The sequence below is a fragment of the Meriones unguiculatus genome, chromosome 5 (genome assembly GCF_030254825.1).
Source record: "Meriones unguiculatus strain TT.TT164.6M chromosome 5, Bangor_MerUng_6.1, whole genome shotgun sequence".
Taxonomy (NCBI): Eukaryota; Metazoa; Chordata; class Mammalia; order Rodentia; family Muridae; genus Meriones; species Meriones unguiculatus.
In genome coordinates, this window is record NC_083353.1 from 16,203,589 (window position 1) to 16,347,767 (window position 144,179).

Below are 144,179 nucleotides of genomic sequence, written 5' to 3' on the forward strand. Positions count from 1 at the left end.
GATGTGACCTTGATTTAATTTTGGTAAATGAAATCTTTGATAAAAATTTTCCATTTCATTTAGATTTTCAATTTTGTGGGATTTTTTTTTCTTTTGTAGTAAGGCATATGCTTGTTTGGATTCCCTCAGTGTCTGTTGTTATGTCTCCCTTTCATTTCTGATTTTGCTGATTTGTATAGTTTCTCTCTGCCTTTTAGTTAGTTTGGCTAAAGGCTTGTCTATATTGTTGATTTTCTCAAAGACACATCTCTTTGTTTCATTGATTCTTTGAATTGTTTTATTTGTTTCTAACTCATTGATTTCAGGTGTGAGTTTTATTATTTCCAATTGTCTACTCTGCTTTGGTTTGTCTGCTTCTTTTTTTCCCTAGGGCTTTTAGGTGTGCAGTTAAGTTGCTTGTATGAGATATCTCAAACTTCTTTCTGGAGGCACTTAGTGCTATGAAATTTCCTCTTAACATTTCTTTCATTGTGTTGCATAAGTTTGGGTAAGTGGTGCCTTTGTTTTCATTGAATTTCAGGAACTCTCTAATTTCTTTTTTCAATTGTTCCCTGACAAAGCTGTCATTGAGTACTGAGTTGTTCAGTTTACATGTGTTTGTAGGCTTTTTCTTATTTCTGTTGTTGTTGAGGTCTAGTTTTGGGACCTAGTGGTCTGATAGGATAAAAGGGATTATTTTGAACTTCTTGTATCTGTTGATGCTTGCTTTATGCCTGAATATATGTTCAATTTTTGAGAAGACTCTGTGAGGTGCTAAAAAGAATGTATACACTTTTGAGTTTGGGTGAAATTTTCTGTAGACATATATTAGGTCTATTTGATTTAGGACCTCTGTAAATGTCATTATTTCTCTATTTTGCTTCTGTGTAGATGATCTCACCCTTGGTTACAGTGGAGTTTTGAAGTCCCCCTTTATTTTTTGTATGTTTGCATAAAATATTTATATGATATAAAATATATATGACATGAAAGCAGAAGACTGTACAGCACAGTGGTTTTCAACCTTCCTTTGTTTTTCAGAATATACCATAGTTTATTAGAATATATTTAACCTACTGCCATGACTTTGAGGTTGATTCATTTTGTAAGATAAGAAAGACAAGCAAAATTTAACTATTATTCCAAATATATGACCATTTTCATCATTAATTTTGTTGCTTATTCCAAGAGTAAGTAATGTTCTTTTTGTTTATAACATTCTGTAAAAATAAACCTTTTATGTATTTTTTTCATAAAGACAGCCAGAAATAAGGATTACATTTTTTAATATTAGTTAGAGTTTATTAACTTTGTATCCAAGTTGTATCCCATTCCCACTATTAAGGTGTTGGGATCTATGTGTGATTTAAGCCTTAATAATATTTCATTTATAAATGTGGGTGCTTTTGTTTGGGGCATAGATGTTCAGGAATGTGATGTCCTGTGTCTCCTGGTGAATTTTGCCTTTGATGAGAATGAAGTGCCCTTCCTCATCTTTTTTGATTAATATTGGTTGAAAGTCTTTTTTTATTATTATTATTAGATATTAGTGTAGCTACCCCAGCTTGTTTTCTGGGTCTGTTTGTTTGGAAAAACTTTTTTCCAGCCCTTTACTCTGAGGTGGTGTTTATATATTTGTTTCAGAGGTGTGTCTCTTGAATGCAGCACAATGTTGGATCCTGTTTCTTCTTCCATTCTGCTAGTCTGTGTCTTTTTATTTGAGAGTTAAGTCCACTGATGTTGACAGGTAATAGTGAGGAATGATTGTTAGTTCCTTTTATCGTGAAGTTGGTGCTGTTACTGTATTTCCATGTTTTTTTTTTTCTTTTAAATTTTTTGTTGTGAAGTTGAAAGATTCAGACTAGCCTTATAACTGATATTTTTGAATTCTCTCAGTACCCTTCCAGAAAACAGGAGAATGTAATAGCTCCTCCTGACTCTAGCCATCTGCACGGATAGAGATAAGAAGACCTCCACCCGGTTACAGAAGGAAATAGCAGTGGATCCAGATGTTCCTAATTCCCCTCCCCAAATAGCCCCTGTCCTTTTGACTAAAGGCACTTAGCCCCATTTCTCAGAGAGACCACAGGATGAGCAAATTTCTTTTCCCATCTTTAATAATGTTCTAGTCTGACCACAAAATGTACTAATCATTTTCCCACCTTTAACAATAGCTGAATCTGCACATATCAGAAAAAACAGACATACCTCAGATATCTAGCTGACCGGACCTGGTGCCCAGAATAGACCCTATATCCGCTCCCATGATTTCAGACCTGTAACCCCCTTGTCCATCCCTTTAAAACCTGGAGGCTACCGAGAGTCAGTGCTGACTCTAGCCTAAATGTACAGTTAGCCCCAGCATGCTGGTATAAATAAAAACCTCTTGCTAATTGCATCGATTGCGGCCTACGAGTTTCCTTCACAGCAAGCCTCTTTGGTAGTTAGACCCTTGGTGGGCCTAACAAAGTCATCTATATCCTGTGTTTTCTTGGGTGTAGTTGATTTCCTTGGAATGGATTTTTCCTTCTGGTATCTTCTGTAGGGATGGGTTGCTGTGTAGATATTGTTTAAGTTTAGTTTTGATGTGGAACATTTTGTTTTCTTCATTTATGTTGATTAAAAGCTTTGTTGGGTATACTAGCGTGGGTTGGAATCTGTGGTCTCTTAGAGTATGCTTGACATTTGCTCAGGTCCTTCTGGCTAAGTCTGGTGTGATTTGATAGGTCTACCTTCATATGTTACTTGGCTCTTTCCCTTGCTGCTTTTAGTATTTTTCTTTGTTTGAAGATTTAGTATTTTGAGTATTAAATGACATGAGAAATTTCTTTTCTGGATGTAGTCTATTTGGTCTTCTGTAGATCTCTTGTATGTTTATTGATGTCAATTTCTTTAAATTAGAAAATTTTTCTTCTGATTTTTTTTTTTAGTGAGAATTTTGGTTTCGTTTTTTTTATTTTTTCTTTTTAGTTACATTTTATTAACTCTGTATCCCAGCTGTATCCCGCTCCCTCATTCCCTCCCACTCCCACCCTCCCTCCCTCCTCTCCACCCTGCCCCTTTCCAAGTCAACTGATAGGGGGTGACCTCCTCCCCATTCATCTGATCCTGTTTTATCAGGTATCTTCAGGATTTTTTTTAAAAATGTTTTCTGGACCTTGGAGCTAGGAATCTTCTTTTTTGTGTATTCTTATTATTCTTAGATTTCATCTTGTCATGGCATTCTTGATATCTTGGATGTTTCGTGTTTGGAATTTTTCTGACTATTTTGTCTTTGAGAGATGTATCAATTTCTGCAGTTGATCAAAACAACCCTGAGATTTCACCTTACACCCATCAGAATGGCCAAGATGAAAAACTCAAGTGATAACACATGCTGGAGAGGTTGTGGAGAAAGGGAAACTCTCCTCCATTGCTGGTGGGAATGTAAACTGGTACAATCACTTTGGAAATCAATCTGGCGCTTTCTCAGACGACTAGGAGTAGTGCTACCACAAGACCCAGCTATACCACTCCTAGGTATATACCCAAAATTTGCTCAAGTACACACCAAGGACATTTGTTCAACCATGTTTGTAGCAGCTTTATTTGTAATAGCCAGAATCTGGAAACAACCCAGATGTCCATCAACAGAGGAATGGATACAGAAATTGTGGTATTTTTACAGAATGGAATACTACTCAGCAATCAAAAAGGAGGAAATCATGAAATTTGCAGGCAAGTGGTAGGATCTAGAAAAGATCATTCTGAGTGAAGTATTCCAGAAGGAGAAAGACAAACATGTTATATACTCACTTATATAGACCTACAAGATATGATAAACATAATGAAATCTACAACCTAAAGAAGATAATCAAGAAAGTGGACACAGGCATTTAGAAAGACAAATGGGATGTGCATTGAATGTATGACAGGAGTCTACCACAAAAGGCATCTGAAAGACTCTACCTAGCAGTGTTTCAAAGCAGACACTAAGACTTATAACAAAACCCTCGGCAGAGTGCAGGAATCATATGAAAGAAGGAGAGTTAGTATGATATGGAAATGATAGGAGCTCTACAAGGACCAAATATATCCAGGCACAGGGTCTTTTCTGAGACTGACACTCAACCAAGGATGATCTATGGATATAACCTAGAACTTCTGCTCGGATGTGGAGTGTGGTAGCTCAGTAACCAAGTACTTTTCCAAAGTAAGGGGAACAAGGATTATTTCTAACAGGATCTCAAGGGCAGGCTCTTTGACACCCCCCCTCAGGGGAGGAGCAGTCCTGTTAGGCGACAGAGGAGGACTTTGCAGCCAGCCATGAAGATACCTGATAAAACAGGGTCAAATGAAAGGGAAGGAGGTCCTCCCTTATCAGTGGACTTGGAAAGGGACAGGGAGGAGACCAGGGAGGGAGTGTGGGGTTGGGGAGGGGATACAGCTGGGACACAGAGTTAACAAAATGTAACTAAAAAGAAAAATAAAATTAAAAAAAAATTCTGCAGTTGTAGCTTCAGCACCTAAGAGTCTCTCTTCCATCTCTTTTATTCTGTTGCTCATGATTATGTTTTTGGTTCTTGATCTTTTTTCTAAGTTCTCCAGCTCTAAGGTTCTCTCTGTTCGTGTTTTCTTTATTGATTTTACTCTGTTTTCATGCTTTGTACCATTTCCTTCATCTGTTTGAATGTGTATTCCTGTCTTTCCATGATGGCCTCTGATTTTTTGTTCATTTCATTTCTATATGCCACTACCTGTGCCTCTACCTATGCCTCTATTTGTTTGCCAGTATTTGCCTGTATTTCTTTGATAGCTTTGTTCATTTATGCTACTCTAATAACCAGAGAAGCATAGCTTCAAAATCATTTTCCTGTGTTTCTGATGACTTCTCATGTTCATTGATTTTGGGTGTTGCTGATGAATCCATGATGTCCTGATTTTTTTTTGGATGTGTTTTCATGCTGACCTCTAGCCATCTACTTGTGTTGCTGATGAATCCATGATGTCCTGATTTTTGTTGGATGTGTTTTCATGCTGACCTCTAGCCATCTACTTATCTGTAACATTCACTCTTTTTTCTTGGAGTCTGTACTTCAGACTGAGTCCCTCTGTCTCTGGTGGATGTTGGTCTTTCTGCTGTAGCTAAGTTAGGAATGTTGCAGGCATATGTTCGGAAGGGCGGGAGTGTGCATGGAGGTATGCATTAAAGGACAGTGTGCTAGATCATGTAGGTGCCTGGAAGGATGGAACGTAAGCACAGGAGATGGTGCTGGTACTGTTTGTGGGCACACTGTGCATGTGCAGGTAACCTGAATACCTCAGTGTTCTACAGGATTGTCATTGTCCTCCTGGTAATCACATTTGTTTGGACTCCAGGAATTGGTTGCCTGGATTCCACTGGCTGACCCACAGAACAGGGGTTTCAGTGTTGAGAATGCTGTCTCAGGGATTCCTATGTTGCCCACAGTGGGTGTGTGGGTGGGAGGGATCAGATGTCTGGCTGCTAGAGTAGAGGGACCCTGGTTCTGGGGCTCTGCAAGCACTCACTTAAAGGAGCACTAACTTGCTCACAGTCTTAATCAGTATGCACAGGGGTTCCCCTGTTCTCTACTCTCAAATTTGGGCCTGCAGGGGTAAGTGAGAGTATAGGAGATCCATCGGCTTGGTGGAATCCACTCTTTGGCAGCTGGACAGGGAGGCCTGTACTTAGGGTAGCTGCCTCTGTAGTCTCAGTCACCAAGAATGCAGATTAGTGCTTAGAGTAGCAGCCTCCCTGCTGCATCCACAGCTCTGGGAGGCCTACCAGTGCCATTTCAGTCATGGAGTCCCAGAGCATGGAGGTTCTTGTTTGGAGGAGCTGCTGTCCTGCTGTAGCTGCAGCACTGGGAGGCCTGTCTGCTCCTTTTAAGTGTTCCAGTCACTGAGGATGAAAGATCGTGCTTAGGGCAACCACCAAGGCCTAAGCTGAGCAAGGAGGCCCATGCTTGGGGAAAGGGGAAGTACAGCACAATTGAATATTCACCACTCTCAGTCCCTGGAGATGTCCACTGCTTGCGTAGATCCAAACTGGCACAGTTCATGGGTTGTTCCCTCTCCCCCAGGAAGCCTCAATGTGGATATTCTGGCTTCAGCTGCCCTTCCACTCACCAATTTCTGAGTTTTGGATTTGCAATGGTGAGCAAGCCCTCAATTAAATGCTTTCTTTTATATGCTGCCTTGGCCAAGGAGTTTCATCACAGCAATAGTAACCCTAACTAAGTCAGTTTTATCAACATTACCTATATTTTATATATTTGTAGCGATCATGAGCAGAGTGAGTCAGCTAGCTTGCCTGGTCTGTGGTCTGGGGAGCATAGAGGCCAGCCTGTATGTTAGCTAACAATGATGTCTTAGGAACCAGTCTTGGCAAATTCACACAGCCTAGATCATCCTGTAGGATTGGGTGTTCTTAAACACCTTTATGTAGTTTTTAGAGTAGCATGGACTTCTCTGCATGCCACCCACATGCTAATGTCCTTATTCCCACCAAAAAATCTAATGAGGAATATTTTTTAGTATCATTTTCTGACCAGAATGTTCTTCTTCTAGATGTAAGAGGCTAGGAATGATGAACAAAATCACAATCCATGCACTGGATTAAAATCTCGATTATGCATCTTTTGAATTGTATGTTACATTAGGCTAATTCCTTAACTTCCCCAACCCTCAATTTACTGCCAAGGAATTTGCTTTGCTTGCAAAGCTTCAAGGGGTACTCTCAAATACATAATTCAGATGAATGCTATTTTAAACAATATTAAAAGATAATTCAGTGTTTTACTTTGTGAATAAGAAAATATTGGTTAAGGACTTTTTTTCCAAGTTAAAATCTTATATTTCTATGACATACACATAAACCCTAGAGGCAAAACAAGGAAATCAGACCAAACTCAAACAATATTAAATCATAAAACAAAACTTATTTAATATAATATCAAACAATGTAATTCATGCTTGGTAGATTTATTCCCATCAATCATAATAACCACTAGTAAAATAATTTTTCTAAGTCTCAAGTTCCAAACAATTAACAACTCATTCTTTAAAATAGAATGAAAAGCTATTACCAAAAGAAGACTAATGTTTAGCACGTTGTCAAAATCAATGTTCTTTTGTTACAAACTGCTGACATCTGTCAGTTGTAACCATATGGAGGCTGCTGGTTGTGACCATCCTGTCCTGCACTGTTATTGATAGTAAGAGTCTGGTCTCTACTGTGGGTAGTTGTTACCCCGTGATCATCCATGCCACTGATTCCATCACTGTCACTTAGCCATCCTCGTCTGTTATCTCTCCATCTAAACTGTCTGTTATCTTCCAGCAAGTTGCCTCTATTTCTTTGGTGACCACCAGCTCTACTATTCCATTCCTCAACAATTGGAAGTGATTCAGGGTGACGTTTCATGTATTCCTAGTACTCTTTGTCATTTTGTGTGGATCTGCTTGCAAACATCTCTTCAAAATTTGGAATCATTTCAGATGTTTCACTCATGTTGAAATTCTGTACAGTTTTTAAGATCCTTCCGAGGCACGTACAGGAGAGACCCTGGGGGTCCACACAGAAGTACCCTACACCGCTCTCCCAGGTAACCAAATGCTCAGCTTCTTAAGGACTATTATAGTGTGGAAAATAAGTTGATTTTGTATAAGTTCATGTCATATTTCTGCCACTACATGTAGTCAGTGCATAGGCTGAGAGAAGCTTCAGAAGCACGTAATAAAGAGTCCAAGAACTTTGATATCCTTAAGGGTAGTGTCTTTCTAAGGGACCCTTTGCAAGGCTCCTCTCATGTTCCCTGTCTGATCCCACTCCCAATGTCTATCATTTTTACCCTTCTGAATGAAGTTTCAGTCTCTTCCCTACGGTCCTCCTTGATTACCTTCTTTATTTGTACAGATTTTAGTATATTTATCCTATATTATGTGGCTAATATCCACTTGTGTGTATATACCATGCATGTCTTTCTGCTTCTGGGTAACCTCACTGAGGATGATCATTCAAGTTCTGTAGATTTGACTGAAAATTTCATGATTTCCTTGTTTTTAATTGCTGAGTAGTATTCCATTTTGTAAATGCAACACAATTTCTGAATCCATTCCTTGATTGTGGGACGTCTAGGGTATTTCCAGAATCTGGCTATTTCAAGCAAAGCTGCTATGAATATAGTTGAGCAAATGTCCTTGTTGTATGTTGGAGAACCTTTCAAATATATGCCCAGGAGTGGTATAGCTGGATCTTGAGGTGGGACTATTCCTAATTTTCTGAGATAGGACTAGATTGATTTCCAAAGCCCTTGTACAAGTTTACATTCCCACTAACAAAACTGGAGAGCTCTCCTTTCTTCACAACCTTTCCAGCATGTGCCATACCTTGAGTTTTTTTATCTTAGCCATTCTGATGGCTATGAGGTGGAATCTCAGGATCATTTTGAGTTTCATTTTGCAGATGACTAAGGATGTTTAAGCATGTCTTTAAGTGTTTCTCTGCAATTCGATGCTCAGAATCATGGCCAAAATTTGGTCAGAGTGCAGGGAAACTTTTGGATGAAAGAAGAGAGAGAAATATCTTTAGGGGACTGGAACTCCACAAGGAGGCTAGCAGAGCAAACAATTCTGATCCCAGGAAGGCCTGCAGAGGGCAATACTCCAACTAAGGACCATGCAAGGAGAGGAACTAGACCCCTTGCTCAGATGAAGCCCACATGCTTCTCAGTTTCCAAGTGGTTTCCTTAATAAGAGGAGCAGGGCCTGTCTCTGACATGACCTCAGTGGCTGGCTGATCACCTCTCCCTGGTGGGTGCAACCTTCCCAGACCAGAGCTGCAGTTGACATAGTCAGTCCTGATGAGTTCTGACTGGCTAGGGTCCGATAGAAGGGGATGAAGTCCTTCCCTATCAGTGGACTAGGGGAGGGGCATAGAGGGAGAAAAGGGAGGGTAATGGGATGGGAGGAGATGAGAGGGGGCTGCTAGAGCTGGGATACAAATAATAAATTGTAATAATAAATTGCAATAATAATAATGAAAAGAGTCCACGACCATTGCATGCTGCAAGACGAAGAAAAGCTGTGTCAACTGCTGGACTGCAGATAGGGTTGAATACCTGTGTTTGTGGTGGAGTCAAATTGTCAGGAGAGCACTTGCAATTAAGCTTGATGACCTATACAAATGAACTCCACCTTCCATCCCGCTATGTGAACCTATTTTTATGTGTAGATTCAATATAATGGGATAAATGAAGTCAGTCTAGCTTTAATATTCTGAAATACTGATATTCTGCAGTGCTGAAGTTTGCTCTCTGCATGAAAGCAAAGGATTTCAAGACAGTTTACAGGAAAAACAGACCAGCAGAGGAGGTAAGACAATCAGTATTTTATTATTACTTTAATGATATTCCTAGTCTTGTACTTCCCCAGGAAGACAGTGTTTTCTCAGTGGAATTTGTTAGAACATGTTGATGTCTGACAATTAAGCAGCAACAAGTCTGACCTTTTCCTCTTCAGAAACATTTTAGCTTCACATTAAAACTAAAAAGATAGTCTTGGACATATTCTTATTTAAAAAAAATTATACTTTATTCCTTTTATATCTTGATTGTAGCCCCTCCCTCATCTCCTTCCTGTCCTACTCTCCTATCCTCTCCCCTCCCCATTTCCTTCCCCTAATCCACTGAAAAGAGGAGTTCTCTTCCACTGTCTCCATCTGACCCTAGCTTATCAAGTCTCATCAGGACTGTCTAGGTCCTCTTCCTCTAATTCCTGGCAAGGCCACATCACCAGGGGGAAGTGATCAAAGATCATACAACCAAGTTCATGACCAAGTAGCCCCTGTTCCCCTCACTTAAGAACCGACATGGAGACTGAAGTGTCCACTAGCTGCATCTGAGCAGGGTGTCTATGTCCTCTCCATGATGGTCCTTGGTTGATGCATCAGTATATGTAGGCAACCTTGGGCTCAGATATTTTGACTTCGTTGTTTTCCAGGTACTTCTATCTCACCCCTTCTTCCACAAGACTTCCTGTTCTCTGCCAAAGTTTGGCTGAGTCTTTGCATATGTTTTGATCCCCTGTTGGGTGGAGCCTTTCAGAGGACTTATATGGTAGGCTGCCAACCTGTTCCCCCTTTTCCACTGCTTCTGGTGTCTATCCCATTTACCATTCTGAGTGATGATTAAGTGTCCTACCTAGGGACCTTCTTGTTCTTTAGTTTTTTGAGGTGTATAGATATTAGTGTGGTTATTTGTTGTTATAGTGTTCACATGGAATGTATACAATTTACCATTGTTCATTCAAATGCTGATTTCTCTATGAAGCTGTCTGTTTTCAATCCAGACATTGTATTGTTATGCTTATTCTAAGCATCACCTGTTTCAAGTTTGTGTAAATATGCCACCATTTATTCTCTGTATTTTCAATTAAATGTTGAGCCAGTGTTGTGCAATGGAGATAATAGGGTAGGACATTCTGGTCTGGAAGGAAGAAGGAAGTGAGTGGGAGGAGTTAGAGAGGAGAGATGGGCAGGAGAGGAGCTGGAACCATGAGAAGAGATGAACTAGACCTAAGAACAACAGTGGTCATACAAGGAGGTTCAGTCCAAGAAATATACTGTATACTATTTCTCATCTCTAGCCACTGGTATTATGCAGAGTCAGGATGATCCTGTGTTTGGAACCTGGATCTGCATCTGTGCATGCTCCAGGCTGTTGTATATCACCTGGCCAAAACCAATGGGCAAGGACATGTTCTATTGTAGAAGTCAGCCCTCTCTCACACCTTTTACCTCCCTCCAGACTCCAGTTCTACCTCTCTCCAGTTCTACCACAACACATGCACCAATCCTTGCTTCCATCTTTCCTGCCTGTCTATCACACCCCCCTTCTTTGTAGTGTTGTCCAGTTGCCCTGGGCAGCTTTGCCATCACCTTGTGCCCCCAAAAAATGCAGGTCATGTCTTCCTGGGTCATCTCTAGAATTCCTCTTTTTTTTCTTTTTCCTCTAGAATTCTTATAGCTTGTCTTGTTTCATAGGTACCAGAAATATAGAGTAGCCCCACTCTGCACTATAAATGAAGAAAACAATGAAGCTTACTCCTTATTCACTGTTTATTTCTTCATCCTTGTGAGCAGGAAGGAATTGAAAAACATGACTATTTTCCTCTTGGAGATTGAACTACGTATACATTTCCATGCTCTTGGCTCCAGTGCTGTGTTAGGATTTCAGGGTCATGATATCATATATTTCCATCAGATTCTGACTTTCTTTGTGAACTCCTGTCTGATGAACCAGACAGTAATGAACTTTCTGTCCATTTGCTTTCTTCAAAAGACAGTATTTTATTTCATTTGATCACCTTATAGGCTGCCCACTCCTCTCTTAAAAGGTATCATATGAAAATTAAGTTTTACTTTGTGGCCTGATCTTCAATCACTTTCCCAGGGAAAGGGGAACTTGCCAGGCCACAAAGGAAGAGGGTGCAGGCAGTCCTGAAAAGACTGGATAGTCTGGAGCAGTTGGTAAGTGAGGAAGACCCCCCCTTTCTGAGGACTAGGGGAAGGGGATAGGAAAAAGGGGGAGGTAGGGTGGGACCAGGAGGAGACAAATGAGAGTGTTATGATTGAGATGTAAAATTATTACATTAGTAAAAATACAGAAATAAAAATAATTCCATTTTAATTTCATCTCTATTGGTTGGGAATTCAGTGTCTCAAACTGAAGTTGGTTTTCTCGTAATACCTTGGGACTGTTGATTCTCTAGATCCTTGGTAAAACAAAGGGAGATGAGGAAGTAAAACAGGTGAGTAGGTCACCTCCGTGTTTCAGTTCATTCAAGGTGTGTATGATTTAACTACCTACTGTTTCCTTCACTATGCAGGAGGTACTAACTTGACCTGTGGAAGATGGATGGATCTCAGGAACAAGTATAACAGTGTGATGTTCTATGTGAGAGATAGGGCTTGAGGTTGGGCCAAGATAAAGAGATTGAGGAGAGTATTTGCTTATACAACTCAGATGAACCAGTAAAACATAAAATTTATCCATGATATAACAAGGAGAAAGGCATATAAGATGGGTACCTTCTAGGCCTCTATCTTGGAGAGTGTCCTAGTTTGCTTTCTATCACTGTGATAAACATAATAACCAAATGCAACTTGGAGAGGAAAAGGTTTATTTGGCTTACAAATCCTGATTACAGTCCTTCATTGAGGGAAGATAGGGCAAGAACTCCCAGCAAGGGCAGAGGCAGGAAGTATGAAAGAAACATACTTACTGGCTTGCTCTCCATGGCTTGCTCAGCTTGCTTTCTTTGATCTTGCATGATAATCACCAAAGAATGGCGCTACCTATGGTGTCCTGGACCCTTCCACAACAATCATTTATTAAAAATGATTTGTCTATATGCAATCTCATGGAAGCCATACCTCAACTAATGTTCTTCTTTCTTTCTTGTGTCAAGTTGAAAAAAAAAAAAAAAAACCTAAACAGTGCAGTGCACAGAGAGTAACTGTATTCCTAAATATATAAGTCCAATGTGAAGTCAAAAGACATGGCTCAGTCTCACTGAATTCTTCCCCAAAGTAAGGGTTCATGTTGTTCCTCATTATGAGAACTTTGCACAATTTTCTGCTGCTGACTCTGATAAGGTATTTTTTTTCCTACTCTCTACATTAGAGTCTTTTACTGTGTAGAAGACTTAGGGGAACAGCAGAGTTTCTATTACTCTGGGGAATACTGCATCCTGGACATGGTTTTCCTATTCCAGATTTGTGGCTTTACAGGGTCCCAATAGGATGCAATCTCATGAAAGACAAAACACTCAAGTAAAGAAGACCTATCCCAAAATTAGAGGCTGAGAGAAGCTGGAAAGTGATGTGGAGATGCCCCAGTGTCCAGAGGAGATTAAAAAATCAAGATGTGTGGGAGAGGAAGGAGAACAATGTTGGAGAGAGTGAAAGAGAATGAATGTAAATTAATCCAACCGGCTTTTATTAATTTTTTTTATAACATATCTTTTCTGTGAAAAATACTGAAGACCATAGAGGAGACAAACTCCATGTAGTAGTCTGTGTTGGTGCTGTTAAACTGTTTTTCATTGTCCACACACCAACTGCTCAGCTCTTTTTCTAGGAGGAGTTCCTGAGTCCAGGGAAGGTGGGTAAAGCAGGTTTGGGGGATGTTATTGTTCAGGAATCAATCACTGTTGGAGGCCTTTTCAGTCTTTCAAGACAGTGGTGAACTTTGAAATCTTCAGGCTGAAATTCTACAATAATAAGGGTGAAATTTGTCCCCGATCTGGTGCTAATGAACCTGGTGGGGACTCCGCCAATCTTGACTGAAGTGTGGTAAATGAGGGTCTTGATGGTCTGTCATGGACTCTGCTGGTCACAGGACAGGAACCATCTCTGTAGAGGAGGCTCTGACTGGCCCTGCAGAAGATGGAGACTTTCTCTCCTGGAGAAACCTAAAGGGAATCTTCTGACTGGGTGAGCATGATCTGCCCATTCGAAGCTATGATCAGAGGCACACAGGGATACAAAGAGTATGTGAGATGTTAGAACAGAGGTTCCCACTATCAGGAGACCAGGACCTGCCATACCTGTGCTGCAAGTGGCTTTTACTCCTTACCAATCGCCAAAGCAACTTTGAGGTCAAAGTTATCTTGTCATTTTACTTGTGGCTCACATGAGAAGGAGGAGGAGTGGAAATGTGATTATCTTGCTGCCTCTCAAGCTTCTGAGAATGTTCTGGCCCAACAAAAGACTCCATTTGTAATTCCTGATCACAGGAAGGGGACAGTGATATATGCTAATGCAAACTCAATGAAGATAAAGGCTGAGCAAGTAATATGGAGGGCTGTGGTCACCCCTGCATCTGATGTTAACCTCAGCCTTCCATCTATTTCCTACCTTTACTCTAACCCCTGAGGATTTCCTCTGGTAGTGCCAAAGGCATTGTGCTTGTTGTGTGAAAGCCACTGCCACCTCTAGGGTAAACAGCAGTCTGGGGCCCAGGGAGATTGCTCTTAGGAATTAAAACCTCTGTAATTTGGGGCCATGAGCAGCCCTTAGCTGCAACAGTGACTAAAATATAAGGCCCAAGGCTGCTCTGGTGAGGTCTCAGACAAGGCTCAGTTGCTCCTGTGACTCTGGGGCACAGACTCTGCTGTTGTGGAATGTTGTACCCATTCTTTACCGGGGAATGTGTTACACTGTGATCCAGACACAAATAATCTAACAACCCAGATAGATGGCTACTATTTCTTAATATATCCCCAGAATGGATTTAGGCCATGGTCTGTAACATTTTTCATTAAATGAGATGAAATAATAAAGTGGAACCAAAGAAAATAGTCATCATGTTTCCCTGTTGGACTAATTTCCACCTGACCAATCATTTCTTCCTATTATTAAGTGAAATTAGCTAATCATAAAATTCTGTGGGAAACCACAAACTCCACAATAAAAAGAACTGTCATTCATTGGTCACTAATATCTATCAACATCAACAGACTCTACTCTTCAATAAAAAGACACCGGGTAACAGAATGCAGAAATGGGATCCAACTTTCTGCTGCATTCAAGAAACACCGCTCAGCAACAAAGTAGATATTACCTCAGACTAAAGGACTAGAAAAAGGTTTTCCAAGCAAACGGGTCCAAGAAGCAAGTTGGAGTTGCCATGCTAATGTCTAATAAAATAGACTTTCAACTAAAATTAATCAAGAGAGATGGAGAAAGACAGTTCATTCTCATCAAAGAAAAAATCCACAAGGAGGACATCAAAATCCTGAACACCTTTGCCCCAAATACAACGGCACCCACATTTGGAGAAGAAACATTCTCCTCTCTGTCCAAGGAGCAGTAAGCCTTACCTTACCCAATTAGACTTGAAAGCCTAGACTTGAAAGCATTCAACGGTCAATGCGTGCTTTAATCTTTTATGGGAGATACTACTTTGAGTCAAGATTAAATAATTATTTTCCACTACTTTTGCCTATCTTGATAACATGAGTTTAAAGCTGATTTGACAGAAAATATTCTTGTTCATATGGCTGTATTCATTACCAGAATAAACAGTTTAGAAATAATTTTTTTCTTTTCATTATCAATCATCCATATTCTTTAAATGGGTAATCTTTACATTCCAGGAATGACCTTATTTTTCTTTATTAAACTTCTGATATTATCTATGTATAAAATTACTTTCTGACCTAGCTATTTAGTAAAAATGAAAGCACTCACAGAAATCACAAGCAATTATTTGACATAAATATACACTTGAGTTAGGCAGGAATACATTATTTTTTTTGGCCGACACTGAATAAGTAAACAATGAAACTGATGCACATCCACCTTCTAAATCCCACAGTCTCCATGTATTCTGCATATAGACAGAACATACATGGGCAGCCGCAAAAACTTGGAGAGCACCTGCCTATCAACCCTGCTCCTTATCTTGTCGTTGATGAAAAAATTAACTGTATCGTTATATATAAACATTATACATAATGTTGGGTTTTATAAAAGCAATCTACTTTCAAGATTATGTTTTATAATCATATTTATACCCAATGTTGATGAGATCTTACAATAAATTGAAAAAAAAAACTATAATCATCTGAGAGGGACCAACTTCAATAGAGAAAAAGCCTTACTAATACTGGGCATTGGGCAAGCCTGTAGGGTATTTTGTTAATTACTGGTTGATGGGGGAGGATGCAGTCCATTGTATGTGATGGCAGCCATTGATGTTGAACTTGGGTTCCTCAACAAAACTAACTGAGCAAGTTATGAGGATGAATGCTACTTACTGGATGGCCTGTGCTCAGCTTCTCCCCTGGGTTCCTTCCTTGTGTGAATTCCAGTCCTGACTTCCCTCAGTGATGAATTGTTACCTGGAAGTATATTAAGAATGAAGTTTCCCATCATTTTATGTTGCTTTTGGTCATGATGTTTTATCATAGCCATAATAATCCTAGATAAGACACACCCTTTACCCTCCTCTTTCTCTCTTTTCCATGTTTCATTTACTACAAATTTCTTTGTCACCTAGTTCTCCTTCTATATAGCCACTAGAGTTGTGTTTGTGTTTATGATTGTGTTTAAAAATGTAACATTTGTAAATGAGAGGGTAAATTTAATCATTTTCTTTCTAAGCCATATGTCCACCTCTACCTCATAGTCATGGGTCACATAGCACTTTGAATTCTCCCTATCTGCTCTCAAATGTGGAGACCGTGAAACCTCACTCTATACCAAAGAAGTATGACTCTGTTTTGATAGACTCTAACTTTCAGGCTTTTATCTCAAATTTATGAGTAAATTTAACATTTATGATGTGGAAAACCAAAGCACCAAAACCAAATATAAACAATATGCTACCTAATGCCATCTATGTATTCCCTAAAAGCAATTTGAATAACTGTTTTGGAGGCCATGGGTACAGAGGGCATGGCAGTATTATAGACCAGATAAAACTGTTAATGTATTACATCTCTCGTTTTGCAGTTGGAATATATTCCTGATGGATTCTTGCTTCTTATTAGTTATTTTTCTATTGTTATGATAAGAAAGCTTTTATTGGGGCTTTCAGAGGAATAGAAACTGTGATAGCAGAATGAAAGAAGCAGGTGGCAGACCTTGTTTTAGCTGGAGCAGAAGCTCAGGGCACATCTCAAAATCTATGTATGTATTTAGATATGCATCTATGTATGTATGTATGTATGTATGTATGTATGTGCACCATGTGCGTGCCATAACTGGAATTATAGATGGCTTAGAATCATCAAACAATTGCTTGAAATCAAATGTAAGTCTTCTATAAGAGAATCAAATGCCCTTAACTACTGACTTGACTGTGTATTCCCAAACTTTTTTGTTTTAATGTTCATTTCCTTTATCTGTTCCATTCTTTCTTTCCCCTCCACATTTCCAAATACCTCTTTTGTCCAGATTTCCCTTTCCTTCTGTACATCCTTATCTTTTTTCTTTTTTCTCACCTACCCTACTACTTTCCCCTTATTTCTTTCCTTTCTTCTTTCTGCTTCTCCTGTTTCTGTTTCTGCTGTTGTTGATCATGATACTTATTGTTTCCTCAGGATTGGAATAAAATGTTTTCTAATGTTATTTCTGTTAAACTCACTTGCTTTAAATGTTTTGAATTTTTATTGGAAACCTGTCACGAGTGCATTTCGATATTTGCAGACTGAGAGCTCTACCTTGGTACTTGAGTTCCACAGTGACTTTTTCCCCTAGTGATTGGTTGCTCGCTTTGATGATATTTTTGGCTGTAAATTTAACCTGGATTCTCTCACAACTCAATACTCTGGCTATTTACTTTCTCATTTGATGTCTGCTTTGCATAGGTCCCTACAAGACAGCCCAGCTGTCCATAATTTATAAACCAGGCCTTTTCATTGAGACTGAAAAGCATCAGACAGACTGGGCCACCAAGATGGAGTCATAGACGCAGTTTTTCATATTCCTGATCCTCTGGATGTCTGGTGAGACATTAAAGACTATTAGAATATCATTAACATAGTTCATTTGTAAAGAAACAGCTCTTTACTATAGGAATCCAATTATATGCAGGCAATGACATTAGAAAAGTCATTTTTGATTATAACATTTGTATCAGGAACTCTTTGTATGTATATGTGTATACTAATTGTCTGTTTCTGGTTGCAGGTGGTGAAGGGAACATTGGGATGACCCAGTCTCCTGAATTCATGTCCACATCTGTAGGAGAGAGGATCTCCCTAAGCTGCAAGTCCAGTCAGAATGTGGGTACTGCTATAGCTTGGTACCAACAGAAATCGGGGCAGCCTCCTAAATTGCTAATCTACTCTGCATCATCTCGATACACTGGGGTTCCTGATCGCTTCACAGGCAGTGGATCTGGGACAGATTTCACTCTCAGCATCAGCAGTGTGCAGGCAGAAGACCTGGCAGTTTATTACTGTCAGCAGTATAGCAGCTATCCTCCCACAGTCATTCAGCCTCCAACACAAACCTCCTTGAGAGTCTCACCAGCTGCCTGCACCACATTCTGCCTGAATTCTGCCATGCATGACTGATTGATTCAGCCTTCAGTAGAAAATTAATCAAGAGATAGCCTCCATTCTTCCATAGATTTAGCAAAACTGGTGTTTATAGATTAAAAGGAGAAGCCAAGTTAAGAGATTTAGGTATGGTTTTTTCAATGGTTTTATATGTACAATCAAGAAGTATCAGTTAAGCTTACAGTGTCATGGCTGGCTAGATATCTCTTTGTTATGCCTTCAGGCCATGATAAATCTGTATAAAAATAGTATAGAATTCAAAATCCTTTACAAAGAACACATCATCTTGAGATTATTAGTTTAGATTAAGATTCCTCAAGGTTTGGTAAATGAATTCTATCAGAAATTGTCCATTTCATTTAGATTTTCAAATTCTGTGGTGTATGGGCTTTTGAAGTTAGACCTAATGATTTCGTGAATTTCCTCAGGGTCTGTCGTTATGTCCCCCTTTTTGTTTCTAATTTTGCTGATTTGGGTAGTTTTTCTTTGCCTTTTAGTTAGTTTGGCTAAGGATTTGTCTATCTTGTTGATTTTCTCAATGAACCATTGATTCTCTGAATTTTTTTTTCATATACTAAGGAGTTTAATGCTGTAATAATAGATTGCTGTATAAATATGAAATATCTGGATTGCCGTATCAGCATGAAGAAAGATAAGGATCTCTGGGCAACTGCTCATGTGGTATGCTTTGTTATATTTATCTGTGTCTCCTTCAAATATGCATCTGATTTTTTTAAATTTATTTGTCACAATTTATTCACTTTGTATCCAGCTATGTCCTACACCCTCATCTCCTCCAAAATACACCCTCCCTTCCTTTTCTCCTCCCACACCCCTGAGTCAGTCCACTGATAGGTTTGGACCTCATAACCTACCATCTGACCAAAGCCTATTAGGTCTCATCAGGACTGGCTGCATTTTTTACTCTGTGGCATGGTAAGGCTGCTCTCCCCACAGAGGAGGTGATCAAAGGGCAGCCACTGAGTTCATGTCACAGTGAGCCCCTGTTCCCCTAACTAGGGAACCCACTTGGAGACTGAGCTCCCATGATCTACATCTGTGCAGGGGTTTTAGGTTAGCTATATGCATGGACTGTGGTTGGAATGTCAGTCTCAGAAATGACCCCTGGACCCAGATTTTTTGGTTCTGTTGTTCTGTACAATGCCTTCTAACAGGTTTAGTGTGTCTGGTGTTATGTTGAGGTCTTCAATGCACTTATAATTTAGTTTTGTGCAGGATGATAAGTATGGATCTATTTGTATTTTTCCATATGTAGCTATCCAGTTAGACCAGCACCATTTGTTGAAAATGCTATCTTTTTACATTGTATGGTTTTGGTATCTTTGTCAAAAATCAGGTGTCCATAGGTGTGTGGGTTTATTTCTGGGTCTTCTATTCAATTCCATTGATCCACCAGTCTTTTTCTATATGAGCACAGTGACGTTTTTATTAATTGGTCTATATTACAGCTTGAGATCAAGAATTAGTGATACCTCCAAAAGATCTTTTATTGTACAGCTTTGTTTTAGCTATTCTGGGTTTCTTGTTATTCCACATGAAATGGAGAATTTTCTTTCAAGGTCTTTCAAGAATTGTGTTGGTCAAATCGATGAAAGACCTCAGCAGAAATCCAGACATATTAAATCAGTTAGAAGAAAAAGTGGGGAAGAGCCTAGAACTCATTGGCACAGGAAATAACTTCTTGAACAGAACACCAATAGCATAGGTTCTAAGATGAACAATTAATAAATGGGACCTCATGAAACTGAGAAGGCTTTGTAAAGCAAAGGTCACTGTCCTCAGAACAAAACGACAGACTACAGAGTGGGGAAGTGTCTTCACCAACCCTATATCTGACAGAGAGCTAATATCCCAAATATATAAAGAACTAAAGAATTTAGAAATGACAAAATCAAGTTATCGAATTAAAAAATTGGGTACAGAGGTAAACAGAGAATTCTCTTCAGAGGAATATATAATGACAGAGAAACACTTAAAGAAATGCTCAGCATCCTTAGTCACCTAGGAATTGCAAATCAAAACAACCCCAAGATTTCAACTCATACCCATCAGAATGGCTAAGAGTAACAACACATGCTGGAGAGGATATGGAGAAAGGGGAACCCTAGTGCACTGCTGGTGGGAATGTAAACTTGCACAGCCAGTTTGGAAATCAATCTGGCTCTTTCTCAGACAATTAGGAATAGCGTTTCCTCATGATCCAGTTATACCACTCCTAGGGCATATATCCAAAATATGCTCAAGTATACAACAAAGACATTTGCTCATCCATGTTCATAGCAACGTTATTTGTAATAGCCAGAATCTGGAAACAATCCAGATGTCCCTCAACAGAGGAATGGATACAGAAATTGTGGTACATTTACACACTGGAATACTCCTCAGCAATTTAAAACAAGGAAATCATGAAATTTGCAGGCAAATGGTGGGATCTAGAAAAAATCATTGGCGTGAAGTATCCCAGAAGAAGAAAGACACACATTGTATATACTCACTTATATGTGGACATTAGAAATACAATATAGGATAAACATAAAAAAATCTGTACACCCAAGGAAACTAAGAATGAAGAGGGATCCTGTGTAAGATGATTAATCCTCACTGAGAAAGACACAGGGGATGGATATTGAAAGAAGACGAAAACAGAAAACAGTACAGGAGCCTACCACTGAGGGCCTCTGAAAGACACCATCCAACAGTCTATCAATGCAGATGCTGTGACTCACAACCAAAATTTGGGCACAGTGCATTGAGTCTTATGAAAGAAGTGAGAGATAATAAGACCTGGATAGGACAGGAATCCCATAAGGAGAGAAACAAAATATCTGGGCACAGGGGTCTTTTCTGAGACTGATTCTCCAACCAAGTACCATTCATGGATGGTACTAGAACCCTTGCTCAGATATAGCCCCTGGCAGCTCATTATCCAAGTGGGTGCCATAGTAAGGGGAACAGGGACTGTCTCTGTCAAGGCTGGCTCTTTGAACACCTCCCCCTGAGTAGGAAACAGCCTGGTGAGCCCACAGAGGAGGACAATGTAGCCAGTCCCAATGAGCTCTGATAAGCTAGGGTCAGATGGAAGGGGAGGAAGACCACCCCTATCAGAGGACTTAGGGAGCAGAATGGGAGGAGATGAGGGAAGGAGCGTGGGATTGTGAGGCAATGAGGAAAGGGGGTACAGCTGGGATATAATATGAATAAATTATAATGTATTCATTATAAATTATAAATAGTCATCATGTTTCCCTGTGGGACTCATTTCCACCTGAACAATTATTTTCTCTTATTATGAGGTGAAATTAGCAAATTATACACTTTTGTGAGAAACTCTTGAATAATATTATTTTCATGTTTCATAGTCTCCTCTGGTAATGTTAGCTTGCTGAAAAACACTTACTCTTTCCTCTGTCTCTCCGCATCCTTGGATGTCACAGGAAGAGGATGATTAGGTGTGCCTCTCTGTTTTCTGGATTCAACTTCCCGAAACTCCTTCCAGTGTGAGAAGTTGACCTTCTGTGCCCGTACTAAGAGTTGCTTTCTCTTCCCTGGTTACCATCTCTGCTACTCAACTTCCAATGATGCTTTGGCGTTAGTTTCACAATTCAGAATCACGAATGCACTCCCTATTGACACAATAATGCAATTCTCACCTCAAAGAGGATATAAGAGATAGTTTCTTCTGGAGCCAAATATGGAACCACTGATTGCTGCAAAAGAGATTCAAGTTTCCTCCAATACCATAGTCCAACCAGGCTCCAGTTTTATGTTGTTTTTTTAGTAATTGAATAGCAAGTCACAAACAGCACACTTTTCAAACAGGTTGGTGAAAACATCCTGAAAAGCAGGGTTGTCTCTGGGATTTGAGTTCAGCAGAAAGTTTCCTACAGTAGTGCAAGCATATTTAACAGGATTTTATGTGTCACTGTGTTGACTCTGCACCTCCTAGGCTTTCTGAAGAGGCTTATGGTGGAGTGCTCTGTGGTGCCTATGTAACATTGCTTTATTCATTTTGTATCCCCCCATACGCCACTCCCTCCTCCCCTCCCTGTCCAACCCCCCCATTTCTTCATGCATGCCCCTCCCCAAGTCCACTGATAGGGGAGGTCCTCCTCTCCTTCTTTCTGATCTTAGTCTATCAGTTCTCATCAGAAGTGGCTGCATTGTCAGGGTTCTAGATTATCTCCATGAATAGTCCTTGGTTGGAGTATGAGTCTCTGGGAAGTTTCCTGTGTTCAAATTTTCTTGTTCTGTTGCTCTCCTTGTGGAGTTCCTGTCCTCTCCAGCTCTCACTATTTCCCACTTCTTACATAAAATTCCATTCACTCTGCATGTCAGTTGGTCATCAGGCTCAGTATCTGCTTTCACAGTCTGCATGGCAGAGGCTTTCAGAGGCTTACTAGAGCAATAAGACAGTTGAGGGAGATCAACGGGATACAAATAAAACTTTTAACATAAATATTCCTTGGAGCTTAATAGTTTGGAGAAACACTTGAAAAATGTTATAGAGAAATGGTGGCTTGAATGAATGACAAATTTATTCTATAGACTCATGTATTTGAGAACTTCGTCCTCAAGTTAGTGGTGCTGATGGCGGGGGGAGGGAGGAGTATGGAATTTTTAAAATGTAGAACCTTGCTGGGGGAAGTATTTCACTGTTTTGGGGTTTTGAGTGTTTATGGCCTCACCTCACCTCCAGTTCATGATTTACTTCCTGTGTGCTCGTAGAGGTTCAGATGTGCTCTCTCAGATTCCTGCTCAGGTCTCTTTCTTGTTCATCTTTTTTAGGTGTATAGATTTCATTATTTTATCATATCTTATAGGTCTATATAAGTGAGTATATACCGTGTTTGTCTTTCTCCTTCTGGGATAATTTCACTCAGAATCATCTTTTCTAGATCCCACCATTTGCCTGCAAATTTCATGATTTCCTCCTTTGTGACTGCTGAGTAGTATTCCATTGTGTAAAAATACCACAATTTCTGTACCCATTCCTCCATTGATGGATATCTGGGTTCTTTCCAGGTTCTGGCTATTACAAATAAAGCTGATATAAACATGGTTGAGCAAGTATCCCTTTTGTGTACTTGAGCAAACTTTGGGTATATACCTAGCAGTGGTATAGCTGGGTCTTGAGGAAGCACTATTCCTAGTTGTCTGAGAAAGCGCCAGATAGCTTTCCAGAGTGGTTGTACCAGTTTACATTCCCACCAGCAGTGGAGGAGGGTTCCCCTTTCTCCACAACCTCTCCAGCATGTGTTGTCACTTGCGTTTTTCATCTTGGCCAGAGAATTTCTTTCCTAGTCCAATCTCTTTGGTGTTCTACATGTTTCTTGTACCTTTATATCCATCTCTTTCTTTAGGCTAGGAAATTTTCTTGTATAATTTTGTTGAAAATACCTTCTGAGCTTTGTCTATTTGGGGTGGTTTTTATGCTCTTTTGTTTCTGCTTTCTCGCTGGATTATCAGAGAGAGAGCATGTTGCCTCTTTTCCTGGGCTGCTCTCCTTGGTGTGTTCACAGAATGCTGGTGTTTGAGGGGAGGTGAAGAGGCATTTGGGGGAGATGGGTTCTTTTGCAGTGCTAGGGGCAACCCTGAGAATTGGAGTGAAACAGAGAGAGTGGAGTGTATTCACAGAAAGCCTACCTGCTCATCTGGCCAGCATGCCTGTGGTTGAGCAAGGGGTTTTCGCCCAAGTTGGGGACTTGCACAGAGTCACAAGGGTAGGAAGGGAGGCGGGAAGTGATGGCTTGTGGGATTCAAAGGATGCATAGACATGGGGAAAGGGAGGCTGCATCTGGTGTGCTGTTGCACAGCTAAGGGCAACGCTGATAATTGGGTCTGGGGAAACAGAGAGTGAGAAGGTCCATCATCATCTTGACTGGTCTTCTGGCAGGTGTGTTCAGTCAGGATTCTTGTCTTTCAAACTTTCTTACTAGAGTTCTGTTTTCCAGTTTTTCTTTTCTTTTCATAAATTCTTGTAAATTTGATCACATTTTAGTTAATTATTTTTTTTTTCTTTAGAGCCAGGGTTTTTATTTTCTTTATTTCTTTTTTTTTTTTTTTGTTATCTCTAAGTAATGGTTTATTTTTATTGGGGCTTTCTAAGCCTGTGAATCAGCACTTTCTTTTTTAATTTACATCTCCAGACATACTCAAAGGATGTTCTCACAAATGCAGAAAACATTGTGTGTATAGTCACTTTTTAATTTTTTTTTATTTATTTTTTTATTTTATTTTTTTATCAGTTACATTTTATTAACTCTTTATCCCAGCCGTGTCCCGATCCCTCATTCCCTCCCAGTCCCTCCCTCCCTCCTTCATCTCCACCGTGCCCCTTTCCAAGTCCACTGATAGGGGGGACCTCCTCCCCATTCATCTGATCCTGTTTTATCAGGTATCTTCAGGACTGGCTGCAAAGCCCTCCTCTATGGCCTAACAGGACTGCTCCTCCCTTCGGGGGTGGGGAGACCAAAGAGCCAGTCATTGAGTTCCTGTTAGAAATAGTCCTTGTTCCCCTCACTTTGGGAAACCAATTGGTTACTGAGCTACCACAGGCTACATCTGAGTGGAGGTTCTAGGTTATATCCATACATGGTCCTTGGTTGAATGTCAGTCTCAGAAAAGACCCTGTGCCCAGATATATTTGGTCCTTGTGGAGCTCCTATCCTTTCCCCATCAGACTAACTCTCCTTCTTTCTTATGATTCCCTGTACTCTGCCAAAGGTTTGGTCATGAGTCTTTGCTTTGAAAACACTGCTAGTTAGAGTCTTTCAGATGCGCTCAGTAGACTCCTGTCATACGTTCAATGCACATCCCATCTGTCCTTCTAAACGAGGATTGATCATCTTACCCCATGTCCGCTCAATTGATTATCTTTTTTAGGTGTATAGATTTCATTATGTTTATCATATCTTATAGGTCTATATAAGTGAGTATATCCCATGTTTGTCTTTCTCCTTCTGGGTTATTTCACTCAGAATGATCTTTTCTAGATCCCACCATTTGCCTGCAAATTTCATGATTTCCTCCTTTTTGATTGCTGAGTAGTATTCCATTGTATAAAAATACCACAATTTCTGTACCCATTCCACCGTTGATGGACATCTGGGTTGTTTCCAGGTTCTGGCTATTACAAACAGAGCTGCTATAAACATGGTTGACCAAGTGTCCTTTATTTGTACTTGAACAAACTTTGGGTATATACCTAGCAGTGGTATAGCTGGGTCTGGAGGAAGCACTATTCCTATTTGTCTTAGAAAGCGCCAGATAGCTTTCCAGAGTGGTTGTACCAGTTTACATTCCCACCAGCAGTGGAGGAGGGTTCCCCTTTCTCCACAACCTCTCCAGCATGTGTTGTCCCTTGAGTTTTTCATCTTGGCCATTCTGATAGGTGTAAGGTGATATCTCAGGGTGGTTTTGATTTGCATTTCCCTGATGGCTAATGAGGATGTGCATTTCTTTAAGTTTTTTTCTGCCATTCGATATTCCTCTGTTGAGAATTCTCTGTTTAGCTCTGTTCCCCATTTTTTAATTGGATTACTTGGATTGCTGCTTTTCAGCTTCTTTAGTTCTTTGTATATACTGGATATTAGTCCTCTGTCAGATAAAGGGTTAGTAAAGATTCTTTCCCAATCTGTAGGCAGTCGTTTTGTTTTGATGACGGTATCCTTTGCTTTACAGAAACTTTTCAGTTTCATGAGGCCCCATTTATTGATTGTTGCTCTTAGAGCCTGTGCTGTTGGTGTTCTGTTCAGGAAGTTGTCTCCTGTGCCAATGAGTTCTAGGCTGTTCCCCACTTTTTTTTCCAATTGATTTAGGGTATCTGGTTTTATGTTGAGGTCCTTGATCCACTTTGACTTTAGTTTTGTGCAGGGTGATAAATATGGATCTATTTTCATTTTTCTGCATGTAGACATCCAGTTGGTCCAGCACCATTTATTGAAGATGCTGTCTTTTTTCCATTGAATGGATTTGGCTTCTTTGTCAAATATCGAGTATTCATAGGTGTGTGGATTTATTTCTGGGTCTTCTATGCGGTTCCATTGATCCTCCTTTCTGTTTCTATGCCAATAACATGCAGTTTTTATTACTGTTGCCCTGTAGTACAGCTTGAGATCAGGAATGGAGATACCTCCAGATGATCTGTTGTTGTACAGGATCATTTTGGAGATTCTGGGTTTTTTGTTTCTCCATATGAAGCTGAGAATCTTTTTTTCAAGGTCTGTAAAGAATTGAGTTGGTATTTTGATGGGAATTGCATTGAATCTGTAGATTGCTTTTGGCAGTATGGCCATTTTCACAATGTTAATCCTACCAATCCTTGAGCACGGGAGATCTTTCCATCTTCTGATATCTTCTTCGATTTCTTTCTTCAGAGACTTGAAGTTTTTCTCAAACAGGTCTTTCACTTGCTTGTTTAGAGTCACACCAAGGTATTTCATGTTATTAGTGGCTATTGTGAAGGGTGTTGTTTCCCTAATTTCTTTCTCAGCCTTTTTGTCTTTGGTATATAGGAGGGCTTCTGATTTTTTTGAGTTGATTTTGTATCCTGCCACTTTGCTGAAGGTGTTTATCAGCTGAAGGAGTTCTCTGGTTGAATTTTTGGGGTCGCTCATATATACTATCATATCATCTGCAAATAGTGACACTTTGACCTCTTCCTTTCCGATTTGTATCCCTTGATTTCCTTTAGTTGTCTTATTGCTCTGGCTAGGACTTTAAGTACTATGTTGAAGAGCTATGGGGACAATGGACAGCCTTGTCTTGTCCCTGATTTCAGTTGGATTGATTTAAGTTTCTCTTCATTGAGTTTGATGTTAGCTATAGGCTTGCTATACATTGCCTTTACTATGTTTAGGTATGTGCCTTGTATCCCTGATCTCTCCAAGACTTTAAACATGAATGGGTGTTGGACTTTGTCAAATGCTTTTTCGGCATCTAAGGAGATGATCATATGGTTTTTCTCCTTCAGTTTGTTTATGTAGTGGATTACATTGATGGATTTCCATATGTTGAACTACCCTTGCATGCCTGGGATGAAGCCTACTTGGTCATGGTGGATGATATCTTTGATGTGTTCTTGGATTCGGTTTGCAAGGATTTTATTGAGTATTTTTGTGTCAATGTTCATAAGAGAGATAGGCTTGAAGTTCTCTTTTTTTTGTTGTTGGGTCTTTGTGTGGTTTCGGTATTAAGGTGACTGTGGCTTCATAGAATGAGTTTGGTAGTGTTCCTTCTGTTTCCATTTTGTGGAATATCTTGAGGAGAATTGGAGTTAGCACTTCATTGAAGGTCTTGTAGAATTCTGCGCTGAAGCCATCTGGTCCAGGGCTTTTTTTGGAGGGGAGACTCTTAATGACTGCTTTGATTTCCTTGGGAGATATAGGGCTATTCAGTCTTTCTACCTGATCTTGACTTAGTTTTGGTAGATGGAATCTTTCAAGAAAATTATCCATTTCATTTAGATCCATTTTCATTTCTGATTTTGCTGATCTGGATAGTTTCTCTCTGCTTTTTAGTTAGTTTGGCTAAGGGTTTGTCTATCTTGTTGATTTTCTCAAAGAACCAGCTTTTTGTTTCATTGATTCTTTGGATAGTTTTATTTGTTTCTAGTTGATTGATTTCAGCCCTTAGTTTGATTATTTCCAGCCGTCTGCTCCTCTTGGGTGTATCTGCTTCTTTTTTTTCTAGGGTTTTCAGTTGGGCCATTAAGTTGTTTGTATGTGATGTTACAAATTTCTTCTTGCAGGCACTTAGTGCTATAAATTTTCCTCTGAGCACTGCTTTCAATGTGTCCCATAAATTTGGGTATGTTGTGCCTTCCTTTTCATTGAATTCTAGGAAGTCTTTAATTTCTTTCTTTATTTCTTCCTTAACCCAGCTGTCATTGAGTAGTAAGTTGTTCAGTTTCCATGTGCGTGTCAGCTTTTTGTTGTTTCTGTTGTTGTTGATGTCTAGCTTTACTCCATGGTGGTCAGATAGTATACAAAGGATTATTTCAATCCTTTTGTATCTGTTGAGGCTTGCTTTGTGACCCACTATATGGACTATTTTGGAAAAGGTTCCATGTGGTGCTGAAAAGAAGGTGTACTCTTTTGAGTTTGGGTGAAATGATCTGTAGATGTCTATTAGGTCCATTTGATTTAGGGATTCTGTGAGTGCTTTTATTTCCCTATTTGGTGTCTGTCTAGTTGATCTGTCCCTTGGTGAGAGTGGAGTGTTGAAGTCTCCCACTATTAAGGTATTAGGATCAATGTATGATTTAAGCTTTAATAATGTTTTATTTACGAATGTCGGTGCTCTTATATTTGGGGCATAGATATTCAAGATTGTGATGTCCTCTTGGTGGATTTTTCCTTAGATGAGAATATAGTGGCCCTCCTTACCTTTTTTGATTAACTTGGGTTGAAAGTCTATTTTATTAGATATTAGGATGGCTACTCCAGCTTGTTTTCTGGAACCATTTGCTTGAAAAACAGTTTCCCAGCCCTTTCCTCTGAGGTAGTGTTTGTCTTTGTTGCATAGGTGTGTTTCTTGAATGCAACAGAATGTTGGATCCTGTTTCCTTAATTATTCTGTTAGCCTGTGTCTTTTTATTGGTGAGTTGAGTCCATTGATATTAATAGATAATAGTGACCAATGCATGTTAGTTCCTTTTGTAATGGAGTCGATGATCTAACCCTGTTTCATTGCTTGTTTTCTTTTCATTTTTGTTGGGACATTATCTGTATGCCCTGTTTTCTTGGGTGAATTTGTTTTCATTGGATTGCAGTTTTCCTTCTAGTATCTTCTGTAGGGTTGGTTTGCTGTGTAGATATCGTGTAAATTTAGTTTTGTCATGGAATATTTTGTTTTCTCCATCTATGTTGATTGAAAGCTTTGCAGGGTATAGTAGTCTGGGTTGACATTTGTGATCTCTTAGAGTCTCCATGATACTTGCCCAGGCCCTTCTGGCTTTCATAGTTTCTGATGAGAAGTCCGGTGTGATTCTGATAGGTCTACCTTCATATGTTACTTGGCCTTTTTCCCTTGCTGCTTTTAATATCTTTTCTTTGTTCTGTAGATTTAGTGTTTTGACTATGATGTGACGTGATGTGTTTCTTTTCTGGTCTAGTCTATTTGGAGTTCTGTAGGCCTCTTGTATATTTATGGACATCTCTTTCTTTAAGTTGGGAAAATTTTCTTCTATGATTTTCTTGAAAATATTTTCTGGACCTTGGAGTCTGGAGTCTTCTTTTTCGTGAATTCCTATTATTCTTAGGTTTTGTCTTTTCATAGCATCCTTGATTTCTTGGATATTTTGTGATTGGAACTTTTCTGATTTTACTTTGTCTTTGAGAGAAGTATCCATTTCTGCAAGTGTGTCTTCAGCTCCAGAGATTCTCTCTTCCATCTCTTGTATTCTGTTGGTGATGCTTACTTTTGTGGTTCCTGATCTTTTCTCCAAGTTCTCCAGCTCAAGGGTTTTCTCATTTTGTGTTTTCTTTATTGATTCTAATTCTGTTTTCATGCCTTGCACCATTTCTTTCATGTGTTTGAATTTGGATTCCTGTCTCTCTACGATGGCCTCTATTTCTTTTTTCATTTCCTTCTTATATGCCACTAATTTTTCCTCTACTTGTGTATCTATTTGTTTGGCTATGTTTGCCTGTGTTTCTTTAAGGATATTGTCTATTCTTTCTTTGCCTCCAATTGACTGGCCATCTCTTTGAAAGACTTGTTCATTTCCTCCTTATGAGCCTCAAATAATTGGGCAAGCATGGTTTTAAAATCATTTTCCTGTGCTTCTGCTGAATTGGAGTATCCATTGACTTTGGGATTTGCTGGTGAAGTCATGATGTCCTGATTTATGTTGGAAGTGTTCTTTCGCCTACCCCTGGCCATTGGCTTATCTGAAACCTTCCCTATTTGTTTTTGGATTCTGCAGATCAGACTGGTGCTGTCTCTCTCTGGTGTCTGGAAAGTTCTTCAGGAAGCTGAGCACTCTCAGCGTGTGCTGAGTACTAGCTGTACCTGTGGGAGGAAAGTACGCAGGCGCAAAGGGGGCCAATGCAAGTGTGTGTGTGTGCGCACGCGCGCATGTGTGTGTCTGTGTGTGTAAGTGTGCGTGGACATGTGTCTCGATGGACAGAGTGATGGCTAATGTTGAACCCTTGAGTGTGTGGGAGGGGCTCTACACTGTATATGTCGCAGGTGCTAATGATGATTGCAGTGCAATTTCTGGCATTAACTGTCTTAACTCCTCAATCAGGCCCACAGGGCAGGAACTTCAATGTCCCTAGTGCCCCTCTGTTTCCCAAAGTGGGTATGTGGGTGGGAGGGGCGTTCGATGCCTGGCTTCTGATTTAGAAGGACCCAGGATCTGGGGAACTGCAGATTCTCATGGGTACACTCACTTACAGGCAGGTCTCTTGGCAGAGATCTTGGTATCCGGGGCTCTCTGCTCTCTGGTTTGGCCCTGCTTCTTTGATGTGTTCAGCCAGTTCTGTGCTGCTGTCACTGCCAGGTTCTGAGGTCTTGCTGCAGCTGGAGATTTCAGGGTGATCACTTCAGCAGGGATGGGGTAACCAGGCTCTCTGTTCTCTGGTTTGGCCCTGGTTAGTCTTAAACTGGAGGGCTGTAGTGCCCCGCCAGATCAATGCTGCTCCACCTACATGTCCCGCTGTAACTGGAGACTGGGTAGCTAGTCCTAATGCTTTCTGGGAAGTCCTGGGATCTCTTCGTTGTGCTCTCCAAGCTTGGGAGGCCCAGCGCCTGGTGTGTCCAGGTTGTATGACGTTTCTGCCTGGTTTTGTTGAGTATATAGCATATTCTCTGTCACTGTGGAATTGGGTGGGCCATACCGTCAGTGATGGCGATCCTGCGGAGCTAGTATGGTGTCTAGCAGAATCGCGCCCTGGGAGGATGGTGCAGCCGCTGCGCGAACCTGGGACTCCGGGACACGTACTGCTGGCTTTTATCTGCCGCTAAAGTGCTTGGGGCTCTGTCTCAGCGGCTGTATACCCCAGGCAGTTAGGTCTGTGCTGAGAAAGATGAGTCTGCTCTGCTGCTGTGCCGAGGAGGAAGGAGGTCTGGGGGAAGGGAGTGCCGAAAGAACAAAGGATGGTTTCTCTCCTTCCCCAAGCAAGTCTCCGGGTGACCGGAGGCCAAAGTTTTCACCTCCTGCGATGTTCCCTGTTGTTCAGAAAGCCTCGCTGTGGTTTTCCTGGGTTGGGGGTCCTTCCATTCTCCAACTCAGAAGATCAGGTATCCCACCGCTCAGAAACTGTGTGTGCTAGTCCTAGTTAATTATTTTTGTGTGTGAGTTTGAGTGTGTGTGTGTATGTGTAGTTGCACATGTTTGGGGAGGTCATAGGACAGCAATGAATTGGTCTTCTCTTTCTGCCATGTGAGTTCTAGGGATCAAACTAGTATCTGATATCTGGTTTGATGGCAAGTGAGTTACCTTCTGAGCAATCTTAGTGCTCCTTAAAAATTTGTTGATGTTAACTCACTGTACTCAAGTGTCAGCAAAGCACTGTCTTTCAAGTATCATATACTCTCACAATATCCACTAACCTTCCTCATTTTCCCTTCTTATTCTGCTGTTATATTTTCTTGCCCTTGTGTCTCTTTTATTTTTAACTAACACACACACACACACACACACACACACACACAGAGAGAGAGAGAGAGAGAGAGCTTAGATAACATCTATATTTGGATAGTTCTATTGAGTAGTCTTATTACCAATATTTTTCTTCTTTTTCTCTCCAGCCCTATGGTGTAAATATGAGACCTCAGAATACTAGGCAAAAGAAACATTTTTATTATTATCATTTATTACAATTTATTCAATTTTTCCCTCCTCTTTCCCCCTCCCTCATCTCCTACTAATCCCACCCTCCCTCCTTCTTCTTCTGCTATTTCCCTCCTCTAATCAGTTTCTTGGGATGAATCCAATCTTTTTATTCCTGGATACTAGCAGTCCAGTTTAAAGACCAACACAAAGCAGCAATGTAATTCAGCATGAATCAGAAGATTGTCACAAGACAGCGAAAGTCTCAAGACTTAGTTGGATTGACCAGAGAATTTCTTTGGAACAATTCTCTCTGTGACGTCAAGTGTAAAAGCGTGAAGATCTTCATAGTAATGCCAATCCAAAATAAGATGAAAGATCTATTTTTGAGCTACACTCTCAACATCCAAATACTAAGTTTTGTTGTTTATGCATATGTTTTCAGAGTTAGCCATTTGATATTGGGTAATGAATTAGTGTGCTCTTTCTGGGAAGACTATTTTGCCAACTTTCACCATTCCTTAATTACTTATACTTAGGGTTGATGTCCTCTGAAGCTTTTTCCCTTCCTTAATAGTGTTTTTGTTGGTGTCATCTTGTTCAGTTCATGCTATGCAGACATATTGGTGAGACTTTATGGGTGTAGCTTCTGACATTCACAGCAGACACACTCTCACAGAAAACTTCCTATTTCTCTAGTTCATACAATATTTACATCCTCACTTTCAAAATGATCTCTAAGATTTAGGTGCAGAATATTTGTGTAGTACGTGTGTCAGTTGTGACTTGGTTCCTGAAAGTTGCCTTTTGATAAGTTTTTCGGTTTTCTGTAAAAGTGTTCATATACTTTAAAGAGAAATTTCCTTGATGAGAAGTCATAAATGCAGTTATCTTTAGGTATAAACACCAATGATAAAATGTAGTCAGAAATTGTATGGTTTAGTAATGTGTATGTATATTCTCCTCCAATATCCATGAATTAATTAGCCCCAGGCAGTTGGATAGGTTTTCAGTATTAGGTATTATTTACCTCTTGTTGAATGGACTTTAAGTTCAATCAGAGTATGTATGTAATTATTCTACCCTTTATAATGTATGCCAGTCATTATTTTGGTTCATAGGAATTTTAACAAAATTATTTTTTTAATTGTTTATTTATTTTTATTTTATGTACACCAGTGTTTTACCTACTTGTATGTATGTATGAGGGTGTTAGATCTCCTGGAACTGGAGTTACAAAGAGTTGTGAGCTGCCATGTGCGTGCATGGGAATTGAACCCAGGTCCTTTGGAAGAGCATTCAGTGCTCTTAACCATTGAGCCATCTCTCCAGGTCCCTGGAAATGATTATTGATTCCACTCCTCATATGGAAGCTTGTATGGTGCCTTCTGGTACTATGAAAGGTAGTCCTCAGAGAGTTCATATTAAGGTCACTTGAGTCTTCCAGGTCCTTTTTCCAAAGTTAAATAGGGCCTTTCCTTGGCTGATACCCAAGGGAAACAACAGTAGCTTACAGTATAAAGAGAAAAATTTCTATCCACTTATAAGTGAGTGTATACCATGCTTGTCTTTTTGGGTTTGGGTTACCTCACTTAGGATGATGTTTTCTATAGTTCCATCCATTCCTCTGCAAATTTCTTTATATTTTTGTTTTTAATAGCTGAGTAGTATTTCATTGTGTAAATGTATCCCATTTTATTTATTTTTTGGTTTAGGGACATTTAGGTTGTTTCCAGTTTGGGGCTGTTACAAATAAATCTGTTATGAACACAGTTATAGCATGGTGGAGCTTCTTTTAGGTATATGTCAAGGACTGGTATAGCTGGGCCTTGAAGTAGAACTATTCCCAATTTTCGGAGAAAGCACCAGATTGATTTTCACAGCTGTACGAGTTTGTACTCCCAACCAGCAATGGAGGAGTATTGCCCTTTCTCCACAACCTCGCCAGCTTGTAACTGTCACTTTGGTTTTTGATCTTAGCCATTTTGTTGGGTTTGAAAAGGAATCTCAGAGTCATTTTTATTTTCATTCCCCCGATGACAAAGACATTGAACATTTCTTTAAGTGTTTCACAGTTATTAGAGATTCCTGTGTTGAAAATTCTCAGTTTAGTTCTGTATCACATTTTTTAATCGATTATTGGGTTGGTTAGTTTTTATTTTATTATACATTTTATATATTAGCCTTCTTTTGGATGTAGGGTTGGTTAAAATGTTTTCCCAGTCTCTTAGCTTCCATTTATTCCTATTGAGAGTGTCCTTTGCCTTGTGGAAGTTTTTCAGTTTCATGAGATTCCATGTATTAATTGTTGATCTTAGTTTCCTGAGTTGTTGGTGTTGTGTTTATGAATGTGCCAATGGGATCAAGGCTCTTCCCCACTTTTTCTTCTGGCAGATTTAGTGTGTCTGGTTTGATGTTGAGGTTTTTGATCCACTTGAACTTTAGTTTTGTACAGTGTGATAAACATGGATCGAATTGCAATCTTCTACATGCAGACATCCAGTTAGTCCAGCAGCATTTTTTGAAGCTGCTTTCTTCTTTCCATTTCGTGGTTTTGCCTTCTTCATAAAAAATCAAGTTTTCATAGGTGTGTGGGTTTATTTCTGGATTTACAGTTTGATTCCTTTTATCAACTAGTCTGTTTCTATGCCAATACCACACAGGTTTAATACCATTGCTCTGTAATTACTATCACTATTATTATTACTATTGCTTGAAATGATGGATGTTTATACCTCCAGAAGTTCATTAATTGTACAGGAAATGTTTAGCTTTTTTGTTTTTATTTTTACTTATTATTCATAAATTAAAGGATATCATGCTACACTCTCCAGACCCAAAGCAGCTATATAAAAATGATGTATCAAGGGAGGATGCTTGATTTTCACTCAGAAGTGGAAATAAAATAGTCACTGGATATGCATGGAGTGAACAAACTGGATAGGAGAGGGGAAAGTGTGGATCAGGGGTAGGGATTGGGAGTAGGAGTTTGGAGCAAAGAGGCCTGTGTAAGAGAAAAGAAATCAGAGGAGGGTGGCATCTCTTGGATGTGCCAGAGACCTGACATTGGGGAGGGTCCAGGAAGCTTATGGGGGCACCCTAGCTGAGGCTTCTAGCATATGGAATATCAAGTGGCTACCTTCTGTAGTCAGGCAAATCTTCCTGTTGAGGAATTAGAACTCAAACCTACCCACAAAATCTTCTATTTTTTGAGGGACAATTATGTTGTTTTCAGCTTTTGGTTGTTACGAATAAACATTCTATGAGCACAAAATATTTTCTGCCTACAAGATGTGCAGGGACAAAGATGGAACAAAAACTGAAAAATTGCCAACTAAAGACTGGCCCTACTTGAGAACCAGCCCATGGGGGAGAACCTATCCCTGACACTATTAATCTTATTCTGTTATGCTTGTAGAAAGGAGCCTAGCATAACTCCCCTGAGAGGGGATGCAGATGCAGAGACCCAAACCCAAACACTAGACATTGTTCTGTGAGTCCTATGGAAAATATGAGGGAATGTTTGAATGGCCCTGAGTGTTAAAATACACCCTAGGAAGATCTATAGTATCAACTAACATGGGCAAAGAGTGCTCACAGAGACTGAACCACCAGCCAAAGAGGATGGGATGCAAGGGCTGGCCTTGGGCCCCTGCAAATATGTAGCAGACGCTCAGCTATGTCTTCATGTGGTTTCTTCCACAAGTGGAGCAAGGGCTGTCTCTGACTCTGATGCCTGCCTTTGTATCTTGCCACTTTAACTTGGATGCCATGTCTGCCCTCAGTGAAAAAGGATGGGCCAAGTCATGCAGCAACTTAATTTACTATGGTGGGTTGGCACCCCTGGGGGACCTCTTACTTCTCTGAGGTAAAGGGAAAGGAAAGATGTGAGAGATAGTTGAATGTGTGTGGGGGGTCTGTGAGGAGAGGAGGGATGCTGTGATCAGGGTATAAACTAAATAAATAAATGAATGGAGAAGAAACAAACAAAGCAAAAGAACATTTCATGCCTGATATATATATATATATATATATATATATATATACATATACATATTGATATATATTTTTATACATATATATATATTTGTTAGTAGACTATGGATCTTAGGGAGAAGATTATCAATGTAAATTGGAAAAATATACTTGAACTGTATATAGGTTTTATATGTATTTTTAGATAGAGATTTAATTATTTGTTTTCTTATGACTTTTCCAGACACCCTTACTGTTATATTCCTCTCAGATATCCTATATTTTCCCACTCCCCACCTAGCTAAAGCACCTGTTTTTCTTTTTTAAAATTATTTAATTTTTATTAATTACACTTTTTTCACCCTGTATCTCCCCTGTAGCGTCCTCCTTCCTCCCCTATGAATCCCACACATCCTCCCCCTTCTCCACCCATGTCCTTCCCCCAGTCCACTAATAGGGGAGGTCTTCCTCCCCCTGTTTTGTTCCTAGTCTATCAGGTCTCATCAGGATAGGTTTCCGTGTCTTCCTCTGTGTCCTGGTAAGGCTGTTCCCTCTTTAGGGAGGTGATCAAAGAGCAGGCCAATCAGTTCTTGTCAGAGATGGTCCTTATTCTCATTACTATGGTGCCCACTTGGACACTGAACTGCCATGGGCTACATCCGTGCAAGTGTTCTAGGTTATATCCATGAATGGTCCTTGGTTGGAGTATCAGTCTCAGAAAAGATCTCTGTCTCCAGATTTTTTGGTTCTGTTACTCTCCTTGTGGTGCTCCTCTCCTTTCCAGGTCTTACTATTTCCAAATTCTTTCATAAGATTGCCTGCACTCTGCCCAAAAGTTGGCCATAAATCTCAACATCTGCTTTGACATCCTGCAGGGTAGAGCCTTTCAGAGGCCTTCTGTAGCAGGTTCATGTCTTGTTTCCTGTTTTCTCCTTCTTCTGATGTCCATCCTCTTTGCTTTCTGAATGGAAATTGAACATTTTAGCCATAATCCTTCTTCTCGATTAGTTTTGTTAGGTGTACAGATTTTAGTAGGTTTATCCTATATTATATGTCTAATATCCACTAATGAGTGAGTATTTACCATGTGTGTCTTTCTACTTTGGGGATTGCTCACTCAGGATGATCTTTTCCTGTTCCCACCATTTATCTGCAAATTTCATGATTTCCTTGTTTTTTTTATAGCTGACTAATATTCCATTTTGTAGATGCATTACAATTTCTGTATCCATTCCACAGTTGAGGGTCATCTGGATAGTTTCCAGCTTCTGGCTATTACAAATAAAGCTATTACAAATAAAACTGGAATTCCAGGATTTCAGGAAGCACCAGAAACTAACATCCAACACCTAAAATAGCCCAATGGGAAGAGGGTAGTCTAAAAGTTAAACCAACAAAAGGCAGAGCAATATGGCCTCTCCAGAACCCAGTTATCCAGGGGCAAGCAGCCCTGGACACCCTAGAGTAATTGAAATTCAAGAATATGATCTTATATCTATGATGATGAAGAGGATAATAGAGGAAATAAATAAAATACATAAAGAATTAGAGGAAGACAATTTCAAACAGATTATGGCCATCCATATTAGAAATGGAGGAAGTTAAAGATGAACAGATATGGCGATCTGGTAAAGAAATAGAGGAAGATAAAGACAAACAGATTATGGCCATCTGTGAAGAAATATGGGAAGAGGCAGCCAAAGAATTTGTGGCCTTCAGAGAGGAAATAATTAAATCACGACAATAAATAAAAGAAAGAAAAGAATGTTCAAGCAAAAAGCTGAAGGAACTAAAGGAAAATTCAATCAGATAGGTGAAGGAAATCAACAAAAGAGTTCAAGAACTGAAGATAAAATTGGAAAAATTGAAGAAAACACAAATGGAAAAAATCTTGGAGAGGAAGAATTTAGGGAAGAAAACAGAGTTAAGCATAACCAATAGACTACAAGAGATGGAAGAAAGAATCTCAGGTGTGGAAGGTACAATGGAAAAATTTGATGTATCCGTCAAAGAAAATGTTAAATCCAAAAAATTCCTGACACAGACCATCCACGACAATATGAAAAAACAAAACCTAAGAATAATAGGAATAGAAGAAAAAGAACATCACCTCCTCCAAGGCCCAGAAAATATTTCAACAAAATCATAGAAAATTTCCTCAACTTAAAGGAAAGGCATATAAGAATACAAGAGACCTACAGAACACCTAATAAATTAGACCAGGAAAGAAAATCCTCCCACTACATAATAATCAAAACAGTAAGTATACAGAGCCTAGAAAAAGTACTAAAAGCTGCTAGGGAAAAAGGCCAAGTAACATAAAATGGCAAAGCCATCAGAATCACACCTGACTTCTCAACAGAGACTATGAAAGCAAGAAAGGCCTGGACAGATATCATGCAAGACCATACAAGAACACAGATTTCAGCCCAGGCTAATATATCTTCCTGTTTTTGTTAAAAGTCATTGATACCATTCTATTCTTCTATGTTTGCTTTTTCCACAGAAGATTTATTTAATTGTATACTTGAGTACTCTATCTGCATGTATGCATGCCAGTAAATTAAAAAGGATCCCATTATACATGTTTGTGAGTTGCCATGTGTTGGCTGAAAATTGAACACGGAACCTCTGGAAGAGTAATTAGTGCTCTGAACCACTGAGCCATCACTCCCGGTCCTATATTTACTCTCAATGTTTCTGCAGTTACTCTGGGTTATATACTTGAATGTTCATTTGTAGCTAGGAGTTTCCATGAGAGGAAACATGTGCCATTTGTCTTTTTGGGTGTAGGTTACCTCCATCAATATGATCTTTAGTAGTTCCTTCCAGTATCTTCCAATATCATTTTTCTTCATAGCTGAATAATATTATACAGTGTGTACGTGCAACATTGTATTTATTCATCTGTCAGTTAAATGACATTCAGGTTATTTCCAGTAAACATGACTGAGCAAGTATCTGTGGAGCTTTGTTTTGAGAGTTTTTTGGGCGTATGGAATGAACAGAATAGTCGGGTCACATGGTAGATTTATTCAGTAGCTTTATTTGGTCCTCCTCACTGATTTCCAGAGTGAGAAGACTAGTTTGCAATCCCCATGAAAATGGGTGAGAGTTCCCTTTTCCCCATATCCTCTCCAGCATTTGAGGTCAGTTGTTTCATTGGTCATTGTCACTCTGACTGCAGTAAGATGAAATCTCAAAACTGTTTTGATTTGCATTTCTCTAATTGTTAGACAGGATAAACTTTAAAGATACATTTTAGCCATTATTAATTTGTAGTCATTTATTATGTTCCTTTCAGTTCCTCAAGGTACTTTTATAAAATTTATTACTATTTTTTCACTTTATATTCCAATTCTAGCCCCTCCCTTTTCTCCTCCCATGCCCCTCCACCACTGAGAACCCTCAATAGAAAAATATCTAATGGCAGAGAAAAACTCAAAGAAATGCTCCAGGTCTTTAGTCATAAGGGAAATGAAAATCAAAATGAACCTGAGATTTCACCTTACATCCATCAGATGGCTAAGTTCAAAAACTAAAATGACAATACATGCTGGAGAGGATGTAAAGAAAGGAGAACTCCCTTCCATTGCTGGTGGTAATGGAACTTTGTATAACTGATTTGGAAATCAATCTGGAGCTGTGTTAGTAAATTAGGGATAGTGCTACCTCAAGATCCAGACTGACCTATATATCATTTTTTTGGCATATATCATTTTTTTTAAAATAGTACTCATGTTTTTTAGAGTTCCAGGCATTCATTTATATCGTATTGAGCATATCTGTACACCACTACATTCTTCTAACTTTGCCCTGTTCCTTTCTCCTTCCAGGTTTATGTCCCCTTTGTTTATTATTGACAATTCCCCCAGTCTGCTTAGTGCTGTCCATATATCCATGTCACCACCCATGAAGACATGATACACCTTCTTCCAAAGGAGAGTGACTCTCCCTCTCTCAGCAGACATCAACTGCCAATTTATCATCTTACAAGAATTTTGACTGGCTTGATCATGTGCAGGAAACCACAGCTACTATGAGTTCATGTATGCAATAGCCATGTTACGTTTAGAATGCAGCATCACTTTTAAATCGACTATAATGTAAAATTACATTATGAAATTTTAAAATGAGTGGATGAAATGAAAAAAAATATGTTGAGTCCAGCAAGATCCCAGTAAACAAACCCCATATGTATTCTCTCATATGGGGGCCCTAGCTTCAGACTTTCTATATTCTGTGTTATCTGGGAGTATATGAAGATTCTAGGAAACTAGAAATATGCTTTTGGTGGCAATACATGTAGGGAAGAAAAATAGCAGCATATAGGTCAAATGAAAGTAGAAAAATATGATGGTAGATGCAGAAGGGTTCTCGAAGAGATGGGGAAATGAAGAGATAGAGGCAGGCTTACCCCATGGAAAGTATACATGAAGAAGCTCCTTATAAACCTGTGATTTTGCAAATAAAGTTAAAAAATACGAGGATATAATATGACAAATGTGATATAAAAATCAAAGATGGTGAAATACTGGGACATAAATGTTTAAGTAGAAATGAGAAAAGAAGTGTTACGGAAAGGAGTAGTAGGGTTGGGTCATTGAAAACATTAAGCCTAGTAGTGTGCACACTAATTAAAATATATGTAAAATTGGAGTTTTCAAGAAATAGCCCAATTTAGAGAGCAAGTGTGCTCTCAGAAGAAATGGGTTATTAAAGAAGAATCTCAGTGCCAGGAATGGGTTACCTCACTACAAGTTACTTTCCCAGTCTGTGCCTTCACAGCAAGCAGCTGGAGAAAAATCAGATCTTTTTACAGTGTCTGGTAGGTCTGTAAGTTGCAGCTCAGTTGCTTCTGAGTCACCAGATCCCCTCCATTTGCAACCTGAGCCTCCCACCCCCGTGGCTTCCACTTGAGGCACCAGTGCCCCATCAGCTACCACCTGAGAAACCTGAGCGCTGCCCTCTCATACTGGAGATCCCTACCTTCTGAGACACCCATGTCAGCATGGCTGCTTCCAAAACATCAACACCCATTTGTGTTTCCTTGGACCTCTCTCGTTATCATGAATAGTACTCCAGACACAAGAATCAGGCAGATCCAATCATAGGTCCAGGTTCAAGAAACAAACAGCTAAGGCTAGGACACCCAGATGGCTAAAGGCCCGTGTAAGAACACAATTCACATGGCTCCATCAGAAATCTTAAAAAGCAATGGATATTCTAATGCAGCTGAAATACAGGAAATTTTGCTTATTTCTATGATTCTTCTGTCATTAGAGGTATATAAATAAGAAACAATTGACTGTCTCAAAGAGATACAAGAAAATACACCCAAACAAATAGAAGCCATCAAGAACATAGAGGAAACCACAATTAAAGAGGTGAAGGAAATGTATAAAACAGTTCAAGAACTGAAAACATAATTAGAATAAATAAAGAAAATGAACTAGGAACCCCTGGACATGGAAAACTCAGAGAAGATATGAGGAACTACAGAGGTAAGGATCAAAAGCAGAATTCAAGAGATGGAGGAGAGACTCTCAGGTGTTGAAGATACAACTGAAGAAATCAATACATTACTCAATAAAAGCATTAAGCTTGAAATGTTCCTGATACAAAACATCCAAGAAATCAAGAACACCATGAAAAGACATAAAAAAATATGAAAAAAGAAGATTCCAGACTCCAAGTTCCAGAAAATATTTTCAAGAAAGTCATATAAGAAAATTTCCTTAACCTAAAAAAAGAGATGCATACAAAAAGCTTACAGAACACAGACACAGGAGGCTTACAGAACACCAAACAGACAAAACCAGAAGAGAAATTCTTCCACCACATAATAAACAAAACACTAAATCTACAAAATAAAGAAAGAATATTAAAATCAGCAAGGTAAAAGGTCAAGTTACATGTAAAGGTAGACTTTTCAGAATCACATCTGACTTCTCAGCAGAGACTGTGAAAGCCAGAAGGACCTGGGCAGATATCATGTAGACATAAAGTGATCACAGATGCCAACCGAGATGTCTATACCCAACAAAACTTTCAATCCCCAGAGATGAGAAAAGATATTCCATCACAAACTAAATTTAAACAATATCTATGAACCACAACAGCTCCATTGAAGATAGAATAAAGGAAACTCCAACCCAAAGAGGTCAACTACACCCAAGAATTCACAGGATATAGATAACTTCAGCAGAGTAAAACCAAAAGAAAACAAGCACACAGACTATCACCACCAACTCCAAAATAAAAGGAACTATCATTCATTGGTCACTAATATCTATCAATATCAACAGACTCAACTCTTCAATAAAAAGACACTGGCTAACAGAATGGTTGAAGAACCATAATCCAATGTTCTACTGTGTTCAAGAAACACAGCTTAGTAACAAAGATAGATACTACGTCAGACTAAAAGGCTCGAAAAAGTTTTTCCAAGCACACGGGTCCAAGAAGCAAGTTGGAGTTGCCATGCTAATATCTAATAAAATAGATTTTCAACTAAAATTAATCAAAGAGATGGAGAAGGACAGTGCATATTCATCAAAGAAAAACTCCGTGAGGAGGACATCAAAATCCTGAATATCTGTGCCCCAAATACAACGGCAACCACATTTGGAGAAGAAACATTCTCCTCTCTGTCCAAGGATCAGTGAGCCTTACCTTACTCAACTAGACTTGAAAGTCTAGGAGAGCATTCAAGGGCCAATGTATCCTTTAATCTTTTATGGGAGATAATACCTTGAGTTCAGATTAAATAATTTTTCTACCACTTTTGCCTATCTTGATAGTATGATTTTAAAGGTTATTTGACACAGAATATTCTCATTTTTAGGGCTGTGTTCATTAGGAGAATAAGTAGTTTGGAAACAATTAAAATTTTTCTCTTCATATTAATCATCCGTATTCTTTAAATAGATGATCTTTGAATTCCAGTAATGATTCTTACATTTCTTTATCAATCTTCTGTTTTATGTATGAATAAATATTAGCTATATCTATATTTTTGTGTATGAGTTATTTAGTGATACTGACAATACTCACAGAAATCACAAGGAATTATGTTACACAAATGTACACTTGAGCTAGGCAGGAATATATAAAAATTTTGGCAGACCCTGAATAAGTAAACAGTGAAACTGATGCACACTCACCTGTCTAAATCCAACAGTCTTCATGTGTTTTGCATATAGACAGAACACACATGGGCCGCAGCAGAGCCCCAGAGTGCATCTGCCTACTTACCCTGCTTGTCATCTTGTACTTGTTGAAAAATTAACTGTGCTGGCCTATACTCATTACACATAATGTTGGCTTTTATAAAAGCAATCTTCTTTCAAGATTATGCTATACAACCATAGTTATACCCAAGCCTGATGAGATTTTATATGAAATTGACATAAACTAGAATCATCTGAGAATGACAAACCTCAATTGAGAAAAATGCCTTAGTACTACCGGGTATTGGGCAAGCCTGTAGGGAATTTTCTAATTTAGCCATTGTTGGGAGAAAATCACGTCCAATGTAGGTGAAGCCAGACACTAATGGTTACATTGGGTTCTGCAATAGAGCAACCTAATCAAGTCATGAGGAGGAATCCAGTAAACAACACTCCTCCATGGCCTCTGCTCAGCTTCTGCCTCTGTTTGAATCCTAGCCCCGACTTCCCACAGTGATGGACTCTTAACTGAAAGTGTAAGAATACATTTTCACATCCTTTTAAGTTGCCTTTGTTCAGAATGTTTTATCATCCAATAGTAATCCAAAATTAGATACATCCTATACCCTCTTTCTCTCTGTTCCTTGTTTCATTTAAAACAAGTTTCCTTCCCTCAGTGAGTTCCCCTTTTATAATCACACTACAATTGTGTTCATGTTTATATAATTATGTTTATAATATAAGATTTATAAATGAGAGGCTACATGTAATAATTTTGTTAGTAAGCCACATGTCCACCTCTGCCTATTTCTCATGGATCACAAACCACTCTGAATTCTCCCTATCTGCTTTCAAATGTAGAGACCCAGAAACCACATTCTACTTTTTACAAGAGAAACAAATGATCTTAACCACTGATCTGGCAATCTATCCTCAATCCTTTCTATTTTAATATTTATCCTCCTTTATCTTCTCCAATCCTTCTCTTCTCTCCACATTCCAACCCTCCCCAATCCAGAATTTCCTCTTCTCTCCACCCTTTTCTTTCTTTCTTTTCTCTCACCTCCTCTTCTGCTTTACCCTGTTACTTTCTGCTGTTGTCAATCAGCAGTACTTATTGTTTCCACAGGATTGTGATCAAATGGTTTTCTTTGTAAAATTCACTTGCTATAGTGTTTTTAAGTTTAATGGAAGTCTGTCTTGAGTGCATCTCAATATTTGCAGACTGAGAGCTAAGTTGGTCCTTGAGCTTCTATGTTGACATTTTGCCTCAGTGATTGCTTACTTGCTTTGATGATATATTGGGCTGTAGTTTTAACCTGGATTCTCTGATACCACAGTATCCAAGCTATATATTTTCTCATTTGGTGACTACTTTGCATAGGTCCCCACAAGGCAAGCCAACTGCCCATATTTTATAAGCATTCCTTTGCAGTGAGAATTGAAAGGCATCAGACAGGATGAGCCACCAAAATGGAGTCACAGACCCAAGTCTTCATATTCCTCCCTCTCTGGATGTCTGATAAGACATAAGATAGTATTAGAACATCATCAAAATAATTCATTTGTAGAGAAACAGCTATTTATAATAGGTATCCAATAATATGCAGGCAATGCCATTAGAAAAGGCACTGTTTTTTTGTATCCCAACATTTGTATCAGGAACTCTTTGTGTGTATATGTGTATACTCATTGTCTATTTCTGGTTGCAGGTGCTGAGGGGAACATTGTGATGACCCAGTCTCCTGAATTCATGTCCACATCTGTAGGAGACAGGATCAGCAAAAGCTGAAAATCCATTTAGAGTGTGGGTAATAATTTATATTGGTACCAACAGAAATCAGGTCAGCCTCCTAAACCGCTAATCTATGATGCATCCAATTGATAAACTGGGGTCCCTGCTCCCTTCACAGGGAATGGATCTGGGACAGATTTCACTCTCAGCATCAGCAGTGTGCAGGCTGAAGACCTGGCAGTTTATTAATTTCTACAGTATTATAATGATCTTCCCACATTGTTTCAGCTCGCAACCCAATCCTCCTTGGGAGTCTCACTAGCTTCTTAACTACACGCAGCCCTGGGCCTGCACACATCCTTCTGCCTGTGAGTTGCTATGCATGCGAAATTAATGCAACATTCAGTAGAAAGTTAATAAAATGATGGTATCCATTCTTCCATACTGTTTGTAACACAGAGGCTTAATGACAAAAAGTGAGAAGCTAAGTTAAGGGATTTAGAAGATGTGGTGTTGCACTGAGAAGATACAGTACAAGCAAGAAGCTTAAGGGAACTTTACAGTATCATGTTGGCTTTAAATATCTCTATGTAAGCCTTTAGGCTATAATGAATCTGTATTAACATTTGATTGAATTTCTAATCGTTTACAAAGAATATAGCATCATTAGATTATTAGTTTAGATTAAGAATCCTTCAGTAATTGGTTATTGACCTGGGCAGTGGTCATCTTGCATTCAATTCCTTCAGAGTTGGCCAATGATTCATTGTAAATTTTGCAAGGATTAAATACCTTTAAGAACTCTCAGCATTCATTCAGCATAATGCTTAGAGTATTTGTGCTAATTAATCTTTGAAAATATTAGGACAGCCTTCCTGGTTTACGGGATCTTGCAGTCTCTTAGCTATTCAAATACATGTACATACATCTGGCATTAGAAATTAAAAAAAAACACAAAAACAAAACAAAAAAACCCAACCAACCAACCAAACAAACAAAAAACAGGGAGAATGTTGGAGACAGATAGACCTGGTGCTCTCTCAAGGCCCCCAAGAAAGGACAAATAGAATTTTTGTTCTGTGCTGTTGTCCAAGGTATGGTTGACAAGATCCAGTCTGAACATGGAGCCTGAGCCTTAAAGCAGTTAAGGTGTCAGCCCTTGGGAACTGGGCTTTGTTCTCTGAAAGGCAGTTGTGAGGGAGACATCCTGTGTTTTCTTTGCTAACAGTGTCTTCTCACATGGATCCAAAACCTCTATTCAATAGTATAGAAGATGCTACACTTGCTAATAAACTTTATTGACATAGGAATCAACTTATGCAAGCCTTCCTTGTCCCAACTTTTCCTTTGTCTTCTTAATTCTGTGCTTCTTCCACTTTACATCTCACCATTCCTGAGCCTTACAACTGCAGGTTCATGTCATTGTGGAATATTTTTCTTCCTCTGTCTATTTTAATTGATAGATTTTTGGGTATTGTCACCAAATGGCAGATTATTCTCAAGGAATTGCCACAGCTCTCCTTAAGTGTATTGTCCTGTGGGCTTACTGGGCTCTTTGGGAGCCCTTAGGGCTCTCTTCTTACCTCGAGAGGTCTCGAATACAGCTGCCCTGTCATTGGCTTCATGCGCTGAACTTAGTGAGCTGCTACTTATACGATGCGTTTGCTGAGCACAGATCTTTTGAAGAATCAAGGAGCCCTGAGGATTGGTCAGTTTCACTAGGGAGACAGGTTGAGCTTTGGTACAGCATCGGGGGCTGATACTGTGTGTCCTAGGCATCAGTAGATTAGAAGTTAGACCTCTGTGCCCCAGTACCCAAGGTAATTAGTGGCCAATGAGCACAACACACAAGCACACACATGGCTGGATGCTAGAGCCCATGCGCATGCAGGAACCCAGGAACTTTTCTGGGAAATAGTTGCGTGCCCTGAGGTTGGAACTGATAGTTCCCTCACTGTGGGGTTTCCTTATAACTGGGAGATCCAGTCTGTTTTGTTTTGGGGTTCACAGTAGAGTCTGGAATGGAGAGTATAGCATGCAGCTGCAGGTGCAGGTGTGTGACTCTGCAGTGGTGACTGAAAGCCTGCAGGAACCTGAGAACTTTCTGGGGCTGGGGGGAGGTTGCTGGGTGACTCAAGATTGAACCCGATTACTTCTTTCACTGAGGAATTATGTCTCAACTGGGAAACTCAGTTTCTTGTGTTTTGGGATACACAATTCTGTATGGGACAGTGAGTTTATTTTCTTATTTTTCATTCATTAATTTATTTATTACAATGTATTCACTGTGTATACCCATTGTAGTCACCTCCCTAGGCTCCTTCTATTCCCACCCACCCTCCCACATTTCCTCTTATGCCCTTTCTTTGTTCTCTGCTAGGAGAGGACCTCTTACCCTTCTATTTGAACCTAGCCTAACAGGTCTCATCTAAGATGGCTGCATCATCTTCTTCTGTGGCATGGCAAGGTTCCATGCCTCAGTGGGAGTGATAAAAGACCCAGCCACTGAATTCATGTCAGGCTATGGGCTTCCTCTCAGCAGGGGGTCTAGGGTTTTGTTTGTTTGTTTTTGTTTTTGTTTTTGTTTATTTTGGCTCTGTTAGTCTTCTTGGTTTTTATGTCCCCTCTTGGTCTTCCTCTCTTCCTATTTTCTGTAACTCTTCTGACACACTGCACAAGGTTTACCTAAGACTGTCAAAGTCTCCTTCAGACCCAGATTTCACCTCCCACCCATCAGAAAGGCTAAGATAAAAAAACTCAAGAGATGACATATGCTGGAGAGAGTTTGTGGATAAAGGGAAACCCTCCTTCATTGCTTCTGGGAATGTAACCATGTACAAACACTTTGGAAATCAATCTAGCTCTTTCTCATAAAATTAGAAATAACATTATATCAAGTCCCAGCTATACCACTCCTGGGTATATAACCAAAAGATGCCCCACCATTCCATAAGGACATTTGCTCAACTATGTTCATAGCAGCTTTATTTAATAGCCAGAATCTGGAATGTTCTGATCAACCTAGATGTTCCTTAGTGGAGGAATGGAAACAGAAAGTGTAGTACATTTACACAATGTGATACTATTCAGAAATTAAAAATAAGGAGAACATTAAATTTTCAAGCAAATGGTGGGAACAAAAAAGATCATCTTGAGTGAGGTAACCCAGAAGGAGAAAGAAAAAATAGTATATACTCACTCATAAGAAGATATTAGCCATAAATATAGCATAAACATACTAAAATTTCTAGTCCTAAAGAGACTAAACAATAAGGAGAACCCTAGGGAAGAGGCTGAAATCTCACTCAGAAGGCAAACAGGACAGGCATCAGAAGTAGGCAAAGATCATGAACAGGACAGGAGCCTTCTAGTGGAACTCTGAAAGACTTTCCTTTTTTCTTTTCAACTTCTCTTGTTTCTCTCTGTTTTTGTTGATCAGGATATTTATTTTCTCCTTAGGATTGTGGAATAGGTTTTCTAGTATTATTTCTATTAAACTCTCTTGCTTTAAATGTTTTTTGATTTTCAATGGAAACATCTCATGAGTGAATCTCTTTATTTGCAGATTGAGAGATCTAATTTGGTCCTTGAGCTTTTATGTTGACTTTTTCTCCAGTGATTGGTTACTCACTTTGATGACATTTTTGGCTCTAGATTTAACCTGGATTCTCTCACAACCCAGTACCCTGGTTATTTACTTTCTCATTTATTGACTACTTTGCATAGGTCTCTACAAGACAGCCCAGCTGCTCATATTTTATAAACCAGGCCTTTGCACTGAGAACTGAAAAGCATCAGACAGGCTGGGGCACCAAGATGAAGTCGCAGACACATTTCTTCATATTCCTGCTCCCCTGTTGGTCTGGTGAGATATAAAACAGTATTAGAATATCATTAAATTAGTTTGCTTGTAAAGAAACAGCTATTCACTATAGGTGTCCAATAATATGCAAGCAATGTCATTAGAATTGTCTTTCTTTTTATCCCACCATTTGTGTCAGGAACTCTTTGTCTGTATATGTGTGTAGTCATTGTCTATTTCTGGTTGCAGGTGCTGAGAGGAGATGATACAGACTCCTGAATTCATGTCCATATCTGCAGGAGACAGGATCACCATAAGCTTCAAGTCCAGTCAAAGTGTGAGTAGTAATGCACATTGGTACCAACAGAAATCAGGGCAACCTCTTAAACTACTAATTTCCTCTGCATCCAATCAATACACTGGGGTCCCTGATTGCTTCACAGGGAGTGGATCTGGGACAGATTTCACTCTCAGCATCAGCAGTGTGCAGGCTGAAGACCTGGAAGTTTATTACTGTCAGCACTATGACAATACTTCTCCCATAATGCTTCAGCCTCCAACACAAACCTCCTTGAGAGTCTCACCAGTTGCCTGCACCACACAGTCCTTGGCCTGCACTCTTCCCCCTCTTGCCTAAAGCTGCTATGCATGACTAATTGTTGCTTCCTTCAGTGAAATCATTTAAGAGATAGACTCCATTCTTTCATAGTTTTGGCAATGCTGGTGTGGATAGATAAAAATTGAGAATCTAAGAGATTTAGAAGTTGTGCTGTTGCTCTGAGATGATACAGTACAAGCAAAGAGCATCAGTGAAGTTTTAGGTGTCATGGTGGCTTTCTTATGCTTTTAGGCTATGATGAATCTGTATAAAAATAGGAAAGAATTTAAAATCATTTACAAAGAATACATCATCAAAAGATTATTAGTTTAGATTAAGAATCCTCAAGCTTTGGTAAATGAAATCTATCAAGAAAACTGTCCATTTCATTTAGATTTTGAATTTAGTGTTATGTAGGCTTCTGAAGTAAGACCTAATGATTCTTTGAATTTCCTCAGTGTCTCTTGTTATGTCCCCCTTTTCACTTCTGATTTTGCTGATTTGGATAGTTTCTCTCTGCCTTTTAGTTAGTTTGGTCAAGGGTTTGTCTATCTTGTTGATTTTCTCAAAGAACCACCTCTTGGTTTCATTGATTTTCTGAATTTTTTTTCATATAATCAATAGTTTATTGTTACAAATATAGATTACTGCATAAATATAAAGACCCGGATTGCATTATCAGCATTACAGAAAGATGAGGAACTCTGAGCCACTGTTAATATGTTATGCTTTGGTATATATGTCTGTATCTACTGCCTATATAGATCTGATTTTGTTTTTACTTATTACAGTTTATTCACTTTGTATCCCAGCTATGTCCCCCTCCCTCATCTCCTCCAAATACAACCCTCACTTCCTCTTCTCCTCCCATGCCCCTCCCTCAGTCTACTGCTAGGGTTGGACCTCCAAGGCTTCCATCTGACTGAATCCTATCAGTTCTCATCAGGATTGGCTGCATTGTCTTACTTTGAGGACTGGTAAGGCTGCCCTCCACCACCTCATGAAGAGGTGATCAAACAGCCAGCCACTGAGTTCATGTCAGTGTTATCTCCTGTTTCCCTTATTAGGGAACTTGCAGTTTGAGCTCCCATGTGCTACATCTGTGCAGTGGTTTAAGGTTATCTCTATTCATGGTCCTTAGTTGGGTCTCAGAAGAGACCCTTGGGCCTAGATATTTTGGTTGTGTTGTTCTGCACTTTTTATTCTAACAGACTTAGTGTGTCTGGTGTTATGTTGAGGACTTTGATCCCGTTGGACTTTAGTTTTGTGTGGGATTGTAACTATGCATCTACATACATCTATTTTTCAGTTTGCAGATATCCAGTCACCATCACCATTTACTGTAGTTGCTATCTTTTTTCTATTGTGTGGTTTTAGCATCTTTGTCCAAAACCAGGTGTCCATATGTGTGTTGGTTTATTTCTGGGTCGTCCATTTAATTCCATTGATCCACCATTCTGTTTCTATACCAGTACCATGCAATTTTTATTTGGTTTGTCTATAATACAGCTTGAGATCAGGAATAGAGATATTCCAGAAGATCTTTTCTTGTACATATTTTTTTTTTTAGCTCTTCTGGGTTTCTTGTTATTCCACGTGAAGTGGATAATTTCTCTTTTAAGATATGTAAAACTTTGTGTTGGTAATATGATGGGACTTGCATTGAATCTGTACATTGCTTTTGGTAAGATGGCAATTTTTACTATGTTAATCCTGCTGAGCCATGAACATGGGAAATCTTTCCATCTTCTGGTATCTTCTTCAATTTCTTTTTTTAAATTAAGCTTTTATTTTTTTATATTATTTACAATTTATTCACTTTGTATCCCAGCTGTAGTTCCTTCCCTTGCAATTCTAACCTTCTTCACTCATTTTCTCCTATAAATGTCTTTCTTCAGATTCTTGAAGTTTTTTCATACAAGTCTTTGACTTGCTTGGTTAGAGTTACACCCAGATAGTCTGTCTCTTGTGTCCTTTGTGAAGAATGTTCTTTCTTTAATTTATTTCTCAGCTCATTTGTCTTTTGTGTACAGGATGGCTACTGATACTTTTTTAACTTATTTTTTTATTTTTATTAATTACAGTTTGTTCCCATTGTATCCCCCTGTAGCTACCTCCCTCCACCTCTCCCAATCCCACCCTCCTTCCCTGTTCTCCACCCATGTCCCTCCCCAAGTCCACTGATAGGGGAGTCCTCCTCTCCTTTGTTCTGATCCTAGTCTATCAGGTCTCATCAGGAGTGGCAGAATTTTCTTCATATGTGGCTTGGTAAGGCTGCTCCCCCTCTCAGGAGGAGGTTATCAAAGAGTAGGCCAATCAATTCTTGTCAGAGACCGTCTCTGTTCCCATTATTAGGGAACCCACTTGGACACTGAACTGCCATGAACTACATCTGTGCAGGGGTTCTAGGTTATTTCCATGCATGGTCCTTTTTTGGAGCATCCGTCTCACAAAAGACCCCTGTGCCTAGATATTTTGCTTCTGTTGCTCTCCTTGTGGAGTTCCTGTCCCTTCCATGTCTTACTATCTCTCCCTTCTCTCATAAGATTCCCTGCACTCTGCCCAAAGTCTGGCTATGACTCTCAGCATTTGCTCTGAAGCTATGCAAGGTAAAGCCTTTCAGAGGCCCTCTGTGGTAGGTTCCTGTCCTGTTCCCTGTTTGCTCCCTCATCTGATGTCCATCTCCTTTGCCTTTGTGAATGGGGATTGAGCATCTTAGCCAGAGTACTCCTTATTGATTAGTTTTTTTAGATGTACAGGTATTATTATGTTTATACTATATTATATATCTAATTTCCATTTATGAGTGAGTATATACCCTGTGTGTCTTTCTGCTTCTGGGATACCTCACTCAGGATGATCTTTCCCAGTTTTCACCATTTACCTGCAAATTTCATGATTTCCTTGTTTTTTATTGCTGAGTAATTCTCCATTGTGTAAATGTATCACAATTTGTGCATCCATTTCTCAACTGAGGGGCACCTTGGTTGTTTCTAGCTTCTGGCTATTACAAATAAAGCTGCTACAAACATGGTTGAGTAAATGTCCTTGATGTGTACTTGAGCATTTTTGGATATATGCCTAGGAGTGGTATGGCTGGATCTTGAGGAAGCGCTATTCCTAGTTGTCTGAAAAAGTGCCAGATTGATTTCCAGAGTGGTTGTACAAGTTTACATTCCCACCAGCAGTGTAGTAGGCTTTCCCTTTCTCCACATCCTCTCCAGCATGTGTTGTCACTTGAGTTTTTGATCTTAGCCATTCTGTTGGGAGTAAGGTAAAATCTCAGGGTTGTTTTGATTTGCATTTCCCTGATGACTAAGGACATTGAACATTTCTTTAAATGTTTCTTTGCCATTCAATATTCCTCTATTGAGAATTCTCTGTTTAGCTCTGTACCCCATTTTTTAATTGGATTAACCAATTCATTGCTATTTAACTTCTTTAGTTCTTTATATATTCTGGATATTAGCCCTCTGTCAGATATAGGGTTGGTGAAGATCCTTTCCCAATCTGTAGGCTGTCTTTTTGTTCTGACAACAGTGTCCTTTGCTTTACAGAAGCTTTTCAGTTTCATGAGGTCCCATTTTTACTCTTAGAGCCTGTAATTGTTGGTGTTCTGTTCAGGAAGTTGTTTCTTGTGGCAATGAATTCAGAGCTTTTCCCCACTTTTTCTTCTAATAGGTTTAGTGTGTCTAGTTTTATACTGAGAACTTTGATCAACTTTGGCCTTTAGTTTTATGAAGAGTGATAAGTATGGATCTATTCAACATTTTCTACATGTGCATATCCAGTTATAACAGCATCATCTGTTGAAGATGCTTTCTTTCTTCAATTGAATGGTTTTGGCAACTTCATCAAAAATCAGGTATCCATAAGTGGATTTATTTCAGAGTCTTCTATTCAATTCTATTGATCTACCAGTCCAGTCTGTTTCTATTCCAGTACCATGCAACTTTTAGTATTGTTGCTCTATAGTACAGCTTGAGATCAGGGATGGAGATACCTCCACAAGATCTTTTATTGTAGAAGATTGTTTTAGCAATTCTGGGTTTCTTGTTATTCCATATGAAGCTAAGAATTTTTTTTTTCAATTTCTGTAAATAATTGTGTTGGTAATTTGTTGGGAATTGCCCTGAATCTGTAGATTGCTTTTGGTAAGATGGCCATTTTTACTATGTTAATCCTACCAAGCCATGTGCATGGGAGATCTTTCCATCTTCTGATATCTTCTTCTAATTCTTTCTTTAGTGAGTGGAATTGTTTTTCATACAAGTCTTTGACTTGCTTGGTTAGGGTCACACCAAGGTACTTTATGCCCTTTGTGGCTATTGTGAAGGGTGTTGTTTCCCTAATTTTTTTCTAAGCCCTTTTGTCTTTTGTATACAGGAGGGCTACTGATTCTTTTGAGTTAATTCTGTATCTGGTCACTTTGCTGAAGGTGTTTATCAGCTATAAAAGTTCCCTGGTAGAATTTTTGTGATCACACAGGTATACTATCATATCATTTGCAAATAGTGAAACTCTGAATTTTTCCTTTCTGATTTGTATTCACTTGATCTCCACTCATTGTCTTATTGCTCTAGCAAGGACTTCAAGAACTATGTTGAATAGATATGGAGAGAGTGGGTAGCCTTGCCTTGTCCCTTATTTCAGTGGGATTGATTGATTAATTTTCTCTCCATTAAGTTTGATATTGGCTATAGGCTTGCTGTATATTGCCTGTATTATGTTTAGGTATCCCTGATCTCTCCAATACTTTAAACATGAATGGATGTTGGATTTTGTCAAATGCTTTTTCAGCATCTAAGGAAATGATCATGTGGTTTTTCTCCTTCAATTTGTTTATATGGTGGATCAAATTGATGGATTTCTGTATATTGAACCATCCTTGCATACCTGTGATGAAGCCTACTTGGTCGTACTTGATGCTACATTTGATGTGTCCTTGTATTCGGTTTGCAAGTATTTTGTTGAGTATTTTTGCACTAATATTTATAAGGGAGATTGGCCTGAAATTGTCTTTCTTTTGTTGGGTCTTTTTGAGGTTTAGGTACCAAGATGACTGTGGCTTCTAGAATGAGTTTGGTAGTTTTCCTTCTGTTTTTATTTTTTGAAATTGTTTGAAGAGTATTTGTGTTAGCTCTTCTCTGAAGGTCTGGTAGATTTCTGTGCTGAAACCATCTGCCCCTGGACTTTATTTTTTGTTTGTTTTTTCATGGGAGACTTTTGTAGACTGCTTCTATTTCCTTGGGTGATAAAGGAATATTTTATTCAATTATCTCATTTTGATTAAGCTTTGGTAAGTGGAATTGATCATGAAAATTATCCATTTTATTTATATTTTCAAATATGATAGATAAGTTATTTTTGTTTACAGCCACTTTGCTGAAGGTGTTTATCAGCTGTAGGTGAGGTGTTCCCTATTAGAATTTTTGGGGTTACTCATGTATACTATCATATTATCTGTACATAGTGATACTTCAACTTCTTTCTTTTCTATTGGAATAACCTTGACCTCCTTTAATTGTCTTATTGGTCTAGCAAAGATTTCAGAACTATGTTGAAGAGATATGGAAAGAGTGGGCAACCTTGCCTTGTCGCTGATTTCAGTGGGATTGATTTCATTTTTCTGTTTAGTTTCATTTTGGCTATAGTCTTGCTGTGTATTACCTTTACTATGTTTAGGTAAGTGACTTGTATCCCTTGTATCTCCAGGACTTTAAACTTAAACAAATGTTGGATTTTATCAAATGCTTTTCTTGTATCTAGATGATCATGTGATTTTTTTTTCAGTTTGTTTCTATGCTGTATTATATTGATGTATTTCATATATTATACCACCCCTCCACACCTGGAATGAAGACTACTTGGTCATATTGGATAATATCTTTGATATATTTTTGGATTCAGTTTGTGAGTAATTGTTAAGCATTTTTAATTTTAATTTTATTTTTATTAAATACAGTTCATTCACTTTGTATCTCAGCTGTAGCTCCCTCCTCGTTCCCTCCTAAATCTACCCTCCCTCCCTCCCTCATCTTCTTCTGTATCCCTCCCTGTGTCCAATGATAAAGCAGGTCCTCCTTGCTTTCCATGTTACCCCAGTCTATCAGGTCTCATTAGGACTGGCTTTATTGTCTTCCTTCTTTGGACTAGTGAAGATGCTCCTCCCTCAGGTATAGGTGGAAGTTATCAAAGAGCAGGCCAATCAGTTCATGTCAGAGACCGTCCCTGTTCCCATTATTATGGAACCCACTTGGGCACTGAACTCCCATGGAATACATCTGTGCAGGGGTTCTAGGTTATCTCCACGCATGGTCATTTTTTTTGGAGCCTCAGTCTCACAAAAGACCCTTTTGCCCAGATTTTTTGGTTCTGTTACTCTTCTTGTGGAGCACCTGTCCCCTGCAGGTCTTTCCATTTCTCCTTTTTTTCATAAGATTCCCTGCACTCTGCCCAAATTTGTCTATGAGTCTCAGCATATGTTTTTTTTTTTTTTCAATGCAGTTTATTCAGAAACCTTGAACAATCCTCGGACCCTGGGGAAAGCCAGCCCACAGCTTAAATAGTCTCTGGGTAGCCAACCCAGGCGTGCCACGTGGGCAGTGCAGATAGGTCCACATACATGGAAGCAAGCCAGATCCTCAGCCTTAGCCAAATGTGGAATTGTTCATGACAGAGAGCACTCACCATCGGGAAGGTGGAAGGCAGAAACCAGCTCCATCTTTAAGGCGTAGCATTCCGCAGCTCTCTACAGTTCCCCCTTTTTGTTTTAGATGCATCAGGCAAGAGTAGAGGTCTGATCTCTGATATTAGAAATAAATTGGGACTTTGTACCGATGTTCGTTTAGGTGTCAGCATATGTTTTGATACCCTGCTGGGTAGAGCTTTTCAGAGCTCCTCTGTGATAGGATCCTGTCCTGTTCCTTGTTTTCTCCCTCTTCCAATATCTATCCCACTTGCCTTTCTGAATGAAGATTGGGCATATTACCGAGGGTCCTCCTTCTTTATTATTTTCCTTAGGGAAGATAATTTCAGTATGATTATCCTATATTATACGTTTAATATCCACTTATAAGTGAGTATATACCATGTGAGTCTTTCTGGGTCTTTTTTTTTTTTAATCTCACTCAGGATGATCTTTTCCTGATCCCACCATTTGCCTGCAAATTCCATGATTTCCTTGTTTTTAATTACTGAGTAGTATTCCATTGTGTAGATGTACCACATTTTCAGCATCTATTTCTCAACTGAGGGATATCTGGGCTATATCCAGATTCTGGCTATTACAAATAAAGCTGCCTCAAATGTGGTTAAGCAAATGTCCTTGTTTTATATTTGAGCATGTTTTGGATATATGCCTAGGAGTGGTATAGCTGGATCTTGAGGTAGTGCTATTCCTAACTTTCTGAGAAAGTGTCAAAGAGGTTGATTTCCAAAGTGGTTGTACAAGTTTACATTCCCACTAGCAATAGGGTTCCTCTTTCTCCTTATCCTCTCCAGCACATGTTGTCACTTGAGTTTTTTATATTAGTCATTCTGATGAGTGTAAGGTGAAATCTCAAGGTGGTTTTGCATTTCCTTAATGACTAAAGTTGTTGAGCATTCCTTTAAGTGTTTCTCTACCTTTTGATGTTCCTCTTTGGAGACTTCTCTGTTTAGCTCTGTACCCCATTTTTTTAAATTGGGTTACTTGATTGGTTGCTGGTTTACTTGATTTATTTATGTATTCTGGATATTAGCCTTCTGTCAGATATAGTGTTGTTGAAGATACTTTCTCATTCTGCAGACTTTTGTTTTGTTCCAATTATAGTGTTTTTGTTTGTTTGTTGTTTTTTTTTTCTTTACATTAGCCTTTCAGTTTTATGAGCTCCCAATTATTACTGTTGATCTTAAAGCCTGTGCTGTTGGTGTTCTGTTCAGGAAGTTGTTTCCTGTGCCAGTGAGTTTGAGGCTCTTCCCTCCTTTTTCTTTTAAGAGGTTTAATGTGTCCAATTTTATCTTTAGGTCTTTGATCCACTTGGACTTTAATTTGAGCAGGGTGATAGTACGGATCTAATTACCTTTTTCTACCTGTAGATATCCACTTAGATCAGCACTATTTGTTGAAGATGTTGTCTTTTTTCTATTGTATGGTTTGGGCATCTTTGCTAAAAATCAGGTGTTCATAAGTGTGTGGGTTTCTTTTAGGGTCTTCTATTGGATTCTATTGACCAACTAACTAGTTTCTCTGCCAGTATCTTGCAGTGTTTAATAGTGTTGCTCTTTTGTACAGCTTGTGAGCAGGAAGGAGATACCGCCAGAAGATCATTTATTTCAGACCCTAAGGAAATACAGATGTCAGCCCAGGCCACTATACCCAGCAACACTTTGTGATGAGAGATGGATAAAATAAGACATTCAGTGACAAAACAAATTTAAACAATACCTACCCACAATTCCAGCATTACAGAAGATACTAGAAAGAAAAATACAACGCAAGAAAAAACTAATTTCTTTCAGGAAAACACAGTAAATAAATAACCTCACTACAGCAAAATTAAAGTAGCCAAGCACACGATCACACTACCACAACCAACGTGAAAATGAAAGAATCGAACAGCCAGCTCTTGGTTATTGCTCTCTCTCAACATCAATGGAATCAATTTTCTAATAAAAAGACACAGACTAACATTGTGGATGCATAAGGAAGCCAAAGCAATCTGTTGCACACAAGAAACATATCTAAGTTACAACGACAGACATTAACTGAGAATAAAGGGCTGCAAGACAGTTTTCCAAGTAAATGGACCCATGAAGCAAGCAGGAGTAGCCATTCTAATACCTAATAAAATAGACTTTCAACCTAAATTAATCAAAATAAATGGGGAACGACAGATTATACTCATCAACAAAAAATCCACCAAGAAAATATCACAACCCTCAAGATCTATGCCACACATACAAGGGCACCCACATTTGTAAAAGAAACATTAATAAAACTTAAACCACACATAGATCCCCACACATTAATAGTGGGAGACTTCAACACCCCACTTTCAAAACACATTTTCTTAATTAGTAATTGATGAGGGAAGATCCAATCCACTGTAGGTGATGCAGCCATCATGGTGACCCTAGGTTTCTCAATAAAGCAACCTGAGCAAGCCATGAGGAGGAACCCCGTAAGCAACACTCCTCCATGGCCTCTGCTCAGCTTGTGCCTCTGGGTTCCTTCTCTGTTTGAATCCCAGCCCTGACTTCTCTTAGTGATGGACTGTAACCTGGATGTTGAAAAAGAATAAAATTTCCCATCCTTTTAAGTTGATTTTTTGGTTATGATATTTTATGATAGCAGTAGTAATCCTAAATAAGATACACCCATTTCTCTCTGTTCCATATTTCATTTACCTCAAGTTTCCTTCCCTCACCGAATTCTCCTTCTATATATCCAACACAATTGTGTTTATGTTTATATAATTATGTTTAAACTATAAGATTTATAAATGTGATGGTACATGTAATAGCTTTGTTTCTAAGCCATATATCCCCCTCTGCCTCTTCCTCCTGGGTCACATACCACTGTGATTTCTCCCTATCTGGTTTTAAATGTAGAGACACAGAAACCTTACTCTATACTAAAGAAGTATGATTGTGTGTTGATAGACTCTGCCTTCCAGGCTTTTATCATTTATTTATAAGTAAATTTCACATTTATGAAGGCAAAACTGAAGCCCCCTTGTAAACAATATGCTGACTAATGTCATCTATGTATTCCTTAAAAACAAATTGATCAACTGCTTTTGGAGGCAATGGATACAGGAGGCCTTGGCAGTATTATAGTCAAGATACAATTCTTCATTTTTTTTTAAGCTGAAAGATAAAATTTTGTACATTCTTTTATTCTTTACAGCATGACATTTTAAAGTGCATATATATTATAAAATGAGGAACTCCAGCTAATTAACACATGCAGTGTATTCAGATCCATATTTCTGGTTGTGTGAGCTTCTCTTGTCTTCCTAGCTAATCAAGCTATACTCAAGGGAACATAGATGCTGCCAACTCCTGCACCTGTCTTACTGTTGAATCAATGATGACAATTGCTTTCCTTTTGGCACCTGTCACTTTTTCCAGTTGGATGTAGGAGGAAGGCTGTGTCTCTCTGAGTGCTGGAGTGGTGAGATGTCACTTCATCAGTCTTCTTGCTTCCTGGGATTACAGTGTTTGAAGATGTTAATAAAGAGCTTTTACTGAGTGCCTCGAAGCAATGGGCATAGGTGAGGCATTCCAAGGTGTTAGTTTATTCAAACCTAATGGCATGCTCTCACTTTCTCATTGAACAGATATTCATCAGATGCTTGTGAAATGTCAAGTCTGGTGCTATGCCAGGGCTACAACAGTAGAGGCGACAGAGACAGTACCTGTCCCTTTTCAAAGTCTCCTCTATACTCATGAAGCAAACCTATGTGTGGGAGCTAGTGATAATAAATAAATCATAAAAAAAAAAACTTACAGAATGTGATAAATGATAGAAAGCAAACAAAGAGATTTGTACCCAAAATAGAGGAATGTGGAGCCCTACTTGAGACTAGGAAGTGGGGAAAGGCCCTATAGAAGAGGGAACATTTAAGTTAGCGACAGAAGGATAATAAGGAGCTAGCTGGACGACTTTCAGTACCTGGCCTGGCAGATATAGTACATAAGTATTTGTTAACAAGTTGAATGGAAGTAATCTGCCTAGAGCCCTTGCTGACCAACAACAACAACAAAGGCTGTAGGTATTTCTGTTCTAGTGACTGAAGCGCTAAGTCAGTCTAGTCCTGGACAACATCGCTGTGATCCAAAGGAGAAAGATGTGGTGGGGGAGCCTTCCATTCCCATTCTTGAACATCTAGTACAACAAATACTTGTGAAACTCCTCCTATGAGCCCAGTGCTGTGTACACTCTGGGAAGCTCACTCTGTGTGCTCTCTGGTCAGAGAGCAAGGCTATCAACAAACCAGCAGAAGCCATAAGATGCAGTGTCAGATAAATGGCATGGTAGGTTCAGCTGAAGAAACATAGCAAGATACCCAAGATGTCCCAAAAGAGGGGTGCTGAACACATTTAAGGGAGCCAGGAAGCAGCCTGCCTAGAAACATCAAGGTCCGAGTTTGCAGATAGAGTGGAGACTGTAGAAATTAAGGCATGCCAGCAGCTCTTGGGAAAGTCTGGAGAATAAGTGTTTTGGATCTGAGCTGCACTAAAAGTATGTAAATACAAGAAAGGATATATAACATCTTCTTAATGGATTCTCCCTTTTTATTAGTTGTTTTTCTATTGTGATAAACTAGATAACCAAAGGAATTTTAAGGAAAGTGCTCATTGGGGCTTTCAGAGAATTAGAATCCATGAGAGCAGAATGAAGGCAGCCGACTTAGTAGTAGGTGGAGCAGAACTTCAGGGCTCACATCTCCAACTCCTTGTATGTATTTAGATATGTATGTATGTATGTATGTATGTATGTATTTATATCAGGTGTGTGCCATAACTGGAATTATAGATAACTGAGAATTATCAACCAATTGCTTGGAATCAAATGTGAGTCTTTTACAAGAGAGACAATGCTCATAATCAGTAACCTGACACTCTATCCCTAAATTTTTCTGTTTTAATATTTATCCTCTTTTATATTCTCCATTTCTTCTCTCCTCTCCACATTTACCATCCCTTCCCAATCCAGATTTCCCTTTTCTTCTCTCCATCCTGTCCTTTCTTTCCTTTCTCTCACGTTCTCTTCAGTTTTCCCTTTTTTCTTTTTCTGTACCCCTATTTCTTTTTGCTGTTGTTGATCAAGATATTTATGGTTTTTTTTTTTTCAGAATTGTAATCAAAGGTTTTTCTAGTATTCTTTCTGTGGAATGCAATTGACACACACATATATATATATATTTATTTTTAACAGAAATCTGTCATGAAGGCATCTTGATATTTGTGGTTTGAGAAATTAAAGTTGGTCCTTGAACTTTTATGTTGGCTTTTTCCCCTAGTGATTATTTACTCACTGTGATGATTTGTTTGGCTGTAAATTTAACCTGGATACTCTCACATTGAAATACCCATGCTACTTCCTTTCTTATTTGATATCTGTTTTACAAAGGTCACTAAAAGTCAGCCCAGCTGCCTGTATTTTATAAACCAGGCCTTTGCAGTGAGAACTGAAAAGCAACAGATAGGCAGGGGAACAAAGATGGAATCACAGACATAGTTCTTCATATTCCTGCTCCTCTGGATGTCTGATGAGACATTAAAGAGTACTAGAATATCAAAAATGCACTTCATTTGTAGAGATACAGATATTTACTTTTCGAATCCAATAGTATCCAATAGTATGCAGGCAATGCCATTAGAAAAGGCATTTTTGATCCTAACATTTGCATCAGGAATTCATTTTGTGTGTATGTGAATACTCATTGTCTTTTTCTGATTTGCATGTACTGAGGGGAACATTGTGATGACCCAGTCTCCTGAATTCATATCCACATCTGTAGGAGACAGGATCGCCTTAAGCTGTAAATCCAGTCAGAATATGTATAAGTATGTAGCTTGGTACCAGCAGAAATCATGGCAGTCTCCTAAACTGCTAATCTACGATACATCCACTCAGCACACTGGGGTCCCTGATAGGTTCATAGGGAGTGGATATGGGACAGATTTTACTTTTATTATCAACAGAGTGCAGGCTGAAGTCCTGGCAGTTTATTACAGTACTCCTCCCGCAGTGCTTTAGCCTCTAACAAAAATCTCATTGAGAGTCTTTCCAGCTACCTGCAGCACACATAGCCCTTGGCCTACACACTTTCAACTCTACCTGAGATCTTCTATGCATGACTAATTGATGCAACTTTCAGCAGAAAATTATTCAAGAGATGACATTCATTTTTTATAGTTTTGGCAATCATAGGTTCATATAGATAAAGAGTCAGAAGCTAAGTTAAGGGACTTAGAAGTTGGGGAGCTGCACTTAGAGGATAAAGTACAAGCAAGAAGCATCAGTGAATGTTTTTTGGTTTTGTTTTGTTTTTACAGTGTCATGCTTGTTCTAGAGATCTCTATGTTATGCCTTCAGGCCATGAGAATCTGTATAAAAGTAGGATAGAATTTAAAATCATTTACAAAGAATACATCATCATGAGATTATTAGTTTAGATTAAGAATCCTCAAGCAATTGGTTTTTGACCTGGGCAGTAGTCTTCTTGCATTCAATTCCTTCAGAGTTATCCAAAGATTTATTATACAAGCTGCAAGGATTAAATCCCTGTAGAACTCTCAGCATTCATTCAGTATAATTCTTGGAGTATTTGTGCTAATTAATCTTTGAAAATATGAGGACACATTTGCTGTTTTACCAGATCTTGGAGTCTCTTATCCATTCCAATACATACACATACATCAGACATTAAAACTTAAAAAAAAAAAGATAGGGAGCACGTTAAGAGCCAGACAGACCCAATGCTATCTCAGTGCCCTCACGAAACCATAAAGAGAATACCTGTTCCCTGTTGTTCTCAAAGGTAGTCTTGGAAAGGTCCAGTCTGAACATGGGGCCTGAGAGTTGAAGGAGTTAAGGTTTCAGAACTTGGGAGCTGGGATTTCTCCACCGGAAAGGACATGGATGTCAGTCAGTCCTAGAGCAGTTGGGACTGAGGGATACTGTGTTTTCTTGGCCAACAGTGTCTGATTTTGTTCTCTTCTTATTTTGATCCAGCATCTCCCTTCAAATAGTATTGAAGATGCTACACTCCTTAATAAACTTTCTTGACACAGTAATCAAGTTATGCAAGCCTTCCCTGATCCCAAGTTTTACTGATGTCTTCTTAATTCCTCTTTCTGTTCTTCCACTTGACACCTCACCATTTCTGACCCTTACATGTGCAGGTTTTTGTCAGTGGGGAATGTTTTTCTTCCTCTGTCTTTTGTTATTGGTAGGTTTGTTGAGTATAGTAGAGATGGCTAGAATCTGTGGTCCCTCGGAGTTTGTTGAATATCCTTTCGGGACCTTTGTTTAAGAGTCTTCACTGAGAAATCAGGTGTTATTTTAATAGTTCTGCTTTATATGTGACTTTGTCTTTTCCCCTTGATTCTTTTAATAACCCTTCTTCTCATATATGTTGAGTGTTTTGTTTGATATGTTTTGTGGTATGCTTCCATTTTATTCTACTTGGTATTCATGATGGGTATTGTATATTGCTTTACAGGGATCTCATTGTTTAGATGAGAGGAATATTCTTCTATGATATTGGTGACAATATTTTCTGTGTTTTTAACAGATTGTTTCCTTTCCTCTATCCATGCTATTCATAGGGTTGGTCTTTTAATAGTGTATCATGATTTCTTCATATTTTGTAATTGGATATTGTTTTAGACATAGTAGTTTCTTTGAGAAAACTATTTCATCTACCTTGTCTTCAAGATGTGAACTTCTTTCTTGTGTTTCTTGTGTAATCTGATGGTGAGTCTTTATTAATTTTTAAATTTAAATATGTTTTTTTAATTATTAAATCACTTTTCATCCCAATTGTACCCTTTTCTCTTGCTCTTACTTCCTATTCCCCTCCCTGTTTCTCAGAAAGAGAGACACATTCTCCCCTACCATCTGAACCCAGACTATCAAGTCTAATTAGAAATGTCTACATCTTTTTACTCTGTGTCCTGGTAATTAGCTCTACTAGGGGTAAGTGATCAAAGAGCAAGCTACAGAGTCCTTGTAAGAGACAGACCCTGCTCCATTTACTAGGGGCCCACCGGGAGATTGAATGGCCTATGGGCTACTTTTGAGCAAAGGATCTATGTCCTTTCATGCATGGTACTTAGTTGGTGCATCAGTCTCTGCAGGCCCCATTGGGACCAGATTTATTGGCTCTGTTTGTATTCTTCTTTATTCTTCTTAAAAAAATATATATATAGATAGATAGATAGATAGATAGATAGATAGATAGATAGATTTTTTCTGTTTTTATGTTTATTTTTATTTTTATATTACAATTTATTTGCTTTGTATCCCAGCAGTAGCCCCTCTCCCTCCCTCTTCTCCTCCCATGACCTTCTCCAAGTCCACTGATAGGGGAGGTCCTCTTCCCCTTCCATCTGACCCCAGATTATCAGGTCTCATCAGGACTGGTTGCTTGTACTCTTCAGTGGCCTGGCAAGGCTGTTCATACCTCAGGGGAAGGTGGTCAAAGAGCCAGCTACAGATTTCATGACAGAGACGGTCACTGTTCCCAATACTAGGGAACTCACTTGGATACTGAGCTGCCATGTGTTACATTTGGGCAGGGGTTTTAGGAAAGGGCCTTGATTGGAGTATCTGTCTCAGAAAAGACACCTGTGTCCAGATATTTTGTTACATTTGCTCTCCTTGTGGAGCTCCTGTCCTCTCCAGGTCTTACTAACACCAACTTTTTTTCATAAGATTCCTTGCACTTTGTCCAAAGTTTAGTCATGCATCTCAGCATCTGCTTTGATACACTGCTGGCTAGAGTCTTTCAGAGGCCCTTTATGGTAGGATCCTGTCCTGTTTCCTTTTTTCTCCTTCTTCCAATGTCCATCCTTCTTGTCTATTTGAGTGAGGATTAATCATCCTACCCAGAGTTCTCCTTCTTGTTTAGCTTCTTTAGGTGTACAGATTTATGAAGATTTATCCTATATTTTATGTCTAGTATCCAACTATAAGTGAGTGTATTCCGTGTGTGTTTTTCTGCTTCTGGGATACCTCACTCAGGATCATGCTTTCTAGATCCCACCATTTGCCTAAAAATTTCATGATTTCCTTGTTTTAAATTGAGTAGTATTCCATTGCATAAATGTACCACAATTTCTGTATCCATTCTTCCGTTGAAGGATATCTGGCTTATATCCAGGTTCTGGCAATTATGAATAAAGCTGCTATGAACATGATTGGACAAATGTCCTTATTGTATTCTTGAGTGTATTTTGGATGTATGCTTAGGAGTGGTATAGCTGGATCTTGAGGAAGCACTAGGAGTGGTATAGCTGGATCTTGAGGAAGCACTTTTCCTAATTGTCTGAGAAAGCACCTGATTGATTTCCAAAGTAGTTGTACAAGTTTCCATTCCCACCAGCAATGGAGGAGGGTTCCCTTTTCTCCATATCCTCTCCAGTATGTATTGTCATTTGAGTTTTTGATCTTAGCCATTCTGATGGGTGTAAGGTAAAATCTCATGGTCGTTTTTATTTGCATCTCCCTGATGGCTAAGGATGTTGAAAAGTTCTTTAAGTGTTTCTCTGCCATTCGATATTCCTCTTTTGAGATTCTTTTAGAGGACATTTATGATAGTCTTCCATCCTGTTCTTTCTCTTCAACCACTTCCAGTGTCTATTCTATTTGCCCTTCTGGATGAGAATTAAGCATTCTCCGTAGAATCCTCCTTGTTATTTAGCTTCTTCAGGTCTGTGGACTGTAGTATAGTTATACTGTGTTATACGGAAAATATTCGCTCATAAGGTGACTACATACTATGCATGTCTTTCTGGCTCTGGATTACTTCACACAGCAACATCTTCTCTAGTTATATGCATTTATCTGAAACACAGCCAAACATTGGACAGATACCACGATTTCATGATTTCTGCTTTTAATTGCTGAGTAGTATTCTATTGTGTAAATGTGCCCCAATTTCTGTATCCATTTTTCTTTTGAAGGACATCTAGCTTTTTTTCAAATTCTGGATTTGTGAATAAAGCTATATGAACATAGTTATGCAAATGTCTTTGTTGTATGGTAGAACACAATTTGGGTATATGCCGAGGGGTGATATAGCTGGGTCTACTCCTAAGCCTGGGGCCTATGTTCTTTTCATGCATGTTCTCTGTAGAACTCCCTGGACTCAGGTTTCTTAGCTTTGTTGGTCTCCTTGTGGGGCTCCAATCCCTACCTTGTCCTTCTCTCCCCCTCTTTCCATAAGATTTTCTGGTATCTGTCCAATGTTTGGCTGTGTTTCTCAGCATCTGCCTCACTCCCCTGTTGGGTGGAGTCTTTCATAGTACCCTCTTAGGCTCCCACCCCATTCCCTCTTTTCCACCGTTTCTGGTGTTTATCCTATTTACCATTCTGAATGAGATTTAAGCAAGGGTCCTCCTTGTTGTTAGCTACTTTAGGTCTGTAGATTTTAGTGTAGTGATCCTATATTATACAGCTAGTATCGACTTATAAGTGAGTGTTTAGCATGCATGTCTTTCTATTTCTGGGTTACCTCACTATGGATGTTCAAGTTTCATCCATTTGTCTGCAAATTTCATGATTTCTTTGTTTTTAATAGCTGAGTAGTATTCCATTGTGTAAATGTGCAACAATTTCTGTATCCGCAACTCAGTTGAGGGACATCTAGTTTGTTTCCTGATTCTTGATATTACAAGTAAAGCTGCTATGAACATAGTTGAGCATTTCTCTGATGATGAAGGGTGTATAGTATTTTTTAAAGTGTTTCTCTGCCATTGATATTCCACAATAGAGAATTTTCTGGTTAGCTCCATACCCCAATTTTAAATTGGATTATTTGCTTTGTTGGTGTCTAATTTCTTGAGTTCTTTATGCTCTTGATATTAGCCCTTTGTCAAATGTAGGGTGTTGAAGATATTTTCCCAGTCTGTAGGCTGTTGTTTTGTTCTGTTTTCAGTGTTCTTTGCTTTAAAAAATAAACAAAACTATTCAGTTTCAGTTGGTCCTATTTATTAATTGTTGATCTTAGAGCTTGAGCTGTTGGTGTTCTGCTCAGGATTATTTTCCCTTGAAAATTATTTTGAGCTTTCCCCCACTTTTTCTTCCAAAAAAAATTAGTGTATCATCATTTCTTTTTTTTTTTCCCTTGGGCTTTCAGGTGAGTCATTACGTTGCTTGTATGTGATGTTTCAAATTTCTTCATGAAGGCACTTAGTGCTACACAATTTCCTCTTTGCATTGCTTTCATTGTGCCCCATAATTTTGGGTAAGTTGTGCCTTCATTATCATTTAACTCTAAGAATTATTTAATTTTTCCCTTATTTCTTTTCTTACCTAGCTGTCGTTGAGTAGAGAGTTGTACAGTTTCCATGCGTGTGTAGGCCTTTTGCTATTGCTGTTGCTGTTGAGGTCCAGCTTTAGTCAGTGGTGGTTTGATAGTACACAAGGGATTATTTCTATCTTCTTGTATCTTTTGTGACTTTCTTTGTGACCAAGTATATGGCCTGTTTTGGAAAAGGTTCTGTGAGGTGCTGAGAAGAAGATAAATTCTTTTTGTGTTTGGGTGAAAACTTCTGGGGATATCTGTTTGGTCTATTTGATTCATGACATCTGTTAGTGTCATTGTTTCTTTGTTTAGTTGTTGGATTTTATAAAAGCCATCTTCTTTCAAGTGTATGTTACATAACCATATTTATACCAGTACGGATGAGATTTTATGTCATATTGACACAATTAGAATTATCTGAGATGGATAAACCTCAATTGAGAAAATGCCTTAGTGCTACTGAGCATTGGGCAAGCCTATAGGTCATTTTCTTAATTAGTATTTGGTTCGAGAGGATACAGTCTATGGTAGGTGATGCCAGCCATTGATGGTGACCCTGGGTTCCTCAACAAAGCTAACTGAGCAAGCCTTAAGGAGGAAGCCAGTAAGCAGCACTCTTCCATGGCCTCTGCTCAGCTTCTGCCTCTGGGTTCCTTCTCTGTTTGAATCTCAGCCCTGACTTCCTTCAGTGATATAGACTGTTACCTGGAAGTGTAAGAAGAATAAATTTCCCCATCCTTTTAAGGTGCTTTTGTTCATGATGTTTTACCAAAGCAATAATAATTCTAAATAAGACAAAACCTTACCCCTCCTCTTTCTCTATGTTCCATGTTTAATTTACCACAAGTTTCCTTCTATCACAGAGTTACCCTCTATACACTCACTCCATCTGCTTATAATTATGTTTAATATATCAGATTTATAAAAGAGAGGGTATATGTAATAATTTTATTCATAAGCCATATGCACACCTCTGCTCTTCCTTATGGGTCACATACCACTCTGAATCTCCCTATCTGCTCTCAAGTGTAGGAGACCAAATGTAGGAAACCTCAATCTATACTAAAAAAACACAACTGTGTGTTGATAGACTCTACCTTCAAAACTTTTATCACATATTTATGAATAAATTTAACATTTAAAAAGGGAAACCCAAAGCCCCATGCAAAAAAGTAGGCCAATTACTTCTATCTATGTATTTTCTAAAATCAGTTTGATCAAGTGCTTTTGGAAGCCAGGAATATAGGAGGGCACGGTAATATAATAGAACATACATAATTGTTCATGCCTTGTGTGTACAGGTATAATGTCTTCATGATCGGTTCTCCCATTTTATTAGTTATTTTTCTATTGTGATAAACAACATGACCAAAGCAATTTTTAAAGCAGAAGTTAAGGGCTCACATCTCAATCTCTATGTACGTATTTATAGATGTATAAATTTATCTATATATGTATTTATGTGTTATATATGTGTGCTATAACTGGAATTACAGATGGCAGAGAATCACCAAACAATTGCTTGAAATCAAACAAAAGTCCTTTACAAGAGAAACAAATGCTCTTAACCACTGACCTGATACTCTACTCCCAAACCTTTCTCTTTTAATGTTTATTCTCCTTCAACTTCTTTCCTTCTCTCCTTTCCACATTTCCCATTCTTCACCAACCCAGAATTCCCTCTCTTTCTCTGCACCCTCTCCTTTCTTTGCTTTCTCTCACCTTCTCTTTTTCTTTCCCCTTTTTTCTTTCCTTTCATCTTTTCTTCCTTCTATTGTTTCTTTCTGCTCTTGTTGATCAGGATATTTATTTTTTTCTTTAAGAGTGTAATTAAAGGCTTTTCTGGTAATATTTCTGTAAAACCCACTTGCTATAAATGTTTTTTTAATTTTAATAGAAGCCTTTCATGGGTGCATCTCGATATTAGCTGTGTAAGAACTCTAAGTTGGTCCTTGAGCTTCTGTGTTCTAGGTCTTCATATTGCTACTCCTCTGCATGTCTGAAATGCCTGGTGAGACATTATAGAGTATTGGAATATCATGAAAATAATTCATTTGTAGAGAAAAAGCTATTTATTATTGGAAAAATAGTATGTAGTCAATGCCATTAAGAAAAGGCATTTTGATCCCAACATTTGTATCAGGAACTCTTTGTGTATATATGTGTGTACTCATTGTCTATTTCTGATTGCAGATGCTGAAGGAATCATTTTAATGAATCAGTCACCTGAGTTCATGTCCACATCTGTAGGAGTCAGGCTCACCATAATCTTCAAGTCCAGTCAGAATGTGGATAGTTGTATAGCTTGGTACCAACAGAAATAAGGGCAGCCTCTTAAATTCCTAATCTATGATGCATCCACTGGACACACTGGGGTCCCTGATTGCTTCACAGGGAGTGGATCTGGGGAAGATTTTACTTCTCAGAATCAGCAGTGTTTAGGCTGAAATCTGGCATTTTATTACCGTCAGCATTATAGCAACTACCCTTCCACAGTGCTTCAGCCTCCAGGCTAAACCTCCTGAGAGTCTCACCACCTGCCTCGACCACAAACAGTCATTGCCTTTGCATACTTCCCCCTTCTTCCTGAGATCTGCTATGCATGACTAATTGATGCAACATTCAGTAGAAAATTAATAAAATGATGGCTTCCATTCTTCTATACTGGTAGCAACACTGGTCTGAACAGATAAAAAGTAAGAAGCTAAGTTAAGAGATTTAGAAGTTATGGTATTTCTCTGAGATGTTACAGTACAAGGAAGAAACATCAGTGAACTCTAAAGTGTCATGATGTCTTTTGATACTTTCATGTTACACCTTTAGGGTGCAATGAATCTGTATAAAAAGAGGATAGAATTTAAAATCATTTACAAAGAATACAGCATCATGAGATTATTAGTTTAGATTAAGTATTCTCAAGCAATTGGTTACTAACCTGGCAATGCTCACCTTGCATTCAATTTCTTCAGAGTTGTCAAAAGGTTTATTTTACAAGCTGCAGGATTAAAACCCTTTAGAACTGGCAGCATTCGTTCAGTATTATGCTTAGAGGATTTGTGCTAATGAATCCTTGGAAATAAATGGAAACATTTGCTAGTTTGCAGGATTTTGGAGTCGCTTGGCTATTCCAATACATCAGACATTAAAAATTAAACAAAATAAAACAAAACAAAATGAAACAGGGAGCATGTTAAGAGTCAGACAGATTCAATGCTCTCTCCCAGGCCCTCAAGAAAAAACAAATAGAGTATTTTTTTTCAGGGTTGTTGTTCAAGGTAGTACGGCAAGGTATAGTCTGAAAATGGGCTTGAGCCTTGAAGGAATTAACATTTTAGGGTATGAGAACTGGGCTTTCTCTCCTGAAAGGCCATGGATATCACAACTGTCTTAGGAGAGTTGTGACTGATGCATCCTGTTTTTTGTTTGTTTGTTTGTTTTGTTTTGTTTTGTTTGTATTTTGCCAAATGTGTCTGATTAACTCTCATCTCACCTTAATACATTATTGCTCTTCAAACAATATACAAGATACTCTTCTTAATAAACTTGGTAGTCATAGTCCTCAATTCATTCAAGCCTTCCTGGGCCCAACTTTTACTTTTGTCTTCTTTTTTCTTTCAATTTATTATTTTATTTATTACAATTTATTCACTTTGTATCCCAGCTGTAGCCCTCTCTCTCATCCCCTGCCAATCCTACCTTTGTTCCCTCATCTCCTCCCATTTTCTTCCCCTAGTCCATTGATAGGGGAGGTCCTCATCACTTTCCATCTGACCCTTGCCTATTGGGTCTCATCAGAACTGGTTGCATTGTCTGCCTCTGTAGCCTGGTAAGGCTGACACCTCCCTTAGGGTGAGTTGATCAAAGAGCCATCCATTGAGTTCATGTCAGAGACTTCCCCTGTTCCCCCTACTAAGGTACCCATTTGTAGAATGAGCTGTGGTGTGCCACATCTGTGCAAACTTTCAAAAGCATCTGCAGGCATGGTCCTTGGTTGAAGTGACAGTCTCAGCCTTTTTTATTCTGGTGCTCTCTTTGTGGAACTCATGTCAACTCCAGGTCTTTCTATCTCCCTCTTCTTTCATGGGATTCCCTGCCCTCTGCCCAAAGTTTGCCTATGAGTCTAAGCATCTGCTTTATTATCCTGCTGGGTAGAGTCTTTCAGAGGCCCTCTTTGGTAAGTGTCTGTATTATAGCCTGTTTTCTCTCTCTTCTGATGTCTATCCTGTTTCCTATTCTGAATTAGGATTGAGCATCTTACCTAGGGTCCTGCTTCCTGCTTAGCTTCTTTAGGTGTACAGATTTTAGTATGATTATTTTACATTATATGTCTAATATACACTTATAATTGAGTATATACCATGTTTGTCTCTCTGTTTCTGGGATACCTCACTCAGATATATCTTTTCTGGTTCCCACAATTTGCTTGCAAATGTCATGATTTCTTTGTTTTTAATTGCTTATTAGTATACCACAATTTCTGATTCCATTCCTCAGTTGAGGGACATCTGGGTTGTTTCCATGTTCTGGCTATTACAAACAATGCTGCTATGAGCATTGTTGAGTGAATGCCCTTGTTGTAGACTTAAGAATATTTTGGATATATGCCTATGTGTGTTATAGCTGGATCTTGAAATAGCACTATTCCTAAATTTCTGAGAAAGTGCCAGATTGATTTCCAAAGTGGTTATTTTAAGTTTCTATTCCCACCAGCACTGGAGGAGGTTTCCAATTTCTCCACATCCTCTCTGGCATGTGTTGTCATTTGAGATTTTGATCTTAGCCATTCTGATGCATCTAAGGTGAAATCTCAATGTCTTTTTGATTTGTATTTCCCTGAGAACTAAGGATGTTGAACATTTCTTTTAGTGTTTCTCTACCATTCTATATTCCTCGACATAGAATTCTCTGTTTAGCTCTGTACCCTATTTTTAAATTGGATTACTTCATTGTTGCTGGTTAACTTCTTGAGTTTTTATAAAATGTGGATATTAGACCTATATCAGATATAGGGCTGGTGAAGATCCTTTCCAAATCTGTAGGCTGTCTTTTTGTTTGATGACAGTGTCCTTTGGTTTATAGTTTCATGAGGTCCCATTTATTGATTGTTGATCTTGGAGCCAGTGCTGGTGATGTTCTTTTCAGGAACTTGTTACCTGTACCAATGATTTCTAGGCTCTTCCCAATTTTTCTTCTAACAGGTTTAGTGTGACTGGTTATCTGTTGAGGTCTTTGATCCACTTGGACTTTTGTTTTGTGCAGGGTGATTAATATGGGTCTATTTGCATTTTTCTACATGTAGACATCCAGTTAGACCAGTATAATTTGTTGAAGATTCCGTCTTTTTTCCATTTTATGGTTTTGACTTTGTCAAAAATCAAGTATCTGTAGTTGTGTGGTTTATTTTTGGGATACCAGTGATTCATCATTCTGTTTCTATGACAGTACCATACAATTTTTATTACTATTTCTCCATAATACAGGTTAAATGAGGGAAGGAGATACCTCCAGATGATCTGTTGTTGTACAGGATTGTTTTAGCAGTTCTAGTTTTTTGTTTGTTTGATTGTTTGCTTTGTTTTTCCACATGAAATTGAGAATTGTTGTTTCAAACTCTGTAAAGAATTGTGTTGTTATTTTGATGGGAACTGCATTGTATCTCTTGATACTTTTGTCAGCATGGCCGTTTTAACTATGTTAATCCTCCCGAGCATGGAATATCCATCTTTGGATATCTTCTTGAATTTCTTTCTTCAGAGACTTGAAGTTTTGTTTGTTTGTTTTTGTTGTTGTTGTTTGTTTGTTTGTTTCACCATATTTATTTTTTTATTTTCACATTTTTTCCATTTTTTTAATTTAATTTTTATTAATTATACTTTATTCACTTTGAATCTCCCTGTGGCCTCCTCCTTTCTCCCCTCCTAATCCCACCCTACCTCCCCCTTCTTCACACATGCCACTCCTCAAGTCCTCTCCTTCCTTCTGATCCTAGTCTATCAGGTCTCATCAGGAGTAGCTGCACTGCCTTCCTCTGTGGCCTGGTAAGGTTGTTCCCCCACAGGGGGTGGTGATCAAAGAACAGACCAATCAGTTCATGTCAGAGACAGTCCTTGTTCCCATTACTATGGAACCCACTTGGGCAATATCTGTGCTGAGAAATGGATACAGAAACTGTGGTACATCTACACAATGGAATATTACTCAACAATAAAAAAAAAAAGGAAATCATGAAATTTGCAGCTAAATGGAGGGAAATGGGAAAGATCATCCTAAGTGAGGTATCCCAAAAGCAAAAACACACACAGGGTATATACTAACTCATAAGTGAATATTAGACATATAATATAGGATACACCTACTAAAATCTGTATGCCTTAAGAAACTAATCAACAAGGAGGACTCTGGATAAGTGCTCAAACCCCATATAGAAAGGCAAAGAGGATGAACATCAGAAGGAGGAGAAAAAAGGGAACGGTACAGGACCCTGCCACAGAAGGCCTCTGAAAGACTCTACCCTCTAGTTTATCAAAGCAGATGCTGACACTTACAGCAAACCTTTGGGCAGAGAGCAGGGAATTTCATGAAAGAAGTAGGAAATAATAAGACCTGGAGAGGAGAGGAACTCCACAAGGGGAACAACAGAACCATAAAAATCTAGGTACAGGGTTTTTTTCTGAGACTGATACTCCAACCAAGGACCATTGATGGAGATAAACAAGACTTTTTAAATTTTTGTTTTGTTTTGTTTTGTTTTGTTTTTTCTAACTTATTTTTCTAACAGGTTCACTTGTTTCTTTAGAGTCACCCCAAGGTACTTTATGTTATTAGTGGCTATTGTGAAGGGTGTTTCCCTAATTTCTTCCTCTAACCTTTTGTCTTTTATATACAGGAGGTCTACTTTTTTTTATTTTGTTTGTTTGTTTGAGTTAATTTTGTATCCAGCCATTTTGCTGAATGTGTTTATCAGCTGAGTTCTCTGGTTGAATTCCATCAGGTCAAATCAAGACTGGCTTCATTTTCTTCCTCTGTGGACTGGTAAGGCTGCTCACCTCTCAGAGGAGGTGATCAAAGAGCCAGCCCATGTGTTCATGTCAGAGATGGCCCCTGTTCCTATTACAGGGGAACCGTCTTGGACAATGAGCTACCATAGGCTATAAAGGTTTTCTCCATTATGGTCCTTATTTGGAGTGTCAGTCTCACAAAAGACCCCTGTGCCCAGATTTTTTCACTCTGTTGCTCTTTTTGTGGAGCTCCTGTCCCCTCCAGGTCTTTCGATCTCCCTTTCTTCCATGAGATTCCCTGCAATTTGCCCAAAGTTTGGCTATGAGTCTCAGCGTCTGCTTTGATACCCTCGTGGGTAGAGTCTTTCAGAGGCCCTCTGTAGTAGGTTCCTGTCCTGTTCCCTCCATTTTTCTGTTTGCCTTTCTGAATGAAGAGTGAGCATCTTACCCAGGGTCTTCCTTATTGTTTAGTTTTCTTAGGTATACAGATTTTAGTATGAAAGCAGTGCTAAGAGGGAAATTCATAACACTAAGTGCCTTCAAATTGAAATTTGAAATATCTCATACAAGCAATTTAATGGCCCACCTGAAAGTCCTAGAAAAAAATAAAAAAGAAGTACACAAACCCAGAAGGAGTAGACCACTGTAAATAATCAAACCCAGGGCTGAAATCAATAAATTAGAAGCAAATAAATCTATTCAAAGGATCAATGGAAAAAAAAAAAGCTGGTTCTTTGAGAAAATCAACAAGATAGAAAAACCCTTAGCCAAATTGACTAAAAGGCAGTGATACTATCCAAATCAGCAAAATCAGAAACGAAAAGGGGGACTTAATAACAGACACTGAGAGAATCCCAACAATCATTAGGTCTTGCTAAAAAATTTGAAAATATAAAGGAAATGGACAATTTTCTTGATAGACTCCACATGCCAAAATTAAATCAAGATCATATGAAAAGATTGAATAGTCCTATATCCCCCAAGAAAATAGCAATCATCAAAATTCTCCCTTCCAAAGAAAGCCCAGGACCAGGTAGTTTCAGTGCAGAATTAAACCAGACGTTCAAATATGTGCTAATTCCAATTCTCCTCAAATTATTTAACAAAATAGAAAACAGAAAGAACATTACCACATTCATTCTATGAAGCCACAGTCAACTTGATACCTAAACCAGACAAAGACCCAACCAAAAAAAAAAGAACTTCAGAACTATCTCTCTTATGAACATTGACACAAAAATACTCAATAAAATACTTGCAAACTGAATCCAAGAGCACATAAAAGATATCATCTGTGATGACCAACTAGGCTTCTTATTGGCATGTAGGGCTGTTTCATTATATGGAAATTCATCAGTGTAATCCATCATATAAACAAACTGAAGGAGAAAAACACATGTTGATCTCCTTAGATGCTGAAAAAGCATTTGACAAAATCCAACACCCATTCATGTTTAAAGTCTTGGAGAGATCAGAAATACAAGGCATATGCCTAAACATAGTAAAGACAGTATACAGAAAGCCTATAGCAAACATCAAACTTAATGGAGAGAAACTTAAATCAATCCCACTCAAATCATGGACAAGTCAAGGTGCTCACTCTCTCCATATCTCTTTAACATAGTTTTTGAAGTTCAAGCTAGAGAATTAAGACAACTAAGGGAGATAAAGGGGATACACACCAGAAAGGAAGAAGTCAAAGTATCACTATTTGCAGATGATATAATAGTATACATGAGTGACTCCAAAAATTCAACCAAAGAGCTCCTTCAGCTGATAAACACCTTCAGCGAACTGCCTGGATACAAAATTAATTCAAAAAATCAGAAGCCTTCCTGTGCACTAAAAACAAAAGGGCCGAGAAAAAAATCAGGGAAACAACACCCTTCACAATAGCCACTAATAACATAAAGTACCTTGGTGTGACTCTAACAAAGCAAGTGAAAGACCTATTTGGGAAAGAAAAAGAAAGTTTAGAGTCTTTGAAGAAAAAAAAATTAAGAAAATTTCAGAAGATGGAAATATCTCCCATGCTCATGGATCAGTATGATTAACATAGGTAAAATGACTATCCTGCCAAAAACAATCTACAGATTCAATGCAATTCTAATCAAAATATCTACACAGTTCTTTATAGACCTTGAACAAGAAATTCTTAACATCATATCAAAAAACAAAAATTCCAGAATTGTCAAAATGTTTTCATACAACAACAGATCATCTGGAGGTATCTCCATCCCTGAACTCAAGGTGTACTACAGAGCAATAGTAATAAAAACTTCATGGTACAAGCATAGAAACAGAATGGTGGATCAATGGAATCTAACTGAAGATACAGAAATAAACCCACACACCAATGAATACTAGATTTTTTTACAAAGAAGCTAAAACCATACAATAGAGAAAAAAAAAAAAAAAGAAGAAGAAGAAACGGCATCTTCAACAAATGGTGCTGGTTCAACCAGATGTCTACATATAGAAAAATGGTAACATATCCATATTTGTTACCCTATACAAAACTAAAGTCCACGTATATCAAAGACCTCAACATAAAACCAGATACACTAAATCAGGTAGAAGAAAAGTTGGGGAAGGGCCTGGAACTCATTGGCACAGGAGACAGTTTCATGAACAGCACACCTCCAGCACAGGTTCTAAGATCAACAATCAAACACAAAACTGAAAACGTCTGAAAAGCAAAGGACACTGTCATTAGAACAAAATGACAACCTATATATTAGGAAAGTATATTCACCAACCCTATATCTGACAGAGATATATCCAGAATATATAAAGAATATGTAAGTTAATATTTGAATACTATATAAAATTTAAAAGTTTGATTTTATATTTTTATTTATTGCATATGTTTGTGTATACCTATTTGAGTGAAATCACATATGTGTCATTTTTGTAACTGGGCTTCTAGGTAGTTATGAGCTGGCTGACTTGATCACTGGGGGTAGGGCTCTCTGTCCTATGGAAAGACAGCAAACTCCCTTAACTGCTAGGGCTTTTCTCCAGCCCCTGCATAAATATTTTAAACAACACTCAGGGGTAGAATCATAACATATTTCTCATACAACATGGTTCCAGCATCAAGCTAACTATTTATGTAGCACACAGAAACAGGAACAGAAACACTGATGAAATAATAGCTGTGCTTTCTGATGCTGGAAGAAAAAGACCATAATATCTGCTGAGAAATTGGGTAATGGCTTCCATGCCACATCCCAATAAATTTTTAAGGTGTATTTGAACATTAAGGAGTTATACTTAAGTTGGTGAATGTAGGGTCTCATTTCTCAAGCAACATGTGAAACTACAATACAATAAAAATATGACAGATGTATCTAGTGGTTTCAATTGATGGCATTATTCTGAACTATGTAAAGAAAGTAGAAGCCACTGGGGACTTATCTTGCCATTCTAAAGTAATTTAGAGTATAATGAGCCAAAGTTTAAAATGAATTGTACTATTCACACAAGATAAAATTTTGACAAATCTGGAAAAAAAAAGAATTAAAGAAGTTAAACAGCAACAAAACAAGTAATCCCCTTTCGTCTGCCCCTGTTTTATCAGATATCTTCAAATAAAAAATGGGGTAGAGGGCTAAACAGAGAATTCTTTGTAGAGAAATATAGAATGACAGAGAAATACTTAAAGAGATGCTCAATGTACTTAGTTATCAGGGAAACACAAATCAAAATGACCCTGAGATTTTACCTTACACTCATCAGAATGGCTAAGGTCAAAAACTCAAATGACAATGCATGCTGGAGAGGATCTAGAAGAAGGGGAACCCTCCTCCATTGCTGGTGGGAATATAAACGTATACAGCCACTTTGGAAATCAATCTGGTTCTTTCTCAGACAATTAGGAATAGTGCTTCCTGAAGATCCATCTATACCACTCCTAGGCATATATCGAAAAGATGCTCAAGTACACAAGGACTTTTGCTCAACCATGTTCATAGTAGCTTTTTTCATAACAGCCAGAAACTGGAAACAACTGAGATTTCCCTCGATTGAGGAAAACTCAATTTCTGCATACAAAAATTGTGGTACATTTACACAATGTTGTACTACTCAGCAATTAAAAAAACAAGGAAACCATGAAATTTGTAGGCAAATGGTGGGATCTAGAAAAGATCATCCTGAGTGAGGTATCCCAGAAGCAGAAAGACACATACTGTGTGTACTCACTTATAAGTGGATAGTTGACATATAAGATATTCATACTAAAAATCTGTACAACTAAGGAAGCTAATCAAGACGAGGACCCCAGGTAAGATGCTCAATCTTCATTTAGAAAGGCAAATGAGATGGGCATCAGAAGCGGGAGAATACAGGGAACAGGAGAGAAGCCTATCACAGAGGGCCTATGAAAGATTCCACCCAGCAGGGTATTCAAACAAATGCTGGGATTAATAGCCAAACTTTGGACAGACTTTAGGGAATCATATGAAAGAAGGGGGGATAGAAAGACATGGAAGGAACAGGGGCTCAACAAGGGGAGCAAAGGAACCAAAAATTCTGGGCACAGGGGCCTTTTCTGAGACTGATAATCCAAACAAGAACCATGCATGGAGATAACTTAGAACCCCAACACTAGAAGTAGCTCATGGCAGCTCAGTGTCCAAGAGGGTTCCTCGATAATAGAAACAGGGACCATCACTGATATGAACTCATGGACTGGCTCTTTGCACACCACTGAAGGGTTGCAGCATTACCAGTCCTCAGAGGAAGACAAAGAAGCCAGTACTGATGAGGATCAGACAGAAGGGGAGGAGGACCTACCCTATCATTGGACTAAGGGAGGGGCATAGGAAAAGAAGGAGGGAGGGTAGGATTGGGAGGGCATGGGGAAGGAGGCTACAGCTGGGATACAAAGTGAATAAATTAAAATTAGTGAAAAATTTTTAAAAAATTATTGAAAAATTTTAAAAAGAGACTGTTGTCAGAACAAAACAATCCCCTACAGGTTGGGAAAGGATCTTCACCAAACCTATATCTGACAGAGAACTAATATCCAGTATATATAAAGAACTCAAGAAGTTAAAATGCAACAAATCAAGTAATCCAATTAAAAATGGGGTACAGAGCTAACAGAGAATTCTTTGTAGAGGAATATTGAATGGCAGAGAAACACTTAAAAAATGCTCAACATCATTGGTCATCAGGGAAATGCTAATCAAAATGACCCTGAGATTTCACCTTACACCCATCAAAATGGCTAAGATCAAAAATCAAGTGACAAGGTATGCTGGAGAGGATGTGGAGAAAGGGAAACCCTCCTCCACTGCTGGTGGGAATGTAACCTTGTACAACCACTTTGGAAATCAATCTGTCACTTTCTCAGACAATTAAAAATAGTGCTTTTTCAGGATCCAGCTAGACCACTCTTTGGCATATATTCTAAATATGCTCAAGTACACAATAAGGACATTTGCTCAACCATGTTTGTAGCAGCTTTATTCGTAATTGCCAGAATCTGGAAACAACTCAGATGTTCCTCAACTGAAGAATTAATACAGAAATTGTGGTACATTTTCACAATGGAATACTACTCAGCACTTAAAAACAAGGAAATCATGAAATTTGCAGGTAAATGGTGGGATCTAGAAAAGATCATTCTGAGTGAGGTGTCCCAGAAACAGAAAGAAACACGGTATATACTCACCTATAAGTGGATACTAGATACATAATATAGGATAAACCTACAACAAACTGAATACCTGAAGTACGCCAGCTAGAAGGAGGACCCCGGGTAAGAATATCAGTCCTTACTCAGAGAGGCAAACGGTACTGACTTTGGAAGAAGGAGAAAGCAGGAAACAGGACAGGAGCTTTCAAAGGAGGGCCTCTGAAAGACTTTAACCAGCATTGTATAAAGGGATGGTGGGATCGGGAGTGGAAGAGGGAGGGGCTTATGGGGGAATACAAAGTGAACAAAGTGTAATTAAAAAAAGAAAAAGAAAATATTGAAAAAAAAAGCAGACAATGAGACCCATAAACAAACTTTCGACAGAGTGAAGGGAATCTTAGGAAAGAAGGGGGAGATAGTAAGACCTGTAGAGGACAGGAGATCCAAGAGGATAGTAGCAGAACCAAAATATCTGGGCACAGGGGTCTTTTCTGAGACTGATACTCCAACCAGGACCACTCATGGATATAACCTAGAACCCTTCTCAGATGTAGCCCCTAATAGCTCAATATCCAAGTGGGTACCCTAGTAAGGCTAACAGAACTGTCTCTAATATGAACTCAGTGGTTAGCTCTTTGACTGCCTCCCCTGGATGGGGGAGAAGCCTTCTAGGACACAGAGGAGGACATTGCTGCCATTTCAAATGAGACCAGATGAGGTAGGGTGGTCATTTGAAAGGAGAGGAGGGACTCCTCTATCTATGGACTTTGTGAGGGACATAGGAGGAGATGAAAGAGGGAGGGTCAGATTGGGAAGGGAGGAAGGAGGGAGCTACTTCTGGGATACAAATTGGATAAAGTGTAATTAATATAAAAAATACAAATAAAAAATACTTTAAATATGAAAGGTTCCTGGATTTTATCAAATGACTTTTCAGCATCTAAGGTAATGACCATGTTTTCTATTTTTTCTTTCTGTTTGTTTAGATGGTAGATTATATTGATGGATTTCCATGTATTGAAACACTCCTGCATACCTGGGATGAAGCCTACCTGGTCATAGTGGATGATATATTTGATGTTTTCCTTGATTCAGTTTGTGAGGATTTTACTGAGTACATTTCTGTCAATATTAATACGGGAAATTGGTCTGAAATTTTTTTTCTTTGTCAGGTATTAGTTAGGTTTATGAATCAAGGAAGCTACACAGAATGAGTTTGCTAAAATTCATTCTGTTTCTAACTTGTTGAATAGTTTGAAGTGAATTTCAGTTAGCTCTTCTTTTAAGGTCTGGTAGAATTCTGCTCTGAAACCATCTGGCCCTTGCATTTTTTTCTTTTTTCTTTTTGGAAGGGAGGCTTTTGAAGACTGCTTCTATTTCCTTGTGGGTTATAGAACTATTTAATCTATTTATCTGATCATGATTTAATTTTGGTAAATATTATGTAACAAGAAAAATGACCATTTCCTTTAGATTTTCAAATTCTGTGATATACAGACTTTTGAAGTATGAACTAATAATTGTTTGGATTTCCTCAGTGTCTGTGGTAATTTCCCCCTTTTTGTTTCTGATTTATCTGATTTGAATAGTTTCTCTTTGCCTTTTAGTTATTTGGACTAAGGGTTTGTCTATCTTTTCTATTTTTTTTCAAAGAACCAGCTCTTGATCTGATTGATTCTTTGCAATAATTTCTTTGCTTCTAAATCATTGATTTCAGCTCTGAGTTTGATTATTTCCAATTGTCTTCTCCTCTTGGGTGTGTCTGCTTCTTTTTTTTCTAGAGTGTTTAGGTGTGCCATTAAGTTGCTTGTATGAGATGTCTCAAACTTCTTTCTGGAAGCACTTTGTGCTATGAACTTTCCTCTTAACACTGCTTTCATTGTTTCCCGTAAGTTTAGTTAACTTGTGTCTTCTTTTTCATTGAATTTTAGGAAGTCTTTAATTTATTTTTTCATTTCTTCCCAGACGAAGCTTTCATTGAGTAGAAAATTGTTTAGTTTCCATGTGTATGGAGGCTTTTTGTTATTTTTGTTGTTGTTGTTGAAGTCTATTTTTAGTCCGTGGTGTTCTGATAGGATACAAGTGATTATTTCACTCTTCTTGTACTTGTTGAGGCTTGCTTTGTGACCGACTATATGGTCAATTTGGGGGATGGTTCCATGAGGTGCTGTAAAGAAGGAATACTCTCCTGAGTTTATGTGAAAAGTTCTGTAGATCTCTATTAGTTCCATTTCATTTAAGAACTCTGTAAGTGCCATTATTTCCCTAATTAAATTCTGTCTAGATGATCTGTCCCTGGTGAGATTGGAATGTTGAATTCTCCCACTATTGAGGTATTGGGATTGTTGTATGATTTAAGCTTTAATAATGTGTTATTTACAAATGTAGGTGCTCTTTCATTTGGGGTATAGATGTTCATGATTGTGATGTCCTCCTGGTAGATTTTTCCTTTGATGAGAATGAAGTGCGCCTCCTCATGGTTTTTGATTAATTTTGTTTGAAAGTCTATTTTATTAGATATTAGGATAGCTATCCCAGCTTACTTTTGGGGTCCATGTGCTCGAGAAAACTTTTCCAGCCCTTACTCTGAGATAGTTTTTAACTTTGTTGCAAAGGTGTATTTCTTGGATGCAGCAGAATGTTGGGTCTTGTTTCTGCCACCATTCTGTTAGTCTGTCTTTTTCTTAAGATTTGAGTCCATTGTTGTTGATAGATAATAGTGACCAAAGTATGTTAGTTCCTATTATTGTGGAGTTGATGGTGTTACTGTATTTCAAAACTTGTTTTCTTCTAATTTTTTGTTGTGAAGTTTTGTATTTTGTATATTGTGTGTTTTCTTGGGTGTAGTTGTTTTTATTGGATTAGAGTTTTCCCTCTAGCATCTTCTGTAGGGCTTTGTTGCACTGCAGATATTGTTTTAGTTTTAGTTTGTCATGGAATATTTTGTTTTCTTCCATGTTGATTGAAAGCTTTGCTGTGTATAGTAGTCTGTGTTGGCATCTGTGGTCCCTCAGAGTCTGCATGACAGCTGCCCAGGCACTTCTGACTTTCATAGATTTTGTTGAAAAAATTTCTGATTCTTATTGTCTACCCTTTTATACCACTTGGCCCTTTTTCCCTTGCTGCTTTTTATGTTTTTTTTTTTTTCTCTGTTCTGTGGATTTATTGTTTTGACTATGATGTGATGTGTGTAGTTTCATTTCTGGTTTAGTCAATTTGCTGTTCTCTAGTCCTATTGTATATTTATGGACATCTCTTTCTTTAAGTTGGGAAAATTTTCTTCTGTGATTTTCTTGAAAATTTTCTGGACCTTGGAGCCAGGAATCTTCTTTTAAGAATAGTATTTCTATTATTCTTAGATATCAACTTTTTTTAATTTTTATTAATTACAGTTTATTCGCTTTGTATCCCCCCATAATTCACTCCCTCCTCCCCTCCCAATCCCTCCCTTACTCTCCCTTATCCACACATGCCCCTCCCCCAAGTCCACTGATAGCTGAGGTCTTCTTTTCCTTCCTTCTGATCCTAGTCTATTAGGTCTCATCAGGAGTGGCTGCATTGTCTTCCTCTGTGGTCTGTTAAGGTTGCACCCCGATCAGGGGGAGGTGATCAAAGAGCAGGCCAATCAGTTCATGTCAGAAACAGCCCCTGTTCCCATTACTATGGGACCCACTTGGACACTGAACTGCCATGGGCTACATCTGTGCAGGGGTTTAGGTTATCTCCATGCATGGTCCTTGGATGGAGTAGGAGTCTCAGGAAATTTTGTTCAAAATTTTGGTTCTGTTGCTCTCTTGTGGAGCTCCTGTCCTCTCTAGATCTTACTGTTTCCCACTTCTTTCATAAGATTCCCTGCACTCTGCCCAAAAGTTGGCCATAAGACTCAACATCTGCTTTGATAGTCCACAGGGCAGAACCTTTCAGAGGCCCTCTGTGGCAGCCTCCTGACTTGTTTCTGGTTTTCTTCTTCTTCTGATGTCCATCCTCTTTGCCATTTTGGATAGGGATTGAGCATTATGGTCAGAGTCCTCCCTCCTGATTAGTTTCTTTAGGTGTACAGATTTTAGTAGGTTTATCCTATATTATATGTCTATATGATTGAGTATAAACCATGTTTGTCTTTCTGCTTCTGGGATACCTTACTCAGGATGATCTTTTCCAGTTCCCACCATTTACCTGCAAATTTCATGATTTCCTTTTTTTTTCTGATTAATATTCCATTGTGTAGAATTACTAAAGCAACTTTTAAGGAAAGTGTTCATTGGGGCTTTCAGAGAATTAAAATCCATGATAGCAGAATATATGCAGCAGACCAAGTAGTTGCTTAAGCAGAAGCTCATGGCTCACTTCTCCATCTCTATGTATGCATTTAGATATATATGTATGTATCTATGTATGTATGTATACCATGTGTGTGCCATAACTGGAATTATAGATGGCTGAGGATTATCAAACAATTGCTTGGAATCAAACATGAGCCATTTACAAGAGAAACAAATGCTCATAAACTCTGACCTGATACTCTACCCCTAAATCTTTCTGTTTTAATATTTATCCCACCTTTTTTTCCTTCTCCTTCCTTTATCTCCTCTCCATGTTAACCATTCCTCCCCAAACCAGATTTACCTTTTCTTCTTTACATCCTCTCCTTTCTTTCCTTTCTCTCTCCTCATTTTTCCCTCTTTTTTTTTTCTTTTACCCTTCCTCGTTTTCTTTCTGCTGTTGTTGATCAGGATATTTATTGTTTCCTCAGAATTGTAATCAAAAGTTTTTCTAGTATTATTTCTGTGGAACTTATTTGACATAAAAGTTTTTATTTTTAACAGAAGTGTGTCATGAGTGCATCTCAATATTTGTGGTTTGAGAGCTCTAAGTTGGTTCTTGAAATTTTATGTTGACTTTTTCTCCCCATGTTTGCTTACTCAGTGTGATGATAGTTTTGGCTATAAATTTAACCTGGATATTCTCACAATGCAGTACCCAAGCTATTTCCTTTCTTACTTGATAATTATTCGCATAGGTTCCTACAAGCCAGCCCAGCTGCCCATATTTTATAACCCTGGGTTTTGAAGTGAGAACTGAAAAGCATCAGACAGGCAGTGGCATGAAGATGGAGGCACAGACCCAGGTCTTCATATTCCTGCTCCTCTGGATGTCTGGTGAGACATTACAGCATATTAGAGTATCACCAACATAATTCATTTGTAGAGATACAGATATTTACCATTGGAATCCAGTAGTGTGTTGGCAATGCCATTAGAAAAGGTGTTTTCGATCCCAACATTTGTATCAGGAATTCATTTTATGTATATGTGTATACTCTTTGTCTTTTTCTGATTGCAGGTGCTGAAGGGGACATTGTGATGACCCAGTCTCCTGAAATCATGTCCACATCTGTTGGAGACAGGTTCAGTTTAAGCTGCAAGTCCAGTCAGAGTGTGGGTAGCTATGTAGCTTGGTACCAGCAGAAACCAGGGCAATCCCTTAAGCGGCTGATCTACTATGCATCCACTCGGGACACTGGGGTCCCTGATCGCTTCACAGGCGGTGAATCTGGGACAGATTTCACGCTCAGCATCAGCAGTGTGCAGGATGAAGACCTGGCAGTTTATTACTGTCAGCAGGGTTACAGTACTCCTCCCACAGTGCTTCAGCCTCTAACAAAAACCTCATTGAGAGATTCACCAACTGACTGCAGCACACATAGCCCTTGGTCTGTACACTTCCTTCTTCTGCCTCAGATATTCTATGCATGACTAATTGGTAAAACATACGGCAGAAAATTGATCAAGAGATGGCATTCATTTTCTTATAGTTTTGGCAACAAAGGTACAGATAGATAAAGAGTGAGAAGCTAAGTCAAGACATTTAGAATTGGGGTGTTTCACTGAGAGGATACAGTACCAGCAAAAAGCATCAGTGAACTTTATTTACAGAGTCATGCTATTTTAGAAACCTCTGTGTTAGGTCTTTAAACTATAGTGAGTCTGTAAAAAAAGGGGGGATAGAATTTAAAATCATTTACAAATATTACAGCATCATGAGTTTAGATTTAAGAATCCTCATGCCATTGGTTACTGACCTGGAAAGTGCTCATCTTGCATTCAATTCCTTCAGAGTTGGCCAAAGATTTATTATACAAGTTGAAAGCATTAAATCCCTTTATCAGCCATCTGCATTCATTCAGTATAATGCTTAGAGCATTTGTGCTAAATAGTATTTGAAAATATTAGGACACAATTCCTGGTTTACAGGATCTTGGAGTCTAATTGCTATTCAAATACATGTACATACATCATACGTTAAAAAAAAAAAAAAAAAAAAAAAAAAAAACAGGGAGTATTTTAAGGGCCAGACAGACCCAATGTTCTCTCAGAGGCCCTCAAGAAAAGACAATAAGAATATTAGTTCTCTGTCTGTTGTTGTTAAAGGTAGCCTTGGCAAGGACCAGTCTGAGCATGGGGCCTGAGCCTTGAAGAAGTTAAGGTTTCAGTCCTTGACAACTGGGATTTCTCCTTTGAAGGGTCATGGATGATGTCAGTGCTACGGCAGTTGTGACTGAGGCATCCTGTGTTTTCTTTGCCTACAGTGTCTGATTTAGCTCTCTTTTCACATGGATCCAGCAATTCCCTTATTTTTTTATTTTTTTAAAAATTCTTTATTAATTACACTTTATTAACTATGTATCACTGCTGTGGTTCCCTCCCTCCTCCCCTCCCCAAGATCACTGATAGGGGAGGTCTTCTTTTCCTTCCTTCTGACCCTAGTCAATTAAGTCTCATTGGAAGTGGCTGCATTGTCTTCTTCTGTGGCCTGGAAATGCTGCTTCCCCCTCAGGAAGGGGCAATTAAGGAGCAGGCCAATCAGTTCATGTCAGAGAAAGTCCCTGTTCCTATTACAATGGAACCCACTTGGATATTGAACTGCCATGGCCTACATCTGTGAAAGGGTCTTAGGTTATCTCCATGCATAGTCATTGGTTGGAGAATCAGTCTCAGGGAAGAATGCTGTGCTCAGATTTTTTGGTTCTGTTGCTCTCCTTGTGGAGTTCCTCTCCTCTCCACATCTTACTGTTTCCCACTTCTTTTATAAGTTTCCCTGCAATCTGCCCAAAGGTTGCCCATGAGTCTCAGCATCTGCATTGATAGTCTGCAGGGCAGAGTCTTTCAGAGGTCCTCTGTTTTAGGCTCCTGACTTGTTTCCTCTTTTATCCTTCTTCTGATATCCATCCTTTTTGCCTTTCTGGTTAGGAATTGAGCATTTTAGCAAGAATCCTCCCTCTTGATTAGTTTCTTTAGGTGTACAGATTTTAGGAGGTTTATCCTATATTATATGTCTGTATGAGTGAGTATATACTGTCTGCATCTTTCTGCTTCTGGGATAGCTCACTCAGGATAATCTTTTCGAGATCCCACCATTTACCTGCAAATTTCATGATTTCCTTGATGCTACACTTCTTAACAAATTTGCTTGACATATAAATCAATTTATGCAAGCCTTCCTGGTCCCAAGTTTTCCTTTTCTCTTTTTAATTCCTCTTTCCTTTCTTCTTCCACTTGACTTCTCATCATTCCTGACCCTTACATGTGCAGGTTCATGTCACTGTGGAATGTCTTTATACCTCTGTGTATTGTTCGTGGTAGATTTGTTGTGTATAGGAGTGCTGGCTGAATCCTGTGGTCCCCCAGAGTTTGCAGAATATCCTTTCAGGACCTTTGTTTTAGGGGCTTCGCTGAGAAATTAGGTGTTATTTTAATGGTCCTGCTCTATATGTGACTTTATCTTTTCCCATTAAATCCTTTAATAATCCTTCCCTCCATTTATATTGAGTGTTTTGTTTGATATGTTTTGTGGTATGCTTCCATTTTAGTCCACTTTGTATTCTGTATCGTCCTGTACATTGCTTTACAGGTATCTCATTGTTTAGATTAGAGAAATATTCTTCTATGATTTTGTTGAATGTATTTTCTGGGCTTTTTACCAGATTGTTTTCTTTCCTCTATCCACGCTAATCACAGGACTGGTCTTTTGATAGTGTGTGTGGATTCCTTCATGTTTTGTGTCTGGATATTGTTTTAGACCTAGCTGTTTCTTTGAGAAAACTACTCCATCTCCCTTGTTTTCAAGATGTGACATTCTTTCTTGTGTGTCTTGTAATCTGGTGGTAAGTCTTAACTAATTTTTAAATATAAACACCGTTTTTATTATTTATTCACGTTTTTATTCTTTATTAATTACACTTTATTCACTTTGTATCCACCCTGTGGTTCCCTCCCTCCTCCCATCCCGATCCCTCCCTTCCTCCTCACTCTGCACACATGCTCCTCCCCAAGTCCACTAATAGAATAGGTCTTCTTTTTCTTCCTTCTGCTCCTAGTCAATTAGGCTTCATCATGAGTGGCTGCATTGTCTTCTTCTGTGGCATGATAATGCTGCTCCCCCCTCAGGGGAGGTAATTACAGAGCAGGCCAATCAGTTCATGTCAGAGACAGTCCCTGTTCCTATTTCTATGGAACCCACCGCTACATCTGTGCAGGGATCTTAGGTTATCTCCATGCATAGTCTTTGGCTAGAGTATCAGTCTCAGGAAAGACCACTGTGCTTGGATTTTTTCGTTCTGTTGCTCTCCTCATGGAGTTCCTGTCCTCTCCAGATCTTGTTTCCCACTTCTTTCAAAAGATTCCCTGCAATCTGCCCAAAGGTTGGTCATAAGTCTCAGCACCTGCTTTGATAGTTTGCAGGGCAGAGCCTTTCAGGGGTCCTCTATGCCAGGCTCCTGACTTGTTCCCTCCTTTATCCTTCTTCTGATGTCTATCCTCTTTGCTGTTTTGGATAGGGATTGAGCATTACTGTCAGAGTCCTCCCTATTAATTAGTTTCTTTTGGTGTACAGATTTTAGTAGGTTTATCCTATATTATATGTCTATATGAGTGAGTATAAACCGTGTGTGTCTTTCTGCTTCTGGGATAGCTCACTCAGGATGATCTTTTCCAGTTCCTACCATTTACCTGGAAATTTCATGATTTCCTTGTTTTTCATTGCTGAATAATATTCCATTGTGTAGGTGTATCACAATTTCTGTATCCATTCTTCCACTGAGGGGCATCTGGGCTGTTTCCAGCCCCTGGCTATTACAAATAAAGCTGCTACCAACATGGTTGAACAAATGTCCCAATTGTGTACTTGTGCCTCTTTTGGGTATATGCCTAGGAGTGGTATAGCAGGATCTTGAGGAAACACTATTCCTAGTTGTGTGAGAAAGCACCAGATTGATTTCCACAGTGGTTGTACAAGTTTAAGTTCCCACCAGCAGTGGAGGAGGGTTCCCCTTTCTCCACAACCTCTCCAGCATGTGTTGTCACTTGAGTTTTTTATCTTAGCCATTCTGATGGGTGTAAGGTGAAATCTTAGTGTCATTTTGATTTGCATTTCCCTTATGACTAAGGACATTGAACATTTCTTTAAGTGTGTCTCTGTCATTCAATATTCCTCTTTTGAGAATTCTGTTTAGCTCTGTACTCCATTTTTTAATTGAATTACTTGATTTGTTGATGTTTAACTTCTTGAGTTCTTTATATATACTTGATATTAGTCCTCTGTCAGATATAGGGTTGGTGAAGATCCTCGGCAGTCGTTTTGTTCTAACAGTGTCCTTTGCTTTACAGAAGCTTTTCAGTTTCATGAGGTCCCATTTATTGATTATTGCTCTTAGAACCTGTGCGGTTGGTTTTCTGTTCATGAAGTTGTCTCCTGTGCCAATAAGTTCAAGGCTCTTCCCCCTTTTTTTTCTAAGAGGTTTAGTGTGTCTGGTTTTATATTGAGGTCTTTGATCCACTTGGAATTTAGTTTTGTGCAGGGTGATAAGTATGGATCTATTTTCATTTTTCTACATGTAGACATCCAGTTAGACCAGCATCATTTGTTGAAGATGCTGTCTTTTTTCCACTAAATAATTTTGGCCTCTTTGTCAAAAATCAGGTGTCCATAGTGCATGGATTTATTTCAGGTTCTTCTATTTGATTCCATTGACCTACCAGTCTGTTTCTATGCCAGCACCATGTACTTTTAATGTTGTTGCTCTATAGTACAGCTTGAGATCAGGGATGGAGATACCTCCAGAAGATCTTTTACTGTAGACGATTGTTTTAGCAATTCTGGTTTTCTTGTTGTTTTATATGAAGGTGAGGATTTTTCTTTCAAGTTCTGTAAAGAATTGTGTTGGAATTTGATGGGAATTGCATTGTATCTGTAGATTTCTTTTGGTAAGATGGCCATTTTTACTATATTAATCCTGCTAAGTCATGAGCATGGGAGATCTTTCCATCTTCTGATATCTTCTAATTCTTTCTTCAGAGACTGGAAATTTTTTTCATACAAGTGTTTGACTTGCTTGGTTAGGTTCACACCAAGGTACCTTATGTCCTTTGTGGCTATTGTGAAGGGTGTTGTCTGCCTATTTCTTTCTTGGCCTTTTTGTCTTTTGTATACAGGAGAGCTACTGAATTTTTTGAGTTTATTTTATATCCCGCCACTTTGCTGAAGATGTTAATCAGCTGTTTTTTTTCCACTTTTAATCCCATTGTATCCTCCTTCCTCGCTCTTACCTCCTATTCCCCTCCGCTGTTTCTCAGAAAGGGGGACCCGTTCTCCCCTACTTTCTGACTCCAGTCTATCAAATCTAATTAGGACTGCCTACATCTTCTTTCTCTGTGACTGGCAATGCTCTCAACCAGGGACAAGTCATCAAAGAGCAAGGAACAGATAGCCCCTGCTCCATTTACTAGGGGCCCACTTGGAGATTGACTGTCCTATGGGCTACTTCTGAGCAGGGTATCCATGTCCTCTTCATGTATGGTACTTAGTTGGTGCATCAGTCTTTGCAGTCCCCATTGGGCCCAGATTTGTTGGTTTTGTTGATCTTCTTATGGAAGAAGCTTCTGTCCATTGTGTGTATTTCAATACATCTGTACATTCCTATGATTTCCTGTGCTCTGACCAAAGTTTGACTGTGATTCTCAGCATATGCTTCAATCCCGTTCTTGGTGGAATCTTTCAGAGGACTTTTTTGATAGTCTACCACTCTGTTCCTTCTCGTCAATCACTTCCAGTGTCTATTCGATTTTTCCTTCTGGATGAGAATTAAACATCCTCCCTCAAATCCTTCTTGTTATTTAGCTTCTTTAGGTCTGTGAACTGTAGTATAGTTATCCTCTATTATTTGGAAAATAGTCACTTACAAGCAAGTATACAATGTTCATGTCTTTTTGACTCTGGATCACTTCACACAGGATCTGTTTGTTTGTTTTTTTTCCTAGTTCCATCCATTTGCCTGAAAATTTCCTGATTTTTGTTTTTAATAGCTGAATAGTATTCCATTGTATAAATGTACCCCAATTTCTGTATTCATTCTTCGGTTGAAGGACATCTAGGTTCTTTTCAAAATCTGGATATTGTGAATAAAGCTGTATGAACATAGTTGGGCAAAAGTCTTTGTTGTATGGTGGAACATGTCTTGGGTATATGCCCAGGGATAGTATAGCTGGGTCTTGAGGTAAAGCTCTTCCCAGTTTTCTGAGAAAGCACCAGATTGTTTTCCAAAGTGTTTCTACAAGTTTACACTCCCACCAGCAGTTGGAGCCATGTTCCCCTTTCTTCACATCCTCTCCATCATGTGCTGTTACTTGAGATATTTTTCCTTAGCCATTCTGATATGTATAAGATGGAATTCCAAGGTCATTTTGATTTGCATTTCTCTGATTAAGAATGTTGAACATTTCTTTAAGTGTTTCTATTCCATTTGATATTCCTGTGTTGAGAATTCTCTGTTTAGTTCTGTACCACAGTTTTTAATTGGGTTAATACGTTTTTGTTTTTGTTTTTTTTGTTTTTTTTTTAGTTTTTTTTCTTAAATTCTTTATATATTTTGATTTTTTAAGTTCTCTGTTGTATATACAGTTCATGAAGATTTTTTTTTCTCAGTCTGTATGTTCTTGTTTGGTTCTGTTGACAGAGTACTTGCTTTTCAGAAGTTTTTCAGTTTTATGAGGTCCCATTTATTAATTGTTGATCTTAGAGCCTGAGTGGCTGGTGTTCTGTTCAGGAATGTGCCAATTAGATCAAGGCTCTTTCCCACTTTTTCTTGTAACAGATTTAGTCTGGTTTTATGTCGAGGTGTTTAATCCACTTGAACTTTATTTTTGTGCAGCATGATAAGTATGGATCTATTTGCGTTTTCTGCATGTACATATCCAATTAGACCAGCACCATCTGTTGAAGATGATATTTTTTTCCATTGTATGAATTTGGTTCCTTTATTAAAGATCATGTTTCTGAAAATATATGGGTTTATTTCTTAGCTTTCAATTTGATTCTGTTGATCCACAAGTCTGGTTTGATTACAGCACCATGTCTTTTTTATTACTGGTGCTTTATAATACAACTTGAGATGAGGGATGGAAAGACCTCCTGTAGATTTTTTTTTTTTTTTTTATCTTACAGGATTGTGTTAACTCTACTGGGTTATTTGTTTTTCCATATGAAGTTTAGAATTTTTTTTCAAGGCTGTAAGGAATTGTCTTGGTATATTCATGATTGTAGCACTGAATCTTTTGGTAATCTGACCATTTTTACTTTGTAGACCTACTGATCAATGAGTGTGAAAAATCTTTTTTTCCCTCCAATATCATAAACATGGACAGGTGTTGGATTTTTGTTAAATGTTTTTTCAGCATTCAAGAAGATAATCATGCATTTGTTTTTTCTTTTAGTTTGTTTATATAATAGATTACATTGATGGATTTCCATATATTGAACCACTCTTGCATACCAAGGAGATGAAGCCTCCTTAGATATGGTGAATGATATTTTTGATGTGTTCTTGGATTCAGTTTGTGAATATTTTTGAGTATTTTCATGTCAATGGTCAGAAGCTAAATTGACCTGAAATTCTCTCTTTGACTGGTCTTTGTGTGCTTTATGTATCAAGGTGACTGAGACCTCATAGAATGAGTTTGGTAATGTTCCTTCTGTTTGTGTTTTATGGAATAGTTTGTAGAGTATTGGTGTTAGCTCTTCTTTGAAGGTCTGGTAGGATTCTGCACTGAAACCACCTGGCTCCAGGCTTCTTTCTGATGGGAGACTTTTGATAACTGCTTCTATTTCCTTAGGGGATATAGGACTGTTTACTTTGTTTACCTGATGTTGATTCACCTTTAGTAAATGGAATCTTTCAAGAGAAATGTGCATATCATTTAGATTTTCAAATTCTTTTGTGTATAGGCTTTTGAAGTAGGATATAATGATTCTTTAGACTTCCTCAGTGGCTGTTGTTATGTGTCTCTTTTCATTTTTTAATTTATTTTTATTAAAAAAAATTTATTATCATGATTTATTATATTTTATTCAATTTTTATCCTGATTGTGGCCCCCCTCCCACATCTCCTCCAAATCCCACTCTTCCTTCCTCTTCTCCCTATATGCCCCACTCCTAATTCGCTGATAAGGAGTTTCTCCTCCCCTTCTATTTGACAGTAGCTTATAGCTCTCTTAGGGACGGGTTGCATTTTTTCTCTCTGTTGTCCAGCAAGGCTGTACCCTCCTGAGGGAGGCAATCAGAGAGCCTGCCACTGAGTTCATGCCACAGAAAGCCCCTGCTGCTTTTACTAGGGACTCCATTAGATTCTGAGTCTATGGGCTACATCTGAGCGAGGGTTTTAGGTCCTCTCCATTAATTGTCCTTGGTTGGAGAATCATTCTCTTTATAGCCCCCAGGGCTCAGGTGTTTTTTTTTTTGTTGTTGTTGTTGTTGTTATTTTGTTTTGTTTTGTTTTGTCTCTATTGGTCTCATTTTGGAGCTCCTGTCCTCTCCATATCTTTGTATCTCCTCCTTCTTTTGTAAGATTCCCAACACTCTACCCAAAGTATAGTTTTGAGTCTCAGCCTCTGCTTTGATACCTGTATCAGTAGAGTCTTTCAGAAGCCCTCTGTCGTAGGCTCCAGTCCTGATCCCTGTTTTCTCCTGCTTCTGATGTCTGTCACATTTGTCCTTCTGAATGAGGTTTACATCTTCCCTAGGGTCCTCCTTGATGTTTAGCTTCTTTAGTAGTATATATTTTAGTATGTTTATCCTATATTACATAGCTAACATACACTTATAAGTGAGTACATACAATGTGTGTCTTTCTGGTTCTGGGTTACGTCACTCAAGATTCTCTTTTCTAGTTTCCACCATTTGCCTGAAAATTTCATGATAGTAGCTGAGTATTATTCCATTGTGTAAATGTTCCACAATTTCTGTATCCATTCCTCTGTTGAGGGAAAACTAGTTTGTTTCTAGATTCTGGATATTACAAATAGAGCTGCTAAGAACATGGTTGAGCAAATTTCCTTATTAAATGTGGGGGCATCTATTATGTATATGCCCAGTAGTGGTATAGCTGGATCTTGAGGAAGGACTATTTCTAATATTTTGATTTTGTTAATTTGTATAATGTCTCTCTGCTTTTTAGTTAGTTTGGCTAAGGGTTGAACAGGTTGATTTTCTGAAAGAACCAGTTCTTGGTTTCTTTGATTATTTTCATTGTTCTCTTTGTTTCTAATATTGATTTTCTGTTCTGAGTTTGATTAGTTCTGTCTGTCTACTCCTCTTGGGTGTGTCTGTTCCTCCTTTTTTTTTCCTAGTGTTTTCAGGTGTGCTTTCAAGTTGCTTGTATGAAATGTCTCTGATTTCTTTATTTAGTACTATGAACTTTCCTCTTAGCACTGCTTTACTTTTGTCTCATAAGTTTGGGTAAAGTTGTACTTTCATTTTCATTGAATTCTAGGAAGTCTTCAATTTCTTTCTTTACTTTTTTACTGACCCAGATGTCATTGAATAGAAAGCTGTTTAGTTTCCATTCATATGTTGGCTTTTTGCTATCCCTAATATTGTTGAGTTCTAGTTTTAGGTCATGGCAGTCTGATATAATTAAAGGGATTATTTCAATCTTCTTGTATCCATTGGCGCTAGCTGTTTGACTAAATTTATGGTCACTTTTGAGAATGTTCCACGAGGTGCTGAGATGAAGATATACTATTTTGTGTTATGGTGAAAAGTTATGTGGACATCTATTACATCCATTTTATGTAAGACCTCTGTGCCATTATATCTCTATTTAGTTTCTGTCTCATGATATGTCCTTTGGTGAAAGCAGGGTGTTGAAGTCTCCCACTATTAAGGCATTTGGAGCAATGTTGATTTAAGCATTTATTATTACTACTACTACTATTATTATTATTAACAAATGTAGGAGTCCTAATGGATTTTTCTTTTGATGAGAATGAAATGTTCGTCCCAATCTCTTGTGATTAATATTGGCTGAAGTCTATTTTATTCCATATTAGTATGGTGACTCCAGCTTACTTCTTGTGTCTGTTTGCTTGGAAAACCTTTTTGTATCCCATTTCTCTGAGGTAGTGTCTATGTTTGTTGCAGAAGTGTGTTTCTTGAAACACAGAATGTTGGATCCTGTGTTAGCAACTATTCTATTAGCCTATGTATTTTTATTGAAGATTTAAGTTCATTGATGTCACTAGATACTGGCGATCAATGATTGTTAGTTCCTTTTATTGTGGTAATTTTGTTTGTGTGCCTGTTTCCTTTTGCTTTTTTTCTTGCAAAGGTATACTTATCCTTTGCTTTCTTGGGTGTAGTTGATCTCATTGGGTTGGAATTTTCCATCTAGAATGTTCTAGAGTTGGGTTGCTGCATATATATTGTTTAAATTTGTTTATGTTATAGTATATTTTGTTTTCTTGATCTAGGTTAATTCAAAGTTTTGCTGGTTATAAATTAGTCTGGATTGGCGTCTGCAGTCTCTTAGTGCCTGCATGATATCTGCCCAGGCTTTTCTGGCTTTCACAGTCTCTATTGAGAAGTCTGATATGACTCTGATAGATGTGTCTTTATATGTTAATTGCTCTTTTCCCCTTGTCACTTTTAATATTTTTATTTTTTACATAGATTTAGGGTTTTGATTATTATGTGGCAGAAGAAATTAATTTCTGAGCTAGTCTATTTGTTGTTCTGCAAGCATCTTGTATGTTTCAGAACATCTCTTACTGTTGGGGAAATTTTCTTCTAAGATTTTCTCAAAATATTTTCAGGGCAGTGATGTCTAGAACCCTCTTTTCAGTCTAGTCCTATTACTCTTAGGTTTGTTCTTTTCATGGTGTTCTTGATTTATTAGATGATGTTTGTCAGGAACTTTTCCATTTTTATGTTTTCTTTGAGAGATGAATCAGTTTATGCAATTGTATCTTCAGAGCCTGAGATTCTCTCCTCCTCATCTTGTATTCTGTTGATCATGCTGATCTTTCAGGTTCCTGATCTCTTCTGAAGTTCTCCAAACTCAACGAAAGTGATGTCCATAAATATACAAGAGGCCTGCTGAATACCAAATAGACTAGACTAGAAAAGAAACTCTTCATGTCGCATAATAGTCAAAACACTAAACCTACACAACAAAGAAAAAATATTAAAATCAGCAACAGAAAAAGGCCACATAAAATATAAAGGTAGACCTATCATAATCACACCAGACTTCTCAACAGAAAGCCAGAAGGGACTGGAAAGATATCAGGGAGACCTTGATGGACCACAGATGCCAACCCAGACTACTCTACTCAGCAAAACTTTCAATCAACATAAACAGAGAAGGCAAAATATTCCATGACAAAACTAAATTTAAACAATATCTACACAATGGCCCAGCCCTACAGAAGATACTATAAGGAAAATGTCAATCCAGCAAAAGCAACTCCACCCAAGAAAACATAGGATAAAGATAACATTCACAACAAAAAGTAAAAGAAAACAAGCAATGAATCACAGTAACACCACCAACTCTGCAATAAAAGGAACTAATATTCATTGGTCACTATTATATATCAACATCAGTGGACTGAAATCTCAAAAAAATAAAAAAATAAAGAAAGAAACTAACAGAATCATGACAGAAACAGGATCCAACATTTTGCTGCATCCAAGAAACACACCTCTGCAGCAAAGATAAACACTAACTCAGAGTAAAGGGCTAGAAAAATCTTTTTCAAGCAATTGGACCCAGAAAACAAGCTGAGGTAGCTATCATAATATTTAATAAAATAGACTTTCAACCAAAAGTAATCAAAAAATATGAAGAGGTGCACTTCATTCTCATCAAAGGAAAAATCCACCAGAAGGACATCACAATTCTGAACATCTATGCCCCAAATACAAGAGTGCGTACATTTGTAAATGAAACATTATTAAAGCTTAAATTACACATGGATCACAACACCTTAATAGTGGGAGACTTCAACATTCCACTCTCACCAAGGGACAGATCATCTAGACAGAATCTAAACAGGAAAATAAAGGCACGTATAGAACATGGAGCTAAGATATGTCTACAGAAAATTTCACCCAAATTCCAAAGAGTATACCATCTTTTCAGGACCTCATGGAACCTTCTCCAAAACAGACATATATTTGGTTACAAAGCAAGCCTCAGCAGATACAAGAATATTAAAATAACCCCTTGTATTCTAAGCAACCACTATGGAATAAAGCTGACCTCAAAAAAAAAAAAAAAAAAAGAAATAGCAAAAAGCCTAAAAGAACATGGAAACTGAACAACTCCCTATTCAATGACAGCTGGGCTAGGGAATAAAAAACCGTAAAGATTTCCTAGAAATCACTGAAAGAGACAGCACAACATATCCAGACTTCTGGAACACCAGGAAAGTGGTGTTACAAGGAAAGCTCATAGCACTAAGTGCCTTCAAGAAGAAATTTTGAAACATTTCATACTAGCAACTTAATAGCCCACCTGAGAGTCCTAGAAAAAAAAAAAGAAGCAGACACACCGAGGAGTAGAGAGTTTAAAAATTTCAAACTCAGGGCTGAAATCAATAAATTAGAATCAAATAAAACTATTGAAAGAATCAATGAAACCAAGATCTGGTTCTTTGAGGAAATCAATAAGATAGACAAAACCTTAGCTAAACTAACTAAAAGGCAGCATAAACTATCCAAATCAACAAAATCAGAAATGAAAAGGGGGGCATAACAACAGACAGTGAGGAAATCCAAACAATCATTAGGTCTTATTATAAAACCCTATATGCCAAAAAATTTGAAAATCTAAATGAAATGGACAATATTATTGATAGATTGCATTTATTAAATCTTCATGTATCTCCCAAGGAAATAGAAGCAGTCATCAAAACTTTCCATTTGAAAATAAGCCCCCTGAGGGGAGAGCAGCCTTACCAGGCCACAGAAGATGACAATGCAGCCATTCCTGATGTGATCTGATAGACTAACATCAGAAGGAAGGAGAGGAGGACCTCCCCTATCAGTGGACTTGGGCAGGGGCATGCATGAAGAAGGGGGAGGGAGGATGGGACCAGGAAGGGAAGAGGGAGGGACTTATTGGGGCATACAAAGTGAATAAACTGTAATTAATAAAAATAAATAAATTTTAAAAAAACAATGAAAAGAAAAGAAGCCCAGGGCCAGATGTTTCAGTGCAGAATTCTACCAGATCTCCAAAGAAGAGTTAACACCAACACTCTTCAAACTATTCTACAAAACAGATACAGAAGGAACATTACCAAACTCATTCAATGAAGTCACAGTTACCTTGATACCTAAACAACACAAAGACTCAACCAAAAAAAGAGAACTTGAGATCTAGGTCTCTTATGGACATTGGTGCAAAAATACTCAATAAAACACTGGCAAATCAAACCAAAGAACACATAAAAGATATCATCCATCATGACCAGGTAGGCTTTATTCCAGGCCTGCAGAAGTAGTTTAATATATAGAGATCCATCAATGTAATCCATCATATAAACAAATTGAAGGAGAAAAACCACATGATCATCTCCTTAGATGCAGCAAAAGTATTTATCAATATCTAACACCCATACAAGGTCAAAGTCTTGGAGAGATCAGGGGTACAAGGCACATACATAAACATAGTAAAAACAACAGACAGCAAACCTACAGTCAACATCAACCCAAATGGAGAGAAACTTGAATCAGTCTCACTGAAATCAGGGACAAGGCAAGGCTTCCCATTCTCTCCATATCTCTTCAACATAGTACTTGAAGTCCTAGCTAGAGCAATAATACAACAAAAGGGGATAAATATCGCAAAGAAAGAAGTCAAAGTATCAGTATTTGCAGATGATATGATAGCCTACATTAACAACCCCAAAAATTCATCTAGAGAACTCTGTCAGTTGATAAACACCCAAAGCAAAGTAGCTGGATAACAAATTAAATTAAAAAAAAATCAGAAGCCTCTCTGGATACCAAAGACAAAAGGGCTGAGAAATTAGGGACACAACGCCCTTCACAATAGCCACAAATACAATAAAGTACCGTGGTATGACTCTTAGCAAGCAAGTGAAAGACATGTTCAGGTAAAAAAAGAAAAGAAACCCTTCAAGTCTCTTAAGAAATTGAAGGGACAAACAAGATGGTGGCAACAGGAGAATACTGCCTCTGAGGAGCAGGACAACATTTTTTCTGTACAGCGACCAAGAGACTGAACTCTGGGCCCTAAAACCACAACAATCATGTTTCCCAGGTGAGAGGAAACCCCAAGGTGTGGGAATCAGTTGGTTCCACTCTCAGGTCACCAGGAAGAGAACCAGGAATAGATCCTAGGTCACACAAGCACTAAGTGTGCAGACCAGTGCAACACACCTGCGTATCCTGAACACCTTCCCAGGCTGAACGGTGGACACAAAAACGTCCGAGACTGGTAGTCCCAATAGTGAGAAAAACCCACAAGTAAAGAAGGAAATTGGACTGACCTCTGTTGACCCAGTCTTTCCCTGAAAAGGCCCCATAGAATGGTGGGTGCATGCCACCAGCACTGAACAGGGCTCCAGCTGCAAGCACAGTGACATGCTGCACACCCATCTCTACTTCACAGACAGAAGTGTGTGCCCCAGGGCACCAGAGACTGGGAGTCCCTGTAGAGAGAAAACCACACAGGGAAGGAAGCAAATGGGGATGGGCTCAGGCCACCCAGTATTTCCTTAGAGAAGGTCTCACAGACCAACTTGCCTGCCAACCAAGGGACCTGCTGGGCACCAACTAACCTGCTGCTTGCATAAGAGTGGTACTCACCTGCAACTGATTACTGCTTGAGTATTGGGGCACAGAGCTCCAACCTCAGAACTACAGAAGCCTGGGAGACCTGAGAACAACCCCCAAATACTGCTCCAAGGGGCAACCAGTTTTCCCTAACAAAACTGACTAAACCACGGGGCACCTAGTTTAGAGCAGCAGCTCACTAAATTTACAGCAAGAAACCCAGCAAGGCAGCTGTATCCAGGACTTCTCAGAGTGAGAGGAGAGCCCTCTTGACCATCAAGGCACAGTTACCACTCAGGTCTTGTACGCCTGAGGTGAGATATGGCAATTCTTGAAAAAACATCGGCCATTCAGTAACCATACCAAAAAGCTGAAGAGGATACCTTCAGGAAAAACCATCTTCCTGCAAAGGGGATTCTCTCCACCACAGGATTCCAGGAACCACCAGAAACTAACACCCAACACCTAAGATTGCCCAGTAAGTAGAGGCCAGTGTAAAAGCTCAACCAACAAAAGACAGAGCAATATGGCATCTCCAGAACCCAGTTATTCCTGACAGAGACCATCCAAGAAATTCAAGACAACATAAAAAGACAAAATCTAACCTAAGAATATGGGAATAGAAGAAAAAGAAGATTCCTCCTCCAAGGCCCAAAAATATTTTCAACAAAATCATTGAAGAAAATTTCCTCAACTTAAAGGAGAGACCAATAAGAGTACAAGAGGCTACAGAACATCCAATAAATTAGACCAGAAAAAAAAAAATCCTCCCGCAACATAATAATCAAAACAGTAAGTATACAGAACAAAGAAAAAATACTAAAAGCTGCAAGGGAAAAAGGTCAAGTAACATAAAATGGTAAACCCGTCAGAATCACACCTGACTTCTCAGCAGAGACTATGAAAGCCAGAAGTGCTTGGACAGATATCATGCAGGCCCTAAATAACACAGACGTCAGCCGAGGCTACTATACTCAGCAAAACTCTCAGTCCTCATAAACTGAGAAAACAAGATATTCAATGACAAAAACAAATTTCAACACTTACCTACACACAAATCCAGCATTACAGAAGACAGAAGAAAAAGCACAACCCAAGAAAACTAACTACTTTCAAGAAAACACAGGAAATAATTAAACTCAGTACAGTAAAACAAAAGGTAACCAAGCACACAAATTTACTAACATAGCCAACATCAAAATCAAAGGATCTAGCAGCCACTGGTCATTAATCTCTCTCAACTTCAATGGACTCAATTCTCCAACAAAAAGACACAGACTAACAGAATGGATGCATAAACAAGACCCAGTAATCTGTTGCACACAAGATATAAACCTAAATCACAAAGAGAGACATTACCTGAGGGTAAAGGGGCTGGAAGCCAGTTTTCAAAGCAAATGGACCCAAGAAGCAAGCAGGAGTAGCCATTCTAATAGCTGATAAAATAGACTTTCAACCAAAATTAATCAAAAGAGATGGGGAAGGACACTTCATAGGCATCAAGGAAAAATTCCACCAGGAACACATCACAATCCTGAACATCTATGCCACAAATACAACAGCACCCACATTTGTACAATAAACATGATAAAACATAAACCACACATTAATAGTGGGAAACTTCAAAACCCCATTCTCAACTAAAGACATGTTGAACAACAAACCAGAAATTAAACAAAGAAACAATGTCTCTAAAAATTAAACAAAACATGGATCCCAGAACATTACTAGTGGGAAACTTCAATACCCTACTATTAACAAAGGAGAGGTTAACAAAACAGAAATTAAACAAAAAACAATGACTCTGACAGAGGTCATGAATCAAATGGAACTAACAGACATCTGCAGAACCTTTCACGCAAACACAAAATAATTTTCCTTCTTCTCAGCACCTCATGGAACCTTCTCCAAAATAGACCATATGGATGGTCACAAAACATCTCTCAACAGATAGAAGAAGAATGAAATAATCCTTTGTATCCTATCTGATCACCTCAACAACAATAAAAATAGGAAAAAGCCTACACACACATGGAAACTGAACAATTTGCTAATAAATGACAATTGGGTCAGGGAAGAAATAAATATCCTATCTGATCACCATGGACCTCAACAACAATAAAAATAGGAAAAAGCCTACACACACATGGAAACTGAACAATTTGCTAATAAATGACAATTGGTTCAGGGAAGAAATAAAGAAAGAAATTAAAGTTTTCCTGGAATTCAATGAAAATGAAGGCACAACATACCCAAACTTGTGGGACACAATGAAAGCAGTACTAAGAGGAAAGTTCATAACACTAACTGCCTTCAAGAAGAAATTCAAGACATCTCATTCAAACAACATAATGGCTCACCTAAGAACCCTAGGGGAAAAAAAAAAAGAAGCAGACACATCAAAGAGGAGGAGACAGCTGGAAATAAACTAAGTCAGAGCTGAAATCAATAGGTTAGAAACAAATAAAACAATTCAAAATTCAATGAAACCAAGAGATGGCTCTTTGAGACAATCAAAAAGATAGAGAAACGGTTAGCCAAGCTAACTAAAAGGCAGAGAGACATCATCCAAATCAACAAAATCAAAAGGGGGATATAACTACAGACACTAAGAAAATCCAAACAATCATTAGGATTTACTTCCAAAGTCTGTATGCCACAAAATTTGAAAATCTAAATGAAATGGACAATTTTGTTGATTGATTCCACTTACCAAAGCTGAATCAAGACCAGGGAAATAAATTAAATAGTCCTATATCCTCTAAGGAAATAGAAGTGATCATCAAAAGTCTCCCATAAAAAAAAATAAAAAATAAAAAATAAAAAAAAAAAAAAAGCCCAGGACCAGATGGTTTCAGTACAAAATTCTCCCAGACCTTCAAGGAAGAGCTAACACCAATACTCTTCAAACTATTCCACAAAATAGAAACAGAAGGAAAACTACCATACAAATTCTATGAAGCCACAGTCACCTCGGTACCTAAACCTCACAAAGACCCCAAAAAGAAAGAGAATTTCAGGCCAATATTCCTTATGAACATTGAGGAAAAAATACTTAACAAAATACTTGCAAACCGAATCCAAGAACACATCAAAGATACCATCCAATATGACAAAGTAGGCTTCATCCCAGGTATGCGGGGGAGGTTCAGTATTCGGAAACCCATCAATGTGATCCACCATCTTAACAAACTGAAAGAAAGAAAACCACATGATAATCTCCTTAGATGCTGAAAAAGCCTTTGACAAAATCAAACATAAATTCATGTTTAAAGTCTTAGAGAGATCAGGTATACAAGGCACATATCTAAACATAGCGAGCCTATAGCCAACATCAAACTAAAGAGAGAAACTTAAATCAATTCCACTGAAATCAGGGACAAGGCAAGGCTGCCCACTCTCTCCATATTGCTTCAATGTAATTCTGGAAGTCCTTGTGTGAGCAATAAGAGAATTGAAGAGATCAAGGGTATACAAAATGGAAAGGAAGAAGTCATAGTATCATTATTTGCAGAAAATATGATAGTACACCTGAGTGACTCCAAAAATTGTACCAGGGAACTCCTACAGCTGATTCACACCTACAGCAAAGTGGCCAGATACAAAATTATCTCAAAAAAATCAATAACCACCCTGTATACAGAAGACAAAAGGGCCAGAGAAAGAAATCCAGGAAACAACACCCTTCACAATAGCCACAAATGACATAAAGTACCTTGGTGTAACCCTAACCAAGCAAGTCAAAGACTTGTATGAAAAAAAATTTAAATCCCTGAAGAAAGAATTAGAAGAAGATATCAGAAGATGGAAAGATCTCCCATGCTCATGGCTTGGCTGGATTAACATAGTAAAAATGGGATCTTACCAAAAGCAATCTACAGATTCATTGCAATTCCCATCAAATTACCCACACAATTTTGTACAAACCTGGAAATTCAAAGAATTGTTGGGATGTACTTTAAAAGACTATATACTCCAAAATTTGAAAATGTAAATGAAATGGACAATTATCTTGATAGATTTCATTAACCAATTCTAAGCCAAGCTGAGGTGAATATTTTAAACAGTCCTATATCCTCCAAAGAAATAGAAACAGTCATCAAAAGTTTCCCTTCCAATAAAAGCCAAGGGCCAGATGGTTTTAGCACCAAATTCTACTTGATCTTCAAAGAAGAGCTGATGTCAATACTCTTCAAATAATTCCACAAAATAGAAATAGAAGGAACATTACCAAACTCATTCTATGAACCCACAGTCATATTGATACCTAAACCACACAAAGACCCAACAAAAAAGGAGAATTTCAGAACAATTTCTTTTATGAACATTGATGCAAAAAAACTCAATAAAATACTGGCAAACTGAATCCAAAAACACATGACAGATATCATCCACTGAAAAAGAAATTAGGGAAACAACACCCTTTACAGTAGCCACAAGTAACATAAAGTACCTTGGTGTGACTCTAACCAAGAATGTGAAAGAGCTGTAACAAGAAGACTTAATGCTCCAAACCAAGAAATTGAAGAAGATATCAGAAGATGGAAAGATCTCCCATGCTCATGGATCAGTAGGATTAACATAGTGAAAATAGCACTCCTGCCAAAAGCAAAGTACAGATTCAATGCAATTATGATTGACACACCAACACAATTCTTTATAAAACTTGAGAGAACAATTCTTAATTTCATATGGAAAAACCAAAAAAACAGAATTGCCTAAATAGTATTATACAATGACAGATCTTCTGGAGGTATCTATATCTTTGAACTCAAGTTACGCTATAGAGCAACAGTAATAAAAACCGCATGGTACTGGCATAGAAACTGAATGGTGGATCACTGGAATTAAACAGAAGACCCAGAAATAAACCCATACACCTAGGGATGCTTGATTTTTGGCAAAGAAACCAAAACCATACAATAGAAAAAAGATAGTGTGTTGAACAAATGGTGCTGGTCTGATTCAATGTTTACATGAAGAAAAATGCAAATAGATCCATATTTATCACCCTGCATAAAACTAAAGTCTAAGTGGATCAAAGACCTCAACACAAAACCAGGTACACTAAACCTGTTAAAAGAAAAAGTGGGAAGAGCCTTGAATTCATTGGCACAGGAGAAAACTTCCTGAACAAAATACCAACAGCATAGACTCTGAGATAAACATTCAATAAATGGGATCACACAAAATTGAAAAGCTTCTGTAAATCAAAGGATACTCTATTTAGAACAAAACATCAGCCTACAGATTAGGAAAGGATCTTCATCAACCCTATATCTGACAGCTGGCTAATGTCCAGAATACATAAGGAACTTAAGAATTTAAGCACCAGCAAACCAAGTAATCCAGTCAAAAATGGGGTACAGAGCTAAACAGAGAATTCACTGTAGAGGAATATCAAATGGCAGAGAAACACTTAAAGAAATGTTCAACATCCTGAGTCATCAGAGAAATGCAAATCATAATGAACCTGGGATTTCATCTTACACCTATCAGAATGGCTAAGATCAAAAACTTAAGTGACAACAGATGCTGGAGAGAATGTGGAGAAAGAGGAGCCCTCTTCCACTGTAGGTGAGAATGTAAACTTGTACAAAGACTTTGGAAATAAATCTGGCACTTTCTTAGACAATTAGAAATAGTGTTACCTCAAGATCCAGCTATACCACTCTCAAGCATATATCCAAACCATGCTCAACTATACAATGAGGACTTTTACACAACTCTTTTCATAGCTGCTCTATTTGTAATAGCCAGAAACAGGAAGCAACTTAGATGTCCCTCAGTTGAGGAACAGATACAGAAACTGTGGTACATTTTCACAAAAAAAATCAAGGAAATCATGCATTTTCCATACAAATGGAGGGTAATAGAAACGATCATGTTGAATTAGGTAACTCAGAAGCAGAAAGACACATGTGGTATATATTCCACAATTCCCATCCTTCCCTAATGCAGACTTCCCTCTCCTTTTCTTCATCCTACCCTTTCTTTCCTTTCTTGCACTTCCTTTACCCCTGTCCTCTTTCTTTACTTTCTTCTTTTTCCCATGCCCTGTGTCTTTCTGCTGTTGTTAGTCAGGTTATTTATTGTTTCCTCAGAATTGTAATCAAAGGTTAAAACTCACTTGCTTTAAATGTCTTAAATTTTTAATGGAAGTCTGTCATGAGAGCATCTCCATATTTGTGGTTTGGGGACTCTTAATTTGTCCTTGAGTTTCTATGTTGACTTTTCCCCCAGTGATTACTTACTTGCTTTCACGATACTTTTAGATTTACCCTGGATACTCTCACACCACAGAACCCTGGCTATTTCCTTTCTTTTTTGATGACTACTTTGCATAGGTCCCTACAAGCCAGCCCAGCTGCCCATATTTTATAAACCAGGCCTTTGCAGTGAGACCTGATAAGCAGCAGACAAGCAGGTGTACCAAGATGGAGTCACAGACACAGGTCTTCATATTCCTGCTCCTCCTGTATGTCTGGTGAGACATTAAAGACTATTGGAATATCATCAAGAAGGTAATTTGATTGTAGAAAAACAGGTATTTACTATAGAAAACCAATAGTATACAGGCAATGCCATTAGAAAAGGCATTTTATATTGCAGCACTTGTATTCAGGAATTCTTTTTGTATACATGTGTATTCTCATTGTCTACTTCTGATTGTACATGATGAGAAGAACATTGTGATGACCCAGACTCCCAAATTCTTGTCCATGTCTGTAGGAGAAAGGATCACCTTAAGGTACAAGTCCAGTCAGAATGTGGGTAGCTATGTAGCTTGGTACCAACAGAATTCAGGGCAGCCTCCTCAACTGCTGATCTACAGGGCATGCACTCAACACACTGGGGGTCCCTGATGGCTTCACAAGGAGTGTATCTGGGACAGATTTCACTCCCAGCATCAGCAGTGTTCAGGCTGAAGACCTGGCAGTTTATTACTGTCAGAATGGTTATGGGAGACCAAAAGATAAATTAGCAGCTATTATTAAAATCTAAAGTAGGTACCATAAAGAAGTCTAGTAATGCCCTGAGGGGAAGAGCCACCTCACTGCATTTTTTCCCCACCCACTAGAGAAATACAGTTGCTAGGAAACTGGACCATCCCCCTAAGGAGGGACACGTGGTCATTAATGGTCTGGGAACCTTCCTATACCCAATCGATTCAAAATGTAGCATTTTGACCAATAGATGCTTGCCAGGCAGGAATCGCCCCTGCCTTGGGCATGCTGGGATGGACCAGAATCTATATATCACCCAACTAACCTGGGCGTAGCGCGCTCGGCTCCCACCACTTAGGCGGTGGGTGTGTGTGGGCCCAAGCTGCAGCTTGTAATTTGCAATAAAAAGAACCTCATGTATTTACAGGGGAGTCTGTTTATTCCTGGTCTTTTGGGGTTCGTGAACTGGGCAGAATAGTTACAGTACTCCTGCTTCAGCCTCCAACACAAACCACCTTAAGAGTTTCACCAGCTGCCTGCAGTGCCCTGGCCCTGCACACTTCCTCATTCTGCCTGAGATATGCTATGCATGACTGCTGCAGCCAGCCAGCAGAGTCGAATGGTTCTTGAGTCGGGAGTGAGGATTAAAATTAATAAAATAACACACAGCACACAAGAGGCTTTTTTAAGAAGGTCCGGACAGCCACAGCAAAAAGCTGCCTTAACAGCAACCTCAAGCCTCTAGCAGCAACTCTCCTAGCTGCAACCGCCGACCTGTCTTTTTATTGTAGTTTTTAAGCCAGAGTAGAAACATCGTAGAACAATGGGTTAATTTCCACGAGGAGCCTGAGGAAGAGGTGTTGTCCTCACAAGTTATCCCACCTGCTGTCACAAACAAAAGGAGATGGACTTGCAAATTCTTCCCTGCCATTAGTGAAGGTCAGGTAAAAGCAGTCTCTCTGCTGAGATTTAAATATCAAAGCAGCTGCCAGAGGCACTGCTCCTGACACAGGACTAATTGATACAACCTTCAATAGAAATTTAATTGAGAGATAACCTCCATTCTTCCATAGTTTTGGCAACACTGGAGTAAATAGGTAAAAATTGAGAAGTTAAGTTAAATATTTAGAAGTTGTGGTGTAAGGAAGCCAATCAGGAAGGAGGACTCTTGCTAAAATGCTCAATCCCTATTCAGAAAGGCAAAGAAGATGGACATAAGAGGAGGGAGAAACAGGGAACAGGAGCCTACCACAGAGGACTTCTGAAAGACTACCCTGAAGGGTATCGAGGCAGATGTTGAGACTCATAGACAAACTTTGGGCAGAGTACAGGGAATCTTTGGAAGAAGTGGGAGATAGTAAGACCTGGAGAGGACAGGAGCTCCACAAGGACAGTGATAGGTCCTAAAATTCTGGGCACAGGGGTCTTTTCTGAAACTGATAATCCAGCCAAGGACCACTCATAGAGATGGCCTGGAACTCCGGCAGAGAGATAGGCTATGGCAGTTCAGAATCCAAGTAACCTCTATAGTAATGGAAACAGGGACTGTCTCTGATATGAACTGATTGGCCTGCTCTTTGATCACCTCCCCCTGAGGGAGGAGCAGCCTTACCAGGCTCCAGAAGAAGACAATGCAGTAACTCCTGATGAGACCTGATAGACTAGGGTCAGAGGGAAGGGACCTCCCTTTTCAGTGGACTGGGAGAGGGACACTGGTGGGGAAGAGGGAAGATGGTATTGGGAGGGGAGGAAAGAGGGAGGTACAATGGAGATACAAATAAACTGTATTTAATAAATAATACAGTTTATTAAAGAATAAACTGTAATTACAGAATAAAATGTAATTAATAAAAATAAAAATGGAAAAAAAGAAAAACCGGCATGTTAATGGAAAAGAGAAGAATTAGAATTAATGTTTCATGAAAGATGCTTAATTAAATACATCTGTACTTCATGTAAAAAATAAGTTGTGTTGCACTGAGAGGATACAGTACAAGCAAGAAGCATCAATGAACTTCGTTTACAGTGTCATACTAGTTTTAGAGATCTCTATATTAGGCCTTGAGGGTATAATGAATCTGTATAAAAACTGCGTAGAATTTAAAATCATTTACAAAGAATATAGCATCATGTGATTATTAGTTTAGATTAAGATTCCTCAAGCAATTGGTTACTCATCTGGGCAGTGCTCATCTTGCATTCAATTCATTCATAGTTTTCCAAAGATTTATTATACAAGCTGAAGATTAAATCCCTTTAGAACTGTCAGCCTTCATTCAATATTATGCTTGGAGTATTTGTGCTAATTAATCTTTGAAAATATCAGGACACATTTGCTGGTTTACCAGACCTTGGCGTCTCTTAGGTATTCTAATACATATACATACATCAGACATTAAAAAGTTAAAAAAAATGAGATTGTTAAGAGTGAGATAGACCTAATCATCTCTCCAAGGCACTCGAAAAAGCACAAAGAGAACATTTGTTCTGTGTTGTTGTACAAGGTATTCTTGGCCAGGTCCAGTCTGAACATGGAGCCTGAGCCTTGAAGGAGTTATCGTTTCAGTCATTGGGAACTGGACTTTTTCCTCTGAAGGGCCATGGATATCAGTCCTAGGGCAGTTGTGAAGGGGCATCCTGTGTTTTCTTTGCCAAAAGTATCTGCTTTAGCTCTCTTCTCACATGGATCCAGAATCACCCTTCAAATAGTATGTTTGAAGATGCTACACTTCTTAATAAACTTCTTTGACATAGTCATCAATTTATGCAAGCCTTCCTGGTCCCAAGGTTTCCTGTTGACTTCTTAATTCTTCCTTCTTTGCTTCTTCCATTGGAATTCTCACCATTCCTGACCCTTACAAGTGCAGGTTTATTTCACTGTGGAATGTTTTTTCTTCCTCTGTCTATAGTTATTGATAGGTTTGTTGAGTATAGTAGTGTTGGCTGAAACCTGTGGTTTCTCAGTTTTTAGGTTACCCTTACAGGGCCTTTGTTTTAAAGTCTTCACTAAGAAGTCAGGTGATATATTTATGTCTCTGCTTTGAATGTCTTTTCTCCTTGAATCCCTTGTCTTTTCTCCTTGAATCCCTTAATAATCCTTCCCCTCCACTATATGTTGAGTGTTCTAACAGCTATGTGCTGTGGAAAACTTCCTTTCTGCTCAGTCTACTTGGTATTCTTTATGGGTTTCTCATATTGCTTGAGAGCTATCTTGTTGTTTAGATTAGAGAAATATACTTCTACAATTTTGTTAAATGTATTTTCTGTGCTCTTGACCTGGTTGTTTTCTTTCCTCTATCCCCAGGATTCATAGTTTTGGTCTTTTTATAGTGTATCAAGTTTCCTCCAGGTTTTGTGTCTGGATATTATTTCAGATATAGTGTTTTTTTATTTTTATTTTTTTACTTTTTATATATTAATTACAGTTTATTTACTTTTATCACAGCTGTAGCCCCCTCTCTCATTCTCTTTGAATCCCACCCTTCCTCCTTCATCTCCTCCATGCCCCTCTTTAAATATACTGATAGGGGAGGTCTTCCTCTTTTTCAATTTGACCTTAGCTTATGAGGTCTCATCAGGACTGGTTGCAATGTCCTCCTCTTTGGCCTAGCTACGCTGCTTCTACCAAGGGGGAAGGGGGAGGTCAAAGAGCCAGCCACTGAGTTCATGACAGAGACAGTCCCTGCTCCAGTTACTAGGGAACCCATTTGGATACTGAGCTGCCATGCTGGATACCTCTTAACAGGGGTTCGAGTTATATCCATGCATGGTCCTTGGTTAGAGAATCAGTCTCAGAAAAGACCCCTGTACCCAGATATATTTGGTCTTTGTGGAGCTCCTGTCTTCTCCATGTCTTACTAACACCCCCTACTTTCATATGATTCCCTGCACTCTGCCCAAGGCTTGGTTATGAGTCTCAGCATCTGCTTTGATACACACCTAGGTAGAGTCTTTCAGAGGCCCACTATGATATGCTCCAGCCCAGTTTCTTGTTTTCTCCTACTTCCAATGTCCATCGCATTTGTTTTTCTAAGTGAGGTTTGATCCTTTTACCCCAGGTCCTCCTTCTTGTTTAGCTTCTTTGGGTGTACAGATTTTATGTTTCTCTTATCATATGTGTCTAGTATCTACTTATAAGTGAGTATATACCATGTGTGTATTTCTGCTTCTGGGATACCTCACTAAGGATGATCTTTTCTAGATCCCACCATTTGCCTGCAAATTTCATGATTTTCTTGTTTTTATTTGATGAGTAGCATTCCATTGTTTAAGTATACCACAATTTCTGTATCCATTCCTCCATTGAAAGACCTCTCGTTTTTTACCAGGTTCTGGCTATTATGAGTAAAGCTGCTACAAACATGGTTGAAAATGTCCTTGTTGTGTACCTGTGTTTCTTTATGTCTCAGGTTACGTCACTCAGGATGAACCTTTCTAGTTCCATCCATTTCCCTGCAAATGTCATGACTTCCTTGTTTTTTGTAGCTGAGTAGAATTCCATTGTGTAAATACACCACAATTTCAGTGTATATTTCTCCATTGAGGGGCATTTACCTATTTTTCAAATTCTGGTTATTATAAGTAAAGCTGCTATGAACAGAGTTGAGCAAATGTACTTGCTGTATGGTGGGGCTTCTTCTGGTATTAGCTGGATCTTGAGATGTGGCATTCCAAATTTCCTGAGAAAGCACCAGATTGATTTCCAAAGTGGTTGTACAAATTTTCACTCCCACCAGTAATGGAGCAGGGTTTCTCTTTCTCTACATCTTCTCCAGCATGGGTTGTCACTTAGTTTTTGATCCTAGCCATTCTGATGGTTGTAAGAATGGATCTTAGAGAGGTTTTGATTTGCATTTCACTGATGACTAAGGATGTTTACTACTTCAAGTGTTTCTCCACATTTTAGATTCCTCTGTTGAGAATTCTCTATATCCCATTTTTTAATTGGATTATTTGGTTTGTTGGTGTCTAATTTCTTGAGTTCTTTCTTGATATTAGCCCTTTATCAGATGTAGGGTTGTTGAAGACCATTTCCAAGTCTGTAGGTTGTCATTTTGTTCTGTTGACAATGTTCTTTGCTTTTCAAAAACTAGTCAGTTTCAGGGGGTACCATCTATTTCTTGTTAATCTTCAAGCCTGAGCTGTTGGTGTTCTGTTCAAAAACTTGTTTCCCATGCAAGAGTTTGGAGCTCTTCCCCACTTTTTCTTCCAACAGAATTGGTGTGTCTGTTTTGTTGTTGTTGTTGTTGTTTTTGTTGTTGAGGTCTTTGATTTATTAGGAGTTTAAATTTGTGCAGAGTGATTGATATGGGTCTATTTGCATTTTTCTACATGTGGACATTCTGTTAGACTAGCACCACTTGTTGAAGACATTTTTTTTTTTCATTGTATGGTTTTGGCATCATTGTCTAAAATCAGGTATATGTAGGTGTTTGGGTTTATTTCTGGGTGTTTGATTTGCTTCCATTGATGCACCAGGCTGTTTCTATGCTGCAACCAGCAGTTTTTACTACTGTTGCTCTACAGTACAGCTTGAGATCAGTTATTGATATACCTCCAGAAGTTCTTTTATAGTTCAGTATTATTTTAGCTTTTCTGGGTTTTCTGTTTTTCTATATGAAGAGGATAATTGTTCTTTCAGGTCTGTAGAGAATTGTGTTGTTTTTTTGATGACAACTGCTTTGAATCTGTAGAATGGATTTGTTAAGATGGCCATTTTTACTATGTTAATCCTCCTGACTCATGATCATGGGAGATATTTTCTTCTTCTGATATCTTCCTCAATTTCTTTCTTGAAAGACTTAAAATGTTTCTTTTTTGTTGTTGGTGGTGGTTTGTTTTTTTTTGTTTGTTTGTTTTTAGACACATCATTCACTTGCTTGGTTAGAGTTACATTCAGGTACATTATGTTATTTATGGCTACTGTGAAGGGTGCTGTTTCCCTAATTTTTTATCAGAATTTTTGTCTTTTATATAAAGGAGGGATATTGATTTGGGGGTTAATATTGCATACACCTACTTTGCTAAAGGAGTTTTCAGCTAAAGGTGTTCTCTCGTAGAAATTTTGGGGTCACTCATATATACTATCATATCATCTGTAAATAGTGATAATTTGATTTCTTTTTTTCCAATCTGATTCACCATGATCTTTAATTGTCTTATTGTTCCAGAAAGGACTTCAAAAACTATGTTGAAGAGATATGGAGAGAGTGAACAGCCTTGTCTTTTCTCTGATTTCAGTGTAATTAATTCACGTTTCTCTTCATTTAGTTTCTTGTTGGCTATGTGTTTGCTCTATATTGTCTTTACTATGTTTAGGTATGTGCTTTGTATGCCTAACTTCTCCAAGGGTTTAAACATGAAAGGGTGTTGGATTTTATCAAATACCTTTACAGCATCTATGGTAATAATATTTTTTTCTTTCAGTTTGTTTAAATGATAGACTTTGAAAATACTCCTTCCCTTTCTATTTTGTCAAAAAGTTTGAAGAGTATTTGTGTTAGCTCTTCTTTGAATGTATGGTAGAATTCTGCACTGAAACCATCTGTTTTTCTTTTCTTTTCTTTTCTTTTTTTTGATGAGATACTTTTGGTGTCTGGTGCTATTTTGTTAGTCGATATAAGACCATTTTATATTTACCTGATCTAGATTAAGTGTTTTTAAGTGGTATTGATCAAGAAAATTGTCCATTTCATTTAGATTTTCAATTTTTTGTTGTATAGTCTTTTGAAGAAAAACCTACTGATTCCTTGGATTTCCTCATTGTCTATAGTGATGCCTCTATCATTTCTTCACTTTTTATTTTTCTTCATTAATTACAGTTTATTCACTTTGTATACCAAGTGTACCACCCTCACTCAATCCCTACCAATCCCACCCTCCCTCCATCTTCTCCACCCATGCTTTTGGTAAGATGGCCATTTTTACTCTGTTAATCCTGCCAAGCCATGAGCATGGGAGATCTTTCCATCTTTTGATGTCTTCTTCTTTTCTTTTTTCAGAGACTAATTTTTTTTTCATATAAATCTTTGACTTGCTTGTTTAGAGTCACACCAAGGTACTTTATGTCCTTTGTGGCTATTGTGAAGGCTGTGTTTTCCTAATTTTTTTCTCAGCCCTGTTGTCTTTTGTATACAGGGGGCCTACTGATTCTTTTTTTATTCAATTTTGTATCCTGCCACTTTGCTGAAGATGTTTATCAGCTATAGAAGTTCCCTGGTAGAATTTTTTTGAGTTTACTCAGTTATAACACCATATCATCTGCAAATCGTGAGTAGTTTGACTTATTCCTTTCCAATTTATATTGTCTTTGTCACCTTCAATTGTCTTATTGCTTTAGCAAGGACTTCAAGAACTATTTTGAAAGAAAATGGAGAGGGTGGGCAGCCTTGCCTTGTCCATAATTTCAGTTGGATTGATTTAAGTTTCTCTCTGTTTATGATCTCTCCAAGTCCGTAAATAGGAATGGGCATTGGATTTTTCAAGTGAATTTTCAGCATCTTTTGATATTATCGTGTAGTTGTTTTCTTTCATTTTGTTCATATGGTCGATTACATTGATAGCTTTCTGTGTATTGAACCACCGCTGCATACCTGGGATGAAGCCTACTTGGTCATAGTGTATGTTATCTTTGATGTATTCTTGTATTTGGTTTGTGAGTATTTTGCTGATTATTTTGGCATCAAAGTTTGCAATGGAGTTTGGCCTCCAATTTTCTTTATTTGTTGGGTCTTTGTGATGCTTAGGTATGAAGGTGACTGTAGCTTCATAGAATGAGTTTAGTAGTGTTTGTTCTGTTTCTACTTTGAAGCATATTGGTGTTAGCTCTTCCTTGAAAGTGTGGTAGAATTCTGGAACTAGGGTTTCTTTCTTTCTTTCTTTCTTTCTTTCTTTCTTTCTTTCTTTCTTTCTTTCTTTCTTTCTATTGGGGATAGGAGCCTTTAAGGGCAGCTTCTATATCTTTAGGGGATATAGGAGTACTCAGTTTATTTATCTGGTTTTGATTCAGCTTTGCTAAGTGAAATTGATCAAGAAAAATTTCCATTTCCTTGAGATTTTCAAATTTTATGGTGCATAGACTTATGAAGTAAGACCTAATGATTGTTTGGATTTCCTCTGTGACTGTTGTCATGCCCTGCCCCCCTTTTCATTTCTGATTTTGTTGATTTGGATATTTTGGGAATATTTTCTTCTGTGATTTTCTTGAAAATAATTTCTACATCTTGGAGTCTAGAATCTTCTTTTTCATATATCCCTTTTATTCTTAGATTTCTTCTTTTCATGACATCCTTTATTTTTTGGATGTTTTGTGTTTGGAATTTTTTTAATTTTAATTTAATTTTATTTTTAATTACACTTTATTTACTTTGTATTCCCACTCTAGCTCCCTCCCTCCTCCCCTCCCAATCTCTCCTTTCCTCCCTTTTCTCCCCACATGTCCCTCCCCAAGTCTACTGGTAGGGGAGGGTTTCTGTTTCTTCCTTCTGATCCTAGTTTGTTAGGTCTCTTCAGGAGTGGCTGCATTGTCATTCTCCGTGGCCTGGTAAGGCTGATTCCCACCTCAGGGGGAGGTGATCAAAGAGCAGGCCAATCAGTTCATGTCAGAAACAGTTTTTTTAATTATTATTATTATTTTACTTTTTCTTTGAGAGATGTATCAATTTCTTCAAGTGTATCCTCAGCATCTGAGATTCTCTCTTCCATTTATTTTATTCTTTGGTGATGCTTATCTTAAGTGTTTCCTGAAGGACAGTTTGCTAATGCATGTTGATGCCTGGAATTTGGGGCTTAAGTGCAGGAGGGGGTGTGGGTGCTGATGGTGTCTCATGAGCAATGCACATGTGAAGGTGCTCTGAGTACCTCAGTGGCTTATAGGCCTGTCTTACTTTCTTCCTGGTCTTTTCATCTGTCTGGGCTCCAGGAAATGTTTGCTGGACTCCACTAGTAGACCCACAGAGCAGGGGCTTCAATGTTGAGAACACTGTCCCAATGATCTCAATGTTGCCCACAGTGGGTGTAAGGGATCAGATGTCTGGCTGCTAGCATAGAGGCCTGCCCCTGCTGTCTCAGTTATGAAGCAGGGAAGTCCGTGCCTGGAGCAGTGGGCCCTGCAGGTTGCCTCTGCTGAGTTGGGAGGCCCATCAAGGTAAAGGGAAGGGCCCTCCACCAACCAATTTCAGAGTTTAGAACCTGTGGCCCTCAGATATAGTGCATGCTGATTGTTGCCATCTTAGATCCTACTTTTGCCTATCTTGATAGCATGATTTTAAAGGTGATTTGACACAAAATATTCTCATTTTTATGGCTGTGGCTATTAGCAGAATAAGCAGTTTCGAACCAATTTAAAAATGTTCTTTTCATATTAATCATTCATACTCTTTAAATAGACAGTCTTTAAATTCTAGTCATGATCTCATTTTTCTTTATTGAGCTTCTGCTATTACCTATGAATAAATATTGCCTTTGCATAAAATTTATTTGTGTCTGAGTGATTTAGTAAAACTGAAAGTACTTACAGAAATCATGAGGATTACGTTACATACATGTACACTTGAGCTAAGCAGGAATACATCAAATTTGTGGCAGACCCTGAATAAGTAGACAATGAAACTGATGCACATTCTCCTTTCTAAATTCTACAGTGTCCATGTATTGTGTATATGAACAGAACATACATGAACAGCAGCAGAACCTCAGAGAGCACCTTCCTACACACTCTGCTCCCTAGCCTGTCCTTGTTGAAAAATTAAGTGTGTTGGCATATACTTATTACAGACAATGTTGGATTTTATGAAAGCAATCTTCTTTTAAGATTATGTTACATAACCATATGTACACCCAGTACTGATGAGATTTTATGTCAAATTGACACAAACTAAAATCATCTGAGAGTGACAAACCTCATTTGAAAAAATGCCTTAGTACTATTGATTCTTAGCATGCCTGTTGGGCATTTTTTCCTCTTTTTAAAGATTAATCCATTTTTTTTTTATTAATGACAGTTTATTCACTTTGTATCCCAACTATAGCCTCCTCCCTCATCCCCTCACAAACCCACCCACACTCCTTCATCTCCAGCCATGCTTGTTCCCCAGTTCACTGATAGAGGAGGACATCCTCCCCTTCCATCTGATCCTAGTCTATCAGGTCTCATCAGGAAGGGCTGCAGTGTCTTCCTCTGTGGACTGGCAAGGTTGCAACCATCTTAGGGAATGGTGATCATAGAGCCAGCCACTGAGATCATGTCAGATACAGTCCCTGTTCCCATTACTACGGAACCCATTTGGACACTGTTCTTCCATGGGCTACATCTGTGCAGGGGTTCTAGGTTATCTCCATGCATGTCCTTGGTTGGAGTATCAGTCTCAGAAAAGATCCCTATACCCAGATATTTTTTACTTTCCTTATGGAGCTCCTCTCTATTCCAGGTCTTTCTATCTCCCCCTTCTTTCATTAGATTCCCAATACTCTGCCTAAAGTTTGGCTATGAGTCTAAGCATTGGCTTTCATACCCTGAAGGGTAGGATCTTTCAGAGTTCTCTGGTAGGTTCCTGTCCTGTTCCCTTTTTCTCCCTCTTCCAAAGCCCATCCTGTTTGCCTGTCTGAATGAAGATTCAGCATCTTACCCAGGGTTCTCCTTCTTGATTAGCTTCTTTTTTAATTTTTTTTTTAAATTTTTGTTAATTACAGATTATTCACTTTCTCTCCCACTTGTAGCTCTTCCCTCTCCCTTCCCAACCTCACCCTCCTTTTGTCTTCTCCACCCATGCTCCTCCTCCAATCCACTGATAGGTGTGGTCTTCCTCCAATTTCTTTTGATCCTATTTATCAGTTCTCATCAAGAGTGGCTGCATTGTATCCCTGTGGCCTGGTAAGGCTGCACTTGACTGAGGGGGAGATGATAAAAGAGCAGGCCAATCAGTTCGTGTCAGAGACAGTGATTACCTTCTTTAGGTGTACAGATTTTAGTATGTTTATCCTATATTATATGTCTAATATCCACTTGTAAGTGAGTGTATACCATGTGTGTCTTTCTGCTTCTGGGATACCACACTCAGGATGATCTTTTCAAGTTCCCAGCATTTGCCCGCAAATTTCATGATTTCCTTGTTTTTTATTGCTGAGTAATATTCTACTGTGGAAATGTACCACAATTTCTGTGGTACATTCCTCAGCTGACATTATTTAAGTTTTTTTCCAGCTTCTGTTTATTACAATCAAAACTGATAAGAACATGGTTGTTCAAATATTCTTGCTGTGTACTTGAGCATCTTTTGGATATATGCCTATATATGTGTTATAGCTGGATCTTGATGTAGCACTATTCCTAACTGTCTGAGAAAATGCCAGATTGATTTCCAAAAGAGGGTTCCCTTTTCTCTACATCCTCTCCAGCATGTATTTCCACTTGTGTTTTTGATCTTAGCCATTCTTGTAGGTGTAAGGTAAAATCTCAGGGTTGTTTTGGTTTGCATTTCCTTAATAGCTAAGGATGTTGAGGATTTCTTTAAGTGTTTCTCTGCCATTTGATAATCCTTTACTGAGAATTCTCTGTTTAGCTCTGTTCCCCATTTTTTTTAATCGGATTACTTGATTTGTTGCTCTTCAACTTCTTGAGTTCTTTATGTATTCTAGATATCAGCCCTCTGTCAGGTATACTATTGGTGAAGATGTTTCCTAGTCTGTAGCTGTCATTTTGTTCTTAACCAGTGTCTTTTGTTTTACAGAAGTTTTTCAGTTTTATTAGGTCTCTATTATTGATGGTGTTCTGTTCCAGAAGTTGTCTCCTGTTCCAATGAACTCAAGTTTCTTCCCTTCAATTTCTTCTAACTGATTTAGAGTATCTGGTTTTATGTTGAGGTCTTTGATCCATTTAGACTTTAGTTTTGTGCAGGGTGATATGTATGGATCTATTTGCATTTTTTGTACATGTAGATATCTGGCTAGAGAAGCACCATTTGCTGAAGATGGTATCTTTTTTCCATTGTATGTTTTTGGCATCTTTGTCAAAATCAGGTGTCCATAAGTGTGTGGGTTTATTTCCTGGTGTTGTATTTGATTCCTTTGATCCACCAGCCAGTTTCAATGTCATTACCATTCAGTTTTTACTACTGATGCTCTCTAATACTGCTTGAGATCAGGGATGGAGATACCTCCAAAAGATCTTTTATTGCAGAATGTAAGAGAACACATATGTCAAACAAGGCTACTATACCCAGCAAAACTCTCAGTAATCATAGACAGAGCAAACAAGATATTCAGTGACAAAACAAATTTTTACAATACCTACCAACAAATCCAGCATTGCAGAAGTTACTAGAAGGAAAATACAACCCAAGAAAACTAACTACTTTCGGGAAAATACAGGAAATAAATAACCTCACTACAGCAAAACAAAAAGTAGCCAAGGACAAAAACACACTGCCACAACCAACATCAAAATCAGTGGATCTAACAGCCACTGGTCATTAATCACTCTTAACATCAGTGGATTCAACTTTCCAATAAAAAGACACAGACAAATAGAGTGGATGCGTCAAAAAGACCGAGTAATCCTTTTGCATCTGAAATACACATCTAAGTCACAAAGATAAATTTTAACTGAGAGAAAAGGACTGGGAGATGGTTTTCAAAGCAAATGGATTCAAGAAGGCAGGAATAGCCATTTTAATATCTAATAAAATGGACTTTCAACCTAAATTAATCAAAAGAGATGGGAAAGGTCACTTCAAACTCATCAAATGAAAATACCACTAAGAAGACATCACAATTCTGAACATCTAGGCCTCAAATACAATGGCACCTACATTTGTAAAAGAAACATAAAACTTAAACCACATATAGATCCCCACACAGTAATAGTGGGAAACTTCAACACCCCACTCTCAACAAAAAGCATTTTCTTAATTAGTAATTGATGACAGAATATCCAGTCTGTTTTAGGTGATGCAGCAATTGATGTTGACCCTGGGTTCCTCAACAAAGCAAAATGAGCAAGCCATGTGGAGGAATCCAGCTAACAGTACGACTGCATGGCCTCTGCTCAGCTTCTGCCTCTGGGTTCCTTCTCTGTTTGGATCCCAGCCCTGGCTTCCCTCAGTGATGGACTATTACCTGGAAGTGTAGGAAGAATAATTTTTGCCATTTTTTAAGTTTTAATGTTTTTTAAGTTTTAATGTTTTATCATAGCCATAATACTCCAAAATTAAACATACCCTTTACTCTCCTCTTTCTCTCTTTCTATGTTTTGTTTACCTCAATTCCTTCCCTCACTGAATTGTCCTTCTATAATCCACTACAATTGTGTTTATCTTTACATAATTGTGTTTATATACGACTTATAAATGAGAGGGTACATGTAGTAGTTTTGTTTCTAAGCCATATGTTCACCTCTGCCTCTTCTTAATGGGTCACATACCACTCTGAATTCTCCCTATCTGCTCTCAAATATAGACACCCAGAAAACTGTGCTCTATACTAAAGAAGTATGATTGTGTGTTGATAGACTTTACCTTCCAGGCTTTTATCTCATATTTATGAGTAAATTAAACATTTATGAAGAGGAAAACAAAGCCCTCATGTAAACTATATGCTAACTATTGTCATCTATGTATTCCCTAAAAACAAATTGATCGACTGCTTTTGGAGGCAATGTGTCTTATTACATGTATAATATCTTCTTGATTTATTCTCCCTTTTTATTAGTTGTTTAGCTATTGTTGTGATAAACAAGATAACCAAAGCAACTTTTTATTTTGCTTTGATATCAGAAAAGGCTTTTATTCATGCCAATTACTATAATTTGATTGTTTCTAAGAAGGCAGATAAATTCACCAAGTTGGTGTACAAACAAATACCTTCATCTTATATACATTTGATGGAAAGAAAAATGACAAAACACACTTAATTAGGACCAGCAAACATTACATCTTACTATAATTACTCATCACATATAAAGGAAATAAGACCATTTCCTCTTTACAAAATAGACAATTCTAATACAGTTGTCCAATATATACATTTACATTTTGGCTTCATTTGCCAAAATCAAGTACAAACAATACAATCTATATATTTACACAATGACTACATCTTTATAAATTAAAATTCAAAGTAGTAAATATTTTACTTCCAAATTTACCCCCATGTTTATCTTTTACCCCTGGATGTTTACCCTTTCATGTTGATGAAAATGAGCTTCCGGGAAGCACATGAAGGGCATAGTCCCAGGAGACCATGTGTAAAATCTAGATGAGGGAGCTTGGCTGAGAATCCTGTCTTCTGTTTAATGAAATCTTAATGGGATTTTCACATGCTGGGTTCATCTATGTGTCGGGATAGACACAGTATAACATAGTTAATAATTTAGACTAGTCACTTACATGACTTTCCTAAGTTGACTTTAGTTTTCTTTATTCTTCACAGTTAAAAAGGCAAGTTTCACTGATGTATAAAAACAACACTGCTAGCTTAAAAAAAAAAACAAAAAACCAAAACAAAAAACAAAACAAAAAAAACCCCAACCAAACAAACAAACAAAAAAACGTTTGTCCAGTTACGCATTCATAGTTTGCTGCTCAAATGAGTGGTGCATAATTGTAAATGAACCTGGTTTCTTTATTACACTATTTAACTGTGCTGCTATTTATAGAGTTGTGTGCTCACCATGCAAGAAAAGACTCAGGTTTTAAGATCACATTTTGTCTACCATTTATAAAATGGAATTTTTAACCTGACATTCTTTTGAATCCTATACTTACTTTTAAAGCAGAGGTATCGTTCAATGGACCACATAACTTCTTTGAAAACTCCACCTACTCAATCTCTGCCCCCCCCCCAAGTATTTCTTAAAAATATTTTGCCTAAAATTTCTTGAAAAAAAAAAGAGTCATTTGGCAAAGGGGGGATATTTGTTATTGTCAGGGTCGTGGTGGAAGATGAAGTCTGTCTTTGAGTAGGTAGAGGCCAGGGATGGCTGCTTAAAAGGCCCGAGACAGCCCCTTCCCTCCTAAAACTATCTGCTCCAAAATGACAATACGGCTAAACCTCACAAACCCTGGTCTGTGGGTGCATGTGTGTGTGTGTGTATGTGTGTGTGTGTGTTTGTCTGTGTGTGTGTGTGTGTGTGTGTGTGAGAGAGAGAGAGAGAGAGAGAGAGAGAAATGGGTTACAGTCTGCGTCTAAGTCTTAGTTGTAAGCCAGCATCTTACCCCTTATAGACTAATCAGGGCTGATGACATAAGCCAAGGCTAGCTAGAGATCTCAAGCCTATGTGTATAGTAGATAATCCTAGTTTACTGCCTGTTGGAGAGGGAGGAAGCCATACAATAAAGAAACTCTGTGTGTGTGTGTGTGTAGGTTAGCCTAGCGTGTGAAGTGTTCTCTAGCAACCTAATGACTGTTTTCTCCACTGTTTAAAATAAAATTTTGGTTAGAGTGGCACAGTGACTCCACACGAGTGCAAAAAGAATTGGACATCATGTAACTCGAGAGCTTTTGCTATACATCCATGACATTTACAGCTAATATTTTTCCCCTTTTAAGGAAAGTTTTCAGTGGGGCATTGAGGGAATTGGAATAGATGATAGCAGAATGAAGGCAGCCAACATAGTAAAAGCTGGATCAGAAGCTCAGGGCTCACATCTCCAATTCTATGTACGTATTTAGATATGTATGAATGTATGTGTGTATGTATACCATCTATGTGCCATAACTGGAATTATAGATGCTTAGAATTACCGAAAAATTGGAATCAAACCTAAGTCCTTTTCAAGAGAAAAATGTTTTTAATATAATTTTATTTATTACAATTTATTTACTTTGTAACCCAGCTGTAGCCCCACCTTCCTCCCCTCCCAATCCTGCCATCCCTTTATCCCTCATCTCCTTCCATGTGTCTTCTCCAGTCCACTGTTCTTAACCACTAATGTAATACTCTATCCCTAAACATTTCTGTTTTAATATTTATCTTTTTTCGTCTTCTCCATTCCTTCAATCCTCTCCACATTTAGCATTCCTTCCCAATCCAGATTTCCCTCTTCTTCTCTCTATCTTATCCTTTCTTTCTTTTCTCTCACCTTTTCTCTTTCCTCTCCTTTCTTCCATTTCTTCATTTTCCCTTTCCCTGTTTCTTTTTGTTGTTGTTGGTTACGATATTTATTGTTTACTCAAAATTGTATTGAAAAGTTTTTCTAGTATTATTTCTGTGGAACTCGCTTGGCATAATTTTTTATTTTATTTTTTTGGAATATGACAATATTTTATTCAATAAAAAGTTTTATATTTTCTTTACGCATTAAAAAAAAACATTCATTTTACCTGATATAGTTCCCCAGTCAAATGACTGTTCTTAACCTTTGATTGAAACTATGACTTTTTCTTTCTTTCTTTTTTCTTCTTTATATATTATTTTTTATATTATTTAGAGTTTATTTACTTTGTATCCCAGCTGTAGCCCCATTCATCATTCCCTCCCAATCCCACCCTTCCTCCCTCATCTCCTTCCTGTCCTTCTCTAAGTCCACTGATGGGGGAGGTCCTCCTCTCCTTCCATCTGATCCTAGCCAGGAATCATATGAAAGAAAGGGAAGTTAGTATGACCTGGAGAGGACAGGAGCTCCACAAGGACCAAATATATATGGGCCCAGGGGCCTTTTCTTAGACTGTTTCTCCAACCAAGGGCCATGAATGGTTATAACCTAGAACCTCTGTCCAGATATAGCCCATCGCAGCTCAGTATCTAAGTGGGTTCCCTAGTTAGGGGAACAGGGACTGTCTCAGACATGAACTCAATGGCTGGCTCTTTGAACTCCCCACCCCTGAGGGAGGAGCAGCCTTGTTGGTCCACAGGAGAGGACATTATAGCCATCCCTGAAAATTTTTGATTTTTAACAAAAGTCTGTCATGACTGCATCTCTATATTTGTAGTCTGAGAGCTCTAAGTTGGACCTTGAATTTTTTTTTAATTTTTAACTTTTTGTATTTTATGTGCTTTGGTGTTTTGCCTGCATGTATGTCTGTGGGTGTCAGATCTTGGAGTTACAGACAGTTGTGATCTGCCATATGGGTGCTGGAAATTGAACCTGCATCCTCTGGAAGAGCAGCCAGTATTTCCAACTGCTGAACCATCTCTCTAGTCTGGCCCTACAAGTTTTATGTTGACTTTTCCCCCAGTGATGGCTTACTCACTCTGAGGATATTTTTGGCTGTAGATTTAACCTGGATACTCTCACAACACAATACCCAGGCTACTGACTTTCTTATTTGATAACTACTTTGCATAGGTTCCTACAAGCCAACCCACCTGCCATGTTTTATAAACCAGGCCTTTCCAGTGAGAACTGAAATGCATCAGACAGGCAGAGGCATTAAGATGGAGTCACAGATCCAGGTCTTCATATTTCTGCTCTTCTGGATGTCTGGTGAGACAGTAAAGACTATTGGAATATCATCAATATAATTAATTTGTAGAAAAATACAGCTATTTACTATAGGAATCCAGTAGTATGCAGGCAATGCCATTTGAAAAGGAATTTTAGAACACAACGTTTGAATTAGGATTTTATTTTGTGTATATGTATATACTCATTGTCTCTTTCTGATTCCAGGTGCTGAAGGGGACATTGTGATGACCCAGTCTCCTGAAATCATGTCCACGTCTGTAGGAGAAAGGATCTCAATAAGCTGCAAGTCCAGTCAGAGTGTATATAATGATGTAGCCTGGTATCAACAGAAATCAGGGCAGCCTCCTAAACTGCTAATCTATGGTGCATCCACTCGGCAAACTGGGGTCCCTGATCGCTTCACAGGCAGTGGATCTGGGACAGATTATACTTTCACCATCAGCAGTGTGCAGGATGACGACTTGGCATTTTATTATTGTCAGCAGCATTATACTCCTCCCACAGTGCTTCAGCCTCTAACAAAAACCTCATTGAGAGTTTCAACACCTGCCTGCACCACACATTGCCCTGACCCTGCACACTTCCCCTTTCTGCCTGAGATCTTCCATGCATGACTAATTGATGCAATGTTCAGCAGAAAATTAATCCAGAGATGGCCTTCATTCTTTTATAGTTTTGATAAACATAGGTACATGTAGATAAAGACTGAGCAATTAAATTAAGAGATTTGGAAGTTGTGGTGCTGCACTGAGAGGATACAATACAAGCAAAGAAGCATCATTTAACTTTATTTACAGTGCCATGCTGGTTTTAGACATCTGCATGTTATGCCTTCAGGTTATAATGAATCTGTGGAAAAATAGGGTAGAATTTATACCATTTACAAAGAATATAGAATCATGAGATTATTAGTTTAGATTGGGAATTCTCAAGCAATTTGTTACTGACCTGAGCAGTGCTCATCTTGTATTCAATTCCTTCAGAACTGGCCAAAGATTTGTTATACAAGCTGCAAGGATTAAATCCCTTTATCATTCATAAGCATTCATTCAGTATTATTCTTAGAATATCTGTTCTCATTAATCTTGAAAATATTAGGACACATTTGCTGGTTTACCTGATCTTGGAGTCTCATTGCTATTCAAATACATGTACATATATCAGACATTAAAAATTTAAAACAAAATGAAACAAAACAAAACAAGAAGCTTGTTATGAGGCAGAAAGACCCAATGCTCTCTCAGAGCCCCTCAAGAAAAGACAATGAGAATATTAGTTTTGTGTTGTTGTGCAATGTAATCTTGGCAAGGTCCAGTCAGTACATGGGACCTGAGACTTGAAGGAGTTAATGTTTCAGTCCTTGGGAATGGAGCTTTCTCCCTTGAAGGGCCATGGATATCAGTCCTAGGGCAGCTGTGACTGAAACATCCTGTGTTTTCTTTGCCAAAGTGTCGAATTTGGCTCTCTTCTCCCCTTGATTCAATACCTCCCTTCAAATAGTATGGAAGATTCTGCACTTCTTAATAAACTGTCTTGACATAATCATTAACTTATGCAAGGCTTCCTGGTCCCAAGTTTTCCTGTTGTCCTCTTAATTCCTCCTTCTGTTCTTCTTCCACTTGACTTATCACCACCATTCCTGACCCTTCCATCTGCAGGCTCATGACATTGTGGGAAAGTTTTTCTTCCTCTGTCTATTGTTATTGATAGGTTTATTAAGTATAGTAGTGTTGGCTGGAACCTGTGGTCCCTCAGTTTGTAGAATATCCTTACAGGACCTTTGTTTTAAGGGCTTCACTGAAAAACCAGGTGTTATTCTAATGGTCCTACTCTGTATATGACTTTATCTTTTCCCTTTGAATACTTTAATAATCCTTCCCCCTATATATGTTGAGTGTTTCGTTTGATATGTTTTGTGGTATGCTACTTTTTTAGTCTCCTTGGTATTCTATATTAATCTTGTACATTGCTTTACAGATACCTTATTGTTTAAATTAGAGAAATATTGTACAATTTTATTGAATGTATTTTCTGTGCTTTTTAACTGGACTGTTTCCTTTCCTCTGTCCACACTATTGAAGGAGTTGGTCTTTTGAGAGTTTATCAGGATTCCTTCCTGTTTTGTGTCTGGATATCGTTTTAGACATAGCGGTTTCTTTGATAAAGCTACTTCATCTAACTTGTCTTCAAGACCTGAAATTCTCTCTTGTGTGTCTTGTAATATTGTGGTGACTCTTAACTCATTTTTAAATTTAAATACACTTTTTTAAAATTATTCATTCACTTTTCATCCACATTGTAGCCCTCTTACCTCCTAGTCTCCTCCTCTATTTCTCAGAAAGGGGTACACATTTTCCCCTACCTTCTGACCCAAGCCTATCAAATCTGATTAGGACTATCTGTGTTTTCTTTCTCTGTGTCCTGGCAAGACCTTTAACAGGAGTAAGTGATCAAAGAACCAGCTACAGAGTCCATGTCAGAGAAAGCCTATGCTCCATTTACTACAGACCTACCAGGAGATTGAGTGGCCTATGGGCTGCTTCTGAGAAGGGGAATCTATGTCCTCTTCATACATGGTATTTTGTTGGTGCATCAGTCTCTGAAGTACCCATTGGGCTCAGATTTGTTGGTCCTGTCATTTTGGTTTGCATTTCATTGATTACTAAAAATGTTGAACATTTCTTTAAGTGTTTCTCTTCCATTCTATATCCCTGTTTTGAGAATTCTGTTTAGTTCTGTACCCCATTTTTAACTGGATTATTTGGTTTGTTGGAGTTTAGTTTCTTAAGCTCTTTATATATTTTTATTATTAACTCTCTGTCAGATGTATGGTTTGTGAAGATTTTTTTCTCAGTTTGTACACTCTTGTTTTGTTCTGTTGACAATTTATTTTGCTTTATAGAAGTTTTTCAGTTTCAAGAAGTCCCATATATTAATTGTTGATCTGAGAGCCTGAGCTGTTGGTGTTTTCTTCATGTATGTGCCAATGAGATCAAGGGTCTTTCCCACTTTTTCTTATAACAGATTTAGCCTGTATGGTTTTATGTTGAGCTCTTTGATCCACTAGGATTTTAGTTTTGTACAGCATGATAAGTATGGTTTTATTTGCGTTTTCTACATGTAGACATCCAATTAGACTAGCACCATTTGTTGAAGATGGTATCTTTTTACCATTATTTGAATTTGGCTTCTTTTTAAAAAATCAAGTGTCTGTAAGTGTGTGGGTTTATTGCTTGGTCTTCAATTTGATTCCATTAATCCACAAGTCTGTTTTGATTTGCAGAACCATGGCATTTTTAATACTCTTCCTTTATAGTGTAACTTGAAATGAGGGATGGAGATACGTTCTAAAGATTTTTTATCATACAGGATTGGGTTAACTATTCTGGGTTATTTGTTTTTCCATATGAAATTTAGAATTTTTCTTTCAAGGTCCAAAAGGAATTGTCTTGGTATATGTATGGTGATCTCATTGAATCTGTTGGCTGCTTTTGGTAAGCTGACTTTTTACTGTGTAAACCTACTGATCCATGACTATGGGAATTTTTTTCTACAATATTTTAAACATGAATGGGTGTTAGACTTTGTCCAATGCTGTTTCAGCATCTAAGGAGATGATCATGTGATTTTTGTTTTCTTTCAGTTTCTTTATATAGTAGATTACATTGATGGTTTCCCATATATTGAACCACCCCTGCATAAATGAGATGAAGCCACCGAGGAACTGGGGGGATGATATCTTTCATGTGTTTTTGGATTCAGTTTGTGATTTTTTTTTTGAGTATTTCTGTGTCAATGGTCATAAATTCTCTTTCTTTGTTAGGTCTTCGTGCACATAATGTATCAAGGTGACTGTGGCCTCAGAGAATGAGTTTGGTAATGTTCTTTCTGTTTCTATTTTGTGGAATAGTTTGAAGAGTATTGGTGTTATCTCTTATTTGAAGGTCTGGTAAAATTCTGGACTGAAACCTCCTGGCTCCATGCTTTTTTTTGGATGGGAGACTTTTGATGACTGCTTTTATTTCTATAGGGGATACAGTATTGTTTATTTTGTTTACCTGATCTTGATTCACCTTTGGTAAATGGAATCTATCAAGAAAGTTGTGCATTTCATTTAGAATTTCAAATTTTGTTGTATATACGCTTTTGACCCTAGCCTATCAGGGTTTCATAAGGACTGGTTGCATTGTATTTTTCTGTGGCCTGGCAAGGCTGCACCCCCCCCCCACCCCAGGGAGAGGTGATCAGAGAGCCTGTCACTGAGTTCATGTCAGAGAAAGCCCCTGCTCCTTGTAATAGGGACCCCTTTGGATTCTGAGTCTAAGGACTACATATGAGCCAGGGTTTTAGATCCTCTCCATGCAAGGTCCTTGTTTGGGGAATCATTCTCTTAGGGGCTTTCAGGGGTCAGTTTTTTTTTTTGTTGTTGTTGTTGTTGTTGTTGCTCTGTTGGTCTCCTTTTGGAGCTCCTATCCCCTCCAGGTCCTTGTAGCTCTCTCTTATAAGATTCTGAGCCATCTGCCCAAAGTTTGGTTATGAGTCTCAGCCTCTGCTTCTATACCTCCATCAATACAGTCTTTAAGAGGCCCTCTGTCATAGTTCCTGTCCTGTTCCCTGAATTATCCTGCTTCAGATATCTGTCACATTTGTCCTTCCGAATGAGGTTTAACCATCTTTCTTAGTGTCCTCAATGTTTAGCTTCTTTAGCAGTATTTAGTTTAGTATGTTTATCCTATATTACATAGTTAATATACACTTAAAAGTGAGTACATTTGTGTCTTTCTGGTTGTGGGTTATTGCATTTAAAATGGTCTTTTCTGCTTTCCACCATTTGCCTGCAAATTTCATGATAATAGCTTAGTATTATTCCATTGTTGTAGCAGCCTATTTGGAGTTAATGGCAAATTGGAGTGCACAGTGGAATTTTACTTCTTGGCTCTGGCTGCTATCTAAAGCTTAGTGTCTGAGAGACTGACCCTGGCAATTCAACAGCAGAGGGCTCTGACCCTGAGAACTAGACAATACATTCCATGCAACCATGGTAACCAACAGCAAGTTCTGTGTAACCTTTACTGAGCCCTCATATGTTTTGGTTAAGTAAAATTGCCTCTGTGAGAAACTGCATATACTTGCCTGTTATTTAAGTGTTAACTTGATTTCAGTAAATGACACCTAGATCAGAGCCTAGATGTGGTGTCCTTCTTTGTCTTGCACTGTCTCTTTCCCCCTAGCCTTTACTCAGGTGTTATCCAGCTGTCACTGCTGCTGGTGACACAGTGTATAATGTAGGACAAATTTTGTATCCATTCCTCCCCTGATGGATATCTAGTTTGTTTCCAGATTCTAGCTATTACAAATAGAGCTGCAAAGAACATGGTTGAGCAAATGTCCTTATTGAATGGGGGAGCATCTTTTGCATATATGCCCAGCAGTGGTATAGCTGATTCTTGAGGTAGGAGTATTCCTAAATTTTTGGTTTTGTTGATTTGTATAGTGTCTCTCTGCCTTTTAGTTAGTGAGGTAGCAAAGACCCAGAAAGACACACAAGGTATATATTCACCTATAAGTCGATTTTAGTCATATAGTACCGGATATACATAGTATAATGCACAGACTTCACAAAAGTAAGACCATTGAGCATCTTAAGCTTCATGTCAGTCCACTAGTTTGAGAGTGAGAGATATGTCTGACATGTATCTCCCAACATGAGATACATATCAGATGTATCTCCATGTTGCCTGTTTTTTTGATTAATGTCCCCTGATGGGACTTATCTACCAGGACATAGGGGCAGAAGAAAACTCATTCATCATGTGAATAGATGAGCTGGTGTGTCTGGGTAGGGAGGCTCCTCAATTCTGCGGAAAAGGGAGAGGCAATGCAGAGGAATGGTGGAACTGGGAGCAGAAGAGGGACGTGTCCAAGTTATAAATTTAACTAATTATTATAAAATAAATTATGAAAAAAGTTAACAGCCTACATTTCCATGTCGAGGCTTTTAGAGTAATTAATTAATTTTTATGTTCATGGGTGTTCTGCCTGTATGTATGTCTTGTGAACTTGTTATTTTATTTAAATTTTTATATTAATTACATTTTGTTCACTTTGCATTCTAGCTGTAGTCCCTCCCTCATTCCTTCCCAATCCCACCCTCCTCCCTCATCTTCTCTCTTGCCCCTCTCCAAGTCCAGTGATAAGGGAGGTACTCCTCCCCTTCCATCTGACCCTAGCCTATCAGGTCTCATAAGGACTGGCTCATTGTCTTTCTCTGTGGCCTGATAAGGCTGTTCCCTCATCAGGGGGAAGTGATCAAAGAGCCAGCCACTGAGTTCATGTCAGAGACAGTACCTGTTCCCATTAAGAGGGAACTCATATAGAGACTGAACTGCCTTCTGTGCAGGATTCCATGTTATCTCCATGCATGGTCCTTAAGTTGGAGCATCAGTCTCAGAAAAGCCTCCAGGGCTCTTGATTCTATTGCTCTCCTTGTGGAGCACCTGTCCCCTCCAGATCTTTATATCTTCATTTTTTTTTTCATAGGATTCCCTGCACTCTGGCCACTGTGTAGCAACAAGCCTCAGTATGCCCTTTGGTACCCTGTTGGGTAATGTCTTTCAGTGGCCCTCTGTGGTAGGGACCTGTCCTATTCCCTCTTCAGATGTCTGTCTCATTTACCTTTCTGAGTGAGTATTGATCATCTTACCCATGGTCCTCCTTTTTTCTTATCTTCTTCAGGGGTACAGATTGTAATATGTTTATCCTATATTATATATCTAATATCGACTTATAAGTGAGTATATACCATGTGTGTCTTTCTGTTTCTGGGATACCTGTTTCAGGTTGATCTTTTCTAGTTCCCACCAATTGCCTGCAAATTTTATGATTTCCTAGTTTTTAATTCCTGAGCAGTATTCTATTATGTAAAAGTACCACAATTTCTGTATCCATTCCTCTGTTGAGGGACCTCTGGTTTGTTTCCAGGTTTTGGATATTATGAATAAAGCTGCTTTGAGCATGGTTGAGCAAATGTCCTTGTTGTATACTTGAGCATATTTTGGATACATGCCTAGGAGTTGTATAGCTGGATCTTGAGGTATCAGTATTCCTAAGTATCTGAGAAAGTGCCAAAATGATTTCCAAAGCAGCTGTACAAGGTTACATTCCCACCAGCTGTTGAGGATGGTTCCCCTTTTTCCACATCTTCTCCAGCATGTATTGTTGCTTGAGTATTTGATCTTAGCCATTCTGATGGGTGTGAGGTGAAATCTCAGGGTTGTTTTGATTTGCATTTCCCTGATGACTAAGGATGTTGAGCATTTCTTTAAGTGTTTCTCTGCCATTCTATATTCCTTTATTGAGAATTCTCTGTTTAGCTCTGTATCCCATTTTTTAATTGGATTGCTTGATTTCTTGCTTTTTAACTTCTTTAGTTCTTTATATATTTTGGACATTAGCTCTCTGTCATATATAAGGTTGGTGAAGCTCAATTCCAAATATGTAGGCTGTTGTTTTGTTCTGAGGACAGTGTCCTTTGCTTTATAGTAACTTTTCAGTTTCATGAGGTCCCATTATTGATTGCTGATCTTAGAGCTGGTAGTATCGATGTTCTGTTTAAGAAGTTGTCTCCTGTGCCAATAATGTCAAAGTTACTTCCCCAATTTTTCTTCTAAGACATTTAGTGTGTCTGGTTTTATATAGAGGTCTTAAATCCACTTGGACTTTAGTTTTGTGCAGGGTGATAACTATGGACCTATTTGCATTTTTCTACTAGTAGATATCCAGTTAGACCAGCACCCATTTGTTGAAGATGCCTTCTATTTTCCATTGTATTTTTTTTTAGCATCTTTGTCAAAATCAGGTATCCATAAGTGTGTGGGTGTATTTATGTGTCTTCTATTCTTTTACATTGATCTACCAGCCAGTTTCTATGCCAGTACTATGCAGATTTTATTACTGTTGCTCTATAATACAGCTTGAGATAAGGGATGGAGATCCTTCCAGATGATCTTTTATGGTAGAAGATTGTTTTAGCAATTCTGGTTTCTTGTTATTCAAGATGTAGATGAGAATTTTTCTTTCAAGTTCTTTATGGAATTGTTTGGTAACATGATGGGAATTGCAATGAATCTATAGATTTCTTTTTGGCAAGGGTTCCACTTTTACTATTTTTATCCTACCAAGCCATGAGCATGAAAGATCTTTCCATCCTCTGATAGCTTCTTCTTTTTCTTTCTTCTGAGACTGCAAGTTTTTTCTCATAAAGTCCTTAACTTGCTTATTTAGAGTTATACCAAGGTATTTTATGTCCTTTGTTGCTATTGTGAATGTTGTTTCCCTTATTTATTTCTTGGCACATTTGTCTTGGGTATACAGGAGGGCTACTGATTTGTTCATTTATTTATTTATCTATCTATTTATTTATTTTTATTTATCTATCTATCTATCTATCTATCTATCTATCTATCTATTTATTTATTTTAGTTAATTTTGTATCCAGCCACTCACTTTCCTCACTATTTTTAATAGCTGTAGGAGTTCCCTGGTAGAAGTTTCCCACTATTAATGTTCGGTATCTATGTGTTGTTTAATTTTTTTTAATGTTTCTTTTACAAATGTGAGTGCCCTTGTATTTGGGGCATAGATGTTCAGAATTGTGATGTCTTCTTGGTGGAAATTTTCTTTGATGAGTAAGAACTGTCCTTCCCCATCTCTTTTGATTAATTTTGGTTAAAAATCTATTTTATTAGGTATGAGAATGGCTACTTCTGCTTGCTTCTTGGGTCCATTTGCTTGTAAAACCATCTTCCAGCCCTTTACTCTCAGGTAATGTCTATCTTTGTGACTTAGGTGTGTTTCTTGTATTTAACAAAATTGTGGGTCTTGTTTACCCATCCATTCTGTTATTCCATGTTTTTTTTTTATTTTGTTTTGGTTTGGTTTGGTTTTTTTTTTTTTTTTTTTTGAGATTTGAGTCCATTGATGTTGAGAGAGATTAATGACCAATGTTTGTTAAATCCTTTGATCTTGATTTTGGTTGTGGTAGTATGTTTGTGTGCTTGGCTTCTTTTACTTTTGCTGTGCTGAGGTTAGTAATTTCATGTGTTTTCACAAATATAGTTTTCCTGGGTGGTATTTTTCCTTCTAGTATCTTCTGTACTGCTGGTTTTGTGGATACGTATTGAAATTTGTTTTTGTCGTTAAATATCTTGTTTTCTTTATTTATGATGACTGAGAATTTTGCTGGGTGTAGTAGCCCAGGCTGACATCTGTGTTCTCTTAGGGTCTGCATGATATCTGTCCAGAATCTTCTGGCTTTCATAGTTTCTGTTGAGAAGTCAGGTGTGATTCTGATGTGTTTGCCATTATACCTTACTTCAGTTTTTTTCCCCCTTACAGCTTTTAGTATTTTTTCTTTGTTTTGTGTACTTAATGTTTTTATAATTATGTGGCCAGAGGATTTTCTTTTCTGTTGTAATTTATCAGGTGTTCTGTAGGCCTCTTGTATGTTTATAGGCATCTCCTTTCAGTTCAGGAAATTTTCTTTTATGATTTTGCTGAAAAGATTTTCTGGGCTCTGGAGAAAAAAATTCATTTTCCTCTATTCCTATTATTCTTAGGTTTTGTCTTTTCGTGTTGTCTTTGATGGTTTGTGTCTGAAATTTTTTAGATTCCATATTTTCTTTGATGGCTACATCAATTTCTTCCATTGTATCTTTTACACCTGAGGTTATTTCTTCCATCTCTTGTAGTCTGTTGGTAATGCTTACCTTTGTAGTTCCTATTTTCTTCCGTAAGTCCTTCAAGTCCATGATTTCCTCCCTTTGTGTTTTCTTTAATATTTCCAATTCTAACTTCAGATCTTGAACCATTTTGTTGATTTCCTTCTCCTGTCTGACTGTATTTTCCTGTTTTTCCTTTAAATCCTTCATCTGTTTATTTGAACATTCCGCTGTTTTCTTTTATTTCTTTCAGTGACTTAATTATTTCCTCTCTGAAGGGCACCAAATGTTTGGCTGCATCATCCCTTATTTATTTATTCGTTTTACTTTATTTATTTATTTTATCATTTATTTATTTATTTTGTATATTCTGCCTTGCATGTAAGCTTGCTAACCAGAAGTGGGCACCAGATCCCATGTGGTTGTTGGGACTGAAAATCAGGACCTTTGGAAGAGCCATATCACCACCTCCATGTATTTCTTTACAGATGGCCACACTCTATTTGATTTTATCTTTCTCTAATTCTTTATGGATTTTGTTTCCTCCATTAAGCATCTGTTCATAAGCATAGATGTAAAGTCCTATTTTTTTTTATTCCAGTTACGGTAGGTTTTCCAGGGATGCTTGCCCTTGAATAACTGGGTTCTGTAGATGCCATATTGCGTTGGCTTTTGTTGGTTGTGCTTTTATGCTGGCCTCTATCCATCTGGCTTTCTCAGGTGTTGACTGTTAGTTTACGGTACCTCCTGGAATCCTGGGGTGGGGAGAATCTCCTTGGCAGGAAGATGGTTGCTCCTGAAGGAGGTCTCCTCAGCTTTTTGTGTATAGTTACACAATGGCTGGTGATTCTCAGGAATTGCCACAGCTCACCTCGGCCATATGGACCTATGTGGTAACTGTGATCCTTGGTAGTCAGGTGGGCTCTCCTCTCACAAAGAGAAGTCCTAGAGACAGCTGCCCTGCCCCTGGGTTACTTGCTCTGAATTTATTGGGCTGTTCTTGCTGTTCTTAGACTGTGTTTGCTGGGCACAGGCCTCTTAAAGAAGCAGGGAACCCTGTGGTTTGGTCAGTTTATCTATGGGGACAGGTTGTGCCTTGGTGCAGTGTCTCTGGCTGAACTCGTGGATCCCAGGCCTCTGTAGTTCTGAGGTTGGAACACTGTGCCCCAGTACCCAATCGGTAATTAGTGTGAGGTGAGTGCAGCATGCCTCCATGCAGCAGGAGGCCAGAGTCTGTAGCCTGCAGGAGCCCAGAAACTTTTCCAGAGCTGGGTGTCCTGAGGCCAAACCTGATGTTTCCTTCACCATAGGGTTTTCTCCCAACAGAGAGACCCAGTCTGTGGTGTTTTGTGTCCATAGTTCAGTCTGGGATGGTGAGTCAAGCACCCAGGCTCAAGTAGGTGGCTCCATGCTGGCAGCTGAGTGCCTCTAGCCTGTAGGAAACTAGGGACATTTCTAGAGAACTTTTTGGGAAAAATGGGGATTAAGCTGAGTGGCTTAAGGCTGGACCTTCTGTTTCCCTCACCGTTGGATTTCCTCCCAACAGGAAAACCTAGCCTCTGGTGTTCTGGAGCCCACAGTTCTGTCTGGGATGTTGAGTTGGGAATGCAGGCAGGCCTCTGGGGTGGTGGCTGGTGGCTGAGAACAGGCCAGACCGTACAATATTTTCCAGGGATTGTCTGGGTGACCTGAGGTGGTTCCCAATTGCTTTCTTTAGCTTAGAGTTTTCTCTTGACTGGAAATCCTAGTCTCTGATGTTGTGGGGCCCGCAGTTCTGTCTGGGAAGGTGATCAGAGCAAGCAGGCATGTGGCTCTGGGCTGCTGACCAAGCACCTACTGGGACCCAGGAACCCTTCCAGCTGGGTGACCTGAGAATGGTCCCAATTCCTTCCCACACTGTGGGGTTTCCTCTCACCTTGAAAAAACAATAGCTGGTGTTTTAGGGCCCAGAGTTGATGATGCTGTTGGTTGTTGTGTAGTCACTGCTGTCCTGCTCCCGAGACATAGTGTCCTCTTGGCACTGCCATCTTGGATCCCTGTATTTGCATTTTCTACATATAGACATGCAGTTTTTCAAATAGAACCATTTGTTGAAGATGTTGTCGTTTTTCCATTGTATGATCTGGCTTCTTTGTAAAAAATGAGGTGTTTGTATGTTTATTTCTGGGTCATCAATTTGATTCCATTGATTCTCCTGTCTGTTTCAATGTTACTAGCATGCTCTTTTTGTTTTGTTTGGTAGTACAACTTGAGATCATGGATGGTTTACCTCCAGAATTTCTATTTTTGTACAGGATGATTTTAGCTATTCTGCGCTTTTTGTTTTCCACATAAAGTTGACAATTGTTCTTTCAAGTTCTGTAAGAATTACATTGAAAGTTTAGATTGGATTTCGAGCATGGGAGACCTTTCCATCTTCTGATATCATCTTCAATTCTTTCCAGAGACATAAAGGGTTTTTTCTTTTTCCTTTTTTTTTTTTTCATACAAGTCTTTCACTTGCTTTGTTAGAGTTACACCAAGGTACTTTATGTTATTTGTGGCTATTGTGAAGGGTGTGGTTTCCCTAATTTCTTTCTAAGCCCTTTTGTCTTTTGTATTCAGGAAGGCTACTGATTTTTTTTGAGTTAATTTTGTAGAAAGCCACTTTGCTGTAGATGTTTATCAGCTGTAAGAGTTCTCTGTTAGATTTTTTGGGGTCACTCATGTATACTATCATATTATGTGAGAATAGTGATACTATGACTTCTTCCTTTCTTATTCGTATTCTCTTTTGTTGTTTCATTTTTTTCTAACTAGGACTTCCAGCATTATGTTGAAGAGAATGGGCAGGTTTGATTTGTCCCTATTTCAGTGGAAAGGATTTAAGTTTCTCTTCATTTAGTTTGACGTTGGCTGTATGCTTGCTGTACATTGCCTTTACTATATTAAGATATGTGCCTTGTATTACCAATCTCTCCATGTCTTTAAATGTGATTTTGTCAAATATTTTTTTCAACATCTAAGGAGGTGATCATATGAATTTTTTACTTTCAGTTGGTTTCTATGTTTGATTTCATTGATGGATTTCCATATATTAAACCAACACTGCATGCCTGGGATGAAGCCTTCTTGTACATGGTGTATGATAACTTTGATGTGTGCATGGATTCTGTTTGCAAGTATTTTATTGAGTATTTTTTTCATCACTGTTCATAAACAAAATTGGTCTGAAATTCTTTCTTTGTTGTGTCTTTGTGAGATTTAGGTATGAAGGTGACTGTGGCCTCATAGAATGAGTTTGGTAATGTTCCTGCCAATGTTGTATTTTTTGGAATGTTTTAAAGGGTAGTGGTGTTCGCTCTTCTCTGAAGATCTGGTAACATTTTTCCCTGAAACCATCTAGCTCTAGGCTATTTTTAGATGGAAGAGTTTTGAAGAGAACTTCTTTATCCTTAGGGAATATAGGACTATTTAATTTATTTATCTGATTTCTATTACTCAGCTTTGGTAAACGGTATCTAGGAAGAAAATTGTCAGTTTCATTTATATTTTCAAATTTTGTTGTGTATAGGCTTTTGAATTAGGACCTAAAGATTCTTTGGATTTCCTCAGTGTCTGCAGTTATATCCTCCTTTTCATTTTTGTTTTTGTTGATTTGTATAGTGTCTCTCTGCCTTTTAGGTAGTTTGGCTTAGGTTTTATTTATGTTGTTGATTTTCTCTAAGAACCAGCTCTCTGTTTTTTTGATTCTTTTAATTGCTCTCTTTGCTTCTAATTTATTGATTTCATCTCTGTGTTTGATTATTTTCAGCCATTTTATCTTCCAAGGTGTGTCTGATTCTTTTGTTTTCTAGTGCTTTCAGGCATGCCATTAATTTGGTTCTATGAGGTGTCTCCAATTTCTTTATGAAGGCTCTTAGTGCTATGAAATTTCCTCTTAGCACTACTTTCATTATGTCCCATAGTTTGGATAAGTTGTGTCTCCATTTTTATTGCATTCTACAAAGGCTTTAATGTCTCTATTTTTTCCCTGATCCAGATGTTGTTGAGTAAAGAGCAGTTCAGTTTCCATGTGTTTATAGGCTTTTTGCTATTCCTATTATTGTTAAGGTCTTTCTAGACCATGCTTGTCTGGTATGATACAAGGTATTATTTCAATTTTCTTGTATCTGTTGAGGCTGGCTTTGTTTTTGAATATATAATCAGTTTTGGAGATTTTTCTGTGAGGTGCTATGAAGAAGGTATATTCTTTAGGGTTTGGGTGAAAGTTCTGTAGACATCTATTAGCTCCATTTGACTTAAGACCTCTGTATGTATCATTATTTCCCTATTTATTTTCTGTCTCGATGATCTGTCTGTTTAGTGAGACTTGGGTTTAGATGTTTCCCACTATTAAAGTGTTCAGGTAAATGTGTGATTTAACCGTTAATAATGTTTCCTTAAAAATATAGGAGTCCTATGTTTTGGGGGGGGCATAGATGTTTAGGATTGTGATGCCCTCCTGTTGGATTTCTTCTTTGAGGAGAATGCAGTGTTCCTTCCCATCTCTTTAGATTAATTTTGGTTAAAAGTCTATTTTATTACATACATGGGTGTCTACTCTATCTTGCTTCTTGGGTCTTTTTTTTTTTTGACACCCTTTTTCCAACCCTTTCCTCTGAGGTAGTGTCTATATCTGTTGCAGAGCTGAGTTTCTTGAATGCAGCAGAAAGTGTTGGATTCTGTTTCCATACTATTCTGTTAGTCTTTGTCTTCTTATTGGAGAGTTGAGTCCATTGATGTTGATAGATATTAGTAATCAATGATTATTAGTTCCTTTTACCTGTGGTCTCTTAGTGCCTGCATGATATCTGCCCAGGCCCTTTGGCTTTCAAGGTTTCAGTTGAGAAGTCTGTTGTGACTCTGATAGGTTTGCATTTGTATATTAACTGGACTTTTTCCCTTGTCAGTTTTAATATTTATTTCTGTAATAGACTATTTGGTGTTCTATAAGCTTCTTGTGTGTTTTAGAAAATCTTGTTCTTAAGGTTAGGGAAATTTCCTTCTATGATTTTCTCAAAACATTTTCTGGGCCTTGGAGTCTGGAATCTTCTTTTTCATCTATTCCTATTACTCTTTCTATTTCTTTTCTTTTTTTTTTCTTTCTAAGTATGCTTGATTTCTTGGGTGATTTGTGTCAGGAACTTTTCTATATTTCTGTTTTCTTTGAGAGATGTATTGATTTTTCTAATTGTACCTTCAGCACCTGAGATTCTCTCCTCCATCTTTTGTATTTTTTGGTAATGCTTACCTTTGTAGTTCCTGATTGCTTCTCTAAGTTTTCCAACTCCAGCATTTTCTTCGTTTGTGTTTTCTTTATTGATTCTAATTCAGTTGTCATGTCTTGAAAGATTTTATTCATTTCCTTCACCTGTTTGAGTGTGACTCTCTGTCTGACCATGATGGCCTCTATTGTTTTGTTTGTGTCCTCTTTATGTGCCTCGAATAAATACATAATCATAGATTCGAGATCATTTTACTGTATTTCAGTTGCATTAGAATATCCATTGATATTTGGGGATTCTGGTGAAGGCATGATGTTTTTGTTTGTTGTATTCTTACCCTACCCTCCAAACATCTGTTTGTTTGTAGCCTTGGCTCTTTGTTCATAGAGCCTACTGTTGAGTGGATCCACCAGTCTCTGGAGTCTGGAGTAATCTAAAGGAAGATGGGAGATATCCAGGATCTCAAGAATGGGTGCTGGAGATTCAGATGCAACTAAGGAAAGGCGGGAATTATGTCACATGTTCTCTGCAATTTAACAAATTGTGAGTTTCTGTTTGAACCACTTTCTACTGTAAAAAGAGGCTTTTAAGATGGATGCTAAGAATAGCATGTTTCTATGTGCTTAAATATAAGGACATTGAAAGTAGTTTGATGCCATGTCCATTCAGCAAACAAAACAAAACAAAATAAATGAATAAACAAATAAAGAATGGGAGGTTTTTCCTTGGTCCTAACTCACACACAGTTTCTTGAACAAGTTTGAATTTCTGGTCATCGCCATTAATATCATTCAGTGTATTCCATATAAGGATGGGAACTACTTTCTAAAAGTTCATCTGTAGTCACTTCCTCAGTGTGTCAGCCTATAATACAAACCCCTTTAAGAGCTCAGCCTGTCAGCCAGTGTATGAAGCAGCAGCTTTCATATCTTTACACAAAAATGATAAACAGTCTTCACATTTTCTCTTTCTTTGTGTGTCAACACAACTTTGACAAAAATGTACTTGGTGAAAACATGTGCTCACTGTGACCATTGTCTCACAAGCTCTCATTGCACTTAGCATTAACCTTAATGTTACCAAGAGAATTCCCAAATCCAGTAGTCTCAGACATATGTTATCTTCTATGCACAGGCTATTTTATCTGTTTCTTAAAGGACAAGTTTTCTCAGGCCCTGTGCATATAAGACCTTCTGCATTTCATGAACACAGAGCCCTATGCAGAGGTAAGGCCCTGTACTTTGTAGTTTTGAACTGACAAATGTCTTCTACCAGCCCTACTCTCGAATAGCTGCTTCTTAAGAAAGCATTCCTAACTCCTTATTTCTGTTGCATACCCCACCAGCTCAATCACTTTTCATCTTATTTTCTTGGTTTTTAAATATTTATTTATTTATTATTAATACAATGTCTGTCTGCATGTACACTTGTATGCCCAGAAGAAGACACCAGATCTCATTATAGATGGCTGTGAGCCAACATGTCATTGCTGGGAATTGAACTTAGCACCTCTAGAAGAGCAGCCAGTGCTCTTAACCTCTGAGTCATCTGACTGAGAGTACTAGCTTCTTTCTTATCAATGTTAAAAAATAGGAAATTTAATTGTTAACTTCCTTTGAATGACAACATATATGCATGTTAATGGAATCCCATGCAATGAGAGACAGAAGAGTGTGTACATACATACATTTGATATGGTGTCTAGCTTTCTTTCTATGTCAAATAAACTATTCATCACAGGTTGTCGGCATATGTCAGTTTCTCATCTGTCAACATACCAAAATCTGAGATTTAAGCACCTGTCAACAAAATTGGCAGAGGTGTGGGCTCTTAAAACCACACTATGTGGCAAATGATAGTATAGGGGTAATATCTTAGGAAGACAGATAAGAATGCCAGCCAAAACATTTTTTTTTAATCATATGTATCACCAACAGCAAACACCCTGCTAATAAAATTTAATGGGTCGTGAAGTGATTTGAACTTATGGCCCCATCTATATACTACAAGTTTTGGAATTCTAGATACACAATTACTGTGTGCATAAATTAAAACATACTATAACACAGCTTGGAGCTAACATTATTTCCATTGGTTACTTCTAGGAGGAGCTATGAACTGTAGGCTTCTTCTGGAGGAGACTTGAGAGAAGTAGTTTGTGAAAGAGGTGGAAGTAGAGAACCTCCCTGGCCATGTCTGAAGCATAGAGTGTTACCATCTGCTGCAAAATCAGTGGTATCTACACAGCTCTTACAACCAGCTATTTAGCCTTATTCCACCAAAAGCAGAGAAAGGCTTCTCATTTGTTCATCTGTTTAACTCCCAGGCATCTTGGCTGCTCCTGGGTCGAGGATATAGTTCACTTTCTCTACCATCAGCATTCAGACAAAAGATGTAAGGGCTGTTACAGTCTCTGCCTCAGCGCATTAGCCTGTAATACAGACACATTTAGAGCTCAGCCTGACAGCCAGCATCTAAAGCGGCAACTTTTAAATCTCCAAAGAGCCTGGTAATCACTCTCCCATCAGTCCAAGGATCAGTGAGTGTTGCCTTACTGAACTAGACTTGAAGTTCTAGGAGACCAACGGCCAATGTGTCCTTTAATCTTTTGTGGGAGATATTACTTTGAGTCAAGATTAAATAAGTATTTTCCACTACTTTTGCCTATCTTGATAGCATGATTTTTAAGATGATTTGACACAAAATATTCTATTTTTTATGGCTGTGATTATTAGCAGAATAAGTAGTTTGGAAACAATTAAAAATGTTCTTTTCATATTAATCACCCATATCCTTTAAATAGTCATTATATTCCAGTAATGAACATATATTTCTTTACTGAACTTCTAATATTACCTATGAATAACTATTGCCTATGCATAATACTTGTTTCTGTCTGAGTTATTTAGCAAAACTAAAAGTACTTTCACAAATCATGAGGAATTATGTCATATAAATATATACTTCAGCTAGGCAGGAATGCATCAAAATTTTGGCAGACTCTTAATAAATAAACAATGAAACTGACGAACATTCACCTGTCTAAATCCAAGTCTCCATGTATCCTGCATATGGACAGAACACACAGGGGCAGCAGTGGAGACTCGGTGAGCACCTGCCTAGCCACTATGCTCCTTATGCTGTACCTGTGGCAAAATTAACTGTATTGGCCTATAGTCATTACACATAATGTTGGATTTTATAAAAGCAATCTTCTTTCAAGATTATGTTACATAGCCATGTCTATACCCAGTACTGATGAGATTTTATGTCAAATTGGCACAAACTGGAATCATCTGTAAGAGACAAACCTCAATTGAGAAAATGCCTTAATACTACTGGGCATTGGGCAAGCCTGTAGGGCATTTTCTTAGTTTGTAATTGATGGGTGAAGATCCAGTCTGTTGTAGGTGATGCAGCCATTGATGGTGACCCTGGGTTCCTCAACAAAGCAACCCGAGCAAGTCATCAGGAGGATTCCAGTAAGCAGCACTCCTCCATGCCCTCTGCTCAGCTTTTGCTTCTGGGTACATTCTCTGTTTGGATCCCAGTCCTGACTTCCCTCAGTGATGGACTGTTACCTGGAATTGTAAGAAGAATAAAATTTCCCATCCTTTTATGTTGCTTTTCTTCATGATATTTTATAATAGCCATAGTAATCCTAAATAAGACACACCCATTACTGTCCTCTTTCTCTCTGTTCCATGTATCATTTACCTCATTTCCTTCTCTCATTGAATTCTACTTCTACACTTCTACCACAATTGTGTTCATGTTTATATAATTATATTTAAACTATAAGATTTATGGGAAGGATCCAAGATGGCAGTGCTGGGAGGACACTCTTTCTGACCTGCAGCACAGTAGGATATGCACAGTGACCATCAGACAGAACCCTCGGTCCTAAAACAGTTTTTCCCAGGTGAGAGGATAGCCCAAGGTGTGGGATTCAATCAGCTTCAACTCACCCAGCTAAACCATGAAAGAGGTCCCGGTTTCACCAGGCGCTTGGTCACCAGCCCAGAGTCACATGCTTTGATCACTGTCAAAGACTGAACTGTGGGCCTCACAACACAAGAGACTGGGATTTCCAGTCGAAAGAAAACCCCACAGTGCAGGAAATGATCGGGACCAACACAGTGCAGGAAATGATCGGGACCAACCTTAGGTCACCCAGACAATCCTTGGAAAAGTGCAGCAGGTGTGCAGCAGCCAGCCCAGAGCCTGGGACACAGGCGCCAACACAAAGTCTGGCCTTCATGCCTGACTAACAGCCCCAGATAGAACTGTGGCCCAGAGGGATCCAAAGACTGAATTTCTCTGTCGGGTGACTTACAGAGAGAGGAACAGCAGGTTTGACCTTAGAATATTCAGCCGACACCACTACTCCCCCGAAAAGTTTTCAGGAAAAGTTACAGATTGGGCTTCTGCCCAATGTCCAATTGTCAGCAAGGTGGAGAAACACACGCCTGTGCCTGCTGGTTCTACTCACCATCCAGAAAGAATTGTAGTCCCCAAAGCACAGTCTGGGTGTCCCTGACAGGAGGAAACCCCATAGGGAGGGATCATCAGGTCCAACTCTCAGGACATCCAGCACCAGAAGAATTTCTGGGTTAACTCAGGCTCTAGGCTCTAGCCTTCTACTGCAAGAAAGAGTGCCCTACTCACCTGCCATTGATTACTTATAGGGTACAGGGGCATACAACTGCAACCTCAGACCTAAAAATGCCTGAGACCCATTAGAGCAGCCCTCAGATACTGGTCTAATGTGCCACTTGTTATCCCTAGCTAAACTGACAAAACTGTGGGAATCCCTGGTTCTTTAAGAAGGGTGCACCCAAAATATACACCTTAAGAACAGCAGCTGCAGCTCACTAAACTCAGAGCAAAAAACCCAGCTGCAGGGAAGCCATCTCCAGGACA

General features: G+C 38.4%; 1 pseudogene and 3 gene segments (V, D, J or C); 3 read left to right on the top strand and 1 right to left on the bottom strand.

The window, feature by feature from the left end:
• Window positions 1–7,187: 7,187 nt before the first annotated feature.
• Window positions 7,188–7,492, bottom strand: LOC110543433 (RNA guanine-N7 methyltransferase activating subunit-like; annotated as a pseudogene).
• A 9,953-nt stretch (window positions 7,493–17,445) lies between these two features.
• On the top strand, window positions 17,446–84,875 carry LOC110543434 (Ig kappa chain V region Mem5-like). The segment is given in 3 exon segments: window positions 17,446–17,496; window positions 17,681–17,982; window positions 84,732–84,875. Coding segments are annotated over 3 exon segments (453 nt in total).
• A 25-nt stretch (window positions 84,876–84,900) lies between these two features.
• On the top strand, window positions 84,901–85,561 carry LOC132654352 (immunoglobulin kappa variable 4-1-like). The segment is given in 2 exon segments: window positions 84,901–84,964; window positions 85,149–85,561. Coding segments are annotated over 2 exon segments (468 nt in total).
• Window positions 85,562–124,233: 38,672 nt separating this feature from the next.
• On the top strand, window positions 124,234–124,905 carry LOC132654354 (immunoglobulin kappa variable 4-1-like). The segment is given in 2 exon segments: window positions 124,234–124,309; window positions 124,496–124,905. Coding segments are annotated over 2 exon segments (486 nt in total).
• Window positions 124,906–144,179: the final 19,274 nt, after the last annotated feature.